Consider the following 143327-nt stretch of genomic DNA (forward strand, 5'->3'; position numbering starts at 1 on the left):
CATTTCTCCCTGTTCTCTCTCTTTCTCAATGGATTATCGTGTTTCTAAGGAATGGAGTCGTTGGCTACCATGTATGACCTGTTCATTTAAAACATACATATATTGGCTACTTGTTAACAAGCCAACCACTTCGTAATATTTTATTGAAACGTAGCCACCTGAGATATATATTACTTTGTTTGCTATACAATATTACAATGTGTGCAAGTCTTCTAGTCTATAATCAAAATCAAGTGAAGTACGTTTAGGGTAACCAAGTCCACTATAAAATTGTGGATTACTTTACTGGTAAAATTGACTTCGCTCCCACGAGAAAAGGTCTAGAGTAACGGAATTGATGGAGTCAAGTTTGTGGTATCATGTGATTTTGAATAGTTAGATAATTAGATGAGAATTTGCTCTAAATAAATTAACGTAGATAGTATAAAATATGTATTTATGGACCAATAACATAGATATAAACTCAAGAGGAAGTTTGGTCATATTAGATTGGAATGGTTGCTAAAAAAAATCATAACTTTTAATCTGATTATTGAATCGAACTGAAATCTTTATAGAAGTTTTAAAAGGTTATTTTTTATATAGTAGTGATTATATCTTTTTATGGATTACTATATATTTAGATATCAAAAATTTCATCCAAACCCTTGGTTTTGACAATTTTGTTATTTTCCATTTGTTTTTTGGATTTCTTGATTTATTTCGGGTTTTATGCTTTTTTCCCTTTGTATTTTGTTTTTTTTAGTTTTGGTAGAGTTTTCTGATCTATTTTAGATTTTGTAAACATTATAAAAGAACAAAATTCATTGTTATTAATTTAAAAGAGAACAAACCTACAAATTTAAAGTTTATATCTACGGCCATTTCGCTAATTAAAACTCTATGTATTTTTTTAGTCTATTGTGATGTTTTTAACTATAGCCTGCATAAAAAATGAAACCAAAATCAAGGTGATTAGGGGAAGAATGAATTTTAGATTTGAGATATTCTATGTCGTTTTACTAGGATTTGAATCCAAAATTTATATACTTCTTTTTTCTGCTCATTTTTATTTACTTCAAGGATAAAAATTGTAATCTTGAGATGGTCAATCCAAACATTATTGTGGACACGACAATATTGCTTGGCGTCTTTGTTAGGGAAAGTGTTGCTGCATGATTGGATTATTTTATAAGTTTTTAAAATGATTTTTTAGAAAAGTATATTAAGATAATTTTTATAGATATTTTATTTATCTTTAATATTATCATATCATCACATCAAAATTATTAAAAAAATAAAAATAAAATATTTTCAAGCTGAAAATACAAACAAAGACAAAGGCCGTGACAAACACCTCTGGACACAAATATTGAGAAAAGGCAGCTGACCATCTTCATAAAAAGAGCATTAAAAAGGAAGGATTCCTGGAAAAAGACGCCTGCACATGCTTACATCTAAAAGCGTTCAATTTTGTCTATTGTTTTAATTAGTAGATGGGCAAGTTGCTTCAGTTTTATCCATTTAGGAAGTCGTCGCTACTCCTCGGTCAACGATCCAGTTTCATTAATTTAGGGTAAAGCATATTTCATTGCTTTCAATTTCCAGTATTTTATATACCACTACAAAATTAACTATGAAATAGAAAATTTCTCTGCTAACATAAGAAAACAACGTCTAAATGGAAATCTTGATTTTTTTATGTTTTCCAGTATTTTTCTTTTTTAAATTTTTCGTGCCAATCCCTCTTCTTCTTCTTTTTTGTTTTCTCTCCCGCAATTATACTTGCGCTTGCTAACTTTTCCTTGCAATAAATACTCAATAATTAATTATGTTCTTGAAGATAATCATGTAAAATCAACTTTAGTTGTTTTGAATAAACATGCAAAATGACAAAGCTAGCTTGCGTTTTCAACGGGGCAGACACTAAAGAGCTATCGATTGAGAGTGACGACGGGAAACGTCTAAAATCACTGTAACTCTGTATCATGTCCAAGAGGAAAACTTTGTGCCATATTTTTTTAGCGTCCATCCTTTTCCACCAGAGGCCCAGACAAGAGCTAGAGTCACTGTGCATTTGAATTTCTATTTGTATTTTACTGGAAATTGTCTGTTTATATGCTACATTAAAAAAAAATTGTTTATTTAAATATAATAGATGCTCTTACGAGCCATCATAACCTAATGATTATCTGTCTAGCTAGTTTCTTTTAATAAAATAGGTTTGAGACTCAATATATAACTCCAAGTTATTATGTAATTAATTAATTCCCATTCAATTAATAAATTTCATGAGAAAAGAACATGATTGATATACGATGAGAAAAGAGAAAGCACAAATAAAAAAAAATAAAGAGTGTAAATTTTAAAAAATTCTAACATTAAAGAGATCAAAGAAAGATTCATTAAGGAAAGATATATAGAGTCATTTAACTCAGTTTTAGTTATCAGCAAAATCATTCATTAAACTCGCGTTGGCAAAATCAAACGTTAAAGAACAAATTAAGGCCGACACCGTCCGCGAGGAAGACTTTTTATAATCTATATTTAATTTTATCATAACCAAATGGACCCTCAATATGTATATATAACAAAGTCAAAACATTATGAAAAAATAAATATTGTTCTGTCGGCTACGAACAGGTGGCTATGGGAGCACATAATAATAAAACAACGTTGAACAAAACAGAAAAGAGAAGGGAATTATTTAAACTAGAAATTCAAGCAAGCCAGGCTATAAAAAAAATTAAACCGGTAATACCTTGGCCAAAATCCACATGTGTTGTTACGCTGTAATGACACATTCTGTGCTTGAGATGAGCTGCTGCTCCTGGTTTCCATGGATTATATATATATATATATATATATATATATATATATATATATATATATATATATATATATATGAGGTTTCTTTTTTAATTTTTGTTTGCGAGTTCGTGTTGGCTCCTGGGTGTTCCCGATGAGTAGCATATAATAAAAAAATTAATAATATTTGAAATAGTTTCATGAGAATTAATTTCTTCTCAGTTTTTATTTAATTATCATGAAAATCCTGCTTGCCTTGTGATCACTTAAAATTAGTGGGGTATCCTTAGGGATTGTGGGACAGTCCTATCTTTTTCCAACAAGGTGGATAGCTAGATTGCTTGACTTGTTCATGTGATCTTAAAAGCACACCATCCCTAAGGATTGTAAAAATTGTAAAAATCCTGCTTGGTTTCTTTTCTATCTTTTTTTTTATTAGCATGTTTGTTTTTTTTTTAAGAAATTGTAAAAATAATACAATTTAAAAAAATTAGTGAAATAATATAGTTTGTACATGGCTTTTAAAAAAATTAGTGAAATAATATAGTTTGAAATAACATGGCTTTTAAACTTGTTATTATTAAAAAAAAAAAACACAGCATTAGTATCATTAAAAAGATCTAAATAATACAAATATAATAATACCAAAATAAAACCTGTAAGTATTCATGAATTTATTCCTCTTGAGTTTTTTTAACACATGTAAAAAAATATTTAACAAGTTAGCATAATGTAGGAACTATTTAAGCAAATAGCATAGTTTTTTTAATTATATTATTGGGAACAACACAATTTATTTATTTTTAAAGATTAAAGGTTATATTATTTGAAATAGTCCAATCTGCTAAAAATGTTTAATAGGTCAAATTAACGGATGAGAACAATATAACAACTTAAAATCTTAAGTGGTTAAATTTTTTCGGAATAATACAACCTTTATATTTTAAAAAAATTGGGTTGTGCTGTTATAAAAAGCTGTGCTATTTTCGCATTTATCTTTTAGATTGTGTTGGTTAATTTAATGAATATTATTTTGAGATGTATTAGTTAAAAAAAAAAAAACTCTATAATCTTTTTATCTTCTTTCCTGCCAGATAGGACTTAACCTGCACATTATCTGTTGAAAACATAAGATTTTACTAGCTATAAATAAACATTACAGCAACTATTCACGCTAGTTTTTTTTTCCTAGACTAGTATAAATATTTTTTAAATTAGCATAGTAGTTAATATCATAGTTATTAAACCTAGGTCGGGGTTTAATTTAGCCAAGGGACCGGGTCCCGGGTCACATGGGTTGATCCGGGTCAAAAATTAAAAAAAAAATATTTGAAGTTTTAATATTATACATAAAAAGTTAAAAAGCAATCCATGTAGATGTAAGTTACATATTGTAAATAATAAAATTTAAAGATTATTTCAAAATATTATTTATCACACATTGAAAATATTCTTCTCTTTTTAAATTTAAGTATTTAAACCAAAAAGATTTCTTATCCTACTTTGAAAAAACACAATTTTTTTTCTTGTAAATATAGAGTATAATATACTAATGGACTTTCAATCCTACATTGATAAAATAAAACATTCTTGTAATATTTATATAGCAAACTTTGATATAAATTAATAACCAAAAAGGAGTTAAATAAAACATTCATAGCTGAAAAATAAATAAACAACAATTTTCACATAGCATAAACAAACAAAACAAAGCCTAGTCAAAGGGTTCCTAGTAGAGTTGTACCCTTCATGGGAGTGCAACGTCACGACGACCCTTCCTGAGTAGGTTTGGAAGGTCTTTGGAAGGATAAGAAGTTGATCCTAGTATCATGATTACTAAGAACCATATATGGTCTTTAGAGATTTTAGGAAAGAGAATGATTGCATAAATGTAAGATATTAGTATTCTTAATACGTCTTATCTAAGATAAGTTGTATTATTTCTTTGTTTGTAGTTACTATGGCGTAAGGAAATTTTTATTTTTATCAGTGTATCTATGACGATATTGCTACAATGAACAAACATTGGTTTCTTATATCAAGAACTTAGTATAAAAGATGTTTAAAGAAAACAGATTTATTCACAACTTATGCACGAAAATGAACCATAGCTAGAAATTCAAAGGGATTTGGTGATTTTCATTTTCTCTTTGGTATTTCATATGCCCATAACTCTTGTACCATGGAACACATGTTGAAATATTCTTAATTATCATTGATGTTTTTTTTAGGATAAATTTTGAATTTTTAATTGTTGTGTCATTGCAAATAATATTTAATATAAAACTCCCTAGAAACTGGTTGTAAAATCCATTCAATAATTTTTTGTATTTTTAAACATGAAAAAAAGTTTTTTTATATAGATTTTTCTTAATTTTAAGACATGCTACAATATGTTTAGTAAGCTTCCGGCATCCACCACTAGATCAGCTCCATTAGCTAAATGATGAAAGGTCATGGCCGGAAATCCTTGTAGCTCTTAATTGGCTTGCAATTCCCTGGAAATACAATAGCTTGGGGTTATTTTGATTTGTAATATGTTCCAAGATTCCACCCAACAAGCTTGAGATATTTTTCCCGACTAGGTTATAGGCTACTTCAGACAGGTAGGTGAGTGTTACTCCGGAGTCTAATATCACCCCGCCGCCCTCCAGTGTTCTCTTGAAAACTTTAGAATATATGTTTAGTCTTTCTTCTCCTCAACCTAGCTATGCCTTCAAGAGTTATGTAAGACGAGCCACCGTCTGTTTCGTAAGGGGTTGAATACCCTTCGACAGTCACCCCTTCGCCTATAGTCAATCGATTGAAACTGTAAGAAGGATCTAATATATTTCCAATGCAATAAGAAAATCTACTGCCTAATTTATACACTACAGAGTCTACAGAATCTCCTAGTCCGAATACTCCATCCCATTTTCCAGTACTTTTTCTTATGTTTACGAGACCACACCCAAACATCACCTCTGTTATGATTATTGTGTCTTCACCAGGTGTCTCAAATTGGAGGTGTTCAGGGGCAATGACCGCTTCTGCTGTTGAATAGTCAGCATGCATATTCTATGTGATATGTGCAATTACGTACCATCAGCGTACTCAGAATTGCGTGAATAGATAGATGGATTACCACATTAATCAGATGATCATGGTAAGTTTTATTGTGTTGTGATCTTCATGAAATAGGAATAACACACTATATATGAAAGAAGTTAAGGCCTGTCTCGTGCCAAGAACGTGCACAGGAAAGAAAATAGTGGCAGGCGAACCAAAATCGAACAAGGTAGAAGAACTTGAAGAGTGAGGCACAAAACATGTTCAGAGTTGTTGATCATTGCAGAAGAGCAAAATACGTGTTTCCAATTTCTAGTGGCTGCACAAGAAGGGTAGAAGTTGTTGATCACTTTGTCTAATCCGAATTCTGTTTACAATTAATATAGTCTATGAAGGTTTTAACAGTGTAGGTGAAATTGGCATAAAAGATTTGTGCTGTGCTGTACATGGGCTGATCAACTACAGATTATGGTGCTCTTAAGAAACCCTTGAGGCAATAAGTTCAGATTTATAGTTACTGCATGTTCTCTCTGTTCTCTTTAATTCTTTGCTACCTCCTCCTCTCATATCTCTCCAGTTTCTTTTTTTTTTTTGTTAAGGGAGATCTTAACAATACCACCGATCTCTCATGGCGGAAACACCATCACTGGCAACACCAACTACCAAGGCTTTCACCACCGAAACTTCCATGGCCATTAAGTCTACTGCACAATAACAGACCCAAGCAGACAAACCTGATCCAGCAGCCTTCTCCCTCTTGATCAAATCGACCCTATCATGGTGAGCCAGACAGACACATTCAGAGCCTCTTCTTCTCCTCTATCAACACCTCATTGGTACACACATATTAGCAAACTTCAACTCCCATATTAATCAAGAGAAACAAATTAAATTAGACCCCCCTACAATTCAGAAGGAAAGTAGGAAAAGGGTGATTGATTTTAAGCTGACATACAATTTCTTGTACATTTTTCAAAGATTTACACAATTTTGACTCAAAGCATCTGATAGATTTTCAAAAGAGTTGTACCAGGTTTTTTAATTGCAACTTCATATTTTTCAGTCAGTTTTTACAAAATATCCAACCATCGAACGAACTAGAATAAATTCCCCAAAATTCACTATACCAAAGGAGAACACTAATGGCCCAAAATGAAGGGAAAAAATGGATAATAAATCACCCACTCCTGTGGAAGCAACACTAACTAACTCTGTTAGCCTCCAACCCATCTAAGCCATCCCTAACTGCTCTCAAAGTTGCCCTTGCACACAAGAATTGTGCTTGGGGAACGGAGGATTCACACCTCAATGTCACAGCATTTACAAATTTGCAACTTGTAAGATTTAATGAGAAGCCAAGATGGGAGTGGGTGGTCGAGAGCAACTGTGGATTCGATCAAAGAATTTGTGTCAAAACTATCTCACTCAAAGTGATGTGTAATTGGAGAAAAGCTTCAACAAATTATCGGTAGTTTCGGGGTGGAATTTCCTCGCAAACAAGTAACACGGCCGTGTGGTACCATTCCATAGGCAAGGTTGCACCTGCACATCCCTCTATAAAAGCCCAAGGGGAGGAGGAGAAAAAAAAAAAAAGAACACCTCAATGTCAGCCAACAGCTTATAAAAGAATACAGTACCCAAAACACCTTTAAGAAACTGTACCTTTTCATCACTTGTCACATGAATACTCAAATCGATTGACTGCAGAAAGATTAAACACTCAAAGTGTTACAGTCAAAACCATAAGAGTAACACAGTTCAAACGAAAGTCCATGAGAATAATAACTAGAAACGTAACAAGAAATATCAATCAGCCTTTAGACCGATTGATAATGACCCGCTGCATTGTGCGAGCTGGTCGCGGTTTGTCCCTAGAGGAGACAACCCCATCCCCATTTCCACCTTTGTAGACACAATAATAACAAGGAATATAAGATCCACTTACACATGTAAATATAAAATTTTTACACAATCTTATATTTACATTTATAAGATCCCTGTTGTATTGACTATGTAACATGATATGATGGGCTTTTTGGAAGGAAAAGAGTAGGTATTTGATGGATGTTAGTGAACTCCAATCACTCATATTCAGCAGTGTCTGGAAAGAACAAAGACTACTGAGTCTGAGATAAACCGAACTCTCACTAAAAGTGCCAATGGCAGTACCCTTTCAACAACACACATTTAAATATGAGGCAAGACCATACCGTAATATTCTTCAGAAGTTCAGAAGTAATATCCTGAGTCCTATACAATTTTGGATGCCACTTTCTCTCGGACCAGTCAACATGTGTTACAGACCAGTTTGCTATTCCACCAGGATCAACTATCTGAATTCACATAAAAAAAATGAAAGTCATAAAGAGAAACCAAGATAAGGAAGGTAAAGTTGAAGGAATATGAGGAAGATTCTCACATGGAAAAATGTTGGCAAATAATGTTCATCGGCAATGCAATTTTTCCCTTCCAAACCAGGCTGAAATTATGTAAAAAAGCAAGAGAGAAAGAAAACATGTCAATATCATAATATACACAAAATTTAGAAAGTCTAATTTAAAAAATCCCAAAAGCAAGCATAGTCACAAAAATTTGAGCACAGTTGCACAGTGAACAAATGCAAAATAACAGATAGTGCTTGAGCTTAAAACATGGAAGAAGGGTCCCAATGTAAAGCTCAATGTGACACACCATCTGAAACATTATGCAATTTTGATTTTGATAATCCCGCTGTTCAGTGATGACATCATATAATATTATTATAGGATGTTGCCCACCCAAGTTATGAGAACGTGATGCGGATCCAGGTAGAGAGCAATAGTTAGATGCAAGCTTACAAAATATTTTGTTGGCAGAAAAATTGCACTTACTAGGTTTCATATTCCAATCAAAGTACAAAGAAAATGGGCAAATAATTAAGAAATTATTAAAGAACAAATGAATAACCAAAAAAATTAAAGCACTCATCAATCATGAGCAAATAAAGAATTCCATATTCTGATTTATGACTCCTAACATCGGAGTTCCATTACCAAGGCAATGAAAATAACATTAAAAAATGTTCACTGTATGGAGGGCACATGGATCAAAAAAAATTTAGGAAGATCTCTTGAATCTTTTCTTTATTGAAAACAATTCCCTGATATCTCAACCTTTCTTGAATATTCAACTCTGAGAATCAAGAACAAAGGGTGCATCCAGCAAACCAAAAATCTTGGTACACTCACAAAACACAAGTAACATGATAAATATATAACAATCATACACATGTAAATCTGTAGCTGTTTGAATAGAATGCAAGCCATGTAGAACAGACCATACGCCTATAACAAAAGCATAGCTTAATTCAGAATAAAGGAAAACCTGCCTTGCAGTAATCGCGGAATTTGGTGTAGTAAAGGCTGTCAGCCATAACTATCACAGCATGTTGTCGCTTCATTGAGAACCACTGCATAAAAGTTCATTCATTAGAACTGCGCAAATAAACTAAGAATCTAAACCAATGTGATCTATGCTGAAGAATCTAAACAAAAAGCTCAATTGCCGACATGACACCGCGTCCAGAACTCACACACACATGTTTCTTCAATGTTGAACATTATACACGTATTAAATCAAGAACCCACATTTAAGGTTAAATAGACAAATGCTAGGGGATGATCACGACTAGTAAGAATTACAAAAGCCAATGATGGAAAATATGAAATCAACATACAGCATTATTTTCCTTAGTTTGATCTGGTAGAATAATAAAGGCCGCATGAAAAATAGAGCCATATGGTCATAGTGGTTTGGAGAAAGTATACCTGTGCACCCTTTCTAAAGTCTTTCAACTCAATTTCAGGTAACATGTGCTCTGAATACCTACCATTCCCATGTGGACCAGGATCATAAAAGCTGAAAACAAAAGGACATGTCCATCAGGAAGGGAAAACCAATTTAGAAAATAAAGATCTTCAATTTTACTCTATTAGTTGCGATTGACCTCTTGCAGTCCAAACGATAACATTTTTATAGAAGTAATAACCAACAAGAGAGCCTAACACAACAGAAGAACACAGGGTAACTACCATGTAATAGAACAGGGCTTACCAATCAAGATAGCTCATGTTCGAGTACATCAGATAGTTGTAGATGTGGTCAAACTTGTACAATGGCACACAGCTGCAAGGTCAGGTGGTCAAAATTATATCAAATTCAGATTATTTTATAGATTGAAAAGATAAAAGCTACAAAAGATATAATGTTCTACCTATCAGAAAGTAACACAAAGTGTTGGTTATCAGGATCTCCAAGAGCATTTGCCAATAGGCGTCTCTCTGCATCAATCATTGAAATTTGTCCCCATATCACCTGCAAAAAATTGCCCATGCCAGAATTGATTAGTTTTCATTAGTGATTTGAGAGATATGGAATCTATTTTTCAGTCTAACAAACTTAAAACTACAAAATATGGTTTTCATTATGTCTATTTTGATGGGATAGCTCAACCATTCATCACATATATTTTATAGGCAGTCCCATCACTGATAGTCACAATGGCAATGTTAGTGTTATCATTACACCATAATATGGATAAATTAACTAGTTTTACCAACTGCTTGGGGCTTAAGCAAAGATTTAGTACATCAATATCCGGCAGTACAATAATGATGTTGAAACAAATAGCAGTCCTTTACCAATAGTCTGCCAGCATGTTTAGATTATCCCACTCTCAGAGTAACTATTAATCTGTCAACATTTGTTTTAAAGCTTCATCTATCACAAACAGGATAGTTTTTACAAGATTAATGATGATGTTTTGGTTCATCATCATTAAAGAGGGCTGACCACAGAACAGATGGACAACTGAAGAAGGCAACAGGCCACCACTGATTCATCTTTCAAAGGCTGACACTTGACATTATTAACAAAGCAGGGGAAAATGATCAATCAGGGAAAGGAAAGTTGACACCTTATATAAGGAACAGGACTCGCACCATGGTGTTATCCTAAAAAAGCATCTTATATGGGTGGATTAAAACAAGCCAAATCCTATAAACTCATCTAACATGTCTTTCTTTTCTTAAGAGCTCCTGATACAAAATACGAGATCTATGGTGCAAGCATGTTTGAGAAATCATTGGCCAACTATCTACCCTTGATAATACAGAACATGAACCTAGAAATATCTAATCAATTTGTTATGTAGAAAGCAGACCAGGTATCAGAAGGCAAGATACTATATATAACTGAAAACTAATGGAGAAACTAAAAGACTGCAAAGCCCTTAAACAAATGTAACAAATAGGAAAAGTAGAAAAGCAAAAAGATATGCTTTTAAACATACATCCAAAAGTGTGGAAAATTAAAGTAAGACATGAATATATTAAATACATGAAGGCAGACATAGCATATTGGCATTAAATTTACAGACCTGGTCACTGCGTACATCTCGATCAACAAAGTAACGGCTCACATGAACTGGTTTTTCCTTGGATGCATGCACATAAACAGAGAATCTGTCCTCATGGCCCTGCCAGAAAGATAAATTAGCTTCAGCAACAGATACAAGTAGTGGAACAGAACATACAACAAGAAGGAAAGTCCACCACAAACACTAACAGTTTTGACATTTATTACAACTTATTAACATTCCATCACCTCAACACCTAAACTACACAGTCGACATCATGCACATCCACACAGAAATCTGAGTTAGCTAAATCATTTGTGCAAACTGCAAACCACCTAATATCTATACACTGTATATATGTATATATAACAATCTAAATCATTAAAACAGTTTCACCATGTTCAGGAGCATCAGCAGTTACAGTTCAGAACAGCTTGCACCTTAACAATATTGACAATGTTTTTCAATTGAAACTTCACTGGAACATGTTATACCAGTCAATAATGTCTTGACTCTTGAGATATTTCAATTTCTTTTGGGACAAGAATCAAATCTCCAACGATAACTGCTGGAAATGAATCTTTGTTAAATAAGCTTCCAAGCAAGATTATTTGTACAACTACATTTTGGAGTCCTTGCATCATGTCTTCAAACATATTAATGGATCTAAAACAAACAAAATGATGTCTATCAGTATACTTCTTTTTTTCCTTCTAGAGTTCTTTAACATTTTTTTTCCTATTATATGCATGAAAAACCTTTCCCAGAAACTTCCTTAAATAAACTTGATTTCATCCAAATCATTTGAGCATTCATCAAAACCATCTTATCTATATTAAAAATTTAGAATAGCAAGACTTCTCCACTAGTTAATGGAATGTACCAATTTTCTAGCCCATCTGATCCACAAGAAGAAAAACTTTAAATGCATATATGGCCAAGTTAAAAAATGAAAAATTCATAGATGGGAACTAACAGTCCTCAATTGATATAGAGCAAAACCTTATCTATAAACTCAAGATTGGTGAATAGTTCAAATATGCTTACATATATACTATGGAAGCTGGTCAGAAATATGAACAAACAAAAGCTCCAACTATGCTTGTGAAATTTATAAACCAAAACTTAAAAACCATTTCTTTGATCCAATAGCTTTAAAGTCAATAGTTGACAAAAATTCCAAAAGGAAATGAACATGAAGAGAATGTCTAGAAAAGCAATGCATATTTAACATAAAAGTGTGATAGAAAGCTTACAGAGAAAAATTTGTCCCAGAGTTTCTCGAAAGGTAACAAACTGGTAGTCAAAAACATAAAAGCAATTTTAGCTTTTTTTGTAGGAATAGAAGGTGTATTCAAAATTTCCCTAACCACAATACGAGAAGCAATTTCTTCATCCGTAAATTCCCTTGTAGGAGCAGGTGGAAGCCAGTCTGTTAGAACCTTGCAGCCTCTCGAAGAAAATACATAACAAGCGCTACTGCTTTGTGGTGGATAGATATAAGCACAGACTAGAAACAGGCTGACCATTGAAACCAAAATTATAATCCACATTGGCCTCTTCAAAGGAGGGCGGTGGCGAGCTCCATGCAAGATCTGCACATCACCCATGCCTAGACGCCACAATTGAGGTGTCTTCATCTACTACAAGCACATCTGAAAAGAAACTCCTAATGATGCATCCCTTTCCTCACAGCCACATTTCACCACTCTCTCAAACACGGAATTAGGACTTCAAAGCAAGCAGGGATTCCCCAACAGAGTGAGAAAAATCTGAAGTCAAGGGTACAAATAATTAATTGGTGTAACATAAACCATCAATTATTACACCATATTTGAATTTCATAATTGATAATCAGGTGTAAACCCAGGAACGAGTAAAAAAAGAGAAGTTTTCTTTTCAAAAAGTGGGACAGAGATTTTTCAATGCTTTGCAATATCCAATAGGAAACCATTTATAAGCAGATACACCTTTCGCAAACAAAATGAGAAAAAACAGCAACATCATGACAACATTAACCCAAACTAATCAACAGAGAAATTATAACAAAACCATTAACCGAAACAAGCATGCAGCAAACTCCAGAGCATAAGAGATAATGTAGGAAGTGTGTAAAGTCAAAAGCACCTTCACAGTCAAACCAAGATAGCACTTGAAATTTACTTTGCTAATACCCCAGAATCTAAATTCTAAAATATTTACTTTCATTCCCTCTTCTTCCTATCTTTTGTAAACAAACAAACAAACAAAAGGTGCATGCTCTTTGAACAATTAAAGATAAAAACCAAACAATAACAACGGATCATATATAAAAAAACATGATCAAGAAACTTAAAGAAATAAACCAAGCTGGATACTAACAATTCAAAGTCCTCAATTTGCCCAACTACTAAAACCAAACCCCATATTCCCAACTTCACCAATAAATACATATAAAAAAACCATTCCCTTAAAAAAGTCAAACCAATCCAACACACCCTCCTACAGTTCCAAGGCTTACCCAGAACCAATTACTCATTCAAAATCCAAATCCAAAAACAAAACCAAAATGCACCATCAATTGCACTTTAGCCAACCCCTTCCCTTTCTAAAATTCAAGATTTCCACACTTTCACTCACACCCCTGTTTGGTTCCCGAGATAACACAGCCAAATAAAACACAAGAAAGAAAAGAGCCAATTTTCTCTTGCATAGTCGATCAGCCATTCACTCAACCTGGATAAAACACTCACTTTGATCCATGCAACTATACAAAGTCCTAATAACAATACAACCACGTCCAAAAGATTCCTTGTTTCCTCTCCTTCCACTCTCTTTTTTCTCAAAAAACAATCAAAAAGCAAGAATCAAAATCTCTCCGCGTCAACAAAACATCCACAATGAATGAGACTAGAAACCAACGATAACCATACCTGATAAAGCTGAACAGAGAAGAACCCAGATCTCAAATCATGTCAATCTATTCAAAAACTGGATTCAAAAAGATCAAATCTTTCACCTCCTTATTGGCTAATCAAGATCTGGGGCCACACAAAAGAAGAAATAAAAAACACAAAGACCCAGGAAGGGAAAGACTATATTTATATATAGAAAGAAGTAAGAGAGTGCTGAGTTTGTATTCGTTTATGTGTTGTGTTTTGTTGTAGGTTTCTTCTATATGTTGTTTAGTGCCTTTTCTTTCCTTCTTTCTTTCTGTATATTTCGTCTTCTTCTTTTTCCTCTCTTTCTCTCTCTATGTAATGAAATGAGAAAGTCTTATGTTGTACCAGTCGTTGTTTAGGGCTCCAATCATGGAAACAGGAAACAAATTAAAGCCGGCGAATATTTTTTAATTAAATTTATTTATTTCACAATAATTAAGGTTTTTTTTTAGTGGACTATTTACTTTGCTAATGGGACAAATTAGAAAAATATAAAATTATTAGTTATGATTTTTATTTGAAAATATATTAAAATAATAATAATTTATTTTTAAAAAATTATTTTTAAAATCAACGTATTAAAATGACCTAAAAATATTAAATAAAAAAATATTTAAAAATATTAATTTAAAAAAAATTAAAAGAAATCAATTATTTTAAAAATACTTTTAAAATACAAAAACAAATAGAAAAATATGGTTTCGAGTTTGGGATTGTGTTTTAATCACAGTTTTTAATAAATTTAAAATTAATTTATTTAATATTTTTATATTATTTTAATAAACATATATTAAAAATAATTTTTTAAAATAAAAAAAAATATTATTTTAATATATTATTAAATAAAATACATTTTAAAAAATAATGAACACCCATTTCTTAAATTTTTTTTTTTTAATCAAAATGTTTTGTTACAAGCTAGTAAGTGACAAAAGTATACTTGTGATTTCAAATGAGTGGCAAAATTAAAGAGGTGAAATGACTTAACCATCCCTCTTTGGAATTTCTTGTTGTCAATAATTATATATTCATATTATTGTGCAATGCCTTTAAAAATTCATTTAGCCTGAAGATTTATATTGAAGTTTTATCATTGATTTTTAAGAAAATTGAGTATCTATTTTATTAATCTAATTCAAGAAAATATGTACCGTAAACTTTGTCTTTTACATGAAATCTCAAGAAATTTCTATCAATGTATAGTTAGTTTATATATAATCTATTTTATGAATCTGAAAATATATATTATCAATTTAATGGTTAAGACTTTATGTTTTCTTTTTTGTAAGAGGTAAATTTAATTTTGATAGATTAAAATTAATTTAAGATACCGTCAATCATAAAATAGAACAATGTATTATTTTGCTAAAAACTTTCTTTTATATATATATATATATATATTTGTTCAAATTTCCATAAATATTAGGTACAAGGAAGCATGGTGGAACAATTCAAACGAATATTAATACAATAATAAAAAAAATATAATATAATTTATTAGTGGGAATTTCACTTTTTTATTATACCATGATATATTTGATATTGTGATAAGAGTTGTTTTTTAAAATATTATTCATTTAAAAATATATTCAAATAATATTTTTTATTTTATTTTTTAAAATTTATTTTTAACCTAAACACATTAAAAAAAAACTAATCTCAAATAAAAAGTTACTAATTTTTTTTATAAAAATATTTTCCAACCAAAAAAAACAAAACCCAAATTTTCTACCAGAGCTAGACCACAATAAAATATAATAATATCTCTCTCATTTTAGGGATTTTATGAGCCTTATGACTGGTGGTTGCCACCCTTAGGAAATTGTTCCCTTTTTTTTTTTTTTTAGATGTAGTCTGAAGATATTCACTTTTACATAAAAAGAAACTTGTTTTCAAGACTCAATTTCTTGTACTAATTGTTTCAAACATTTTTATCATTGCATCAAACAACTCCCCCTATATAGTAGTATCCTGTTCAAAAATATTTTCTGTAATCAAAATACATTAAAAACAAAAAAAATATTACTTCTATTTCTAGACCATGAATAAAAAACTAAAAATAATAATAATCTTGAGGGGTCTAACTCAATTAATTGGATACTAAGTTTATTTTCTAGAAATGATCAGTTTGAGTTTAATATATTTTAGATTAATGAAAAATTTATATGGTTATTAACTTTAAAACTCGTAAAATTAATTAAAATCTGCATAATCCAACAAAAAAATTATAAAAAAAAAAAAGAGTGATAATTTAATTTCTAATCTCACTTCTTGTTTTTGCAGGCTAGGTTGCATCAGCCAAACGGTTCAAGGCTAGCTTATTTTAATTGCCAGTTGAGACATGTGCATAGTTTTTTTTTTTTAAAACAAATTAATTTAGTTTTCAAAATTATGGGAAAGCATAAGGAAAGGTCTCCGTCGATTTGATCGATCTGAATGTTCCCAGCGATAAGCATTGAACGTTCCTAGTAACACACACTACTTGCATTCTTTTTCTCTTTATCCTTTTTTATTTATTGAAAAAAAAATTTATAAAGTTATTAAATTACAATAATTCTCTCGCATATTGTCATTAAAAATAATTTATAAAGTTATCAAATTCTTCTTAGATCCGTTTTTAAACAGATCTTCTATACGTCAAACCGATATATTTATATAAAATTATTTTATTTCTTATAAAATTCAAACCTCGAACAATGATAAGTATAAACTGGTACCTACATGTTTACTAATTATTAATAAATAGGAGGTGAGTAAAAAAATTAAAAAATTAATTAAATTGAGAAAATAAAAAAAATAACCAAAAAAATTAAACCATGAAAAAAATTGATTCAAAATTTTAAAAAACCGACTAGTTCGGTTTCGGTTTTATAAATCTGAAAAAAAAAAAAAAAAAAAACATACAAAACACACTGAAAAGAATCCAAGCTAAACTGGAAAAAACCGAGCTAAACTGGTTTGAACCGGTTTTTTTTCATAAAAAACCGAATCAAAACCGGTCAGTTTGAATTGCTTTTGAATTTTTAAAAAAATTGATTTGATTATTTTTTTTAATAAATCTAAACAGAACAAAAAATAATCACTCATGCTAATATACATAATCCTTTTTATAATTAATATTGGTGAGGTCCACATTTATATTGACACAATACTTCACATGGATAGGGTCAGCTGTTAGCTGTTCATCTTATCAAATATCCATGTACTCCTCCTATCATGGGTCCAACACTCATATGCTAATATAAAATAAGATTTCATTGTACACATAAAATTTTATGTAGTGAAAATATTAAGATTACAATAATAAATTTAATTTAAAAACTCTCTCATTATGTGCATGAATTCTTTAATTAACAGTTAGATCTAGATCTTTTTTTAAATTAAAAAATATTCATATATGTATGAGATTTTAACTTGATTTGATTCGATGAAGATTAAGAATATTCACATGAGCTTGAAAGTTTTAATCTTGTGACATCTTAGTTCACTTTGATTTGATAAAAATGAAAAGTATTTACATAAGCCTGAAAACTTCAATCATATGAGATTTTAACCTAATTTAATTTTAGGAATGAAAGGATTTTGATCTATTGTTTACTTGGTTTGATTTGATGAATATAAAAATTTAGGTTATTTGCTCTGTTGATAGATTTGAATTTCTTTTTGAGAATTTCGAAGTATTTATGCTTGGTATTTAGTTTCTTCGTGTTGTCCTTGTTTTTTATTTTATAGCTTAGTTATTTATTTATAGATTGGTTTGCAATTTACCTCAAATGTGCTTTATCTAGAAAATATTTAAAAAAAAATATGAAGATTATTTAAAATACTCTTATTTAGAAGGATATTAAATAAAAACTATAAAATATATTTGGATTTTAATTTTAATTTATTTTGAGTCTGAACCCAATAAATATAATCAGTTTGGTCACAATAATTTTTGGATCATGGACAAGACTTGTTAAAATTTTAATGTCTATATCTCCTTTTAAAAAAAAAAATTTGTGGTCACCCTAAGAGACAAATTAATTATTAATCATTTTTATGATTAATTACTCTATTTTTTTTAGAAAATATATTTGTTATCTTATAAGATGGACACATTTTCACAGGAGAAGTTTTAGGCTCATAAATATTTTTAGCTCTGGTTCATTATTCAATTGATCTCCTCATAAAAAAATAAAGAAATGTTCTCATTCTTTCTATTGTTTTAATTAAAAAATGATCATTTATTTAAAATTCCTTCTTTCTGTTTTAAATTTTATTCTAGAACGCAATATAAGTAGACTTTTGTTACGAATTCCCACTCTGGAATAGCTTCGTTACTCCTTTCTTTTTCTACGTATAACTTGTGGAATTGTCATTTTATCATGCAATTATTAGGGAATATTCAGAAACTCAAGTTAAAATAAGGTATTGTTAATTTCTAGAAGTAGAATGGTCTCCATGCACTGCCTCTGCTTCTCCTTTTTATTTTATTTTATTTTATTTGGGTTGAATTGTATTAGTGTTGACGTCTAAGATCAATTTTGGAGTCTAAGACTTGAATCTTGACCATTGAAAGGTGAACGGTAAACGGGAGACAAAAGCCAGGACAAAAGAGAAGACCTTTTCATGGATTTTATATTTGCTCGTAAGCATATTAATTATATTCTATGAAGGTGACTCGTGATATATATCAGATCATATCCAATCTTTTATAAATGCGTTGTTTGGTTAAAAAACACAAGCTGTTAATTTTAGTTTTTTGAAAGAGGAGGGAGGAAGTATTTTTTTTTTCTTATTTTTTTAGCTAAAGAACAGGGCCAAAGGTCCAAAATTAAAGTCTAACCGACAATATATAATCATGAAAATTAACAGTACTTTATGAAATAAGGCTGACGGCCCAAAACAAAGAACTCAACAACACTATCTGCAGAGAATATTCAGAAGGAGATGAGCTGATAAAATTCAGTTATCTTCAGCAGAAATGGTTCAAATTTCACTGCAATAATAAAATCAATGACCAGATTTTTCAAATGCTATAAAAACTAAGGGTTTGTGTTGTGTAAAATATTAATTACAGTAAAACTGTAAACTTAATTAATTTATTAAAAAATATTTTTAAATGCATAAAACCATAAAATATTTTACAAAAATTAATAAACAATATCATTCAATTATTTATAATAACATTGCTCTACTCCTGTCCTACCACCACTTCACCATCAACCCTATCATCGTCCTTATTGCTGCCACCACCCTTTTAACTAAGGATCTTGTCATTTTTGCAGCCTGGTTGATGTATGGCTGAGTAAACTTCCTTGCTTCCTGTAAGAAATGCCCTTGTCACTGGAAGAAAAGTCTAGCAGATAACAATAATTTAGGAGAAAAAGGTTTCAGCTTCTTTTGTCTTACTTTCAAGTTGATAGCATGGTGTAATGCAGTCTTCTTCCATGCATGGAAGAGCTCATCAGACTTGGTAGTTTGTGGTGGAATGCATTCCCAGAGATAGCTTATACAATTCAACAACCAGTCCTTGAACATGGGCATCCATTTCTTGACAATGGAGGATGGACAGAAGAATCAGACTAAACGATCCACTTGATTTCCCCATAATTTTAACACTTCAATATAAATTGGAAGTAAAACATGTAAATTAACCAAAATCTTCATCTTTCTTGATTCTTTGTTGCTATGTTTTCTTGTGTAGGAGTCAGATACATTGACATAAAAGGAACTAGAACAAAGGAAATTCTACAGATTGAGTTTGCTTTCAAGAAATTTATCCAGAAAGCTGTACTCTGTTTTGACTTCTTAGCAAGAAGCACTAGGAAAATGACGAGAAGGTGTTCGGACAACTCACATTATAAATTGTTTCAGTGTGGTGCTCGGCCCACTTGTCAAATTGAGATTTCTTTTCCAGCACCTGGTGATCAAATAAAAGAATCGTGAAATCAATCAACTGGAATTATGTACAATAAGTAGGATTCTTCAATACAAGATTTCTCTGGAAATCTCTCAAGATGTTTGTTCACAGAATGTTCAGAGTTGAGTTTATTGAATTGTAAGACAAACAATCTAAAAGATCAAACCTTCTGGACTGTCATGTCCAAGGCTTGTCTCCCGTGTTCATCCCAGTGAGTCACCACATGGTGCTGCTTATGGAAAAAACAAGAGAATGAGAAAAGGAAAATATTTTGTAGAAACACACACCCATCAAATATGCCTGAAAACAACATTATTTACCTGAAAATTAGAAAAATAAACTGTAAGCCAATGTGGAAACCATTCTCCATGAACCTGAACCTGGTTAATTAAGAGCAAAGATCATTAATTTTTTCTGACTCAAACGATAAACTATGGGTCATTTAAGAAATCCTGACTCTCATTCAAACCAAGGTTGCCAATCTTTCACACGACAGAAATTCAGAACATGTAGCATATGGATACTGGTTTTTGTATAGCTTATAGCAATAAGCTCTGCATTCAGGCAATTATGTAACTAGAGAAATCTAAAATTCCTACCTGATATCAGTGAGAGGAGACAAATCAGCGAAGGTGTAACTAGCCGAATGCTTGTGAGACTCGTGAAATGAAAACAAAATTGAAAAAGAAACAGCAACGATCTCAGCAAAAACATTACTTACAGTTTCTAATTTCAAACTAAGCTCTTTGTTTTTTTTCTCAGCTACATATGCTCGGATTTCAACATCATCTTTTTCCTGACTTTGTGATTCTAATTCCTTTCTAAGTTTGTCAACCTGTCACGAATAGTTAACTCTTAAAGATCTGTTCGAAATTAGTTGCTAGATAGGTAGTGCACGAACAACTAACCTGCTTCTCAAGTTCACCGATCCGAGCATATGATTTACTTGACTGTTCTTTGACATCTATGACTCCTTTTGGCTAATGAAAAAGAAAAGAAAAAAAAATCAATAATAGGGAAATATTTATTCTGGATGAACAGTTACTTCATGTCTTGAAGAATCAACTGTTCAGTGAAACTTGAACCATACCTGGAGTGATTCTATCTCACTCATTAATGAATCAATGCTTTTGGATTTCTCATGAATGATCATCTCCATCTGTCTAATTTTCTCATCCTTGCTTCGTATTTCGCGGGTTCTGTCATCAATCCTTGACTCTTTATCAACATGAAGAAGAAGAAAGAGCATGGTCAATGAGGTAGTCAAACTCAACGCCAAAACATGTATCTCAATGACCAGGATTTAATTAACTGGAAATGCACAGAAAGATGTGAAGATCCACCTGGTTAAGTTCAGAAATGAAAGATAAAGAGGAACAGACGAAATCTAAGAGCAAAGAATCTGCCAAGTAAAAAGCCATAAAATTTGCGTTCTCAACATCATATATACTCCACCGCTTGCTTGAGCCAAGGGTGTTTTGCCGAAATCTCTTTTAATTTGTCAAGAACTCATGAAAACTTCCTCTCATTTTTAAACTATAACTATTCCATCCATTCTCATTTGGGAGGTTAATAAACTGTATATTGATCTGTACAGTAAGAAAAGCTTGACTGGGCATGGTCTGCTCACATGGCAAGGTTTTCTTCTTCTATTCATTTCCAATAGAAAAGTTCAGCTACACCTAAGATTATGAAGCATATACACAAGTTCACACGGTGGAGAGTATCTACAAATTATGAAGCAACACATCCTCAATGACCACAAACCCACACACTTTGTCGGCAACCAAACAGGCCAATCTATCGAAATACCACTGCACATCAGAGCCCATTTTGCACTAATAATATCACACACACACACACACACACATAAATAGAGCAAGAGAGAAAACCTAAGACAGAGATATGGGTCTTGAGTTGGTCAAGTATATTTTCCAAAGAAAAACGTTGAAGCTCTGGCTCTGGCTCTGGCTCTGATGTAATATAGGTGAAAGAAAGTGATATCAATAACAAGAAGAGCAATTTTATGGAGGCTGCCATGGAAGAAGGTTCCCAACAAACACAAACAGGAGGGAAATACAGAAAGCTTTTGACTTCCCAAATATTTCTACTTTCTAGGCTTCTCTTTTTACACTAGATTGATCCATGTTCCACTTCGTCCTCCATAGTTTAAGACTTATCATTGTTACCCTTATAGTTCCATAAAAATTCTATTAGTATACTCGGATATGAAACAGTCCAGGTATTCATGGATTACGATCCCAAACAACTCCTAAGGGCCGTCGACTTTATAAAAAAAATCAGAGTGAAGTTTAATCGGGAAAGCGGGGCCCGGCTATGAAATACAAAAGGCCAATGACAGACAGCCGCACCCTGTGATCGATGTTTCTTTTCTTTTCATATTAGTATTGGTGTTTATATAAACTTTCTTCTTCTTTTTTATATTAATTTCCATTTCTCTCTTTTCTTTCCTTTCCTTTTCGTGTTTACCGTTTAGTGTTTTTCTTTTCTTCTGTTCTGCTCAAGGTGATGCTGTTGGCACACAGCTGTCAAGCCTTGTGATGGCAGTCATTATTTTCTAATGGCAGAAGTAAGCATTCAAAAGCAAACTTTGAATATTTGCTGTGTGTTTAGTATGTGTTAGTTTTTTAAATATTAAAAAGAAACTCTTTGTCAATCGGACTAAATGTTCCTAAAAGTCTGATCAATTATTCTTGTTAAACCCTAATAACAGGTTTTCTTCATGCATTACCAAGCTTTTTGAATGCAGGAATTTGTTTATTGCCAAAAACTTAATAGAGTTTTGTATTCTATTTGTTATAGCCCCTGGCGTGTTCAGTTCTTATATTCATCTTGTCTCGATCGAGCTTCAGATGACTCACTTGATGTTCTAATTTTCATGATCCACTCTAGACTGCTGCTTTTGTGCATCTCGAGAAAGCATTTTCAATCCTTGTCAAGAAATCTAGTCGATTCAAGCTATCTTATTCAGATGATCATGGGGTGCTGACAATTTGACTTCCTAACAATATTCATTTTTCCTCATCCTGCAATTTCTGCTGGTATACATTTTAGAAATTAATATACTGCCTTTTGCTATTCCCTTTTGAGAGCCTAATGTGTTTTCGACTTTATCCTTCGTAAGAAACAAAAGCCTGCTCTGCAGTAATCTGTCATGGTTTGGTCTAGTTGATTATTTGTCCTGTGTCGGGTTTGACCAATTGCATTAGCGGAGAAGTGTTTTTATTTATTCAGTTGAGGATTCCTTAGTGTTACGAGAATTCGAGCGCTAAAACAAGAGAAAAGGACGAACTGAACATGATCCGAAGCATAAAGCTTTTCTTCTTCTATGCATAAACATCCGTGGACTGGTTTTTCCTCTCCCAGGTAATAAAACAAATACCTTACGAGCATACTCTATTTTACTCCAAATTAAGTTTCTTGCGTTAGAATTGGTCACAATCTCTTGTAAAAAACTTACAGGTTTGTTTTATATATTCAAAGCAATTAAGTATTCTTGTTTCCTGACTTACAGAAGCATCCATCTTCAATTTTATTTTTATTTAAATGACGTAGGGTTAAGATTTCAGCAAGAAAATCTTGATCATTTAATTTTAAAAATACAAGTTGAGACTAAATTGATATAGTTTATAGTTCATGCTAGAAGCAACTTGTGAAGGCAGTACCAGGTGGCTTTCCTATTGAAAAATTCACCAAATATAAACCCTTTGGGGTAAGGGGTTGACGAAGTCTGAATCAAACTTTAAAGGATTTTGGGATTCTCATAGCTTTTTAATGGGCCTTGAAAGAAAAGAGCTTGGTTGATGATCCATGTTTTTTCTGCAAAACAAGCCCTTGTGAAATTAAGGTCATGTGTGATTTGCATTGAATAAAGATGAAACAAGAGAAATGATCTTCTCTGTGTGTTTTTGAGTAAAGATGATAGTGATATGCAGGTGTACTACATGATCATAATAGCATAATGATGGGATATTGTTTTTCAGTTTCTATAGGAATTAAGAAGTCAAACGAGGCTGAACTGCTTGCTGTAATCAAAACCCTAGAATTATCCTCTTCAAATAACGAATTATTTGAAAGGAACTTCATTATCTTATTGTCATGTTTTAAGGGAAGTAAATCACATGGCTGCCAAACAAGGGGTTAACAGGGTAACTGAGTTTCTTGCTCGGATCTGATGCCGTGCTTCTTCTACTCCACGGTTGCCGGATATAATTTTGGCAATTTTGGCTGCCGGCGGTTGCTGTGATATGAAGATTGAACAGGGAAGTGTAGTTTTGGTGTCTTAACTTACGGGAGGGTAGTGATTTCTAAAGCTTTTTATTGTCTTGCTAGGTTATTTGAGTTTTTATGTTGTATTTGTCTTTGTTTATTCTTGAGGTTCTTTGCCATTTCTTGGCATAAACTCTGTTGCTTATCAAAAATAAAAGAAAAAAACTTCATTTCTTCGTCTCAATATCTTCAATAAATACTTTATATCTATAAGGGTTTTAATTTAATCTATGTTCAGAGCATGATAATTGTTTTCGTTTAAACTAAACAATTAGAATCTCTCTAAAACCAACATCAAACAATTTTTAATCGTAAATTAATAAATCTAGTAATAAACATCTTCCCCTCCGTGACGCTCCCAAGTACGGGCACCTCCTGCAGCTAAAAGCCCTAGCATTGTCTTTCTGCTGCATCAATTATAGAATTATAAAGGAAAAAAAATTAATGGAATGTTACAAATTATATATGAAATAATTCATGTCATAAATAAAACCAACCTGGAGATATTCGACGAGTAAAGTTTCAGCATAAAGAAAACAACTAAGGGCAACAACGCAGTAACCTACGTAGAGAGGAAAACACAATTGGTATATAACATTTGTGCAATATTATTCAATGGTCTTCAAGGGGCGTTGCGTGACGACAAAGAGCTTGAGATTTACACGGTAAGTTTCGAGTTCAAGTCAGGATATATATCTTTTGTAAGAGCCTAGAACAAACGGGGTTTTATTTACTCACCTGAACTTATAAAATACGCTTTTTAGAGAGTGGGATTTTCTCGAATCCAATATATATATATATATATATATATATATATATATATATATATATATATATATTATTCAATGGCTAGAAAAACTGACAGGAAACTGAGAAGTATGTTGTATGATGGCTGGAAATACAGACCACGAAGCATGCCAACTCCATGGTTGCAGCTTCGAAGCTCTGGGCTCTAGCTGCCATTGGCACGAATTTGGCTCTTGAGAGGCTCACATGAGAGAAAAAAGAGTAAAGTAGAGCCAAGAACAACCTGCCGGAATGTCACTTTAGCTTACACATTGCCGGCAAGTCATTCTTGGCTCGGACTCTACTCTTTAATTATCTCTTCATGGAAGACACTAAAGATATATAAGCATCAAGAAGCTTCAGTATTGTCCCCTACATTCGTTAATGGAACGTCTCTACTCTCTATAATCTTGTGCAGTGCATTTGTTCACATATTTATAGGCTCACATGCATGGTTGCAAATCTCTTGCCAAACCATCGTGCCACCTAAGGGTATCAATGCAACGTCTAGCTCCGTGTGTGTGTGTGTGTGTGTATAAAGTTTATTTTATTATCGTGTCATCCAAATTAACTTGGGTACATGCATATTATAATAAGAAGTGACAATATGATATGTCAACGAGAATTTATTCCTGGCCTTCGAGATGGAGTGCTACGATAAGGTTCCATCTCATATGCAAGGCATCTGCATGGCCGGTTTGATTAGTTTCATAAATTCCTTTTTTTTTACTTGTTGCATAACTTTTATTTTCCCCGTATGAGAATATATAACGTTTGTGATTAAGAACGAATACATTGTCTAGTCTCTTACTAGTTTATTGTAACGCAATAGGTTGCAAGTCGGGTAAACAAATTGAATTATAAAGATATATTTAATATTATTATTAAATTTGATCAGAGCACTTAACTTTGGAATCTTCTAACCTAATTCTTTATCCACTCCAAGCAATCTTGTATTCCTGGAAATATCTCAGTAACGCGCAGCGCACTCGCGTCAATATATAGCCATAGAATGGGTTTTTGAGTTTGCCCACTGTTTGGCACTCTGGCGTTCATAGAGTGGTCGATGGTTGGATGAGGTTGGCGGGTCTATAATGGTTATGGAGGCTGGAATGAGGGCGGTTTGATCCAGTTAGGTCAGTGAGAAAGAGTGATTGATAGGTAGGGCTGGAAGCTGCGGTGGAGCTCGGTTAGTAATGGTGGTATTAACAGTGAGAGGGAGTTGTTTTTTTGGTCGTGGGTTCATGATAGTTTTTCATGTGCTCACAAGTAAACCATGGATATTGTTAATTACTGTAAGTCTGTAAGAAGGTAAGTGTGAGCAGTGACTTTTGAATTTATTTTAGACATAACCCAAAATACAGGTTTAGAGCCCAATTTGTTATTTGTCATTATTTAATGTCCAACGCTCATGTCTAAAAAGTAAGAATTAAACCTTGTTAACAAGCCCATGTTCCAAATCACTATTTTAAAAAATTTTAGCAAAGTATTTTATTTATGAAAGATAAGTAATAATATAACTTACTTTTTAAGTATGATGCTTTAGAGTAATGCATATTTTGTTTTTAGTATCATCAGCTAATTAGAATTTTTAATTATTATAAAACTTGATGGTGAATTCTATTTTCTATTTTTATCTTTAGTTCACAGATATATATGTTACATGCAACAATTTTCAACACGAAGACTAGGCCATGATAACTTTTACTTTCTTTTTTTTTCATAATTTCTCTAATCTCAATAAGAATGCTTGCTTTAAAGGGGGGGGGGGAAATTGAAAAAGTTGAGGTAACTCTTGATGTATGCAAACTAGGGTAAGGTTACAGTACTTCATGTATATTGATATTAGAGTTTTTTTTTTTAAATATGGTTTTGAGGATACAGTTCATGTACATTGATGCGGTGCATCCAGGAGAGATTCTTGTAACCAACAATTTTGTAAAATATGGATGGTACGGTCGATTATTCATTTGATTTCTACACAAAATACAATTATATATTATTATATGGTTCTAATTTGGTTCTGGAGATTACAGAAAACGAAAACACTTACTTCAGTAACTAGAATCAGAAGAACATATCTACCCCCTCTTGTTGTTTGTTGAAAATCACGGCATGTTAGAAGCAATCTTGCATGAGGAAATAGAGAGCGAAGCAAAGCCAAGGATGCTTGCCGCCAAAGGCGCCGCTTTAACATGTCACCGGCGGCCATGTAGCGGCGGCAAGTCATTCTTGGCTCAAGTCCGTTCTCTATATCTTCATGCTAGACAATTAATAGAGAACTGAACTGCATGATTGATCATCCTTCAACACTTAGCTGCCATCTTTGCTTATCTAGTTCTCCTAGCTCAATTCCACGTCTAACTTGCAGCTTTGCTAGCATATTTATAGGAGGCTGAGTAGTCAAAAGATGGCAGCTATGAACAAAAGATGCTTTTGATCACCATGCATGTCACTAGTACGGCATATGAACAAAAGCTTCCACCTATACATGATCTTCTTTTATCCATAAAACCTTCAAGTAGAGCACACAAGACTTATCGCTGGTCCTGCGTTCCACTAGTGTAGTAAAAGGGATGTTGTATGCCCTTTGTGTTGGAATAAAATCGTGAAGAATTTTAGAGGAAGGTGTCGATGCTTCTAAATGATATGTCAAGAGGAATTTGTTCTTGGTAGTGGTGGTGAGCGAAAAAACAGAAACACCAATTAAATCAAGAAATCTAAAACAAATAACTAATTAAAAAAACCAAAAATGAGAAAAAAAAAATGAAACAAACCAATTATAAAATAAAAAAACAATTCGGTTGGATTTGATTTCAGTTTTAAAAGACTGAAACTTATTGAACTGGATCAAAACGAACCAGTATCATCTCTTCATTGTCTAAATCATCTCTCATTCTCTCTTGTTCTCAAGCAGTGGTAACCCCAATATGTCCCACGCTATCAATTATTATTGAACCTGATAATAACCTCAATCTGCCCAGTTGTAAATCAAACATTTTTATCTCATCTTGTGCAAATATAAACCACTACTAATGCTTCTAGAAGGTGCTCTTGTTGTTATCATGTAACTTCATTTCTACTATATCTCATACTTCACAAGATAATTTATATAAAGCTTCTTAAAATCCACTTATACATATGTATCCTAGTACCAAACCACTTACACCACCATTAAAACCCACTCTAACTTCTCCAGATCCTACCGCTAAACTTACAGGCTTACCCAAAACCCAACTTAATCAATCACTCTAGAATCCTTCAACCAAGTTTGTCCAATCTCAATGTTCTTATAAAATGGTAACAAGATCCACGAACCAAATCTTCAAACCTAAACAACTTCACACCATAACTAAGCATTATATATATACCACTGACCATTTAACCTACATGTGTAAGTCAAGCCATATCTCAACCTAAGTGGCATGCTAACATGTCTAATGAGCTAACTACTCTCATGCAACATAGAACATGGGATCTAGTGATCTAGTTCCATTTGCTCTAAATTGCAACCCAATGACTTGTAAGTTCGAAATGGATCAACTAAAAGCATGTCTTATAGCCAAAAGGTATCATCAACAACCAAGTCTTAACTACAAAAGACACCTTTAGCCTAATGGTAAAATCAGCCACCATACAATTTGTTCTTAACATTACTATTATGAATGGTTAAGAGCTATGGCAAATGGATATTAATAATAACTCTCTACATATGGAATTAAAAGAGACTGTTTATATGATGCAACCTCTTAGTTTCAAGGATGAGTCTAAACTTGATCATATGTGTTACCTACAAAAACCAATTTATAGGCTCAAACAAGCCCCTTAGGCATGATATTTGTTTTTTGAAAAATGCTCTTTTTCAGCTTGGTTTTCATAACTCCAAAGCTAATTAATCATTGTTTATATATAAATAAAGCCTTATTACTTGTTATTTCCTTATCTATGTTGATGGTTTTATGCTTACATGAAACATGATTCAAAATTTATAATCTCTATTATAAAGCAATTAGGTGACAAATTCTCTCTTAAAGACATAGGCAATCTTCAATTTTTTCTTGGGAGTGGAAGTAATTCATACTTAGACAAGCTTATTTTTAACCTAACATAAGTATATATGTGATCTCTTAATTAGCACCAACATGATTCGTGTGAAGTATATCTCAACTACCTTTTTAACAAATCTTTCTCTTCAATTAGTTGATGGTACAACTTAAGACAATTTTGAATTTCATCAAATCATTATAAGTCTATAGTATCTCTCATTAACACGACCAAATATTTCATTTGTTGTTAACAAGCTCTTTTAATTTATATACAAGCCAACTCATACTCACTAGATATAAACTAAAAGACTCATATGATACTTAAAATGCATGATTTTACATGGTATACGACTTACTAATACTAGAAATTCTTGTTTAATAACTTACTTTGATCCAGACTGAGCTAGAAATATTAACGATCATACCTCAACCTTAACTTACATTACTTTTCTTGGATGTAATCCTATCTCTTAAAGTTTAAAGAAACAACAAGAATTTGTATGTTCCTCTGTCAAAGCTGAATATTGAGTTATTATAGTTGCAACATCTAAAACCATATGGGTCCATCCATTGTTCAATGAACTTTTTTTCTTTCACTCAAAGCTCTAACTCTACTATTGTGTGATAATTTAGGAGCTATTCATCTTAGTTTCAATCATGTTCAATACTCTCGTATAAAACATATTCAAACTTATTTGTATTTTATATGTGGTTTAGTTCAACGTGGCACTCTTTATGTTTGTCATGTTCACACTTAAGATCAAATTGTAAATTTATTAACCAAACCTTTATTAAAAAAAAGCATATATTATTTAAATATCAAGATTGATCTTGTTTATAGAAGCTCAATCTTGCAAGGGAGTATAAGAGCACATTGCAAGAATTAAGACCAAAACAATTAGCCTACAATTATGTTGTTAATTTAGAGCCTACAATTATGCCATTACTTGTAACTGATGGATATACACAAAATTTATTTGTACAAAACTACAATTCTATAATTGAAGCAATATCATAGCCCAATAATATGCATTTCCTAAACAAAATAACGGAAACATGTATATATATAACTCTACAATACATTAGTAAAGTGTTAGAAAATGTTCACTAAAATTGTTGTGTAGTCTTTTATGTTTTAATGGGAATTGATTTGATAAAATTTATTATAAAGAGATTGATTTGGCTAAATTCACATAATTAAAGGACATCTAGTAATTCCCGGCCATTAAAGTTAATAGATTTACTTTAAAATGTATGATTATAAGTGATTTTGTTGTCCACCTATCAACATATATAATAGAGAAGAATACTCCTATCATTTAGCATAAGTTCTCTTAAACTTTTGGATAAACTAAAATAAAAAATAAAAACTTATCTCTCAAAATGTAGGAATTGATGGATTAAAGATGCTCGTATTTGACTCTTAATGTTTTAAGCATTAATTAATTGATCATGTTATTATTGATGTATTTGTGGGTTTAATATGATTAGGCGTACTTGTGATTAATTCATGTCACACTGAATCATGTGTTTTTTGTAATAAAAAAAAAAATTAGATGCTTAACACCTTGAATTGGAGATAAATTTGATAATTAATTCATTTAATACATTGTAAACTTCCACTACTAGAAAATTAGCAAAAAAAAATGGAAATGCCAAAGGAAAAATATAATGTTGGACTCTTTAACATAAATAGCGATGAAAAGTTTCCATTGGTAATTGTTGATGAAAATTGTGATGGAATTTTTCCCATCATAATTTCTAATGAAAAATCTAATGGAATAAAGAAAATTAAAAAACAATCATTGATAATTTCATAAAAAAAAAATTGACATGTTATTGTTTTTCAATGGACATTCCATCAAAAAAATTAAATGAAATGAAACCTGACAGTTTTAGCCCCTCCAATTTCTTTTTCTTCTTCATGCCAAAAAAAACGCTTCCTCCCTTTATTTTCTCACAAATCCAGCCATCATCGTCACAAATTCAACCGCCTTAAATTGCCTAAGTCGATTTAAATCTACCAATAGTGTCAACATTTCTCTTGGTTTAATTTCTTGTGAAGCTTTACTACAAGGAATCAAACTTAACCATTTTTTGTAACCCATTTATATTTAAGGTTAATTTATTGAACAATTTTTGTATTATTTGTAGTTCACTTGTATATTTAAGTGTTTTACAACTTTTTTTATAGAGATTTTTATTATATTAATGTATGATTTTTATTATATTAATTTATAATTTCATTTGTCATTTGATGAAATAGAGTTTGATTTTGTAACTTAGATGTGTTGAAATTAATGAAATGATGGATTATTTAATAGGTACCAATAACATTTTGTTTATTTTATTATCTAGTTGGAAATTTGAGGAAACTGATTTTTATAGAATTGATAATAATTAAAAGGTATTCATTTAGGTTGAATAAGTTTGAATTGATCAAATGATGGATAATTAAACAAATGATGGATTATTTAATAGGTACCAATAATATTTTGTTAATTTTATTGTTATGTTGAGAATTTGAGGAAAATGATAATAATTAATTGGTTTTAATTTAGGTTGAATAAGTTTGACTTGAATAAATGATGGGTAATTAGTTGGGTATATATTATTTATTGTTAATTTTATTGTTTAGTTCACATTTTGATGTAAAATTGAGTTTATATAGAAAGTATAATTAATTATTGGATTGTGAGTTCATTTTGAATGAAAATTTGAATTTTGAATTAATAGTTACACTATTAATAAATATTATCATCAGTATTCTATATTAGTTTCATAAGTAATGGATGATTATTCTTGAATGTATCAAGATTCTTCAGAAGGGTTATATAACAAGAGTCTCTTCAAGGGATTGATGATTTTATTAATTTTATACTTTTTAATCTAAAGAATATTATTAGGGGTGAAATTAGATGACCATATACATAGTGTAAGAACAAAAAGATCCACCATAGAAATGTAATGACAATGTATCTACTTAAAAAAGAGTTTGTCAAAAAAATATTTATATTGATTTGCACACGAAGAACCCTATGTTCCTTACAAAACCTGTTAGAAAGGATAGTTAGCTCAATTTCTAGTTCTAGCATCTTGCATGAGTTTGCAGATAATAATAGCAATCCTTATAAGATTATAGTGATGAATGCGATGAGAATGTATCATGATTATTCAAGTGAAGATTCATGTAAACATATATAGGTGCATGCAGGTTTTTTGAATTTTTAAAAGATTTTGATAAACTATTATGAGATTGTTTTACAACTCATAATAAATTATAAGTTATTACACACAAGTGTTTATTATCACGTCAAATCATGGATTGAGTGAGGCTAACTAAGATAGGATCCTAGAATGGGAAAAAAAACACGTTACCTAAAAAGGAATAGGTTGAAAGATAATTTCTATGTTGCAAAATTCAAAATGAAACCTTTTAGGTTAGGATATATAAAAAATTAATATGTCTCTACACTTTTGCATGTTGTATAATGGTGAATATGTAATTTTTACCGAATGCAAAACCTATCAACATACTCGGTAAAAACCTAATAATGATAAAGGAAGGACACTTACTGCATATAAAAAACTAAGATACTTTTCAATTATTTTTTGGCTGCAAAGTTATTTTTCTTTGGAGATTGTTGAGCATATGATACAACATCATTCATATGATGAGGCAGAAGTCATAGTGCACCCTTCTAATTATAAAGCTTAGAAGCAATTTAATAGAAACATATATCTTGGCTTATGTATCGATGGATTTAATCCATTTGGATCCTTTATTGCATCTTCCTTTTCTTTTTTTTTACTAATCATTATAACAGTTTACAACTAAACCTTAAGGATGTGTATAAAGTTGGAATTCATGTTCTTATATATGATGTTTACAATCTAGGTATGATTATAGATGTTTGTTTTTAATTGTTAATTGATGAATTGAATTAATTATGGTCAGTCAAGGAGTTTACATATGATATATCAAGGAAACAAGAATCAATCGCATTTCAAGAAATAATAAAGGTGGTGAACTGCCTTTGAATGAAAATTTGTCAATATTTTGCCATATTGGACGACCATTATTGAAGAATGCAGTTAGGATTGGATATTTGATAAACATAAAATTTAAACAAGCACATAATTATATGTTACTTAATTCAATAAGTAAATCATGACTTCCATATTTTTTTTTAAGGAATCTTCTCTTATATTATCTTATAAATTAAATTCATCTAACTTTTTTTGCTGGCAACATTATCATTTATTTTTATCTCAAATTTCAAATGTTAGTGAATCTTAAATTTATTAATTACATGGTGAACAATTTGACATGTGATTTAAAATACTTGTAAAGTTGATTGTTATGGCAAGTTACAAGAGGTTATTAAGTTGTGATATCATAAATTAGAAGATACTGTGCATTTATTTGCATGCTATTGGTATGATACTAATATATGAACTAGAGTAGATGATCATCATGGTTAGTCAAAATAAATAAAAGTGATAAACTTTGTAACTTCAACAATGTTTTTATTTTTATAAAACAATACCAATAAGCATGTTACATTCTTTTATAAAAGATTATAACAAAATTGATTGGATATTCACCGTGAAAAACAAATGATAATGATAAAGTAATTGTAAAAAACTATGTATTTGAAATGGATAAGTTAATTATTAATTGCTACATCTATCAATTGTTTTTCCGTTATAATTCTAAGATAACCATTAAGGGTCAAACTTGGTAATTAATGGTTAAACCTTTTAGCAATCAATGAGTGACATGTGTTGTTCTTAGGATCAAAATTTTGACTTTACCAAAAAAAATGCTAAAGGATAATGAAAAGTGTTAACTCAATCCTAAATCTAAAATATCAAGAATCAAGTTATTGTGTTGCATTCATCAACGAACTTTAACTCAGCAAGTATTAATGTTTTTCCTTTTCTAAGAAGTTTTAAATTCGGTTCTTTTTTTATAAAAATTTTTTAAAAAAAAAAAACAATTGTTTTCTTTTTTTCCGAATCATATATATATATAAATGTGTATTGTTTAGGGTTTTTTAACATAATCTTTTTCTTGCTTCGAACCTAGACATAGCGTTACCAATATCCAAAATAAACAATCATGCATTGTGCTAAAAATTTGGACCTTGGTTAAAATAGAAATGTCACAACAGTCACTCCTTAACCATGTGAATATTTTCCAAATCCCAATTGTGCATGAGAACATACTCACAATATACAGATGGACTTCATAGACCAGTGCTATACAACAGAAACACTCGATCGCCTTCAATTTGAAATCTTATACGCTCAAATCATTCTTTGATCGATATATAATCGTTGTCTCATACATCTGGGATTTTGTGAGATCGATGGAGTTTGTGACTGTCCCTAACCATTAAAATATATAAATTTACTTCCTTAATATTCATGTGAATTTCTAATCGTGCATGAGGACTTGCTCACAACACACAGGCTAGTAATATACAACAGAAACACTTTCCTTCAATGCAATAAAATGGAATATGAAATCTGATAATGCTCAAGAATGGTTGTGTCTCGTATAGAATTCTGAATTTCACAAAAATTGTTCAATTTCGTAAGTAGCGCATCTTGTTAGGCTGTCCCAAATGAAAAAGAAAAAAGAAAAAAAGAAAAAAAAGAATAGATGTTTGTCTCTCGAGTCTCAATTCTATTATTATGCAAGAGAAACAAGATTCAGGATCCATATGAATTAAGTGAATAAGATCGACTGATTAACGGCTAATAAATAAAGAAAAGCATATAACAAAATCCCAAATATGTAAATGGTTGAATGGATGTGGAAGATGTAATAACAGCATATGTAAGATAAAATACCACACGTGTCTCTTGATGCACGTACGTACATGGGAGGCTTGCTTCTGCATCTTCCATTTACAGGTCTGGAGTTTCACATGAGAAGAAGAGAACCAAATATAGCCAAGGACAACCCGCCGGCCGGGCGTGCCAAATAGAAGCCTTGCCGGGCTCGCTAGGTAGGAGGAAATGCCGGCAAGTCATCCTTGGCTGCATTCTACTCTCTACCTCTTCATGCAAAACTCCTAGACCAAACCTCACAATTCTTTTTCTTCTGAATTTGCCTTGTCTTTTGAAGTTTGTGCTTCATGTTCTTGTTTGCCGAGAGATGCATGATTTATATAGGCAGGAGGAATGGTCGAGGCACTGCAGACATGGAGGCGTCCCATGTTCATGTATTCCATGGCTGACCAACTTTCCTGAAAAACGGCTAGCTAGTGCATGCATCACAGCTAAAGGTTGTGACCACTGAAGGCGCATATAAAAAATAATTAGGAAACCATATTCGCGTATCATTACGCAAATGCAATTCACTTTGTCCTAGATATAGCGGTGGGAAAATAATCTCAAATGAAAAAAAAAAAAAAAGTATTTATTTTCATAGCAGAAAAACACGCCTGAACTTTAAACTTTATGATATATTGTCCGTCACATTTGACGATTTAGCCCAAAATCATTGACACAAACTTTCTTATCTTAGTAGGAAGACACATTGAGCAGCACAAAATACAGCAGCCTACCTGGTAAAGATAAAATGGAACATTAATATGGATATAATATTGCAAGGGAATAGAATCTATATATATCAAGCGGCAGATGATAATTAGTGCATCGTTGATGAGGAATATGCTATGTTAATTAGATTTGGTTTGATTGTTTGAATCAAGAAAAATAAAATAAATGCCATGGAATTTCACTTACGTGGGCAAATTTCAACTGCCGATTTAGGGTTCCTTCAATTTCCTCCCTGAACTACAAATACTATCAACTACATGCATCCTTAGGGTTTCCACTTTGTTTTAATTTTATCCCACCAATAGTCATTTCTCAGTTAATTATAACATATGATTGTATTTTCTTAGAAGAAGAGGGTTGAGTTTAAGTCCTAAATAACCTCATTATCTAAATGATAAACAACAACAACACATTGTACATAAATAATACACTTGATAATGCATGGAGGGGGTGCTATGATGGTTTACTAAGCTTTTATTTAACATTATAATAACAGTTATTTTTTAAAGTATTTTTCACTAGGAAATTTATCAAAATAATATTTATTATTATTATTATTATTATTATTTTGTAAAGTTCATTATTGAGAACAGTATATGAGAATCATATAAAAAAACCCAAATTTAAGTAAAATAAGTTCAAAAAATCTCAAAAATGCTTTTTAAATGCAAAAGCAAAAACACTTAAGAGAAGCAACTTGCACCATTCCTTTTCTTCTGTAATGAGCTTTTCCAGATCAGTCTGGGTGATAAGATCAACTCCTTACCCCACATATTATTAGAAATTAAAACCGAAGCTTACTTTTCAACCACACACATCTCAATCTCACTCATATTTCCACTAGCTAAGCCTAAATCAATGAGCATAATACCAGTTTCCATTGTTAATTAACAGATGGTAATAGAATTTTGAAGAAAAAAAGGGGGGGGGGGAATAAACAAAGTGTAGAAAATTCTTTTTTTCGCAGGCTGTGAGGCACTATTTTATTATTATTATTATTATTATTATTTTAATGAAGCTGTGAGTCACCAAATTAAATCAATGTATAATTGATAAGTTGGGTTCGTACTTTCGAGAAAAGAATAAGATTCACTGAGGGGAATAATTTTAATTAATGTCATAATTATTAATCAATATTAGTGGGTTTTGACCTTTTTTGTTTGCCTCTACACGTATATCTGACCAGAAATGTCTTTAGAATATTATTGTCTTCAAAGGATGGCATTCAAACTACTGAAAGGACACAATTAAAATGCTCTTCAAAAGATTTACACTGTTCAATTTAGCCCTTGCTTCTTCCCCTTTTATTTTAAAATCTAGCCTTTTCACTGGTGCAATATTCTTCAATTTTCTAGAAAATGTTAAAGCTTATTTAATTAATTCCAAGTTGAAAATAAAGAATTAAGAAGAAAAGGAAGCATGCTTGAAAGTTTGAGAACTCACTAGACACCATTCACCTTACGAATTCGTTGACTTTGTTACATTCCAAAAACCATATGTAAACCATGATATTTCACCATAAGACAGTTATATCACTGGTTAAGTGGTGGGTGGAATAATAAAAAAATAATTTAATAAAATAGATTGAGGATAAAGTTGCTAGTAAATGTTAAAAAGAGGTTTCAATGATAATAAAAGAATAAGTCAAGAAGTTGATAGATAAATACAAATTAAGATATAATTAGATCTTATGCCTCAAAAAGCTTTTTAAAATTTTGTATTTATTTATATGGTAATTTTTTTTTGTATAAAAAAAATATGTTCGGTTAGTATAATTTATTTATTTTTAACAAAAAAAACATAACTCTTTTTTCTATGTTCTTCATTTAATGAAAATTATAAATCAACCAAAACAAATAAAAAAAACTATTTGAAATAAGGGTAAGAAAGGAACAATCTTTTTTTTTCTTATTAACATGCACTCTTCTTGACTTGGCTCTTTTTCTTTTTTTTCAAGCGTATGTTTTTAGATAAATTTTTAATAATTTTGATGTGTATATAAGAAAATATATAAGAACAATACATTGTTTGCATGTTATTACGGGCAACTTTTTATCATTGTCACCAAACTTGACCCGACATGACATGTTAAGCTAGAGTCCCCTCAATTGGGGTGCTTACCCTATTTAAGTTTTAAATTGAACCAGGTGAGAGAGTATCCAATATGATTAATCAATTGACTTGAAAAGTCCAAAGGAAAATTAGTTAAATAATTTTCAAGATGGCATTGTTTTGACCCTCTCTTCGACAATGATGCTATAAATCAACTCAGGTAATCTCGCTAAACCCGCCATATGGATCCTAGTGGGTTTAATAAAAAAAATTAATTCTCAAATTAATTTTTAACTAACATATTTTAATTATTTGAAATATAAAATCCCGGAGTAAAAAAAAAAAAAAAATAATAAGGCAAACACAATGGCCTATGTATCTGGCTTAAAAGGAAGGATGCCTAGCCCATGTGGAAAGCCTCCTTGTTTTTCTTTTCTTTTTTTTTCTTTTTTTATGTTAAAGGGAGAACAAACCCTTTAATTTTTTTTTAAAAAAAAAAAAGTTCAGATGACACCCCATCTATAGAAGTAGATGAAGCGTTGTGAGAGTTTGAGGATCGAAGAGGTCACTAAAAAGTCAAGGCAAGAGCTTTTTAATCTAAAAACTTATTTTCAAGTCATTTTTATTTTAAAATATCTAATAAACATATTTTAAAACCAAATAAGTTCATATCTAGCCTCAAAACAACCCTTAATTAGTTAAAAAAAAACTAAAAAAAATCTCAAAAAAAATCTTGAGGCTCGATTTACTTTATTTTCCAGCAAAGTGAAGGGCTAAAAAAGCTAAATGAAATTCCTTTCATCAAATAAAATCTATTGATACAAAGTTTGGTTGTTTTAATTGTTGAAATTTGATCAATCAATAACTCTCTCTCCTCTCTTGTTTTCGCGAGTTTCTCTCATATATCTAAAACTCAATAACTAAACGTGATAAAAATAAAGTTTTGGTCCAAAATATAAAATATCCAAACTAAAAGGACCTATAAGCAAAAAGAAAGAAAGATTTGTAGGCCAAAATCTCCAAAAAGGCATAGAATAAATAGTAAAAAAAGCTACATTGTTACCTACTTTCAGATTTGGTCCCTTTAAATCTTAATTTTTTAATGCAACAAAATCAATTCTATTATACAAAACTGAAAATCAACCCAATTTTAGAGATTTTTTTTCACCAAGATAGTCCTATAAAAAAATCAAAATAAATCATTATGCTCAAATCCCATAATATATAAGGACTAAATTAAGAAAAAAAGTTTGTTTGAAGACCAAATTGCAATATATATATATATATATGAATTGATAGTGTTTTGTGTCTTCATCCACAATAACATCCACATGTTTTAGATTTTTAAAATTTTGTTTGATGGGTCTTACAATGATTGATACTATTTACACTTATTTGATTTGGTCGGAAAGGTAACTACATATTCAAATATTTAAAAATGTTAAAGAAGATTTTTTTAATACAAATAGTCTATTTATACTTCTCGTACAATACTGCAAGTTGGATTAAAAAAATTGAATGTGATATTGTTATAAAACTCGGTGTAGCGAGTCAAACTTGAAAACTCCTGACTTGAGTCCTTGCCAAGTCCAAGTTTTTAATTAAATTATGTAGGAATTGCCTTAATATAATTTAGTTTTTTAATTAAATCATGTAGGAGTTGCCTTAATATAATTTAGTTAACTTGACGGGTTTAAAGATAAAAGAACAAATCAAAAAAACAAATAATATATAAAAAAACAAGATTAAGCGCGCATTTTTAAAGGTAATATTGACAACCATTAAAAGGGGTTTGAATTTTAAAAAAAAAAAAAACAAAGTTGTCTTATTCTTCTTTTTTAACATTGAAATGATGATGTTGAATCAATTCCTATCAACTCAAGTTAACTCGTCAAACTCGTGACCTGAGTTATAGATCTCAAGGGGTTCAATAATATATTTTTTATTTTAATTGTATGATAAAAATATAAAAAAATCAATCCAAAATCAATGCAATATCAAAATGATAAAATGAAAAACAAATAAGAGAATTCATCAAAAACTCAATATTGGATTTTTAAAAAAAAAAATAGTTCAAGCCAGGTGTGTGTACCTTAGTGGCCTAGAGTATCAAAGTTTTAAAAAAAACCAATACATGTGGGTCTAGGTTAGGCAATGACTAGTAAGAAGTTGTTTGATATTTTTTAAAAATAAAGTTGTCATTTAAAAAAAAAATAATTAGACAGTGATATATTGGATTGATTCCAATCAATCTAAGTTAACTCGTTAAACTCATTACTTGGATTATGAGTTTCAATGGATTATAATAATATTTTTTTTATTTTAATTATATGATAAAAAAATAAAAAACCAATTCAATATCAACCCAATATAAAAATGATAAAATTAAAATAAATAAGTAAATCATTAAAAATCCAATCTTTAAAGTTGCTTTTTTAAAAAAAAAAAATGTTAGTACAGGTACGTAGGCATGAGTGGTTTGCATGTCAGGACCTTAAAAAAAAAGCTTAGGCGTGTGGGTCTGGGCCGCATATTTTTCTACAAGGGGTGGATGACATATATATAAACACCATAAAAGTCTTTTTAAACAATTTACTAAGCTCAAAATACCTAAAAATCATTCAGGAAAACCAAAATCAATTAAATTTAAAAAATCAAAACGAAACTCAATCTCTTTTTTCAGATATGTTTTCAAGGAAAACCCACCATCATCGAATTCAATATCCTGACACAAAGTTAGAATATTTTTATTGTCAGTATCGCGACAACCAACTTTTTTTTTTTCGTCATTATTTTTCGGCTTTCTTTTTTTTTAATCAGGGATTGAAAAATAAATAAAATAAATTTTTAGATCAAATTAAAAATTATCATGAATTTAGGGTGATTTATGTTTTTTCTTTAATGTTTTAATTTAAATCTTAATTTTATATAATTAGAATATAAAAAAAGTAATTGAATGGGAAAAAAAAAAGTTTGAAAAAAAGGGATTTGTCAACCTTCTACTTTTCTAGTTTTTATTAATTTAAGATTTGAGTAAAAAAAATATATATATCTTAATATGAAAAAAGTCATCGGGAAGGCACTCTCGACTTTTATATTAGAAGATAATAATGATTGGTACCAAAGGTGAGACTCACCAATGAATGGTGGAGGAAATTGAGTGGTGCTCTTGGATCCCAATTTCGATGGTTCAGAAATCCAATCATTATCTTTAAAAAAAAAAAACAAATATCTCTAAATGGGTCCTACCAATTAGGGATTAAAACAGTGCCCCTGTTGTTGAAAAAAGCAATCCAAGCAATAGTCATGACGGCCAATCATAAATGTTCTTGAACCAATACATGATCCAGTCCCGCAAAGCCCCTAATACGTAAACAGCAGCACATGCAGGTCAAGAATGGAGAACTACCCAATAACAAAATTCACTACTTCAAAATGTTAAACAGAAGATCAAGCTTGCCATAATTCAGATTTACGACTAATTATTATTCATATTGATGTACAAGGGTTTTAATCACTTGCAGAATGATGAAATACAATATTTCTGTAAACATCGAACACACTTCTTCATTTCATTTCATTCATTAATTCTGGTTCTTGGTTACTACACGTATTTCACCAAAATTTCCTAGTTTCTTCGCTAGAGCCAAAACAATATTCATCTAAAGATCTTTATACTTGTTTGATGGTGATTTCTGATAAGCCTCCACCAAAGCCAGTTGCAAAGTGTCCATGCTTGCTACAACATTCCTTCATGTAGCTCTTGCAACATCCACCAATCTCTCTCTTCTCCATGCTCATACAGGCATGCATGGTTGTTGGCTCAATATCAATAACAGTGTGAGGTGGAGCGCAGCCTGTACAACACTTCTTCAACTCTTGGTGTAACTCTTGATGTTGATGCTGGGGACTGCAACTGGATTCAACAATCTCTCCCAGTGACTCTTCATTCTTGGGAATGTCAATAGTGTTTTTACAGCTGCTCTTGGAGCAGCAATTAGTAGTATTGTCTGTCGTTTTTTGGCTGCCTTCTAAATCATGAGAAGAATGACCTGAATGGTGATGAATACCATGATGAGTAGCAGCAGGTTCACCGTGTGAATGGTGGCAGTGTTTTTCCTTATGAAGACCATCTCCATCTGAGCATTTACCTTGAGTTTCTACTGAATTATGGCATGGATGTTTCAATTTGGGAGGGGTTGAACAGTCATGGCTGCGTGGATGATTTGCCTCTGTGTTAGGATTGACCGTGTTGAAGCAACTATGATCGTGGTGCTTGGCTTCATGAACTCCACTAGCATTAGGTGCTGCACATGCATCATGGCTCTTAGCTGAGTCAGCGCACTCTTGGTTTCTGCGTGAGCTGACACTATGTTGGCTAGATTGGCATCCTGAGGCAAGGCTTGAACTTTGAGCCACACAATGCTCCTTCACAACTTTCTGGCTAGAGCAACATCTTGAGGCACAGTTTGAATTTTGATCCTCGGTCTGAACCTTCTCAACTTTTGGTCCAGAGCAACACCCTGAGTCGCAGCTTGGATTCTGGGCCACAAGCTTCACCTCAGCTTTCTGGCTAGAGCAACATCCCGAGGCACAGTTTGAATTTTGAGCCGCAAGCTGCACCTTCTCAACTTTCTGGCTAGAACAACATCCTGAGGCACCACTTGAATTTTGAGCTCCACTGTGAACCTTCTCAACTTTAGGGCTAGAGCAACACCCTGAGGCACAGGTTGAGTTTAGAGCCCCGCTCTGCACCTGCTCAACTTTTGGGCTAGAGCAACACTTTTGAGCCCCACATTCCACCTTCTTGACATTTTGGCTAGAGCAACAATTATGATGATTGTGTGATGAATTCTTAATACCATGTTTGTGCGAATGCGATGCACCTGATGATTTGCTACATTTTCCTGCATGAGTGCCTCGTAAAAGCAGCATGCTGTTCAAAATGACCAACAAGCATGTACCTACATCAGCAAGAACGGCTGCCCAAACAAGTGGGTGACCAGCAAACGCCAAGGCCAGGATAGCAGACTTCGTAGTCATGGACATAATCACATTCTCAATCACTTTTCTATGAGCTTTACGGCCAAGCCGGATGGCTTTTGGTACTTTCCTGAGATCATTGGACATAAGAATCACATGCCCTGTCTCTGTTGCAAGTGCTGAACCTGAAATTCCCATTGAAATGCCAATATCAGCAGTAGCTAATGCAGGGGCATCATTCACACCATCTCCAATCATTGCTGTTGGTCCTTCCTTCTTAAGTTCTTTAATAATAGTCGCCTTGTCTTCAGGTAGGAGTTCTGCATGAACAACTTCAAGAGCATGCTCTAGCTGCACATGGCATTAAATTTACTTCCATGTCAGTTCGAAGTTAAATGCAAATAGAACAAAAAGTAGATATGATTATGGATAAGAGCTTGCCTGTTCATGTGCATACATCGCTGCCGCTTCACTATCTCCAGTAAGCATTGCAGTTTTAATGCCTAATGACTTCAGTTCCTTAATGGCCTCAGCAACCCCAGTCCTACAGGTATCAGAGAGACTAAAAATCCCTGCAAGAGTTGCTCCATAGTAAACATACCCGACAGACTTTCCTGCCTTCTTGTCGCCTTCTATTGTTGGAACTATAAGAACCCATCACCAAAGTAATTAGAACACCTTGAAAGCCCAATGATAGCAGTTTGTTACTAGGATATATACAGGTTTTTACCTGTTCCAGATGCTCTGTGAGCAATCTTTCTGTTCCCAATATATATATCTTTCCCTTCAATTTTTCCTTGAATTCCTTCTCCAGGAAAATTTTGAAATTCCTCCACTTTCTCAGGCTGTGGCTCTATTGAATGCATCTTTCCATAGTCAACAAGTGCAGCCGCCATAGGATGACTTGATTTACTCTCGATGCTTGACACCCTGTGAAACTTTCATGAACATCACTTTCTAGTGGAGAAAAATTTACCATAATTATAGCAAAATGGAGCTGGTCTTTACCAATAGAGCAATGTGTCTATACTGATATCACTGCAGAGAGGTTGGAAATCTGTGACAACAAATTCACCTCTTGTTAAGGTACCGGTTTTGTCGAAAGCCATGGCCTTGATCTTGCCTAGTGTTTCAAGATAGTCGCCCCCTTTGATCAGAAGACCAGCTGATGCCGCCTTTGTTAGAGCACAAAAAGTTGCAACTGGTGTAGACAGGATTAGAGCACATGGACATGCACTAACTAAAACAACCAATGCTAAACGAAACCAGCGGTTATGGTCATGCAATCGTAGTGCAAGCGGTACCACTGCTAAGCTAGCCGATATAATAATCACCGCTGCAAATTGGAAACAAATGAAATAAAATGAGAAGGTAGGAGGATTGTCCAGAAATCGAGCAGCCGATTCACTCTAAAAGACTGAAGTGAAGGGCTGTCCAAATACTACTTCTCAGTACCAAAGAATCATTTTAACCCAAGAAGTTAAGCTATTAGATGAGACTTCAAAATATTATTTATATTATTCTCTAACATACCATCTCAAGTGAAAGCCTTTTGGATTTAAAACTTACACAAACCCACACTACCTTGTGCTATTAATTAGAATGATGGTGGTGAGATTTGAACCCGTGATTGTTTAGTCATTAAAGTTCTAATACCATGTCAAAAAATCATCTCAACCCCAAAGCTTAAGTTATTAGGTTGAGGTTTTAAATTTTGATTTATATTATTCTCTAACACTCAGTACTCTACTTCAGCCAAGGCCTATAAAACCGGATGAATGGTGTTTAATTAGACTGAAGCATGACTAACCTGGAGTATAGTATTGAGCAAATTTGTCTATGAACCTTTGAGTTTTAGACTTGCTGTTTTGAGCTTCTTCCACAAGCTTTGCCATTTTAGCCACCACACAGTCTTCAGCAAGAGCAGTAGTTCTAACACTCATATAACCTGAGAATGGCAAATACCCCATTACCACCAAAACCAAAATCCATTCAGAAACAATTCATACAATGCCAGAAAGAGGTATTGATACCATTTAGGTTAATGGTGCCTGCCCAGACAGTTGAATCCACCTGTTTGGGGACCGGAAAGGACTCTCCAGTTAACGTTTTCTCGTCCACTTCACAGTTACCATCGACAACAACTCCATCAATGGGAATAACTTCACCAGCCTTAACTGCAAGAACAGTGTTTAACTTGACCTCATCAGCATCCACTTCTTCCCCAGTTTCAGCAATGACTGCTTTCTGAGGAGCTATGCTCATCAACAATGACATGACAGCATTGGCCTGCAGAAACGTTTGTATTTTCAGCATTAAGTATCGAACTCTGTATGTACAATGAAATTCATTTCCATTCTGTAATAGCATCCAGAATCAGCATGGTAGTTCTTAGGCTTCTACTTCCAATATGTTTGAGGACAAAGGAAAATATGTCCATGTCTTTGATCCATTTACAAAGTTTCATTACTGATTTTGATCTTGCAACTAAGTCAAAGCAAGGGTAATATTCAGGGCTAACCATTTCAAAATTCGAACCTGTGACAGCAAGGTTCTGAAGTCACAAATTCAATTACTACCCATTAATGGAGACAAATTTTCTGCTTATTGTACCATTCTACTATATCATTGGACATGGCAGATTATTAGCTAGCACAAATACATAATTTTAACACAGTTACTATCTTGAGATTACCTTGTGGCTTGCCCTTGACTCTAGCCATTCTGCAATAGTGAACAGGAAGACAATAGTCCCTGCTTCAATATAATCATCCATCGCAATCGTTCCTATGACTGTCACAAATTAATACTATGTGAGTCATACAAGTAAATTAAGCATAATACTATAGCAAGCACCTGCTTCATCCAAATATATACTATTAACATTAATATAATCCATCAGCAATTCAATATAGATATTTCACATTAATTCTCACTTCTTTTTCTTTAGTCCAATATAGTTTATTGCTAAAATAAACTAACTACAAATCCAATTCAAAAGTTAGATTGTATCAGCTTCGCATTAATTCTCACCTTATACAGCAACTACTAAAAGTCAAGACAAGGTTAGGTATTGATCCTTCCTTTGCTAACAGGTTAAAAAATATAGACAAAACAAATTAAGATTTGGACAAGAAGATGCATGCCTGTGAGTCCTGATAACATGTTTAAATTCAAAAGTTCAAATGTCTGTACTTTATGGATTTACTTATTTAATCAAAAACTTTCTCTGGAGTGCTTGTTTAAATAAACTATACTATATTTCAGTATGTTATGCCCACCATTTTCCAAGAAGGAAGAGGGGTCTTGACTGCTTTTCTGATGTGTAAAACATACTTGTAAAGCCGTGCCATTTTGAGTATTCAATGTATTTGTGGAACACCAGGTTAACAGATTCAACAAAAAGGAACATACTGACTTCAACATGCCCTTTGGTCAAGTTACTTCAAATGTGGCCCTAATGCCATGTGTCTTATAGCTTTTAGGATAAAAATCAAATCCTTGAAAAAGAATTAAAATTATATAGCACATTATGAGTAATAAATAACTTAAAAGTCATCAAATCATTGTTCACCTTTTACAGCAATACTATTTAGGTTAGATTTGAAGGAAGAAGGAAACCAGTGTGTAAAAAAAAATCATCAAGAGTCATAGAAGGATGAGACAAGATAACATTTGGATTTATGTAGCCAGTGCCCATAAGTGGAGGTCAAATTAGGTTAGCTTGAATTTTCCAAACTATATTTATATGGTCAAAATTTCAACCTTGAAGAAAATGGGTGGACTGCATTTAATAACTAGCTATCAAAAATCAACACGTGGGCTGCCAAGAAACCACTATGCTTACAACTGGTAGAGAAATTTCTAAGAAATCAAAAGGGTTTGTTAGCATCCTGAATTAGTTGTGCAATCATTCTTCTAACTTGAAAGAAGATATGATAAATGCCTAGCCTAGCCTAGCCCTAGGTTTATCAAGTTTCCTAGCAGAAGAAAGATCCTATAAAATTTTTCAGCTACTATATGGACCTTTACATAGAAGGGAAGGTGGAGCTGGTGTAAGTATATAATGGTGGCCTATACGTGGAAAGTGATTTTTGTGAAACTACCAAGACATACTTATCCACAAAAGACAAGATATAGTGATGATAGAAAACAATATGAATAATAACAGAAAACTTTCGGTGCAGAATAATAGTAAAAATTTGACTTTGCTACCACTGTAAAATTCATGTGTGATCCATGCTATTCATGTAAGTGAAAAAAAAAGAGGAAAAATTAGGTTACCTGCAATAAGCATAAGAACGTTGGTATCAAGCCTGAAATTCCTCAAGGAAGCAACAGATTTCAAGCAGATGGGAAGGATGCCAACAGCCACTGCTCCAATAGCAAACCAACGCAAAGGATGATAGACATACTTCAAAAGTGATAACAAAAGTAACACACCACAAGCCGCTGCATATGGGCTAGGCCATTTCTTTTGGTGCTTGGTCTCTCCATATGCTCTAATATTTGCTTCCAGTCTTGCTTGATTTAGAGCCTTAACTGTCAAGAATTAATCAACGTCCCAGTAATTAGAATACAAATTTTGGCATTAAGTGGTTCCTGCAGCAAGAAGTTAATTCTTTTTCAAACCTAACAATGAAAAACCCAGGATTATGAAAAACATAACGTATAGAGACCATGCTCTTGGACCATAATGCTCCTTTCAGCATCCATTCATAGAAGAGAGAAAGGAGCGTCCCATAAATTGCATATACAAACTGGCAGATCATAATATCATCTTTGCTAACGGAGTGGTAGCTTATTTGTTTGCACCATCATTATCCTTTGAAAAGGGGATTGTTATGTGGCCCAGAAATTAATTTAAAAATGATTAAAATTTCTTCTCTTTTATTATTATTAATAAATAATAATAAAAGAGGAGAAATTTCTACAACTATAACTCATAAACTGAGTTGTAGCTCAACTAATATTATTATTTTTTTATTCTTTAAAAGGATTTGTGATCGAGCATCTTGTTACTTGTACACATATGGCGAATTTTCGGCATCCAGTTCATTTCTAGCAGCCACCAAAGCAAAAGCCCACCAGCTAATGACTCGGACATCTCATCTTGATCGACCTTTCTGGCCGAATTTGTGGATTTATCGCTGTCCAAGTCCAAGCAAGAGACAGTAACTGACCAACTACGAAGTTCATGTATTTGTGCAAGAAACATCATCATCAAGATTCTTCAAAATCTCAACATCTAACTGTTCAGGAAATTCAGAGAAAGAGGATTTGAGGTTCTGCAACTCTTGTTTGACACGTAATTTATTACAAAACAATTTTTAAGCCAGGTGTTAGGATGATGATTAAGAACAAGCCATGTCAATTGGTGATTTATGCAATCAACCTCAATGGCCCATGAGAAAAGAGGAACAGGCCAAGGCATGGACGGCGTTCTTAAAAAGCATAAATAAATAAAAAACAAAAATCATGTGGCTGGGAAAGAAAAGAATGAAATTAAGCTACAGTACACCGATCAAGATCAAAAAAATAAAAGGAGGAGAAGATTCAAAGTTTCAGAAATGATTACCAATTTGGAGCTGAGAAATGAGGAGATCGTCATGGAAAACAATCACTGTTCTTGTTGGGACAATCACTGAAAACTCCTTAACACCATCAAGTGACTTGAGGATGTTCTCGATCAAAGGAACCTCTGAAGAACAGCAAAGGCCTAGCACATCAAAGTAGCTTTTCTGCAACTTTTTGGTAGCCGCCTTGTTGCTTTTTTCCAGCTCGGCAGCCATTGTTTTTATCTCTAAATCTCTCTGCAGGAAAAAAAAAAAAAAGTAGAAGCAAGAACCTCGTGAGAATTAGATCATCACAACCGTAACTGCATCAAAGGCTAGCTTGGCTTCAGATGAGAGGCAGAGAAGAAGTAGGCATGGGCCCAAGAGAAGAGGAGAAGCACACCTTGCAAGGAATGAAGGATTTGAAGAAGATGAAGCTTTCTTTTGAGGAGGAGAGAGGGGAGCAGGCAAGAATACTTATAAGCAGAGAAGCTTGGAGTTGAGGAGGGGAGACTCTTAAGAGTTAAGACCATGGAATGATGAGGTGGTGTCGTTTTTAAATTAATGAGATGTGGAAATTATTTAAAAAGAAAAAGAAAAAGCAAAAGCAAAAGCCATGAAAATCGAGAAAAGAATATGGTGGGAAAAAGTTGTTTTTTTTTTTTTTTTTTTCAGCGAGGGAATAATGGATTGGTTTCACGCCTTTCTCTGGTCGTGGAGGAGAGATAAAAGATATGATGCTGTATTTTTTTTTTATGTTTTAAAAATATTTTTAAAATAAATTAAATATTTTTATTCTTTCTTATTTTAAATTAATATTTTTCAATAATTTTAGATTACTTTGATATATTAATATCAAAAATAATTTTTAAAAAATTAAAAAATATATTATTTTATATATTTTTAAATAAAAAACATTTAAAAAAAAACTCTCAACAATCATAATATAATATAATAGTGGAGCTTAAAGCGCTGCAGAATTGGAAACCACATGTGAATGCACAAAAATGTTGTTCTTATAATTTATATTATAAGCATACGTACCGAACAGATTGATAGGGGTTTTATTATTATTAATTACTAGTGTTTTTCTATTTCACCTTTCATTACCACTGCCCCCCTTTTTTTCTAATTTTTCAACTTTAAATTTTGGGAACTCCATACGTTTTCTATGATTTTTTTTTTAATATTATAGATTTATTTCCCTTTTTGTTGGGAGGTTGATTGGAATTTGGTCTTCACAGTCTTTTCTACCAAGTACGTACTGTGTACAAATAAGATTTGTTGTGATGTACAAGGACAGCTACGACTGTTGCAAATATTTAAGAATATTTGTATTGTGTTGATTTTATTTTATTTTAGATTTTAAATTATATTTTTTTATATTTTTTTTTTTGATATATTGATATCAAAAATAAATTTTAAAAAATATTATTTTTATATTTTTTAAAATAAAAAATACTTTAAAAATAATATATACCACACGTTTATAGTCTCATTATTATGAATACTTTAAATACTCACTCTTCATAAATGACATGTATCTCATAATAATTGTGAGATACATGGGAGATATTTTATAGTAAGAGAAATTAGGTGAGCCCCAGTTATCATTATGTGACTTTATCAAGGATAAAGTTAAAAGAAGCAGGGATGACACTATTTTTCTAGATCCATTAGCACCGCAGATTACAACGGTGTGTGTGTGTTTTTTTTTTTTACTTTTAATTTTTTTTTTTTTTTTAGTATGAAATTTTAAAAAAAAAATTAGTCTATTTATATTAAAATTTAGAATTGATAATTTATTTTAATTTATATTTTATATAATTATCATTGTATCATAAAAATATCTTAGTATTTGATTGGTATCAAAAAAATATCTTACCATAACAGTATAATCTGTTTTTTAAAAAAGTTTATTTAAATTAAAAAAAGTGATTTTGAAAAAACTAGGTTTTAAACTTTGTGGAAGTGAATGACTTGATGTGCAAGTTTAGTGAAATGACATTGGTTGCTCCAGTTCGCAGGTTTAGCAGGATATTTTGTATTTTAATTGAACTTGATTATGTTATCGTCTATTTTTCTTTTTATTATATAGTTAAGAAAATAGTTTTGAAAAAAAAACATGTTATTAAATTTTAGAAAAGTTCATGGGTCTATTGATGAGTTTGGCAAATTTAGCTTTTCTTTAAAAAAATTATTATTATTTTTAATTTTATCCTTTGATATTGGACTGATTAAGAATTGAGTTTTATAATTTATTTTGTTTTACTTTTTATGAGGTTATCATAATTTTTTTTAAAAAGGCATTAATATTAGTATGATGCTCAATTTTTACAATCATTTATTTTTGTTATCATATAATTAAATAAATAATAGTTCAAAAAACAATAAAGTTATTAAACTCATTAAAGTCCATGATCCAAGTCGCAAGGTGACTGAGGTCGATCCAATATGTCATCGTCTCAATACTAAAAAAAAATCATCTTAAAGTTTTTTTTTTAAGTTATGTCATGATTCTACCAATCATCTAAGTTGTCTTTGGACCTATTAAATTGATTTATTTACTTTGAATTAGCTCTCACATGGTTTAATTTGAAACTTGAGTTAGACAAAGAGCCGGATTGGCAAATTTGAAGGTCAAATTGCTTGATTGAATTTAATGATACTACTAAAAAAAATATACATACTCTTAATGTTTTTTAAGCTTAGAAAAAAAAAAAAATCTAACCCACAGCAAAGCATAGGCAAATGTTCTAGTGTTATATTATACAATGAACATATTATGTGTAAGCGCTATTTGTTTTTGCAGTTAAAATGTATTTTTGTAAATAATTAAATTATTTTTTAGATATTTTTAAATTGTTTTGATATCTATATATATATATATATATATATATATATATTATTTTAATATATTTTTAAATAAAAAAAATTTAAAAATTTTGTAATATCAACCGTGCACGATAGTTATATGGCAAATAACACTCACCTGCTTTCAACAGTTTAAAAAATGTAATATCAACCGTGCACGATAGTGATTTGGCAAAGAACACCCACCTGCTTTCAACAATCATAGGATCCTTTTCAGCAGTTTTTATCTTGATCTATAAATCATGCCTTTCTTAACATGAAATAGGTTATAGGTCTTTGTGTGAATGTAAATGAGATAGCTAATAAATAACATTAAATTGAACTGGCTCGGCAAGAAAACTTGGAGGTTGTATTTTGCATTGTTTCCATCTGTGTTTTTAAAATTGTTTTAATATGTTATGTCAAAAATAAATTTTTTAAAAATAATAAAAATAATATTTTAATGTATTCTCAAATAAAAAAATATTTTAAAAATTAATTTTTATTATTCTTACAAACAATCTAATTGTCTATGCAATAAACTTTAATAAATAGCACTCAATTCTCTACACAAATATAGGTATTAAGTTCTTGAAAGAAAAATGGCACATAATTAAGGAAATCACAAACTTGTTTTGCTAAACCATGTATGCGTACTGGGGAAGGCTACAACATATACATGATTAAAATTGAAATTTTGTGATGGAAATAGACGAGCAATTAGCAAAAATATTCCTTGCAACTATAACATGTGGGTATCAACTTGGGGAAATTAACTGAATTAAGTATTCTTGATTCACTCATCAATTAAAATCACAAGACCAACAATGACAGATTGGAGAATCTCTCTCTCTCAATACTGTTATTCATTATTTCAAGTATATATCTAACGTTACAGTGTCAAGACTATTATTATTTTTGTTTTTTTTTTAGATTAGTATAAGTGTCCGGACCAATCTGCGTGTATTTTGACTAATTATATAAATCCTGAAATTAATGATTATGTAAGTCTTCAATGATCCTGAAGTTTATGAGACTCGAACTGCCATGTACTCCTTACTTCGATGCTTTTGGCTTGGGGCGTCATCCTGTTCTATACATACGTACAAAATATGGTGTTTTTGGATTTAATTCTGAGGCAATAAATTGACATTTGCTATTGAATGATACCATATTTTATGGCATAATTAATTGATAATTAAGTTATCATGAAGAGGATGAATTCTTAATTGCAAGAGATCAAACGATATGTCTATATATATATATATATATATATATATATATAGCAATAATTTGATAATGTATGGTACGAAAATAAAACAGTAAGCCTTTTTTTTTTTCAAATAATATTAAACCTATTCCAACAAAGAATTAATGGAATTTCAGCTAATTTATAATGACAGGTAAAAGAAAAGAAAATAATAATTAAATATGCAATGTAAAAAATCTAAAAGAGCAAGGCACGATTTTCCTTCCGAAGATGAGCACTCGAAAACTTTGCACCGTGTGGAGTTGCTCAACGAAGCCCTCCCTCTCGCATTTTTAAATTGAAATTATAATTAATAGCACTTTCCCACTTTTTTTGTAATTAATTGCACAAGAACAATCACATGAACATTATAGAATCCTTAAAGTTGTAATTTTCATTACAATATCGAGCTACGTACGTTAAAATGCATTGACATAAACATTGTCCAATGTTGTAGACGAATCAAACAACACAAATATGAAAAACTTTGATAACCTCCCAAGTTTCATGCCAAGTACATGTTTAACTCATGACCTTGCCGGCCACTAGCTATTTTTAATATTTGTTCCATTGCCTGGATGTTTTCCAGGGAGACATGGGACCCTCCCCATGTCATGATCCCGTGCATTAATTATTATTTTCGTGAATAATATTATTTTTTTAATGATAAAGATACTATTTATCTTTATATTTTAAAATTATTTTTAAAAATTAAAAAAAATATTATTTAATATATTTTTAAGTGAAAAGTAATCGCAATTAAACTCCGAACTAAACGTGGCCTGAGAGTTATATAATTCTTGAAATCGTGTTTATTTAGTTTAAATTTATTTTTAAAATCTTCAGCTGTTGTTTCAGCGGATATGGTGTAAAGGGGATTGAAGTTGAGTCATGCTTCTTCTTCGTCGTGCTACTTACCTAATTAAGTAGCAAGAAACAAGATGGATTTTTGAAGTTAGCAAGAAAGAAGATCTAGACTAAGGAATGGAGCTGGAGTCTAGTTTGATTGCTTTGGTCAACTTATGGCTACATGTCCATGGTGGTCAACACAATGCTCCTTTGACTTGGATAATTAAAAATCATGCAAAGCGGTCCTCACCTCAAAACTCAGATAATCTTGAACAAAAAGACATCGAAGTTCACCCAACTTGGATTTTCTATGATTATTCATCAAAGCTCGGGTGCACAGCCAGATTTGAAGTGTTCCTTGCAGGAAAAAATAATATTTATATATTATTATTTTTATGGTATTGTACGAGGTCGACTTATGTAAATCATCGAGTTGGACAACAAGTGTTTGTGTGTGTATTCTCCCCATCGATGCATCCGAACAAGCACGAATAGTTAATATTTTAATTCCCGTGTGAATTCATGGGTGCAACTAGGGGAGGCAAGTAGGTCTGGTCCATAACATTTTAAAAGTTTTTATTATTTAGTATTCAAATATAAAATAATATAATATTTTTTATTTTAAATAAATAAGCTTTTTAATTATCTTATTATATTAATTTTGATTTCCCATATCAAATACTATCAACTCCACATGTAACATGATCAAGTGATCACAAGATTCATTGAAAGGCATATTTAAAGATAAATAATGACATGTTCAATGAGTATAATTTTCGTCTTATAAAATAATATTTAGAAATATATGCAGGTTTTCAGACTACAAATAAATCATGACTAGATCATTATCAAAGAAGACATTTGCATCAAGACGGATCAGAAAGTCATTTGTGCTTGAGTTTTGATGGATAATTATTTTGATCACCTTATGAAAATGAATTTTGAGCACAATTACAATTACATATGTCTACCATGTTACTAGACTCAATATCATTGGACTTAACTACATATTAAAATCAAATAGACATGAGTTTGACGAGTTGTCAAACTCAGGACCTTTGGGCTTAGCTACGTTGTGCTCAATTAGGTTCCCTAAATCCCATTAGAGATTATTGTTTTACATGTTACAAGTTTCATAAAAATATATAGAATTTTTTGAGGCTACATACCAAAAAAAAAAATATATCCTACTAGAATATATGATTAATCCGCTAAAAAATCCATTTCTAAACATTTTAAAATTTAGAGCATCATAATGTTTGAACCACTTTGGTTTCAAGGGGAAAATTGCTTCATTGGACCTAGTTTTCCTTGAACAAATTCTTCTTCAATTATTAGCGCTTATATATGTGACATTTCGAAGAAAAATTGTAAAGAAAACATTTATATAGATAAAAGAAAAGAAAAGGGTCAATGTTAGGTGGTTTTTTTCCTGAGAATTAATAAATTAAGTAACCCAAAACCCAACTCTTCCAAATTCAAAAGCTTTCCTGTAGTTTTGTTCGCAGCAATTAGAATCCGAGTCCAAATGACTATAATTCAAGAGTATTTATATTTGTTTAATTAAATTGAAGACTTAGTTTGTTTGTTTTTCGTAGTTCCGTCTATATAATAAACTCCTAGTCACGGCTACCTTCACTCTGGTCACCCTTTTCAATTTGGAGGCTAAAGATTTTTATTCTGGTGGCCAGCCATTCCTTAGGATTGAAGGCGGCCATCCTGCAAAGTCTCAATCGTTTGGGATATTCGTCTCGTGGTGTTTGTTTATTTTTATATTTTAAAAATATTTTTAAATAAATTTAAATTTTTTTATTTAAATTACTATATATTTTTAGTAATTTTAGATTATTTTGATGTACTTGATATTAAAAATAATATTTTTTAAAAAAATATTATTTTGATATATTTCTAAGTAAAAAATACTTTGAAAAATAACTGTAATTATATTTCAAAACAAGTAGATTAACATAAAAAGTAAAAAAAAAAACTTAATTGCACCTGTTTTTTTGCTTCATGATTTTTATTCTGTCTTTTTTTTTCGGCTAAAACTCTCGGCTATCTCTTGTCATTTTCATTTGTGTTATGTTTGTTTTAATATTTGGATGTAAAAAATTATTTTTAAAAAAATATTATTTTAATATATTTAAAAATTAACTATTAACTTTCTTTTCAACGGTGACACACTGACACTTCTTGAAAAGCCAGGTCAAGAGGTCTTTTCATTTATTATTATTATTAATATAATAATAATAATAATATATTGAAACAAATATCAAACATTAGCAATCAGCAAATTCAACAATTGAAGTGGAAGGATTTTAATAATTAATAATTGAATATTAATTTTGTAGGACTTTTATTTGGATGTGCTTATGTAAGAAATTAGCGATTTTGAATCCCCGAGTGACATAAACTGAATAAGATGCATAACCATTCCAGGACTTTTTTGTAGGACTTTGTTTTTTCTTTTTAACAACTCAGGATCCTTGAATTTAGCTACGCCATGCCTAATTAGAGTTCTCTAAATCCCATCAAAAATGATTATTTTGCAAGCTACAAGTTTTTTTTATAATAAGCTACAAGTTTCATAAATAATAAAGAATACACCATATATCCTACTAAAATATATGATTAATCCATAATGTAACCACTAAAAAAACCTATTTTTAAACATTTTAAATTTTAGAGCATCATCATGTTTGAACCACTTTGGTTTCAAGGGGAAAATTGCTTCATTGGACCTAGTTTTCCTTGAACAAATTCTTCTTCAATTATTAACGCTTATATATGTGTGACATTTCGAAGAAAATTTGTAAAGAAAACATTTATATAGATAAAAGAAAAGAAAAGGGTCAATGTTAGGTGCTTTTTTTCCTGAGAATTAATAAATTAAGTAACCCAAAACCCAACTCTTCCAAATTCAAAAGTTTTCCTGTTGTTTTGTTCGCAGCAATTAGAGTATCCGAGTCCAAATGACTATAATTCAAGAGTATTTATATTTGTTTAATTAAATTGAAGACTTAGTTTATTTTTTTTCGTAGTTCCGTCTATGCAATAAACTCCTAGTCACAGCTACCTTCACTCCGGTCAACCTTTTCAATTTGGACGCTAAAGATTTTTGAGCCCATTTGGCTACGAGGTAGAGATTGCGTTTCTGAAAAAACACTGAGGCTCCGTTTGTTTGCAGGAAAGTGAATTCCTTTTGGAAAGTGAATTCCGGGGAAAGTGAATTCCTGGAAAGTGAATTCCGGGAAAGTATTTTCCGATGTTTGGTGGTGTTATGGAAAATGAACTGGAAAACACTTTCCAGTGTTTGGTTATGTCATGGAAAATGAGCTGGAAAATAACTTATTAATATTTTATTTTTCTCAAGTTTATTAAAATAATGAGGAACAAATCTTACAAATTAAAAAGTTGAATGAGAATGAAATTGAAAAAAAAAATAATTTCATAAATTATCTCAAATAAAATAAATAATAATCAAAATAATAGGATCAAATCTAAAAAATTAAAAAAAAATGAAAAATGAAGAAATTAAAATAAGTAACAATCAAAAGAATGAGGATCAAATTTTGCAAAACAAAATATATATAGCAATCAAAAGTTTGAGGATCAAATTTGATATAATCAGCAAATAATGACATTTCTAAATTTTTCACACCTTCCGGAAAGTGTTTTCCCCTCAAAATTTTCAGGAAAACACTTTCCTGAAAACCAAGCCAAATTTTCCTTTTACTGGAAAGTGTTTTCCATTGACCAACTTTCCTACTGGCAAACAAACACAAGAAAGTTTGGAAAGTACTTTCCCGGAAACCACTTTCCGGAAAACAAACAGCTAAAAGGAAAACACTTTCCTGAAAACCAAGTCAATTTTTTTTTTTTGACTAAAATTGACTGGAAAGTGTTTTCCGTTGACCAGAAAGTGTTTTTCGTTGACTGGAAAGTGTTTTCCGCTGACCGGAAATTGTTTTCCGTTGACCAACTTTCCTAATGACAAACAAACACAGGAAAGTTTGGAAAATGGTTTCCCGGAAACTACTTTCCGGGAAACAAACAAGGCCTGAGTGTTTGGTTAAATAAAAACAGCTATTTACTGTGCGTGGGTCCCTCAATTAATTGTGTTATGGCCGCAGGAAAATTAAAAGCAGCAAATGGCTGCTTTTTGCATGGCAGCTCCACTGTTCAGTGAACAGTGGAACATGCCTGCAGTTTTTTTTTTTTTTTTGAAACAGTGGAGGCATGCACTGTTCAATGAACAGTGGAGCATGCCTCCACTGTTCGCTGAACATTTTTTTTTTTTTTTAACCAATGTAGTTAATTGATTTCACTCGTGCTATTTCACGTGAACAACAATTTTTTTTTTTTTTTTTTTTTAAATTAGTTTAAGGTGAATTAAATTTACTCGTAGTGTGATCTTAATTTTATTCTTGATAATATTTTATCTAATTTTGTAGTTTTTGTCGGATGAATTTTGTACGTAATGGAATTGTAGATAATTTTTTGTTAAAGTAATTTTTTTAAGTATGATTTATTTCATTATGTAATAGCAATAGTTAAATCCATAAAATTTAAATTAAAAACCATCAATATTAATATATATTTTTTAAAATTATTTTATAACCTCAATTTCAAAAGCATTCTTAACCAAACACATTAAAACTATTTTTTCTTTAACCTCAATTTTAACTACAGTTTTAAGCAAATATCTATTTTTTCAAACCAACCTCAACTAAAAGTACTTTTTACAAAATAACTTTTTTCAAACCACAACTACAACAGCTACCGCAATACCAAACACACTCTTATTCTGATGGCCAGCTATTCCTTAGGATTGAAGGTGCCCATCTTGCAAAGTCTCAATCTTTTGGGTATTTATATTAGTGTACTGTTTGTTTTTATATTTTAAAAAAATTAAAATTTTATTTTAAATTAATATTTTTTTAGTATTTTTAAATCATTTTGATACACCAATATTAAAATTAATTTTTAAAAAATAAAAAATATTATTTTGAATATATTTTTAAATAAAAAATACTTTGAAAAATAATAACAACTATAGTTTAGATAGATTAACAAACAAACAAATAAAAAAAAAATTAATTGCACATGTTTTTTTCTTCATGATTTTTATTCTGTCTTTCTTTTTCGGCTAAAACTCTCGGCTATCTATTGTCATTTTCATTTGTGTTATGTTTGTATTAATATTTTAATGTTAAAAATTATTTTTTAAAAAAATATTATTTTAATATATTAAAAAAAAACTTTAAAAATTAACTATTAACTACCTTTTCAATGGTAACACTTCTTGAAAAGCAAGTACATGTCAAGAGGTCTTTTCATTTATTATAATAATAATAATAATAATAATATATTGAAACGAATATCAAACATTAGCAATAAGCAAAATTCAACAATTGAAGTGGAAGGATTTTAATAATTAATAATTGAATATTAATTTTGTAGGACTTTTATTTGGATGTGCTTATGTAAGAAATTAACGATTTTGAATCCCCGAGTAACATAAACTGAATAAGATGCATAACCATTCCATTATTTCTGAAATGTATAAGATATTTTTAGCATACTCTTGAATAAGATATATGTTGTAATTCATTGATGTATTGTTAACTTTACTATTTTATTCTCCGGCGGTTGAAAAAAAAAAACGAAACAAAATAAGTAATATATAAAAAAAAATTACTCAAATGCAATGAATTATATGGTGCAAATCGTAATCATTAGAAAAAATTCAAGAACTAATTTTTTTTTTAAAAAAAAAGATATGAGTTATTAGATACAGATACAAGCTTTTTCAATTTTTTTAAATCTAATTATAAATAAAAAGGCATATAAGAACTATTTGTGTCAATAAAATACAAAATACAAAGTGCTAACATGTCTATTCAACTTGTCTAACCATACATCGAATAATATTTTTCAATGCAAAAGAATTAATATATAGGTATTAATAGTGTGTTTTTTTACATCAAGTAAAAATTAAAAATTAACCGTGAATTACAAAATTAATGCTTGCATATAATAAAATATAATAAAGATCATATGCATCAATAAAAAATTATAAGATCTCAAGCTAATTTTTAATATAGCTGAAAAATTAAGCAATGTTGTAATTACTATAATGAAACATCATTTTCTTGATACGTATAGAATAAATTTCCAAAAAACAAAAAGTGTAAAGAAAAAAATATTAAAAAAAAATTACAAAAAAATAAAATAAAAAATGAAAAAAAATGGTATAAATAGGCAAAGTGTAAAGAATAAAAAATAATATTTTTTTCAAAAAAAAAGTGTAATTTGAATTTAGCATAAGAAGCCAATGTGAATTTAAAATCATGAATTTAGCATGCAAGTTATAATTTTTTTTCTAAAAATAAATACTAGGTATGCATGCTATTCCAATGTGTTTTTCTAACATGAAAAATTAAAAATGTCATTTGAAAAGCCTATACAATCATCTAACTAAATAAATCGATAATTATTTATATAAAAAAATATTATTAACAATAACTAAGAAAGAAATTATAAAGATGAGATATTTATCCGGTTATAGTTAAAAAATTACTTAATAATAAACTCAAAATTAGACTATAACCCGTCCGAGCCGAGTAGGTTTAATTAATCCCAAAAAGAACACTTTACTTAAATCATCTACTTTCTACAAATTGTGTTGTTGTAACTTTCAACTTTTCATATTCCCACCTATAAAAGCTTTTTTTTTACTATGTAGAATAAAGCTTTTAAAGGGTTACAGGTTTTCTCCAAAATATGTAGGATTCTTTGAGATTAATTTTTCATTCATTAATAAATTTTTTTAATTATATTAATATTTCATGTTAAAAAATTTATGTTAAAAATAGATTTTAACAAAGTTTTAATCCAAAAAATAAATAAATTTTATTTTTAATTTGATCTCAAGTATATATATTACCGATGTTTTAAATAAGTTTTACAATTATATATTTACAGATCAACCTAGTTATCTAAAAAATAAGTGAACCTACTTTTAATTTGTCTCAAACATACATGTTAATGATATTTTAAATATAAGTTTTTCAATAATCTAAACACTTATTGGGTCACGAGTCAAATTTGGAATTACCGACTATATATGTTTGTAAGTACCTCTGGAAAGGAAAATAAAATAAATAAAGAAGGATTTGCAATGGAGGGTATCTTTTGGACAGGCACACATGCAAGTAACAAAATTATCCAATCCCGTAATATTACTTTATAAAAGACACATATATAAAGGATATCCTTTTGGAAAAAAGGTTTTCATAAAAAACTGTGTGATTAAATTAAAAAAGAATCAACAAATCCGCAATATTTCCAGCCATCGATCCCTCGTTTGTTTTTATATTCTTCTGGCCCGTCGGAACGCGATCTTCCCCTGTTCTTTGTTTTTTATCTTATCTCTTGTTTGCCAGGAATGCAATCTTTGTTGCTACTCTCGTCGTCCTCCTGTTCTTAATAAATTACTCCTATTTTCTAACACGTCCCTTTGGCTTTATGCCTAGGCATGCATGTTGCTCTCTGATCTTGCCCACTTATTCTGCAGAAGAACTAGCAAGATTCTCTTTCTCCTCTTTTTCTTTTTTCTTTTTTTCTCTTCTTTCTGTGTGGAAAGAGAGAGGGAATGTTTCCCTGCGTAGAATCAATAGATGTAGTTTAATTCACTCTTCCTTAGCTGTCAGGCAATATCTGATAACGATCATGTGTTCTTTATAATGAATGGTGGGGGATTGATTCTCCATTATGTGAAGTAATTAGTCAATGATTTTAACGATTGATGCACAAAAATGATCTAAAAAAGAGTCTAAATGGACAGCCTGACTCAAAAAAAAGTTATTTGATCGCTATATTAAGTATAAATTTAATATAGGTGTATTCCTGACAAAAAACTAAACTGGTGTTGAGTTTCCTTTCACGCTTTAAACTCGTTTGCTCCTTAGATACATCAGATTTCACTCTGAAAACTCTCAAAATTGCCTTCCAAGTTTCAGACCATTGTTTGGACTTTTCTCTTGTTTCTTGTTAATTTTGGGTTTTACCTTTGTTATTTTTCATGATTGGTTGTTTCCTAGTTATTAATTATGGATATTCAGTATAATTAAACTTATTTTTTCTACATATTTTTGTAACTTTGGTTGTGTTTTTATTTTGTTAGGGTTTAGATGTGCATTAAACTCAAATCTATACCTTTCCCTGCGTTCCAAGTAAACAGCTACGGCAGACAACAAATTTCATCAAAGAATTTTGCGTCAGCTAGCATTGAATCATTAACACAGTGATTGTTACTTAACAGCTGATTCCACTGGTGCCTGTGATTTTTTTTCTTTCTTAAGAGGCCATACAAGGGCCTGGTTAGGCAAATGTTTGAAGATCTTGACGAGGTCTGATAGTAATCCTGGAAATGGATTCAGTGTCCAGAATCTGATCGCTTGAGGACACCATCTAATCGTAAAAGCAAAAAAAAAATGATTTTTTTAATCGTATATGATCAGCACTAAGAAATTTTGAGTGCTGTTCGACCATCACTACCAGCTACCATTCTGATAAACATCATTAATTAGCAGATCATAAATGACAAAACTAAGAACAACTTGTTTAAGGAGGGATAAGAACACAGATAATCTCACAAAAAGATTAATCACCTGGTAAATTAGCACGATCCCTTTGCATCAACAAAATAAAGAGACCATGGGAAGCATATTCGATGGTGAATTCACCCTCCGTTTCCAGTTAGTCTATCCTCTTTCTCGGGTAAGGATTTTGACCTAATTTGGGTACTTGGATCAGCACTTTGAGTGTAGACTATTCGGCAACAGCCTGAAAAGAGAAATGCCTCCTTTTAGGTTCATGCTATGCCCTTTACAGTCTGTAAACTATAAAGGCATGATTTTAGTATTAATCTGCTCTTATACTATATAATTTAATTAGCCAAGAAAAGTGTTAGAGAATAATAAAAATTATATCCTGATAACTCATCTAACAGCTTAGATTATTAAGTTGAGATGGTTCTTTGACATGGTATCAGAGCCTTGATGACTAAATAGTTACGAGTTTAAATTTCATCATCCTCATTTATTTAATAAAAAAAATCAAGTATAATGTAATATGGGTTTGTGCAGATGTTTTTACTTAAAAAGATGTGTTAGAGAATAATATAAATCATATCTTAAATCTTCATCGAAAAGTTTAAATTTTTAAATTAAAATAATTCTTCGATGAATTGTATTTACAAACAGACAAATTCTACATAGGAGCGGGCTAGGCTGATATCCCTTTAATTAGTTAGCTAGAACAATGTTTATGCTATGATCAATTTGGATCTTAGTTGGTGAGTAGAAGTTCCATTCAATATCTGCAAAATAAAGTAAGCTAAGGCTAGCATGCATAAATTATTTATACAACTATATTAACTAATAATTAATTATGAGAGTGGATCTTGTTGGTCGATGGTAAAATATATTTTTAGATTAGTTTGTTTGACAACCGACACTATTTCTCTTTTCTAATTGATCTTATTGGTATTTGTCACAAATAATGTGTTTGATGCATTATGAAAAATAAAGTTTTTTAAATATTGAAAAGTCGAGAAAATCTAATTAAATTAAATGAAAATCTAATACCTCAGCAACGTAGAGTTGGTTGAGATCATCAATTAAACGATGAGGAAAATGCTACCACCAGTATATTGATGAACCCGTGAGAGGATTCACCATCTATAGGCTCTTTCATTTCTTTGATGCATGCGAGTGAATCACCTTTTATTTCTTCCCTATTATAAAGCGAGATAGTGGCAAAAATGTGGATGATGATTTTGAATTTTGATCAATCATGCCTTCTTCACAAGCAAGAACAGACAACAAAGACAGGACCCAGGGATCGGGGAAGCAGACGTGCAGTGCTGATGACCACCATGAGCACAACCAAAAAGAGGCAGAGACAGACAAATTATAGAAAGCACTGAAAGAAGGGATGTCGTAGTGGTGAAATTAGGTGCATATGTCTTGTCAGAGGACACCACCAGAGGCTTCTGTGTCTAAAGAATGACACAGAATGGCTAGTGGACATGTTTCTTGATAATGGCATTGTAAAGAAAGCACTAGCTAGGAGATCTTGATGGATCAGTCTCCATTTTAATTTGAATGGCTTGGAGGCGATAGTGAGAGGTTAAGCACAGAATTATAACGAATATGCTTTCTATCTCCTTTCTCTATCACTGTTTCAAATTCCCATTTTCCATAAATGGATTCTTCCAGCTTTAAGCAAACAGGGATATGTTCCCGGCCAGAGTGGAGGAGGTGCCGAAGAGGGGGTGGTGCCCACGGAGACTCAGAGAAGATTATGATAATGTCTGTGATTTGATCTGTATAATTCTTAGCACATAATTGCAATCGTGATTTCCTGCAACACTTGATGATGCTGCTGCAGCTGTTTTCCCCGTCGACAAGGATTCCACTTTTAGACTATCCATGCAAATGAAAGAAGATATATATTTTTTTAATTTTTCTTTAATTAGATCTTTAAATCTAACCTTTAATTCTGAGAGATGAAGCTATAAACTAATAAAATATAACAAACACTAATGCTTAGAGTGCATTCAAAAGGACAAAATGGGCTCGGAATAATTCTAGCATTTCAAGCATACGCTTAGAGTACCTTCAAAAGGACAAAATACTGGGCTGGGCTGGGCTGGGATGGTATGGGCTCTCGCCACCACCAAAATAATTTCAATGCATACTGCTAGGCCCATTACTTCTACCTGAGCCTGAGGGATAGTACTGGGTTGTGGGTTCTGTTTCAATCCATTTTATATTGTAAATTGAAGACTGAAAGCCTATAAATCCAATTCAGTCTATAATCACAACAAGATGAAATGTTTTTAAGGTAGTTAGAATTCAACTACCTTCCTTTCCCGCACTCCGTTCTGAATAAGAATTTGAGGTGTTGGCAACACGTGTTAGTATTTTTCTAACGACTTGCATAAACTAATAATTTACTATCTTGCCCCGGTCGAACCCTCGTCACGACTTTGTTTTCTTAAACGTAAAAAATAGATAGTTCATGGAGAATTATTTGCTTACGTTGCTATAATTACCGGGTCAATACTAAAACCTTCAAAACCTAATTACTTACCTAGCTCAAGTTTCAAATTAAAATATATAAGAGTTGTTATAATAAAACCTACTTGATTTGACAGATTTGAAGTCAAATCGAACAACCTAAAGCATACTTTCTTTTAGCTTTCCCTTCTTTGATTCAATACTAGCTTAATTGGTAATTTAATTTTTAATTGAAAACTAGCATGTAATATTAATAACCAAAGGATGATGCTACATTGGTTATGCAATGTTTTAGCAAAAGATCACGAGAAAAAAGAAATTTCAATTCAACTTAGGTTATGCATTTACTATCATTAGGCTTTTTTTATTCAAGAAAAATGCTTAAGTTTCTTGCAACTTTCCCTCATTTGATTCAATCATAACCAGATTATCCAAGAATTAAGTCCAAAAAAGAAAAGCAAGCCTGTTTTAGAGCAGACAAAACCCATGTTAATAAACTAATTAAACATACAGAACTCCATCAATTATGAGTGAATTCAAATGAGAAAAAAATTTATAAATAAAATATTATCTACCTTCAAGAATAGGTTTGAATATTAATTGTAAAACACAATGGTAAACAATATATTTCAATTGCATGCAAGTGTAGTTGTTTGTTTAAGGAAGATATACATGACCAAAGAAACATAAATTAAGAGCATTGACAATTAATCACAATCAAAATAAATTAATCAAGCATCACACAAATGAAAATTTATAGTTAATTAAAACAAATTTTTAGATGGAGATAAGGAGGAAATATGTTATGCTACCAAAAGCAATTCCAACTTCCAACAGGAAATTGAAGCAGAAATCTAAAAAGAATTACTGCTGTTGCCCATAAGAAAGTGCTCCTTTCAGGTATTGATGCCACATTGGGCAGCGTGATATTGATTGAAAGATTAAAGATTTCTTTATGTCAAAATGCAGTGATTGGATATGTCCTTCTTTTCCCAAGAAAATGACATGTGTTCATAGTTTTGAAATTAGCTTCTTCTGACAGATTAACCTAGATCCGGTTCATCTAAAACAAAAACTAAATCAGATTGAAAAAAAAAAAAAATAGTTATAACTCAAAGTGACCCAGCTGATCAGGCCAGTTGATTCACAAAATTTAATCAAAAATTTAATTGTAATTTGTTCATTATTTTTTATTATTCTATTAAAATAATATTATTTTAATTTATATAAAAAATAAAATTGATTAGGATGATCGGGTCAAAACCTGATAACTCGGAATAAAACTCATTATTTTAGTTTTGGACTAGTTCGTACCTAGCCAAGTTTCAAAACTCTGCATAGGTTTGGACCACAGCAAATATATTTTATGTTGACATGCGATGTGATTTTTCATTTAGGAATTAGAGTTTTTTCTTTTTATTAAATATATTTTAATGACGATGTGATTTTTCATTTAGGAATTAGAGTTTTTCCTTTTTATTAAATATTTTAAATTTTTTGTAACAAGTGTCCTAACGGTATACATTTTTTTTTCACCCTCGATATTTTTTAATTTATTGATATCTACTATAGAAAAGGGATTTTTGTATATTAATTTTAGTTGAGTATTTCATTGATTTTTAATATATTTGCTATTGAGCCAAAATACCTTAAGTAAAAGTTTTTGGAATTAATTTCTTAAAAAGAAAGTAAAATATTCATAACCTCTATTTTTCGTTTCCTTCTCATAATATTGTATGGATGGCAAAAAATCATATGAGATGATAATTGAAATAATTATTTACATTAATTGTTGATGTGTATACACTCATCAATAAGCAATAATTGGTATTATGTTTTGTATTTCCAATTGAAACGAGTTATCATATCGGATTTGATTGCATGAGTTGGGGAAAAAGACATTTATAAGTGGAATTTCTTTTTGACGAACATGAAGAAGAGACAAAGAACAAACACCTTTCTGGTTGATATGGGACCAGAGATCTTTTTTTTTTCAAGTGAAAGTCACAGAAGTTGTTATATATCAAGCCACCAAATATGAACCCAATGAGGAGCAGCTCGGAGCCTCAAAACCTTCTGTAAAAAAAAAAAGGTGTTCTAACGAAGAAGAAGAAGATAAATAAATGAATAAACCTAGCTGATTAAGAAATAGAATTAGCTGAAACCGAGTTTTTCTTTTTTGAGATTGCCTGAGTCTTCGAATTTTCTCGTTTTTTTCTTCATGTTAAAGTTTTCATCTGTACGAGCACCCATCAGTCATCAGGTTTGATGTTGCTAGGGTGGGTTTCTTGCTTCATTTTCTTACAAGCCATGATGGATCTAGAAATGAACGGAGAACTGACTTAGATTTCATGGGTACTACAACTATTTTTGTAATTGTAATATTACATATTACAATTACCACAAAAAAAAAAAAAAAAAACTTTAGTGTTTTGTTGTACATCTAGATATATATTATTGTGGATCGGAAATAGTAAAACAATCTATTTACCTTTCTTAAACAAAATCATTTAATTATCTATTAGAGTCAAAACAATATTTTCCACATAGTTTATTTGTTATTATCATATTAATTAAGGACAAATCAATCTTTGAACATTACAAATTTACCATGAAATGACTTAAATACAATTAAAACCAAAAATTTTAAAAAGGGATCAAAGGGCTTTATCATCTTTTAATATTTTGATTACACAATGAAATGACTACATTGCCTTTAAAAAACAATTGATGTATAGGGATTTTTTGGTATTTTCATGATTTTTTTTATAGTTATAATCAATTTGAATGAAGATCAATTCAATCTTTTAGCAAATATAAATATAATTTAAAAATAAATGATTGACATGTGTATGGGTGATGCATGTGGCATCTTCCGATTGTCAAACACCACCTTTTACCATGGTGTTGAAAGCTCCACACCATTCTCTTCCTCGTGATTAGGCGTGTGTGTACAATAGAGCAACAGTTAAGCTTCGATCAGTTTTATTTTCTTTTCATCTCTCTTTAATCTCTCCTCACCTTAGATTTCATAACATTTTAATTTTCATATCCAATTTGGTTATCATTCTTTTTATTGTTATTTTTTTATATATTTTATTTATTTATTTTTTTTTTCAATTTCACTATTTTCTTTCAATTAGTTTTTATACCAAATTTGATCCTCGTTTTTATTATTATTATTTTTTTTGTATTTTAATTCTGGATGATTATAAATTTTTCTTTCTGATTTTATTGTATTTTTCTTCTATGGATTAATTTCAGTCTCATGACCCGGGTCGTGGATTTTGAAGATTAACCTATTTTGATTTTAATCTTATTTTTAGGTTCCCTTTTTAAAATTGATTTTTTTTTTCAATTTCATTAGTTTACATTAGGTTATTAGGCCTTCAGTTTTGTAATTTTTTTTTATAGGATTATCTCGATCTTATATCTCGGATCACGAGTTAGTTGATTTAACTTGAGTTAACTCAAGTTTTTTTTAATTAATTTTTTTTAGTTTTGTTTTTCATCATTTAGTTTACTTGAGAGTTGACCTCCATTGTTTAATTAAATTTTTTTTTTATGAGGTTATCCTAACCTCACAACCAGGCAACGAGTTTGGCATGCCAACTAAAGTTAGGTTTCTTTGTCCCTTTGTAATTATTTTTTAAAAAAAGAATGTCCTTCAGTGTTTAATTTGTTGGTAATTTGGATTTTTTTTTCTCTCTCTTTAAAAGGCTATCTCATTCTTATTTTTCTCAGTTGTCAAATAAAATCGTTAAACTTAAAATCTTTTAAGAATATTTAGAGGGTATTTTTTATAATATTCGCAAGCATTCATTTTTTTATTAGTCATTGGCATTTTTATTTTATTTTTCTTTTTATTGTCGTTGGTTTTTTTCTAATCATATTATTAGATTAACCAAGTTTATTGAACTCATTCAAATCAATTATCCGAGTTTCAAATTTGTCTTGCTTCTTTAAAAACACCATCATCATTTGAACATTTTTTTTTTATCTTAGTAAATATTTAACCCTACTCGTGGCATAGCACGTGTCACCTATCTAGTTTGCTCTAGATGTTGGCATAACTATGAAGGTGAAGGAGGTGGTTGTGGTGGTAGTGAGATGACGGTGATGGTAATAGTGGTAGAGGTGGAGATGGTGGTGACATGGCGGCAATGAAGGTGGTGGTGGTGGTGGTGGAGGAGGAGGAGGAGGTGGTCGTGGCCGTGATGGTAGAAAAAAAAGATGGTCGTGGTGAGATGATAATAATGATGGAGGAGAAGGTGGTTGAAATAGTTGGATGATATTGTGAATGGATTATTACTTGTAAAATATTTTACACAACTTCATGAGTTGGAAATCAAATGGACTAACTTTGAAAATTGACAATAAAATATTTTTCATTGATCTATAAGATATTTTATGAGAAACATATACTAAAAAAAAATATTTTTAAGAAAACAAACATAAAAATCCTATAAAATATTTAATGCAAAAGGAGAGGACCCTTAAGAATATATAATTAAGGGGTAAGTTTTACTTAATGTTCTATAGTAAAATGATAATGAAGATGAGGTTTATATATATATATATATATATATATATATATATATATATAAAGGGGGGGTAGAATCCTAGGTTGGAGTCACATGCAGCCATGGATAGATAACCTCTAATAGAAAAGGCTGTAATTGTCATGACACAGTGAATCTTCTGCATCCATCAATGCCAATATTATTCCTCGTGTCTTGGAGGTCAACATGGAATATATTCCATATCTTTCTTTTTTTTTTTTTTAATTCGAGGTGTTCGGGTCAGCTTACGCGCACCACGACTAATCTCCGGATCTACTGAACATCCTGCAAGCTCAATAAGCAAGTAAAGCACCACAAGGGTAGCAAGCTGATGTACAAAAAGGATCAAACTCGGGACAGTCGCAAAGCAAGTTTTGCAGTTGACAACTAAGCTAGATCCGCAATTGTAGGAATATATTCCATATCTTAAACCTGTAATTCGGTGCTAAAATTGACTTTACACCTGCGTAATTCTGCAAATAAATACTTTTTTTACAAGTATTTCCAAGATATCGAGGTTAACTTTCAAGTATTCTATTCTACACAATTCTATGACGATTAATCATGTACATGTTTCAATCTTTTAGATCATGACGTGTGTGTTTCATCGAAATTCCATGATATTTAGAATGTATTTAGAATTATAGATTTTACTTTTCATTTAAAAATATATTAAAATAATTTTTTTTTATTTTTTAATTATTATCACACTTTTAAATACGTCCTTTACACAATATTCCACTGCGTGCAAACCAATTTATAATCTGCCGACATCTTGCGCTCATGCTCACGTCCTAAAATATGGATTAATTTGTAAAATTAACAATACCTAGAGCATTCGATTACAAAAATCTAGGGCAAGCAAACTAATACGAAACGTTTTGGATTAAGTCTAGTTATGAATGGCTTAATTAAGATCTCGATGGAGTGACTGTTGTTGATCAATACTATTAGGCAAAGTGGAGATTTATTTAGCTTGAAAGTATCACTAGCTTCTTAATTAAGGATGTGTTAATAAGCTGTAATTCAATTTCGAGTTCAGATACTTTTTCTTATATAAAAAAAAATGTCAATTTACATCCAATATCCTTGATTTCTCATTATACCTTCAATCTTGACCTCAAAGACAGCAAGAATTCTTCTGGGTATGTATAATGTGTCAAAAAATATTTTTTTTTTTTCTGTTACTCAAATGGAAGTCTGCTAAAATTAATTTTTTTGTTTAAAATTAATTTTTTATATTTTAAATTTTTTTAATGTGTTAATGTTATAAATAAATTTAAAAAATATAAAAAAATATTTTAATATATTTTTAAATAGAAAGTGAGGTTTTTGCTGAATTATTGAATTTAATGGAGGGAAAGAGCATTAATCTGAGTGAAAAAACTGGAGGGAGGGCATTGTTGATATTTGTAGGAAGGAGAGGGGGATTTTGTAAGGAAACCGTTATCGAGGCATCCCCAAGAGTCTTTAGCAGTAGGGCCAGGTTCCCTCATCTTTTGCTTTTTAGAGCCGACTCTCTTTTTTGCTTTTCAAAATTCCCTCTTTTCTCCTAATAAAAACCAACCCCCAAATTACAAAAATGACCTTGTCTTGTTCAGCAATCTAAATGCCCTCCCCTGGAATAGAATACTAATTAACTCGTGGGCCCCACCAAGACCCCAAAAGCAACAAATTCTGTGTGCAGATTGGAAATGATCAGAGGGCTAATTGGGACTTGATCATGGAATTAGAAAGGTGATGGGTCCCTGTTAGTTACAAATGGGCCATTTGCGTTGGTACGCGAAGATCACAGGAAATAAATGAAATTCGGGGTTGGGCATCTAATACGTGTGAGAGGTGAGCTGTTCTGTTTTAAAAGTAATTTTTGTTTAGAAATATAGTAATATATTTTTTATTTTTTAAATTTTATTTTTAATATTAAAATGATTTTAAAAAATTAACTGAAAATTTTAAAAAATAATTTTTTTAAAAAAATATAATTAAAACAAAATATTTGACTACAAACACTACTTTTTTTTTCTTTTTTTTTATTAATATGAGTATTTAGTCAGTTTGTATTTATTTCGATTAATCTTATGGATTCTAAAATTAAAAACTATGTAAGCCTTCAATAATTATCATATTAGTAATTATAAAATTTAAATTCAAAATTATATAAAAAAAAAAATTTAATTTCAAACTCTGGATTGTATTATATAGTTCTTCTTCTTCGATTTTGCTCGAAGCGGGGTGTGGTTAGTTTGGAGCCTTGGCCTCCAAGACAAGAGAGGACATAAAATAGAGAATTACAAAAGAAGACATAAATTCTTCGGTTGAGGTGAGTGGCATTTGTGAAATAAAAATTAAAAAGGGAGGGCAATTACAAAGACGTGTCGTCAGACTTCAATGCATGTAGGTTTCCTTCCATCCTATTCTCATGTTGTCTGCTTTCGTTTTAGTTCTCCAAATCCGATGACTTTATTTATTTATTTATTTATTTTATGTTTTAATGTTTTTTTTCCTCTCTTTTCGTTCATTAATTTGAGTTTTGACCGTTGCTTTTCTCAACGTCTCTCTCTCTCTCTCTCTCTCTCTCTCTCTCTGTGAAAGAAGTTTGATCATCTGCAGCAATATCTCTCCCACCCTTCTCTTCTCTTCGACTCCGTAACTACTACTACACTACTCCTCAGGTATGCTCCTTCATTATAACCCATTTTTCCATTACTTTAATTTATCATCTTACAATGATCATTTAGTTTTTTTCCCTTTTTTAGCTCTTCTCGAGGAGAGCTTCTATTCTGTGCATATATGTTTCTATACATACATAGCCTCTAGCATGAGTGCTGTGTTTGTTTTTTCGTTCTTATATTCAAAATCCTGACTTGGGTTTCTTCAGGATTTGTTGTTCATTTATAGTCTAGCTCTTTGCTTTTTTCTTATGAAACACGGCTTACTATTTGTTTTATTTTTTATTATCTGGGGATTTTAGTATTTATAAGAATATAATTTTTCTTTTATGTGCAACCAATTATTTGAGATGCTTAATTTGTTTTGGCAGATTCTTTCCAATGGGTTTTTATTTTTCTTTTCAGAATTAATTTTCCTTTCGCACTCTTCGTGTTTTCATTCTAACAAGTATTTCATCTTTTTTCTCCTCCTTGTATGCTCATCAGCTATGCATTTTGCTATTTTTTCTTTAATTTTCTCACTTTGGATTCTTTTTTTTCTTCTTCCATCTGATAAGTTCTGCTTTTATCACTGCGAAAGGGCCACTACTATTATTTAATTTCTTTCCAGTTTTTGCTTACAGCATTTGCAGGTTTCAACACGTTATCGGTCAAAAATGGTGCCTTTTTTTTGTTTATGTTCTTCTCTACTTTAAACCTTTATCTTCTTTTCTTGTTTCATTTCCTACTTATTGTACCTCGTAACTAAAAATCATCAGTTTTGCACCATGGCCCTCTTTAATCATTTATAGACCTCTCTTTATTCAGTACAACTCTTTTTTGTATCATTTGGTAATTTTGCTTTCTCTCATGTTTGTCTTTTGTATAATATTTTTCTTGTCCTGCTCTTAGCTTGAAATATTTTCCTTCAGCTTATGATTATTCACCTATAAGTTTTAGGAAATTATTCATGCTTTTGGGGTTTAAGGGGCTGTCTTGCATATAATTCTTTCAACAAAGTGTTTACCTTTTTTATATATAATTATTTTATTGTTGCAATGTGAGAATTTGGAGAAACTGAGTTTTTGGTTTCTAGAGAACTCATAGACAAAGATCAAAAGAATCTTAATTTCTTTGTTCTGTTAAGCAAGTGAGAAATTGTTCTCTAACTTGAAAATCAAGACAAGCACAGACAACTTTTTTAAAATCTGTTTTGTTTTCTTGTATCATTGCATGTGATGAAGAAAAGAATAATGTCTCGTTTATTACGAAATTCTTTTCCATTTGCTTCATGTTTCTTTCTGTGGATTAATAGTTACTGATAAAATTTTGTTTTTGTTGGACAGGTAGAGAAAATCCATATGAATCTGGTGAGGTACAAGAGGAGATACTATTGTGATTTCGGTTTTGATCCAAGCGGGAAAACTTCATAGAGTGGGGAGGGAAAGGGAAGATAAAAGATAGAAATGGGATGTACCACCTCAAAGCTTGATGAAGAAGAGGCAGTTCAGCTTTGTAAAGATCGAAAAAGATACATTAAGCAGGCTATAGAGCAGCGAACACGATTTGCATCAGGACACTTGGCTTATATCCAGTCCTTGAAAAGAGTTTTGGCAGCTCTTAGGGATTATGTTGAAGGAGACGAGCCCCGAGAGTTCTTGTTAGATTCTTTTATAACACCGCCTTTTACGCCTGTGAAGAAAACAAGTCCTGGTTTCATCTCAATTTCGCCGAAATCTTTCTCTGCAGCACCTATCCAATCTGGACCTACTTCGACTTTGAAAGTAAATTATTTGAGGTCAGGGGGGAACCAATCAGTTTCAGTTGAGGAGAGACCTCGATCACCGGAAACATTCCGAGTCGAATCGTACTCTCCAATGCATCATTACGGTGCTGATGGATTCTTTGCGATGCAATCCTCACCAATGTATTCTTCGTTCTTCTCATATTCCCCCAACAATAGGCCCAGCATTCCTCCACCGTCTCCTCAAACTTCACAATGGGATGGCTTTTGGAACCCATTTTCATCATTAGACTACTATGGTTATCCCAATCGTAGCAGCCTTGATCAGATGGGTATGGATGATGACATAAGAGGACTAAGGCAGGTTCGAGAAGAAGAGGGGATTCCTGACCTGGAAGATGAAACTGAACAGGAAGACTCAGATAACAAGGCAAACTTAGCAAGAGAACGAGCTAAGATTGTTTCCAATCACGCAAGAGAAGAAGTGCTTGTTGAAGATGTTGACGAAGATGAGGATGAGGAGGATGACGAAACTGATAGTGACTGTGAATGTGAATGTGAAAGTGAACATGAAGTAAATGGGCCACAATCAGGATTGCAATCACAAGGTAGTGTGAAGATAGAGCTATCACGGTCTCAAAATTCAGGACAGGTTGAGGTTCACAATCAAGAAATGGCAGTTGGTAATGGTGAAGCCGCCAAGGTTGAAACACCAGGTTTTACTGTCTATGTTAACCGAAGGCCAACAAGCATGACAGAAGTCATCAAGGATCTTGAAGATCAGTTCACAGTTATTTGCAATTCAGCCAAGGAGGTGTCGGATTTGTTAGAGTCTAGCAGAGCTCAGTACTCATCAACTTCAAATGAACTCACAGGTTAAAGAACTTTAAAGCTCCGTTTTATCAACTCTGTCTGAAATAAGATGCGCTTTCATGCATATTTTGCCATTTTCCAAAGAAGATACAAGACTTACCTAATCATAACAGCATTTCTTGACACGTAGTATGTCTGGAACATGAATAGCTGAAAACTTATTTGATCATGTCCTAGTCACCATCTCATTCACCAAATGCTTGTAGTGATGTGAATTCTTTATTAAGTTCTAGCCTCTCTTTTTTATGTAATCTCTTGGTGACCCTGTCTCGGTTTCGAGTACTCTAGATATCATCTGAAAATCTTATTAAGTTCTAGTCTCCATCTCATTCACCAAATGCTTGTAGTGATGTGAATTCTTCATTAAGTTCTAGCCTTTTTTTTTATGTAATCTCTTGGTGACCTCTGTCTCGGTTTCGAGTACTCTAGATATCATCTGAAAATCTTATGATCCTGCAGCCATGAAAATGTTGAATCCAGTAGCACTGATACGCTCAGCTTCATCTCGGTCATCATCATCAAGATTTGTGATCAATTCTTCAAGTTCTAAAGATGAAGATTGTGATAGCAGTAGTGACTTCTCAGAGGAATCTTGCATGCTCTCAGGTAGTCATCAATCAACGTTGGACAGATTATATGCCTGGGAGAAGAAACTCTATCAAGAAGTTAGGGTATATCTCAAATCTTCATAACTTCTTGAATGATGAATTCTGATGCCCTGGTTTTTCTAGCATAGAATTTCATTGAAATTATTAGACATGTGTAGTATTGGACGTTTAATTCTGCACAAAGAGACATTAAAATGGTTGGTGGTAGTAATTACTAATTATATTGATGTGGTGTACCAATCTGCAGCTGACTTTCTTCCCTTACCTTCTTAAACAGTGTGGAGAAAAGGTTCGAATTGCGTATGAGAAGAAGTGTATGCAACTCAGGAACCAAGATGTTAAAGGAGAGGACCCCTCTGTGCTGGATAAAACAAGGATAGCCATTAGGGATCTGCATACTCAGATAAAGGTTTCAATACACTCAGTTGAAGCGGTGTCTAAGAGAATAGAAACTTTAAGGGATGAAGAATTGCAGCCTCAACTTTTGGAATTGGTACAAGGGTACATACTCTATTACTTAAGACTGTTTTTGCAGACCAAGATAAAAGTATTCCAATCCACGGAGAAGTGAAAAGTGCTCAAATAAAGTCTCTTATATTTACAATCTGACTTGAACTTTCTATTCATGTTCCACAGGTTAGCGAGGATGTGGAAAGTAATGGCAGAGTGCCACCAGTCACAGAAGCGCACTTTAGATGAAGCAAAGCTTTTACTAGCCGGCACACCTTCAAAACTTGAAGCAAAACGGCACTCTTCCATGTCAGTTGCTGACCCTCAACGGCTAGCCAGGTCGGCTTCCAACCTCGAGACAGAACTCAGGAATTGGCGAGCTTGTTTTGAGGCATGGATCACTTCTCAACGATCCTATCTTCACGCGCTAACCGGCTGGTTCCTCAGGTGTGTCAGGTTGGATCCTGACACGTCAAAACTTCCATTCTCACCTCGTCGATCCAGTGGAACCTTTCCAATATTTGGACTTTGCATCCAGTGGTCAAGGTTTCTTGATGCAATGCAGGAGATACCAGTTCTTGATGGCCTAGATTTTTTTGCTGCTGGGATGGGGTCTATCTATGCACAGCAGCTAAGAGACGATCCACACAGGGTCCCAGTCAGTTCAAAGAGATTTGGAGCTGGGTTGTCAGTTGAATCAGGAAGAAGTATGGAATTGATGGAGGTTGGTGAAGTAGAAGATGTAATGACCACAGAGAAAATGACTGAAGTTGCGATTAAGGTACTTTGTGCAGGAATGTCAGTTGCAATGAGCTCACTGACTGAATTTGCTATTGGTTCTGCAGAGGGATATGCAGAACTTGTTAACCAATGGGAGAATGTCAACTCCCAGAGTTCCAGTAGGGCTGGAACATAATCCAGGATACCCAGTGGATAATTTTGCTAGCATCGTTGATGTAATTATATGTTATAGCCTAAATGGCAAAGGTAGTGTAGAGAAGTTGCTGCTCCTGCTAATATATTTGTTTGATTGATTAGTTACCAAGCTAACCAAAGAACACAGGAAGCCTCTAGAAATGGAGCTGGGATTGGCAAAATTTATCAATTACAGAGGCTCGATCTTTTTCATCTATTTTCTTAGCAACGAAAGCTATCAGACATCATATTTTGTCCCAATAATAATAATAATAATAATAATAAAAAGCTTCTCTCAGTTGCTGCCAATCAAATGATTCTCAGTTACCGTTCTCAGAGATGTTCAAACAGGTGAGCCAGCCAATAAAAAAACTGAATATCACCAGAAATGGTAAACAAAGAACCAGAAACAATGTTTACAGAATTGGAAGCAAATCAATGGGAATGAATGGATGCTTATAGGCTGATAATTCATGCACAAAAACTGCAGGGCAAATTTCCTGCAGCAAGGAAGGAGTCTTTCTGAATTTTCAATATTAACATCCAACTACATTTGCCACAATTCTCTCCCTGAACCAACTTAAGGTTGGCCTATTACTGTGCTTAAAGAAAAGTTGATCAAGCACACAATTAATAACCTTCAACTGTTTAGATGATTATTCTTCAAAAATTTCACATGGAATATAAGAATGAAAGGTAAAAAGGAAATTATCCTTCTCAAGGTTTTAAAAGAAAAGGTCGAGTAAAATACAAATTTGTCAAAGAAAAACGGGTGCTTCTTCAGTCATAACTGAAGCCTTCATCATCATCAACCTCCACCTCAGAAAAATCATAACCGCCCATGACAGATAGAAAAACTAAAACAGCAACTAGCTGTGTTACTAAAAAGTATTTTGCCCTTCTTCTGAAAGTTTTCTCCTCTTCTGTCTTTTCCCTCTTGGGCTGCTTCTTAGTCTTTGAACCTAGTGTTGAAAACATATGAAAAAAGTTAGGAATTGTATTTGAAAAAACAGACATGGCTGGTACTTTTTCACCTATTATTTCCTAACGGTTTTTATTTTTCTTTAAGCATTTTAAACAACAAACAGTTATTTTGATGACTAAAACATGATCCATAGGCTGGTTTGGTAATTTAACAATCCACAACTCAAACACTGTCAGATAACCAATATAATATACACGTGAATGAAAGATGAAAATATCTTACTTGAATTTGAAGGACGTCTTGTTGAAGTTGATGAAGCCTCTGAATGGAATTGTGGGACAGAGGAAGATGATCCACCCTCCAAGTACTCTGACTTAAGTTTTTCAGCATATCGTATGAGATTACCGTGCTCTGAGAGTGCAAGTCGCAGCACTGATGATTCCTAATAGCATTGAACAAAACAAGAGAAAAGCACTGAAAATATTTAACAAATAGGGCGGAATAGTCAAATGCTTGGCACCACACCATATTACGTAGACAGAATACCCATAGCAAATCACGTGAAAGTCAAATGAGTAGGAACCATGTTAGAAGAAAATGATTTCAACAGGATTTTTTGATGGTAATGTGTTTCATAACAGCACAGATTGCTGTCATATTCCCGAAAGAAATTAGTGGGCCTTGATTGTTAGATATTTACTGCAAGGCTGCATGTAATCGTGGAGATTTTCATTAAGATAACATAATTTACATGCAAACTGCTCTGTCTATGTAAATGTAACAATACGTTAGAGATCCTTCATATTTTGTTGTAAATATTCTCTTCATAAGCTTGCTCAAACACCGAAGCATGTTATATCCAACAGGTTAATCATGTTTTAGGTGTGCCTGTGCATTCAACAATAGAAAGTGAATGGTATAATCTATAATGTAGTTTTTTTTTTTGCACCATCATACTAGGTCATGCATATCCACATTTTCAGTTGTATATAATTGTTCCAACCATACAAATGGCAGCAGTCAGCTCACATGGATCATGGAAGATAGATGGTACAGTGACTCACAGGTAATGCTTGAAGAGTGAAAAGCATATGCCCGAGGAGATATGCATCCAAACTAGATGGCCTGCACAAACAGAAAAACGAAGTAGTGCATCATTAGCAGGTCAATATTAAATTTTACTTGACATCAAACTTCAATAAAAATATAAAAGCCAAAATATCCTTAATGAATTTCCTGTAAAAAAGGAAAAAAAAAAAAATATATATATATATATATTAACCATGATATCCAAAAGAATCACCTTTCAAAAAGAAATGTTTGATCCCCTAATGTGGTTGACAAAGCTCCATATGCAATTTTTGCTCTCTTGTAAATCTATTCAGAATTAAGAAAAAACGCAAGTCCATGCTGAAGGAAAATTAACAGAAAAATGAAGAAAAATATAAAAGGCTAAAATCATTCCACAGGTGCATGCTCTTTGGCACTGGTGCATGTGTGCATATTTGAGAGAGAGCGCACATATCAACAAGTTGTTGCAGAAAAAGATTATCAATGATAGAAGTGTAACCTCTGCTTCCTTTCGTTCAGCATTTTCTTTTGTTATCCCAAATCGCTGCTTAACAACATACACTTGTTTCATGAATAGAGCCTTTCCTATTAACCAAGGGAGGTCAGAATAATAAATTGCACGGGCAGAAGTTCCATCAGATCCCACCCATAGTTCATACATGACTGCCTCAGCAAGCCAGGTGCTAACCATTGCTTTCATTGATATCCATTCTGGGAGAGAGCAGAAAGCAGCATCCAAATCAACAATACCATCTTCCCTTAAACGTTCAATAAGCCCACCATTCTCGTCATTGAAGGCCACATAAGTGCCTGATTCGATGTAAGGAATTTGATCTAAAATAGAAAGTCAGATACGTGTTTTGAAGGCAATTTTGAAATTTGCATCATATATTTTAGAAAACACACATATAAGACAACATGAGCAAAGCATGCACCCACTTGAAAATAAATACAAAGTAGGTTCAAATTTTTTGTAGAGTTGGAAGTTTCGCAGAGAGAAAGTAACATAGAGAAAGTGAGTGCAAAGACATCCATACATACATAAGTAACCATATAATACAAAAAAGAACCTTTCAGATTTTGAGAGAAGATTCACTACCCATACATAATTAAAACAGTAGATTTCTACAGTTCTATGCTACAGAATCCCCAGCAAATTGATAAGAGACAAAAGTGAAAGCATGACCAAATTAACAGAAAGCCCAGTTACCAGAGGAAAGCCCTTCAATGTGTATAATCAAAATTAAGATTAGAGTAAGGCTCAACAAAATGAAGTTAGACTTTTGAATACATAAGATTTCAGAACAAATAAAAGTACATGGAGATACCTTCGTTGTGACAGAAAAGAAGAAATAGTTTCTCCCCATACTACTTAACATGGTTTTTATTAGGCCATTGCTTGGTTCAATGGTAAAAATCTTGGGTTTGCAGCAACAAGGATATAGGTTCAAGTCTTGAGAACAGCCTTAAGAATAATAAAGGGTAGGACTTTCTCCACTTCAATGGGACTATAACTGGCTACTGAGAATGAAACAAATGACATAACCATGTCTCCAGTTGTTTAATAAAGATTCAAGCAAAGGTTTCAATTTCTTCACAAGAACTAGTAAATAAAAAGAAAAAGAAAAACAACACTCATTATTCTTGAAAAGCTTTCAGCAAGAATATTGAAAACTGGCTGTCATGTATTGTCAATTAAACAACCAATACCCATCAAACATAGTCCTGGTCAAGCAAATGCAATCTTGGATGCTAATTAGTTAACTCCTTCCCATATGACAATGGCATTCTTTAAAACAATATGAAACGCCCTAGATAGCATGTATCTTGGTTTCACTTATTCCATGACCCCATCATACCCATTCAGCAACAAAATACCAACTTTCAGATTTCTAAAATCTCTTAGTGGAATGAAAGCATCGATCTTAAACACAATTACAGAGTCGGTAACAGAAAAATGACCAGTTGCCATCTTAAACATGATCAAATTAACATTCATTCTGTGAAAAATAACTTGGCTAAAGAAATGGGGTTTTTTTTTATCTTGGTGGTTCTAAGCTATGAACACATACGAAGCAAACTTTAACGAAATAGAAACAAGAAAACGGCCAGAAAGTCAGCCAGTAGCAACTAAAAACAAGCAAAAACCCAGTACATGAGCTTAAAAACATGAATATAAATGAATGAAATTAAGAGGCCAAAAAAGAATACCTGAATCAGGGAAAGTGTTATTGAAATTCAAATGGAAAGGAAAGCTAGCAAATTTGAGGTGGATGTAAACAGGCAAGCAAATTGGACAACCAGTAGGGAGTCCAAAACTGGGTTTTCTTGCGATAAGAGTATAATCTGCTCTTTCTTGTGATTCTTGCATCTCTCTGAAATTTATTTTTTTTTTTTTTTGCTGATGATCCTCTTTTGGCTTTAAAGCTGTGAGTGTGGGGTTTTTGCTTCTGTATGATTCTCGATGGGTATAGGGTTTTTCAGTCACCGAAAAGAAAATGGTGTGTATTTTCTAGTTTTGCTCCTTCGGCCCATTTCAAGTGCGGGTTGGGCCTTCTTATCTTTCTCTTCTTTGTAAGAGTGGGCTTACTGGTTGGACAACTCTCAAACTGTTGTTAAGGTTGACTTTGGTCTGCAATCTAAGTTATGAATAAAGTTAGTATAAATTTTGACTTTTAAAAAAGCACTTGAAACGACGTAGAGGCTGTTTGGTACTGCGGTCCAACCAGTTTTTTGTAAAATTTCAAATTTTTTTTTCTTTTTTTGCTAAAATTGAGTTCAGTTTGTACTTTCTGGATCGTTTTGATGTACTGATATCAAAAATAATTTTTTAAAAATAAAAAAATATTATTGGCATGCTTTTCGGCACGAAAAGCTATTTGAAAAACAACCGCTACCACACTTCCAAACACTCTCATAATTTTTCTTTTTAATAACCCGAGCTAGGAGAAGTCCCAAATCAATGTGTTACCAAGTTGAGTTGCGAAGAGAAAACCTAGAACTAAAGTTATTGTGTTGACCTATTAAGTTAGGCCAATTCTTGTAACAGTTTTAAACCTTCCTGAATAGATAATGCTAGATAATTGAATAATGCTACATCATAGGTCAACTCAATTTTTTTTAATATAAAAAAAATATTCAAGTATTGCTAACATGTTTTCAAGCAATAAAAAGTTTTTTTTTTATTATTAACTTGAAATTTGATGCAAAAATTTAACAATATGAATTGAGGATTATATATGTCGATACACTAAATAGAGAACTTATTGCTAACTAAAGAATAAACTATGAAGTTGAGAAATAGACAAAAACAAATATGTATGATCATGCACTGCGAGAAGCTCTTTAGTTTTTTAACTTAATTATATGGAACTAGTATTTTTTTTTATAAGAAGAGCAATAATTTAAATTTGGTTGACACAAAATAATTTTGCAGTACAAGTCTTATTTTCTTATTAATATATTTAATTTTAATATGTCATTTATCTAATAAAAACCAAAAGCATCCAAAAAAATATACCACAAAAATCATGAAAATTTAAAATTAAAAAAAATATATCTCTCTAAATAAATTCTTTTTATCTCATTAATGTGATCCTTTTCTTTTAAATTTTCACTGAATATGTGTTCTTTAGATAACATCCTTTTATAGTTTTTTATTAAAATCATTTACTCTGGTCAATTCTGTTATTTTAGTTTATCTCTAGACTTGAAGGGTTGTTCTAAATATATAATGATTATTCAAATCATGTATTAAAGATCTTTTGTTAAAAATTGGAATTAAATGTTTTTTGACTTAACCTTTCATCACTCTATTCAATTATATGTTTTATGGTGAGTGATAAATTTTTATTTTTTAACTTTATATTTTTAAAGTGGAAAGTAAATTTGCAATTTTAGAGTGATGGGTTATTTGCATATGTATTTCTTTGATTTTGCATCGTAGAGTGTTGAGCATAAATTGTTATTTTGTGGACAAATTATCTGTGCTCTATATTTCTATTATCTTTGGGTGACCTAACACGTCTAATTCTTTAAAAATATATCCAGGTATGAGGGCTATTATTATTATTATTATTATTATTATAATTGGTAGAAGACCTACAAAATAAGAAATAAGTAATAAGTGGCATATCACTAGTCATGACAAGATAATGCGTCGACTGCTACCTAAAATCTAACCACCATCGGAGGTAGTTATAAAATCAGGTTCTGTAATGTTTTGCCCCAAAACCTAATTTTTAACATAATTTTACATAAAAACACTTGAGAAACACTTTCATAACCTCAATAAATGGTACTATTGTTCTTGTTGTGTGTGCTAATGAAGACACAAAACTATATAGCAAAATTTTTATTTCTTAAACCATTATATACATTTTACTTGTTTTCTTTTCAATCTAGTCATTTTGTCTCAAATCTTAATTTGCAATTGGATCCTTGATTTCAAAATTTTCCTTTTCCTTTTCCTTTTCCTTTTCCTTTCATAACTAAAAGTCTCTCTCCATACATATATGTTATTTTTCAAGCAATAAAATGCACTTTTGTACAATTCTTGTTCTTAGTTTTTATAAAAGTTTTGTCAGTCATATATATATATTTTTTCAATTTAATCCTTATTTTTTATTTTTTTTATAGAAGTTTTGTTAGTTTTCAATTTTATCATTTAATTCAAATTTAAAGTATATATATTTTTTTTTCTATTATGTCTTATTCTTTTGGTGTTTTTTTATTTTTTAATTTTTTTTCAATCTCATCTTAAAAAAAAAAAATTAATTTCATTCTAATTTATTTTTAATTTTGATTTTTATCCTCATTTTTTTAATATATATATGTTTTTTTTATCATTTTATGCAAAAAAAATTCTCAATTTCATCCTTCAACGTTTAACTTAATGGGGATTGGACTTCACTATTTTTCTATATATGGTACTTCCGGTCTAATGACCCAGGACGCGGGTTTGAAAAATTAACGTATGTTGATATTATTATTTTTATTTGCTTTAAATAGGATCTTTTACCACTTCAAAAGTAACTACAGTTATTTTCTTATTTGGAGTTAGTTTTTTTTTTAGATTTATGTTTTTTTTAGAAAAATATTTATTGATTAAATTAAATTAATTATTTAAATACAAGCATCATATACTCACTTCTTGGTATTTTACTTTTTAGAATTGATATTTTTATTTTTATTTCAAATTAAATTTAGGTTCATCATGATTTTATATTTAAGAGCATAAATTTTATAAATTAATTATAGTTGATCGAGGATCATTCATTGACATCTCAATATTTTCTTAGGGCTAAAAATTTGTGGATGGTTATAGCAACTTCTGGAAAACTGCAAATGAAGAAGTCCAGAACAATCCAACAGGCCCACATTATCCAGTCACTTATTTCCCTTAAAGCCCATTTTGTAGGGCTAAAACAGACATTTAGATCTCCTAAAACCCTAGCGACCATCATATCTATATATGCAGATGCTCGTTTATTTCTGCGAACCCTAGCCCCATCTCTTTCCCTAACTATACAAGTATCAACAGAGCAGCGAAAATGCCGCCTAAGTTTGACCCATCTCAGGTTGTCGACGTTTTCGTGAGGGTGACGGGCGGTGAAGTTGGTGCGGCCAGTTCACTTGCTCCCAAAATCGGACCACTTGGTCTTTCTCCCAAGAAAATCGGTGAAGACATCGCCAAGGAGACAGCCAAGGACTGGAAGGGCCTCCGTGTCACCGTCAAGCTCACCGTCCAGAACCGTCAAGCCAAGGTCACCGTCGTGCCCTCAGCAGCGGCTTTGGTTATCAAGGCGTTGAAGGAGCCGGAGAGAGACAGAAAGAAGACGAAGAACATAAAGCATAATGGGAACATCGCTCTTGATGATGTGATTGAGATTGCAAAGGTTATGAGTTCGAGATCAATGGCCAAGGATCTGAGTGGGACCGTGAAGGAGATTTTGGGGACTTGTGTTTCAGTTGGGTGTACGGTCGATGGGAAAGATCCAAAGGATTTGCAGCAGGAGATTACTGATGGTGATGTTGTGATTTCTGAATGATTGAGAAATTTATTTATTTTAGTTTCGGAAAGATCCCATCTTATGTTTTTTGTCTAATTTTGTGGTATCTGGATGATTAAGGATGTCTTTTTAAGGTGATTTACAATTCTAGTTGAGGGTATTTTAGTTATCTATGTTTTTTGTTCACTCCATGATTTCTGTTAGTTTTATTTGTTGTTGAATTTAGTTATGCGACTTTGTTTTATTCTTGGTTTTGCTTGAGAAATCATGTGCTTGTGCATAGGTAAAGATGAAAGTTTAGAGGATAATTTATTTAAATCCGTGTGTTTGAGGATATCAATCATTCACACTCTTAGATACTTTTGGTGGCTCTTGTAGGAGTTACTGTATGTTGGGGATGAATGGGTGAAAAGTATGCATGTCATGCTTCAATTGGTTTTTGCGGGTGGATGATGACCTTAGGATTTGAACTTATTCTTCGCCATCTGCAAGAATTATGCTGATTGGTTTCTATCTTACCCCCTTTTCTCATCCTTCCAGACATAATGTGTATGCACGTGGATGGGGCCATGCGATGGACACGAATAGGTTATTATGAACACATGATTTAACTTGGAATTCTTAAGCTGTTTTCTTCACAGGGAAGAACTCCTGGGGGATATAGAACTTGACTGGCAAATTAACTGACTTGTGAAAGCTAGTTCTCAGAATTGTGGATTTTCTGCTCTATCCAGCTTTACTTTGAACTTTATAGTTTGTCTACAAGTCTGAAACTTGGTTTGGATGCTTTGCCATGTACCTTTACATCTAGTTTAATCGTATAAGTTGTTAAGAGGCGGTTTACTGGTGTATTGTCTGTCATGAATTGAGAAATATGTGGTGCCTATCTGATGCAATTCCCTATTTAGATTTGAAATGACTGTATCACTCAACTGATAATAAAAGAAACAAATTTTATTCAGGTTTTGTTTATGTTTTGCAAAGAGAAGCCAGTTCTCGGCAGTGATTATCCAGCTTCACTTTTGTTTAGGAAAGCCGGTTCCCTGCTGTGATTTTTGCTGTTTTTTCTGGTTTCGCATTTAACTTTGTATTTTCATCTTTTCTGCTCTGTTTCTGTCTCATGCTTTCCCGTTAGATGGTGTTTAGCTGTGAAAATTTGGGGTTGCTATGAGAGTCCTATTTTCCTGCTGATAGATTATTTATTCCTTTTATATATAGATAGATAGAAATAGATAGTTTGTTCTAATGAGCTTTGTAGAGAAAACTATAATATAATAGATGTAGTAATAAATAACGGGGTCTAGAATTATTGCTTCATAGCTTGTATGCCAAAACCAAGTGCAGAAAACAGATTTTTCTCTCCACATAACATCCCAAACAGTGCATGGTGAATTCAGCATTAACACTACGATGAGGATATAATACACTCACGAGGTGCTTTCGCAACTCGAATTTTCTGTGGAATTCCAATCTCCATGTCGAAATCCCCCACTAAACCTGTAGGTGAATATTTTTGGAATGATGTGTTTTCAGATCGGAATGATATGTTGATATTAAAAAAAAATTAAAAAAATTATTCTAATAAGTTTTTAATTAAAAAATATTTTTAAAAAATAACTGTCATTTCTATATTCTGAATAGGGAAGAGTTTCAATATCTAGGAATTCAAAATTTTCACCTCCGAAGTAAAGCTTGTCTCCAGGCTCTCCTTCCAAAATTTTCAAACGCTCTATCATCTCCTTCTTTGCTCCCTCTTGTACTTCTCCTTTGGTCATCAGTATCCATTTCCCACTATCACATATCTGGACCATATTTCGCATGTAAATCAGAAGAAAATTTACACTCCAGGAGTAAAAGAACTATTTCTGGAAAAGAGTAAATTGTAGCTTACCTTTTTGTCAACAAAATCAGCCCAAAACCTTGCTCGTGAAAGATGACAAGTTATCAGAGGGAAACAGATCGGGAAACGAGTTTCCAAACCTCGTCAATGTATTGAAGGATGACCAGAGATTCACAGATGGGTTTTCCATTGTGGATCAGAACAGGAACCATTTTATGAACTAGGTTCATCTGGAGAAGCATAGGGCTCTTATCAAGCACGTTCTCTTCCTTGTATTCATATCCAATCCCTTTCTCTCCCAAGGCTATCCTCATCCCAAATGAACTTCCCAAGATATCAAGGAGGATAACTTCTTCAGCCATCTTCAAAGCTTGACCAACTGAGCTATCAGCTATTCTCTTATAGCTGGCTATGGTGATAGTATGAGTTTGGATGAGATTAGTGCATCTATTTATAGGGGAGGAATGTCTGTTGAGCGAATGAGACCAGTGCATATATTTGTAGGGGAGGCATGACTGATGAAGTTCAGTGTAGTCCATCCCTTAAAACATTTTTTTTATTAAATGCTGAAAACACTTGGTCTTTCTTTATGGGAATTTATTATCCTTTGCCAACTGAAATTTCAAAGAAATTTGCATCGCTGACTGTCACTCAATGACAAAAAAAGAACTAATAACTCTTGTCAGTATAGAATGGAGTCTTCCTGTTAAATGCACGAATACTTGAAGACCAAGTTATGGTAATGCCATTAAGGTATAAATAGAGAACATATTTTGCAGTTTTCAGTCCACTCTGTTGAATTTCAGAAACACAGAGCGTGGTTCGACTGGATTGTTTGTTTTTGAGGTTGCATGAAGTTTGCACCTGCTGTGCAACATAGGTTTGGAAGTGAAAAGCATCAAACATTTCCAAAACAAACACACGTTAATGTGTCTTCTATGCCAACGGCAGTAGTTAGGTAATTACTTCTCAAATTACAATGAGATGAATGGCCTCCTTTTCCCATCCTTTGAGTTTGTCTTCCATGATTCTTAAATTGAACAGAAATGGTGAGCTTTGACCAGAATTAATCGAAGTTGAAGAGGAGAAACATGAACGAACAAGTCTCTGGGTCAAGTACACACACACACACACACACATATATATGTTCGTCGAAATAGCTTGTAATTTTGAGCTTCTCATAGGAAGCTAACCTTGCTACCAGAACTTAATGACAACATGGGAAAGCGAGATTTATGACATGAGCAAATGCAAGAAATTTTAACATGAAAGCACTGCAACCATGTCAAGGCAGAATTAAAGAAAATATTCAAAATTCTCAGCAAATTGATTGGTTTCAAAGAAAAGGAAATGTGTCCTTAAAACCACATGCTACAGATCAAACGCAGGAAAGAAAGTTAAACGGAAAAGGCAAAGCTTGCAGGTTCTTATGGACAACCCCGTTTTCCTCATCCATAATTATTGTCAAACAACTTTGGGAAACTCACATAAACTTCCTGTAAGGCCTGCCTGCATCTTCATCTTGCATATTCTGTCACCAAAGTTATCAGAGCATCAGGGTGCAACTAAGTTAAACATGGACAGCATCATTCACAATCTAAGAATCAAGATGATCAAAATAAGATAACAAGCAAACAAAATGCAGCATAGATCTATTGAGTTCACTAGCCAAATAAAAATATGAAATCTGAAAACTCAAGTCTTGACTTCAAACATACGAAATCTGAAAACTTTACAGAGATATAGAAGACAAAAAGTGCAGGCAATGGACTTTAATGTCTCGCTATGATTATGGAGAATATGCTCATGGAACAAAAGAAGCAAACAAACAAAAAAAAATGAAAAGGAAGAAGCTTAAATGGCAACACACAATAACATCCCTATTTCAAGAGGTCACACTTCTGATGCATTGCTAAAAACATTTGAGCATGGAATTCTTCACTATTTTGCCACCAAAAACAAAAACTTATGAAAATTGGAACCTTAAAACAAAAGAATGGATGTCAAATTACTAAACATGGTATTGAACAAGGTCAGCAGCTCCAAAACCAAGAACTTAAAGATCTATTAGTCTTTTAAAAACATGGTGAAGTTCATTTTTGTGCATGATTCAACCTGTTAAGATGAACTTAAAGATGACAAGATCTATTATTATAATCAATAGAGATCATCTCTTATCTTTTCTGCTTCTTACATTTTAAAAGACTAATCATTATTTCCATCTGCCATGTGATTTATCTTTAAGTCTAGGACATAGAGATCGAGAAGGGGAAGCTCTTATGCAATAAGGGTCTTTGTTGGTTGTCATATTGGTTGAGCATTCTTTTCTTTGTCCAACTGTACTTTTAAGGAAAAGATGTAAGAATAAATAAATAAATCTAATTTTTACTGAAAAGGAGGCTAATCAACAGCTAGAAGAGCCTGCCCTACCAAAACAAGACTGACTGTTGGCCAACCAACATGAGTTGTGAAGTTCACTCTACCAGTAATTGGAAAAGACAAGCAACAGAAAGGATGATATAGACAGACAAGGAGCCTTGTCCAGTGTTCAGTTTCCATTCCAATTGACAAAAGAAAACAAAGTTTTAAATCCTATAGTTTTTTAAATAATGCAAAACTTCACCTGGCATACGTTTTCTAGGACCACATAAGAACTTCATAAGCCAAACATGCATACTTATTTGTTTCTCTTAATAATTTCCACTAGCAACCAAACAAAGCATTAGAACCAAGAGCAAATGTCAATCAAGCTCAATTGAAAAGCATGAACTCTTTGTTTTCTCTTCAACAATTCTGACCACAACCACAAGCAACTTGATCTAACCCCAATATTTGTTTTAAGAATTGAATTGAGGCAGCGGCAGGGCAATATTATCTAAGTATTGAATAGATTAACCTTCAATTAATTTCCAAATGAACCCAGGGCAAAGACTGTACATGGTAAAATATTTGAAACCATTATTTTCCATAGCTTTATACCAGTCCGTGCATTCTATTTGGCAGACACCATCTAGCTTTAAACTTAGAAAGCAAGAAAAAGATAACTTCCAGGTCTGATACATTGGCAAAACTTGTCAGTTCTCCACTTAGTGAACTCTCATTTGAAAATGAGATTTATTTATTTTTTTCATAAAGATATTTTCAGGAAATGGGTCCCATTTTTAACAACTTAACAGGCAGTTAGTTTTCCATTTGGCTTTATTTCCCATTGAGGGAAGAAATTCTCATCTCTGTTGAAAGGAACCTTCTATTCCTACCCTAATAGGTTCTTTCTTTGTTTCTCCCCTTTCTTGTCCTCTCTTTCCTCGTTTTCTTCCTTCTACTCCTTGTATATAATTCTTTTATCCTACGTCATGAATATTCAAAAACATCCAGATAGTTCAAACTCAAAAACTCTTCCTCACAGAGAACATCCTCCCAAAAGCACAACCTTTTTCCACCCTTTAATTCATCAGAAGCTTTTCTGACAAAAAAATTACAAACCAATCGATAACACCTTCCATAATCCCAAAAATAATTATGCTGCTCCAAAAACCATCAGTAACAGCAGAACAGACCACTTACCAATCAAACAATTGATGTTTGAACATTCCCCTATACCTATCCATAATATCGTTTCTCCAAACATGGTTGCCACAGACTACAAGAGATATGTAGCTGAGCTGGAGAGCACTTTTAACTAGAATCAATCGACTACCTTTCAACAAATATTGCTTGTTCCATTGATGTTTGAACATTTCCCTATACCTATCCATAATATAGTTTCTCCAAGCATGGTTGCCACAGACTACAAGAGATATGTAGCTGAACAAACCACTTACCAATCAAACAATTGATGTCTGGACATTTCCCTATACCCATCCATAATATAGCTTCTACAAGCATGGTTGCCACAGACTACATGAGATATGTAGCTGAGCTTGAGAGCACTTTTAAATAGAATCAATCGACTACCTTTCAACAAATATTGCTTGTTCCATTACTGTTTTGGGTTCTCATGGATTGACTCAAACAGATTTTATAAACGAACATCATTTCGATTATTAGAATGAGAACCCATCACGCTTAGTTACAAATCTTCATTCCCAAATCAAATTTTAATCAACAAAACTTAGCACCACAAATGATCAACCAAGCAAAAGAAATCACATTTAAAAGCTAAACCCCGAAAAAAAAACACTTAAATCACTCAAAAATACCAACTTCAAAACAAAACCCCAAAAACTCAATCTACAAATACTCAACCAGATCGAAACTAAATCAAGAAAAAACCCGACACAAAAAAGAAAACCCACTTCAAAAATCACATAAGAATCAAGAAAAGGAGGAAGGTCGGTAGAAATTACGAATTCTTTGACGATGCCTTTGTAGACTAAGATAGGGACAGCAATTCCAAAGATACCAATAAGAGCGAAGTTACGACGAGTCCAGCGAAAGTTTTGCTCAAGAGTCTCACGAGCTGAACCCCAATCCTCGATAAACTTGTTCTTGTTTGCTTCCATTCCTCCTCCCATTTTTCCTGCGCTCTCTGATTTCTTCTACTCTCTTCCCTTTCCGGCTCAGCTAGAGTTGATGGTGTGGAGGGACTGAATGAAGCCTGTCTGGTTTTTGTTGTCTTTGAGGTAACGGGTGAGATGGAAACTGGGAAGTGTTTGGGTTGGTGGACTGGGTTGTCTATTGAGAATTTTGTGTGAAACTAAGTGGGCTTCGTTGCTTTATTACAAGCCCAGCTTAAATTGAACTATAAATAAGAAATGGTGAGTTGATAAACGTTGTTGCCGGAAATCATTTTTTTTTAGTAATTTACATGTAAAGTTTATTCATAAAAAGTTAATTATTTTTTATATTTGATAGTATTATTAAAAATATTTTAGAAAATATTTTTTATTATTTAATTATACCAAGAAAAATAAGTTGGGAAATAATTTATTGGCGTTTTAATTTATTTTCTCAAAATTATTAAAAGAATAGAGATTAAGGTTGACAAATAAAAAAAATATACAATGATGAAATTAAAAATAATTTATTTTTTAATTTTTTAAAAATAAATAAAATAATATTTAAGAGAATATGAACCAAATTTGATAGATAAAAAAATCAATCTCATAAATTATTTCAAATAAAATAAATAGCAATTAAAAGAATAAAAATCAAATTTAATAGATAAAAAACCTCAATTAAGAAAAGGATAAGAAATGAAATAAAAATAAAAAAATAAAGACCAAATATGATATAAAAATCAAATTAAATTAAATTTTAAGGGATGAAATTGAGAGAAAACAATTCAAAATAAAGTATATAACAATCAAAATATCAAGGACTAGTTTTAATATAATCAATGATATTTTTTTTATTTTTTCATAACTTCTAAAAAGTGTATTTTATCTATAATATAAGATTTTATATATATATATATATATAGCAATCAAGCTAAATTTTTCATTGACTGTAAAATATTTTTTATTGACCAACTTTGTTAATAGTAAAAAAAAAAAAATTTTAAACAAACATGTAAAAATTTGAAAAATATTTTTTTAAAATCTACTTTTCTTAAAACAAAATAAATAGGGTCTAAGATTCGTATGATATTGGTTTCATATACTTATAAAGTTTTGTATACTTACAAAAATTTGTTTAATATTATATTATTTTTTATTTTTTATTTTAAATATATTTTATAAGCATGTTTGATTTTGATTAATTAAAGGGATAAACATACAATCAATTATCTACACCGTTTAAAATACAATAATAAATAATAAATAATTGAAAGAAGATCAAAATTAACAATGAAAAGGTTCTTGAGCATTAAAAGGGTGTTTAGTTTTTAATAAATAAATCCATAACTCTTGATTAAAAAACATTATTATTGTTAAGTTGATATTGTAAACATCAATTTCAATTATTTGGATTCTAATATAAATTTACATTGTAAAATGATAGATCAAGTGATAAATTATTAGACGTGTCAATGCTACTTCAAAAGAATAATTGAATTTATTTATTTACATCACCTAAAATCCTATTAAAAGAATTAAAATAAAGCAAATTTGGACAATGAAATGGTGCTTGAGTAATCTATATTGAAAGGATGTTTTGTTTTAACAAACAAGTCCATAAGAATTTATTAGAAACTCCATTATTCTCTAGTCGGCAGTTTTTTTTATTATTTTTTTTAAATTTCTCATCAATATAACTGTGACATTAATTTCAAATATTCAAAATCTAATATAAATTTACAGAGACGAGTAAAAAAATCAAAAAATTAATTAAATCAAGAAAACTAGAAAAAAATAACCTAAAAAATTGAACTGTAAAAAAAACTGAATTAAACCGATTAAAATATTAAAAAAAACTGATTGATTCGGTTTGGTTTTATAAGTTGAAAACAAAAAAACCAAACTAAAATTAATAAAAAAACCGAACCGAAAAATCGAGCTAAATTGAAACCAAACCCATTAGAAATTACAAAAACAATCCCAAAAAATAATATAGTTTTTGGTTTTTAATATAAAATAATTGAATCGAATTAAAATCGATCAGTTTGAATTAGTTTTGGTTTTTTAAAAAAATTAATTTTGTTATTTTTTAGATAAAAACTAAACCGAATTAAAAATAATCACCTTATAAATTTATATAGAAAACAAAAAATACTTCAAAAGAACAAGAAAATTATTTGACATGTAAATCTATTTTTTTTAAAATACTTTCTTACGAACAAATACTTCAAAATAACAAGAAAAATATATTTTTAATACTTGATGAGTAGCTATGATCAATTTAAAAGCAAGATATAATCAGCCAAAAATAATATAAACTAAAAAATGATAAACCATTTAAATCTTTCTAATCTTGACATGTTAATCAGTCACACCAAACACGTCACACAATTAAAATCCAACACATAAATATAAGGCTGTTCTAGGTTTTCAATTCTTAAAAGCGCTAACCCACCCTCCCCCAAAAAAAATAAAGGAAAAAAATAATCAATGGCGTCTAGGGTTTCTCTGAAGACAAAAGGCAAGAGCAGCAGCGGCAAGGGAGCAAAAGGCATGGAAGAGAAATCAGCGTCACAGTATTTCAAAGAATGGAGCACATGGTCATTTAAAAAGGCCAAAGTTATCACTCACTATGGATTCATTCCTATGATTATTATCATTGGAATGAACTCTGAGCCTAAGCCACAGATTCATCAGCTCCTTAGTCCTTTCTGATTCAACCCAGATCGTAGTTTCTCTTGTTCTATCACGGGTCCGTGCTTATCTGTCGAATCTACATCTTTCCGAGCAATGGGGGTTGCTAGGTTTGACTGTTTTATGGGGGGGTTTAAACGTATGGATTGATTAGTATAAATGTTAAAGTTGTGAACCTTGTTATGCTGGTTTGTGGATGGTTTAATTATTAGTATGAATGTTAAAGTTCTGAGCTTTTATTACTCAGTAATAATTGAGTGATTTAACGATTAATCATGGTTGCTATTTTATCTGTTATACTCTTTATTTTTGCTGGTTTATGTTCCTGATTTATTCTTTGTTTCTTGATGGATTGATTGATATTTGGAATGGATCACTATAGTTCTATAATGAGCTTAGTTGCGGAACAGGAAATGAAATGCATTCTGGGTACAGCTGAGAGCAGAGGTTCTTTCTTTCTTTTTTTGTGGGTGTGGGGGGGGGGTGCAAACTGATAGATTTTATTTTTTAAATTATAGGAAATTTAATAGTTCGACTGATAGGAAGCTTGATTATTACCTGGCAACAAAAAAATCCCGAAGTTTTATGTTTTAAGTTAGTTAGCATTCATTAGATATTTGGGAAAGAGAGTAAGTAATCAAGACGAAATTCATGACAGCATGGGTTTTTTTTCTTCCTTTCATATTTTGTGATTTTTTCGATTGTTGTCCTGTCAAGTAGGAAATTCATAATTATAATAGAAAATTCTTTTGGGGAATTTATGATTTGTGGTGTTGATAGCTGATAAAGTCCCCCCACCCCTACCAAGCAGAGCTGCTTAGTTTTGGTGAGAGTATTTCAAACATTTGACAATTGTGTGCTATTATCTCCTTCAGTGATGAATTTATTTCTATCTTGAATCTCATTCATGCTATTAGATAACATCAATGGTTTTTCTTCTTTGTTGCGTGTGTAGCTATCAGCTTTCAGAATTAGTATCAGTATCTACAGTAGCAGTTCTTCTCAGACACATGGTATCGCCATAAATGTTATTTTGATGATATATTTAAAATATTTTAAAGCCTTTTAAATGGCATTGCCTTTCCCAATGATCATCGGTTTAATATCTCCATGCTGATTTTGTTGATGATTCCTTTTATGGCCATGGAACGAACTTTGTGAATACCACGATGTTTGCATATGGAGGTAGTGAAAGCGAAAATCAAGTCAGAGGAAAGAAAGCTCAATGAATTGAATTACTTGGATTAAATTCCGTAAATTTCTGTTTCTTTACCTTTCTCTGGCCGGGAACAATTTAGGCAGATGTATATCCGATATTGCGTGTGTTTTTTGACTTGGTTTCTAGGAAACCTGAACAGATTTGTACAAATTGCATGCATGCCGAGGAGAGCTTAAAGTTCCAGAGAGAGTGCAGAATTAATCAGATCTGACCTATTTGAATGTTCGCTTTCAATTTGGTCTAACTGTGGTTATACTTCTCTGTTGAATTCCTTCGATTGTTGTTCATAGAGAATTTGTATTCGATTTTTTTAGGTCATTAACGTTTGACCAATCCACACTGGAGGGCAATTAGGAATGAGAAACTGAAAACAACAATCCCACTCTCTAGCATCATCCCATCATCAGATCGTGCTTTCAAGATGGTTGTTTTGGTTAACTCGGTGTCTCAGTATGTCGAGTGAAATTGTGCTAGTTATCAGTTTCTACTGTGTAGAATAATTGTCTATAAAAAAAAAGAAAAAAAGATTGGGGTTTCATGGCGCACACATATTCATTACACCGGCAATTAGAATAGTATAATGATGATTTTACCTTCAATTAATTCATTAAACTAGTTATTAAAGGTAATATGATTTTTTTGCAAGATTTATTAGTTATTCTTGAATTGATCAGAACTTGGGATTTTTTTTTACATTTTTAAATTACAGTCGAGTGATTAAATTACTTTTAAAAACAATTTATAAAATTAGTGTCTAGGATTTTTTTTAATTTTTACTTTTTTAAGCATAATAAAATAACTACATTATTCATAAAAGTAAAATTTATTTAACTGATATTCTCGGGGTTATTTTGTATTTTTCATTCTAGTTTTTTTTTTTTTGGTTATAATCAAATTGGTTAATGAACATTTTGGTTTTTAGTGAAAATAAAATATTAATTAAAAATAAAAAATGGTAAGTACGTGCATTGCATGAGGCAGTGTGTTCATCGCTTTATTGGGTTTAAGCAACGCATGCGGCGAATTTTGGCAGCCAAAAAGAGCTTTTTTTAACATTGTTGGAATCATTTTAGTGGCCTCTATCTTCCTAAATTGTGTGTGTAGCTTATTGATTTTTGGTTTGATGCCGTGATCTTTTTTTTTTTTTTTCTTTGTTCTTGATTTTCACACCTAACCTTACAAATTTTCAAAACAACACTTTAATTTTTTTTTCCTTCATATTTAGTCCCTATTATTTTAATTATTATTTGTTTTATTTGAAATAATTCATAAAAATATTTTTTTTCAATTTCATCTTTTAAGTTTTTTTATTTGTCAGATTTGATCTTTATTCTTTTGATTGTTATTTGTTTTATTTGAAATATTTTTCTTACAACTTCATTCTTCTTTAGTTTCTTTTCCTATCATATTTAATTCTCTTTCTTTTAATTGATATATTTTTTTTGATTTCATTATTCAATATTAAATTAGCTAGGAATTGCGCTTCTTGATTGAGCCCAATTCTAGGATTTTGTGGGTTGTGGGTTTGGAATATTAACCCGAGTTTAGAAAATATGTTTGGGTTTTTCTTTTCTTTTTTTAAGCTCATATTTTTTTCAGTTTCATCCCTTAATATTTATTTAATTGGAGATTAAGCTTTGTTATTTTTTTTATTTGCTTTTTATAGGATTTTTTTACTAATTTTGAAAATAACCCAAATTATCTCATGTCTTTATATTTGTTGTTCTTTGTTAAATTTAGCTTTTTAAAAGAAATTTTATTTTTTAATTCAATTAAATTAATTGATCAAATATAAGTATGAGATGCTTACTTTATGATATTTTATTCCGTTTGTTTTATGGATTGTTGCTCTGAAGTCACATATAGCTTCTTTTGGTGTCGTCATGCAACCTTAACGGAGAAAAATCTTTAACATAAAAAAATATCTAGGCATTGTTATGATTTATTTTAGTAGAAAAGGAAATTTAAAATGTTTAGGGATTAACCTAATATGACCTAGTCAACTTAACGGTTCCACAAGCAACCTAGACGTCCGACAAAAGCGTAATTTGACTCAAAATAAATATTTAAGATGATATTTTTTATAAAATATTGAGAATACAATATATTGTATCGATTTGGGTTAACTCGAGTTAACCTGCCAATCTGCATACCGAATTATGAGATTCCAATAACTCAATGAAAAGCAAATCAAAATAAATAATAAAGCCTAATTTTCAATAAACTTAATGTTGAAGGATAAAATTAAAAAAAAAAATTATTCAAGTCAACCCGAGTTAACTTATCAAACCCACATCCCTGATCTTGAAACCGAGATAATCTAATAAAAAACAAATTAAAAAAAAATTATGAAATTTATTTTAAAATCAACTAAATATTGAAAGATAATATAAAAAAAATAATTAAAAAAAGAACATAAAAAACCAACTCGAGTCAACTTGAGTTAATATTCTAAACTCGTAACGCAAGTTATGAGATTAGAATAACCTCATAGAAAAAAATTAAAAAAATCATAAAATTTAATTCTCAATTAACTAAATATTTTTATAATGACATAAAAAGAATTAAAAAAAATAAAATCTTAAGCCAACCAAGTTAACATGTCAGTTTTGTGATCCATGTTATGAGATTGAGATAATCTTATAAAAAATAATTTTAAAAAAATATGAAATTCAATTTTCAATAAGAATAAAAATATATTTTTAAAAAAATATAGATAATAAAAAAAGAGGCCAAGAGAAATGAAAAAAAAAACACTATTAATAGTGTTTTGTTAATTAATGTTAATAATTCAAAAGAAAAAAAGATTAATTTAGTAAATCATACCTGCATGTTACGCTGGCACAAGCACATTGATGATCTGGGGCCACCAAGCCCTCTCCCGGGTAACGGAGACCAATTTGTTAACTTATTATGTTAGGAAATATAAGTTGTGTTTCCTGTCGTTCATGTAGTGGCCTCTCTATTTTACATTTTTAAGTCAATCTATTATACATAAATCTATCCAACCTAGATGGGCCATGTTAGAATACCTTCTTTATCTCTTAGGTAAAAAAGAAAAAAAAAAAAACTAATAATTTTTGTAATTAACTTTGGTCCTTAGACTGTCAAGAAACAAGTAATCTAGTCCATCTTGTTTCAAAAAGTATTTGTTAGCCTATTTGTTTAAGTTTGATCCATGACATTTTATAACCTTATTGGTTTGATGCCATTTGTTTGCCTTATATATATATATATATATATATATATATATATATATATATATATATATATCTTTTATTTTTTTAGTTGCTTTGTATCATAGTTATATTTGTCATTTTTCTCAATAGATAATTTTTTTTAAAAAAAATATTTTAATATGTGACACCTCAACACAAAAAATTCATATAAAAAATAATAAATTATTCGAGGATGGTGAAATAACAAAGATTCATTAATAATTTTTTTACATACTTCAACTATTCCGTGGATTATCTTATATATTTTCTATTTTTAACTTAATCTATTATACATATAAAAAAAAATCCAAAAATAAAATATTATCTGCACAATATAAGAATAACTTCATCAATTAATTAGAAAAACTATCTTTTATATATCTATTTGCTTTGAGTTTGATGATTATGAATTCAAGGAAGAGTGAGTATTTTAAAAATAAAAATAACCAACAAAATAATAATAAAAAAGTTAATAAAACAGGTCGTCTAATAATAAGAGTTTAAAAGTAAAAAGTTTGTGTTTCTTATGATCTTAGGTTTGAATTTTGTTATTATTAATATAATAGCTATTGAAAAATTATATGATCGTTAACTTTAAGGCTCGTGAAATTAGCTGAGATGCATTCATGTTGGCCTGTACATCCATGTTAATAATAACAATAAAAAAAAACTCACCAAGGAAGATACTAACATACCATAATTTTTTGAAAAGGGACTAAACTGTTTATTTTTTAAAATACAAGGACTAATTTAAGTTATTAAAAATAAAACTATAACAGTAAGAATCATAAATAAATGGAACTAAAAATGGTAATTTATATTTCTATGGGCTCTTCTTTTTATCATCCTTGAAAACATGACCTTTTTATAGACTGGAAATATTAAAAAAGACTGCTGAGGAAGAAGGAGACAACAAAACCCAGAGAGTCTGTCTGTAACCTGCGAAAACACGAAAAAAAAAGAGATTTTTCTCACTTCTCCTGCACATTCTTCACCCTACGATCCAGTCCATTCTCATGCAAACCTACGGCTCCGATCACATCATCTTCACCAATTGTGTATGCTTGATTCTTTCTCTGTTTCTCTTCCAAGTTGTGATTTTTTCTTGCTGTGTTTTGGATCTTCTGCTTTGTCAATCAGATCAGGTCCTGTTGCCTTAATGCTTGTTTGGTTACTGAGAAAGAGAAAGGTTTGGAATTCGAGCTGGTTTGTGATCATGGGGTTTCATTGTTGGAGTTTTTATGTTTCTGTTGTGTTGGTTTTCGGGAAAGTGTGATTTGTCAGTGTCGATGTTTTTTTATGCTAAAAATGGTTGTTTTCAATATTTCTTGCTTGCTCTTAGATCCTACTAATATAGTCAAATATCTTAATTTACGCTTACTGTCTGGTTGAGTAGTTACACAGGGGAGGAGGGTTTTAAACTTTGTTCAGTTTTGGGCAACATGCAACATTGAGTTCAACTACTGGAAAAATCTTGTGGTTGTGTGTGTATTTTTTTTTCAATACTTGTTTTGGTCCAGAGTCTTAAGACTAGATTGATATTATTGAGTTTCTTTCATTTGTGCAGGTTACAGGAGGATTTTCTTTTTTTTCCATGTTTTAAAGAGCATATATAGGTAGGTTGGTAATCCATGTTGATTTTACTTATTCTGATTTGTCATTAGAGGATTTTTCATTTTTTATTGCATGCTGCTTAGGCACTTTTTAATTTTTTATCCTACCTATTTAAGTGATGCATGGATGCTCTGATGAAAACTTAACGTGTTAATGGTGAACTGGGGTGATAAATAAATGAGCTATAATCTTTTAGGTTACTTGATCTATGTCTATAATTATAGATGAGCTTAATTATTTTGCCTTCTGCTTGCTTCTACTTCTTGTTTTTTTGGGTGGGGGTGGTCTGTTACAGAAGAAGAATATGGTTTCTTTACCTAAACTACTTATGCATGTGTGAAGAAGCAAATGATACATGTTAATCCCACATCATTTTATAATTATACTGGTACATTACCCTTTTTTGGTTAGATCTGAACCATGATCATTATCTAAATGTTCATATAGATCTTGTTCTTTGTCATGTTTGAAAGGGTTTTGAAAGCCCTTTTGCATTATTTTTATGCTGTTTCTTTAGAATTTTACAAGGATGTTCAATCCTCCTTTTATTGACATTTTCCTTCTATTTGAATAAATGTAAGAAGATCATTTCTTCATTGTTGGTGAAATTTATGATCTAGTTTTATGACTGTCTGTTAGGTGGTTAAGACATATTCAGATGCAGTCCCATCCTGAAGAAACTTTCCGTATGGTAAAAAAGGAAGCAGATTGCTGCACTGATTCCTGTCACACAGGTCATTTGCAGAGCACTCTTCAGGAACCCATAGAAGTTTCTTCCTCAAAAGAGGATAACTCTCATGATACAGGGGATATTGATGACCCATCAATTGAAGATTCCTCTAAACAGTTGGTCCTTTATGACCCTGTGGCTAATGGTGCTGGTCAAATTGAACCTTTTCCTCAACCTATTCAGTTCCAGCATCCATTTGGAAGATATTCAGACCCAAATGTGCCTTCTAGAGTCTTGCCATCTGTAGGAACTTTTACTGTACAATGTGCCAACTGTTTTAAGTGGAGACTCATCCCGACGAAGAAGAAATATGAAGAATTACGTGAACATATTCTAGAAGAGCCTTTTTTTTGTGAAACTGCTCGTGGGTGGCGACCTGATATATCATGTGATGATCCAACAGACATCACTCAAGATGAGAGTAGGCTGTGGGCTATTGACAAGCCTAACATAGCTCAACCCCCTCCTGGCTGGCAAAGGTTGCTGCGAATCAGGGGCGAAGGAAGTAGCAAATTTGCAGATGTGTACGTGTCCCGACCTATTTGTTTAACTCTCTTTTACTGAGCTTGACATAATAGTTTGCTCACTTCTGTAATCTAATTTCACACATATTTTCCATTTTATGGAAAAACTTAAGCAAGAACCTTAAAGCCTTCCATGTTTTCTACGAGCACAAGCAACTCCTCCTCAACTGTATTTGAGTATTATGTATTCTTCTAATGATTAAAGTCTTAATTGATGATGACAACTAAGTTTGTAATGTCATTTGGCTACTCTTGTATGGCGCCCCCCCCCCCCCCTCCTGTCTTCTATAAGATGTAATGTAGTTTTACTCACTTTGCATTGTCCTCTTAATCAGTTTTCCCATTTTTTGAATATGTACATGTCTGCATCAAGATCTCTAGCGGTCCCAATCTGGGAAATCATGGTTCTACCATCATGGTTTCTTCAGTATATACCTTGTGATTTCCTTTTCTAATTTTTCAGGTACTATCAATCACCATCAGGCAAGAGACTTCGCTCAATGGTGGAAGTCCAAAAGTAAGTTCACTCCTCTTACTTGAACATTGCTATATTGCCTAGCCCATGCCCCTTGTTTATCACATTTTAACTAATCTCTACATGTATGTAATGCTAGATAATCTTGTGGGTGATCCTTGTTTTAGGTGTTAAATCCCTTGATTTTGCAGGTACTTAATTGAACATCCAGAGTATATGACATATGGTGTAACTCTCTCACAGTTTTCATTTCAAATCCCAAAGCCTCTGCAGGAAAACTATGTGAGAAAAAGGCGTCCAAGTATATCAGCTTCATGTGATGATACTAGACATCTTCAACCCGGTGAAGGTATGTAGAAAAAGCTGATTTGCTTTACTTGCTAACATGAAGTGAAAAGAATATTTGGTGAACTGGATTAGCTTTCTATTTCAATGACTCAAACTTCCATCAATTTTAACTTTTGACTCATAGCCATCGATCTGAAGGAATGCAGTTCTGTATTCAGACTTGAGTAACTTTTGTCTTCACAGCTTCACACGTGCATGACCAAAGCATCCGAGGCAATTCAAATGAAATTTGCCTTTTCCCTCTAGTTCTCTATAAATATCTGCACGTTTGCTGTAGGATTTCAAAAGTTGCATATTTGGAAATTTCTCATTTTACTGTGTTGGTCAGGATATTTTAATTGATTTTTCTGTGTAAAGTTTTTGCCAGTTCTAACATGAAACAGATATCCAGTTATTTAAATTTTGTGAGGGCCAGACCATACAGATACCTGTGTGCTTTTGCATTCCAAAGAATCCTCGACTGCCATTGTTTTCTTACTTTTCTACTGGATTCTAGAATCTGGGTCAAATAACTGCAAGGTTGATTACATCGTAGTTTGAGTTTTACTTTGCTTGTGAGGTGAAAACTGGAACTCATCCGTTCAATATCTGTACAATATGTGGCTTCACCACAACAAGGGAATGCACTCTTGCCTCTTCATGTGAGCAGGAGTGTATTTTGTGGTCAACCCATGAACTCCCTGAACCCTATTCAGGCTGGATTGATTCTGCATTTAGTCATCTGGTTTTTGTGTGGTTCTGGAATATGAGAACTGCCTCAAGTGGATTGTTGATTGGGTGAGATAAACCAATCCAGCCTATGTTAATAACACTGTAGAGAAACTCTTACCAACTAATTTAGTTTCATCTACTAGTTTCTGAAGGTAGAATCCATACCACAAATTAATAAACACTCAAGTGTTTTCTATTTGATGTCCCCATGTCCATGATTTTAGACAACCTGAAATGAATTCTTCAAGGGTTGGGTTGGTTACAACTTAAACTTCTGATTGATTAATGGGTGGCCCTGGAAAGAAATATTTGAGAACCTCTCGCCCAACTGGATTAACCTTTTGACCACAATGCTGACTCAACCTGCTTGGGATTTTCTTTTGAATTAAAGATAGCATTACTGATGTGAAAGCCTACTACTGACAGTATCCTTGTTTTACATGGTCTGGTCCGGGTGATTTTACAGAACTCCAGCTTGGCAAGCCTGCGCTCTTACCTCCACCGTCATCACCGATTCAGTCCTCTGCTTCTCCTTCTTTTGATCGACCAGTAAAGAAGAAAGCCAGGACACAATCAAAACAGAATTACAGGACTGCCAATCCAGTATGTAATCAGGATGAAGCGAAAGTTGAAGAGGTTGATCAATCTAGAAACAGTGGTTCCGATTTGTGAGGCTTGTTCCATATCCTTTTTGATGACCGGATGTTACAGTTGGTGTTTTGCTGTCTTGTTTTGTCTTGCAATACTTATGTTTTTCGACCACAGGGTTCTGATGAACCAACACAAACAAGGCAGTAAAATGGGTCCGGGAGGATGCATAGTTGTTTTACTTTGTCCATACTAGAGGATTTCTGGGTGTCTTTCACCCTTAGAAATTAGAATCATATATTCTTGACTGTTCATGGAGTTTTTAATTTGACTGAGTATTGTTTGTATCTCCATTTCTATCTTGCAGGCATGTTTATTATTATATTATATACAAGCTCTAAATCATGTGGCAAAAAACACCGTGCTTCCGCTTCCATTTCACTGTGGACTCACTGTGATTTTTTTATATATATATTTAGTCATCAAACTTTTGTAAATGCCAATTGCTTCAAATTTATTAAGGAAAGGAAAAATGGACTAGAGTGAAAAAAAGGCAAAGAAAATAGATGGTAGTTTTTAAATTGAATCAAAAAGTTTACTTTGATAATGCTTTTCAAATTATAAATTTTTGGTATCTTAATATTTAGAAAGTCTAAAACTTTAATTTTTTTATTTCTTGGTATTTAACTTGAGAGAAGAGAGAGAGAGTGATTGAATCATGGTGAAAGAAATATAAAGTTTCGATTGACATTGATTCTAGCTATGAAAAGTATTAATTTTGATGACAATAACTTTTATTTAATTAGAAAAGTTTAGCTTATGTGCCCCTTGTCCATCAACTTGTCTGAAACAGTAAATTCAAGTTCAAGAAGTTCTTTGATTTTAAGCTGGTTTTTGAGTTTTCAGGTTGGTTTTAGGTTATTTGAGACCATATATGTGTTTATTAAGGTGTTTATGGTGTTTTTTTATATATATTTTAGATCAAACCAGGTTGAAAATTATATTTTTGGACAAAATAAAATTCAAAGCTTGATTTTCCATCGACCACAAGGTTGCTAGAAACTTTATTTTTAATATTAAAAATAAATAAATAAAGAGAGTAGATGACATATCATGTGCCATTTAATATTGAAAAACAAAGAAAAAAAACTTAATGTGTGGACTGTGTCTCTATTCATAAGTCAAGTACATGTTGACTTATGAGTTATTTTTTTATTTAATGTATTTTCAACTATTTTAACTAAAAAAATAATATCATTTAATCTAGGTTTTGATTCAGTCTGGTCATATTCTTAAGAAATTACAATTCTTGATTTGATTGAATTTTTGAGCCAAAATCAAATAAAACTGAATTGTGAATATTCCAACTTTGAATAACTTGAAAGATAAACTCTTAAACCATAAGAAGATAGTAAATATATTTGATCATCTCATGACATGTCTTATAAGTTTATTATCATAGATGTTGAGACCATTTCTGATTGATTATCTTGTCTTAAGATTATTTTGATTGATCATCTTGTAAATTTTTTTATGACATGGTAACAACTCATTGATCCATGGAACAAGCTAGTTCAGCTAGCATGCCACAAAACCTTGAGCCCAGCCCCATGTGCCTTCCCTGCTAAGCCCATGCTACTCATCTCGCAGCTAGATCGTGATTATATATCAGGTAGTTTCTTCCCTGGGCTAACCATGATAAGTTCATTAGGAAATTCAGCTTTTTAGTTACAAAAGACAGAAGTGTTCAATGAAGCATGAACCTAACTGGAAATCTTTTGTTGGTTCTTATGGCCAAACCATAAATCCATAACTGGAAGCTCTGTAATATCAAGCTCGTCAGGCTGCTGGACCATTTACAAGAACAGGATTTTCTTCCTGGGCTAACCATGATGAGCTCATTGGGAAATTCAGCTTCTTAGTTACAAAAGACAGGAGTGTTCATTGACCGGACAGGTCGAGATAGAACAAGTAATTGTCATCTTCGTTTATGATGTTTTTCCCCCCTCTGAGTTCAATGAAGCATGAACCTAACTGGAAATCTTTCGTAGGTTCTTATGGCCAGACCATAAATCCATAACTGGAAGCTCTGTAATATCAAGCTCGTCAGGCTGCTGGACCATTTACAAGAACAGGATTTTCTTCCTGGGCTAACCATGATGAGCTCATTAGGAAATTCAGCTTCTTAGTTACAAAAGACAGGAGTGTTCATTGACAATCATAGGCTCTTCGTCTGAATTCTGCGACTCCACCTGGATCAAGCACAGTGCATCAGCAAACCCATGCTGGCCTGATATCAATTTCTAGTCTAGTCTCTTGGAAACATATGGGACCCAATTTTGACAGATACATGTTAACAGGAAGGAGAAAGGTCCCGCCATATAGTGATATGGTTCGATAGAAATCCAACATGCTGCCATCGATTTCACCCACAGCAGAGGCACAGCTGTTGATGGATATTTCCCTGGCTTCTGCAATGGCAAGGCCTCCTCTGAATGTGGATATGAACAAGAAAGCTTCGTCTCTGGGAGTGTTGAAGCACAATGTCCCCTTGCAGCGCAATCCAAGAGGTGGATTGGAAGGATTCATGTAAGATTGCTTCTGCCATGCATTTGAGGTATATTTTTTGGGGTTCTAAACATCTTTTTGGTTGTTTATGGACTGATTGATTGGCGTGCATCAGCTTCTGGGCATCAGGATTCATAGCACAACATGGAATTTTTATAGATTTTATAAGTTCTATGTGCATATGGATTTTATAAAAAACCTTAATTCTCATATACTTCCAATTATGATTCTTCAGAGAAACAATAGCACAACATGGAATTTATATAGTTTCTGTAAAATGGTTATTACTCTTCTTCTTCTTTTCATGTCTTTGAAAATGTGTTTGACTTGAAGGTATGGTGGTTTTTTTTCAAAAGTAAAACATATTTTAAACACAAACTACACCTTCAAAAGCTATAAAAACATGGAATTTATATAGTTTCTGTAAAATGGGTATTACTCTTCTTCTTCTTTTTTTCATATTTTCGGACCCCTTTTCACTTATCAAAACTAAATCATTTATCATTTTTATTGATTATTTAAGTCTAAGAATATATATTTTTTGTGCAGTTACCATTCCAACTAGGCATACAAGGAAATAATTGGCTTTGCATAAGAACCTCTTAAATTACTTTATATTTTATTTTTTGGAAAAAGTTTACTCAATTTTATATTTTGCTTCTACATTAATTTTTTTTATAAAAAAATCATTGGTCCACGAAATATTTCAAAACTATTGAAATGACTAAAATAGCACCATATATTATATCAGAAAAACAACCAAGCACATCATAAACCTTCTCTCTTGGATTTATAACTTTTCTCTCTTCAGAATTAAAATTCTCTCTTTAGAAAACCTAAATTGATCACAATATCCTAAAATATAACAGTGAGTAAACTATAGGCGATCTTTCATACACAATACACAATAGAATTCCCATGTTCGAAGAAAAAACAGCATTAGGTCAAAGAAATTCATAGATATTCATTTTGTCACCATCATCATATTAGCAAATCACTCACAGTCACAGGACCGATCACTTTATATATCCTCCCAACCGTGACTCTGTGCCTGTGCCTATCTTAGAGTAGCCCATGGCATCTGGGTTTTTATTTCTGAAATTGTAGCCATCAGAAATTGGTCCATACCTAAGAATCTGCTTTAAAAGTGACATTATTACAGGATAGAGTTGGTAAAAGGCAGCAGCTTTGGACTTGATTGATGCTTTTCAAAGATAAGAACAACCTCGCTACCTTTTGAACATGATCAACAGTAATTATCATCATGATTCAACAGATTACACAATCATTCCCTTTTCCCATCATCCATCAAACTGTATCTTTAACATTTATACGAGTAATTATTGTTTTTTAAAGTATTTTTTATTAAAAGATGCAAAAACAATATCGTGGAAACACCATTTCTACACAGTTCCAAGCAGCCTCGCAGCCACAACACAGAACCTTCCATGTGATCGATGGACGTGCATTAAAAACTGATGGGCTTGAGGGAGTAGGAGTAGGACCAGAAGATAGTCTTTAATAGAAATGGGGTCTCGGCTGCTTCCTTGCATCTGTCGTTATTTATCAGAGGTTGCAAGATACCAATTTACCATGTAATAATCCAACGATTTAGAGACCCTACAGTATCGCGTCTGAAGAAGGCATCTCTAGCAGCAGCATCCCTTTCAATTTTTCATCATGTGTGGTCCAAGAGATAGAGGAAGGATGAATTTGGATAGAAAAGGCCTCGACTACATAAAGGACTTGACTTGCAGGCCTACATCAATGGCGGTAGCTGGCTTGTGGGATCAAATTCTGAAGAAGAAACAAACCTATCAAGTCGGCAAGTGTTCTGCATTCAATGCTCTTGTCCTCGCACCACCAGGCTAGATTAGTGAACCAGACCTTTCCGTGCATGTCTAGGAGAATATTATCATATGAACTTCAAGTAGATATTTCTTAAAAAAAATCAGTTCTTAAATCAGATAATAAAAAATAATCTGTTTTTGATCTGTTTAAGATGAAGAAGAAGAAGAAAAAAAGATTGTTGCATATCAATCACCCTATTTTAACTTGTTGTGTCAACCAGTTTAGTTTTTATAGAATGAGCTGATTTTTTGTTTTATTAACGTGGATGTTTGGGTTAGTTTTTATATATTTTGATTAATTTTATAAGTTCTAAAATTAACAACTATATAAATCTCTAATAATTATGAAATTCATAAAATTTAAAATAGTAATTTTTATAGAATAAACTTAAGACTTGATTAATTAAACTACCTCTCAAATAACATGGTTAGAAGATTTTAGGTGGACTTATAAATTTGACATTATTAAAAAAGTTCTTTTAATATGGATATTATTATTTTTATATGTGAATTTTTTTTTAATTTGTCGGCAGCATGGCATGGGCAATTATCACTATTTTTAGAAGGCAAATTTAATTATTGCAACACATAAAAGAAACAAAAATGGAGTCCTATCGGCCAATTTTTTGCCATCTTGCATGCTTGATATCCACAAATATAACAACGAACTAGCAACCAGGCCATGGCCATGCTTTCTTGGAATCACCAAGGACTCCTAGACTTGTCAATTGATCCCACATGCTGTAAATAATTTTCCAAAAATTTGTACGTACTATCTTCTAAGAGACATAAATATACGAGGCCCCCTACTGTAAAAACCTGCGTAACAAAAAGATTATTGTGCTAAAAAATAGCAACAAAAATCATTATTTTGTCTTTGTTCTTTACCCACGTACGTTGAGGGAGAGCCCTAGACCGTGACGTCATGCTGCAGCCTCTGAGATTACCAGCATGTATATTCCTGAAAAAACATCGACTTGAAGAATGATACATGTTCAAGAACAGAAAAGACAGACAGAGAAGGAGAGAAGGGGATTAAAGATGACCACATGAGAAACAAAAAAAACAGACAAACATTGTTTGAAGGGCTTCATTTATGGAACCACTTGAACACCATGTTTTCCTCCTAGGGCACAGAGAATAAGTAGGTGATCTTCTGTTTTTCCAGAGGACATGCAGTCGTCCTGTGTGTGTGTGTGTGTGTGTTTATATATATATATATATATATATAAAACCTAGTCCTTCTTATGGGCATGCTTTGTGAAAAAATAAACGAGAAAAGAATATTACTGATCAGCTTGTACAAATCATCTGGAGCACATGCATGAACTTAATTAGCTGTCCATACAAATTAATGATGTGTTGTATACTCTACCTCCATGGCCACGATTAATCTAGTATATGTATAAGGTGAATTGTTAATTAATTAGAATATACATCAGTTTCAATATTTAAACAGCTAAAAAGAAAAAAAAAAAAAAAAACACAGAATAGCACAAGTGATAAAGAAATGTCACCGTTTGTTTGCTAGAAAATAATTTTTTTAAAAAAATTTTTATAAAAAATAGATTTTTAAAAAGTTAATTTTTTTTTATATATATTTAGTAGTATCATGAGAGTGGGTTGTAAAATATTTTTCATGACTATATCATAAAAAATAAACTATAAAATAAATTATTAATGTTTTAAAATTTTTCAAGTTTATTAAAAGAATGGTGACCATATAAAAAATTTGAAGAAAAATAAAATAGAAAAAAAAAATTTCATAAATTACCTCAAATAAAACAAATAACAATCAAAAAATTGAAACAAAGTTTATCATATAAAAAAGTTGAAAGATGATCAAATTAAAAAAAAGTTATTTCAAAAATAAATAAATAAATATAAATAAAAAAATAAGAATCAAATATGATAAATAAAAAATTTAATTAAGAAAAATGACAAGTTAAAAATAAATAGCATCAAAAGAATAATGAACAAGGTATCCTTGATATTTTATTTTAGTATTAAATTTTGTTTTTTATTCTTTTAATTTTTCCTTTTTTTTAATTATTTTTTTATTGATTTTATTTTTTAATTTTCTCCCTCAATATTTAGTTTGATTTAATTTTTATATATCCAAATTTAATAATTATTCTTATGATTGCTGTTTGTTTTTTTTATCCCTTTTATTAATTAAATTATGTTTTAAATTTCATTCCTTAATATTTGATATGTTTAAAATTTAGCCTCATGATTTTTTCAAGCTTGCCTGCTATGGAATTATTCTCGATTTTATGACCCGAGTCACGGATTTCAAATATTAGCACAAGTTGGTTTTAATATTTTTTAGGGTTTTTTTTTAAATTGATTTTTTTCTCAATTTTATCCTTCAATATTAGGTTTGTTGAGAATTGGGCTTTCTGATTTTTTATTTTTTTGTATGGGGTTATCTCAATCTCATGTTTCAAGTTGTTAGCTTAACGGGTTGACTCAAGTTTTTTTTTTTGTTGGTTTTTTTAATTAAGTTTTTCTTCTATTTTCCCAATTAACATTGGTTTGTTTGAAAATTAAGTTATGTAGTGTTATTCAATGTGTTTTTTATAGGATTATCTTGATTTGAAAATCAGGTTACGGATTTGACACATTGATTGGGGTGGACTTGAGTTATGTTTTTTTGTTTAATTTGATTTTTTTATTTCATCCTTCAACATTTAATTTACTAGGAATTGAGCTTCAAATTTTTTTTTATAGAGTTATCACGTTTCCATTCAAATGTTCATTTTTTAAGTTGATTATTGATATTTTTTGTTTAATTCGGTTTATTTATTGCTGTTATTTTTTCATCATATTATTAATTAAACAAACTTATTAAATCTAATTAAATCAACAATCCAAGTCTTTTTGAAAAAACACTAGAATCGCTTGATATCTTTTTATACTAGAAATAAATTTAGACGCTATCCCATATTTTATCACGAGCCACCAATCTAGATGAATTCTACAGACAAAGGATGCTTATTATTCTGTACTCTTGGTGTGAATTAGTCTTAGGTTCCCACTTGCACCTCTAGACGCTAACTCGCACAACTCATTTGACACACACATACGTTGCTTAAAAATCCCAAATGAAAAGTAAAATAGAATAAATTTGTAGATAAACAAGTAATATGCACTCAACTTTTACACTTAACAAGTTTGTGTGCGTGCGCATCCAAATATATACCACCATTCAAATATTCTAAATAGATATATTATGGATCTATTAAAATTAAATTAATTTGTAAATAAACACCGATAGCCCACCTAAACCACGTTGTTGTTAGGAAGAATATAATTATTTAAATAAACCCTCTTTAAATAACATGAATTTTAAAGAGCATGCGACGCCTGCCTGCATGTGAACCCTTAAATAAATTGAAATTAAATACATGGTAGTTGACAATAACATCATGGACCGACTCAATTATATAAGAAGAAGGTTACGACAAAGTTAAAAGATATGTGTGCACATATGATCAAAGATGGGATGGGTGTCCATTCCCATTTACTTTTTTGTGCCTTAACATCATATCAAAATTTGGACCTGAGAAAATGCTCCATTTCCCCGTCATTTCAAATGCTAGTAGGTCTAGATTCCTAACTTATCTCCTTTTTTTATGCTTCTTGCTTTTCCTGAAATTTCCCTGTGATGTAAAAAAGAAAAGGAAAAAAATAGCATTTCCTTTTTAAAAAAACTATGCTCATCTTTTGATGTTTGTTTTCTTCTAGAGCAATTAGTGATACTATATATATATATATATATATATATATATATATATGTGTGTGTGGATGAGTAAAAAATCTCAAAAATTAATTAAACTGAAAAAATAAAATAAAGTAATTGAAAAAATCGAACTATGAAAAAACTTAATTAAACTGATTTTAATTTTTAAAAACCAATCAGTTTAATTTGATTTTGGTTTTATAAGTCTGAAATTAAAAAAATTAAATTAAATTTAAATTAAAAAAAAAATACTAGAAAAAACCAAATTAAATTAAAAAAAATTAAGCTAAATGGTGCACCTGCATCCAAAAAAAAAAATAGTCCCAAACAGGAGAAGAAGCAGGACTAGGAAGAAAGTGACAGTACAAAACGACGACAAAAAAGCAATAAAGCAGGAGAAGTTGGCAAGCAAGAAAGAGAAGGAAATGCACATCAAGGTCACACCAGAATTTCAATGGTAACAATCCTCGGTATCATTAGAAATCTCCTGACGAGCAGAATTTGTACATATCTTAAAAAGTTGTTTTTGAAGGTCAGAGTGGGTCACATATGTTCTCTAAAAACAACAGGTGTCATATTCACTTAGTGTGTATATATATATTATAATTCACACTTACAAAATATATTAAAATAATATTTTTTTATTTTTTAAAATTATTTTTAACATTAATACATCAAAAAAATTAAAAAAATTATTTTTAAAAAAATAAAAAAATAATCAGGAAAGCTAACTTGAATTAACTGTCCCTCCTTTTCCTTCCATTTTGCCCTCAAAAAATTATTTGAGTTTCCATCCAATATCACAAAAAAAAAAAAAAATCAGTGGGTTTTTCAAACCCAGGAAGTCAGGTGAACGCCCACCAAAATTTTTTCAATAAAAAATAAAAACCTTCATTTTGCTTTTTTTTTTTATTATTGTAAAAAAGAAGTACCAACTCGATAATTTCTCAGGACAGAAGAGGAATCTTTTTTTTGTTACAGCTAGTTGTCTGCATATGACTTGTTCTCTTATTACTTTTATTTTCTCCCTATTTGTTTGTTTTTTTTCTTAAAAAAAAAAAAAAAAACTCTCATATCCGTACTCCACAGGCATGTCAAATCTTCCTAATTTAACGAAAACGGGCTTTAAAAAAAAAAAATAGGAAGGAGAAAGTGGTATGAGACGTGTAAGAATCTAAAATGGTGGTGAGCGAATGCGCACGCTGCTTGATGTAACATCGGGAATCACAGTTTCCGTTAAACCTGCCGTGTTTTTGGCTCCTAAACAACACTATTCTCACCTACTAGCCTTTTTAATTACCAAATTAAAATACTTAATTAGAGGGCAGAGGCGCACCACTAGCGAGTAGAGGAAAGGTATTTTATCATTTTTTATTTTTATTTATTTTTGTAATTTTAAAGCATTTAAAAAAAATTAATTTTTTAAATACCATTTTAATATATTAATATCAAAAATAAATTTTAAAAAATAAAAAATATTAATTTAAAAAACAACCATTTATCACAATACCAAACGTGATCTTTTTTTTTTTTGTGTTATGATTCCATCATTCTTAATCTTCTAGATGTTTTGAATAAAAATATTTTTTAAAATATATGATATTAATAAAATAGGATTTGTATCAATAAATTTAGTTATTAAAAGAATAATATGGGGAATTTAAAGGGAAAGAGATCTGGTGGAGTCACCATTAAAAAATTTGGACATTAATAATGATGTGGTTTCATGGACACCACAGACCACACCAATCATCGGCCAGCCCGTGGTGGAAAAATAGAAAGGAAAAGATAGCCAACCTGGAACAGCTGAGGATCCTGAAAGAGGGATTGTCCTATGTTGGACTAATTTATTATTCATCAGATTATACGGTCATGATTGACGATAATCACAGCACATCCTCCCCCATCATGATTCGGGTTCCACCTTAAGTTAGAACGGTGCACAGTATATACCACCTATCAGGACCCACGGGGTTGACATGGGCTAGCCGCAGAGTAATCAGCGGCTGAGAACCCCTGGATCAAGAACTGAGCAATAATGATCGTTGATCATGCCACGTCAAGCGTCGGCTTTTAATCTAAGCGCATTGCTTTTTGAGAGTCAAAGCTGGGGGGCCCCACTACACAGCGCCCCAGGAAACACGGCGTGTGGGACCCACAGGTGTTTCGTTTTTTACAGTGATATATGAATAAATGGATAGATAATTAAACAAGTGCGAATAATTCCCTAGATTTTATTTCGTTTGCACTTTAACCCTCTTATTTCTTAAAACCACGCCGAAAACCTTTTCGTTCTCCGTTTCATTTTATGCATGAATCTGGGAGGATATCAAGACTTTTACCATTCTAACACATTTTGTTAGAAGTTTTGGGAGAATGACATAATGTTAAAAAAGTATCTGAAAAGTAATATCATTTATATACAATTGTTATTTTTAATTGATCTAACGTATTGCAATTTTGTTTGATGGTCTTCTATAATATAATAAAATCATTATCTTTTAAATATCTTTCTAACCGTATCAAGTATATAAAAAATGAAGTTTTGGTGTGCATCTAGAGACTTATTTTTTCTTTTCTTTTCTCATATTCTCTCCCATCACATTAGCTTATCTTATCTTTTTTTCTTGACTATTGAATATTGAATCTCATTTTCTTACTACTAGATCTTCGTAAAATTTTGGGTTGGTTTTTATTCAGGTTAACTAATTTGCACAAAACATGCATTTTGGTTTTAATTAAACAACCTTTTACTGGGAATACCGATTGTATACAAAATCAATATTAAGAATAGCAGTTGTGTACAAACTGTGCTATTTTTCCAATTCTTTTCTAAGTTCTAACATATATTATTCTCTTGAAAAATTTTATCAAATTGTTTTATTTTAAAAAAAATCAAGTTATTCTCGTGAAATGTGCTTTTTTCAAACTTTAAAAACTCAAGAATGACAATTATCATAATAAAAATAATCAATACTAAAATCAAGAGTTCATATTTGGTCATGTAGCATCTTTTTTTTTTTTTCTTAGGCTCGTATTAATTCTCAGAGGATAAGTAGAGGTGGAGATTAATGACAAAGTAGATTAAATTTATAAATTAAAAGATTGTATTATGCAGGGCATTGACAAAGAGAACTTTGATAATAAGAGGACAATTAGCAAAACTACAAAGATGTAGGGTTATTTTGACATTTTACAAAGAGAGCATGGCAGAATGGCAAAGCTCAGAGATAAAAGAATGCTCAGCAAAAAAGCGGTGTCAACATCGCATATGCAATGTGGGTCCCAGACGCCGACCTTGTCTGCCACCTTAGCGAGTAGTTATTAGGGGAGATTTGCAAATAAGCAATTAATGTTTTCTTAATCTCCACTTAATGAGGCCTTTAATCATTATTATTGCCTTGAAAGCATAGTTATTAAACCCGGCCCGGAGGTTGACCCGGTCAAGGGGCCGGGTCTCGGGTTTTATGGGTCAACCCGGGTTAACCCGGGTCAACCCGGATTATCCGGGTTGATTAAAAAAAAATTAATATTTTATATGAAAAAAATCCATGTAAAATATGGGATAAAAAAATTGGTTTAAATATTTCAACTTAAAATGATAACATAGTATCTTTTCAAAGTGGGTTTAAAGCCCTTTCATATATATACTCTATGTTTACATGAAAAAATCATGTTTTTTCAATGTGGGATTTGAAACCCATTAGTATATATACTCTATGTTCCAAGGAAAAAATCATGTTTTTTCAATGTGGGATAAAAAACCTTTTGGTTTAAATACTTCAACTTAAAGAGATAACATAGTATCTTTTCAAAGTGGGGTTTAAAGCCCTTTCATATATATACTCTATGTTTACATGAAAAAAAATCTTGTTTTTTCAATGTGGGATTTGAAACCCATTAGTATATATACTCTATGTTCCCAAGGAAAAAATCATGTTTTTTCAATGTGGGATAAAAAACCTTTTGGTTTAAATACTTCAACTTAAAGAGATAACATAGTATCTTTTCAAGTGGGGTTTAAAGCCCTTTCATATATATACTCTATGTTTACATGAAAAAAATCATGTTTTTTCAATGTGGGATAAAAAACCTTTTGGTTTAATACTTCAACTTAAAAGGATAACATATTATCTTTTCAATGTGGGATTTGAAGCCCTTTCATATATATACTCTATGTTTTTATCCCACATTGAAAAAACATAACTTTTTTCATGGGAACATAGAAGATATATACCAATGGGTTTCAAATCCCACATTGAAAAAACATGATTTTTTTCATGTAAACATAGAGGTATATATATGAAAGGGCTTTAAACCCCACTTTGAAAAGATACTATGTTATCCTTGAAGTAGAAGTATTTAAACCAAAAGGTTTTTTATCCCACATTGAAAAAACATGATTTTTTTTGGGAACATAGAGTATATATACTAATGGTTTCAAATCCCACATTGAAAAAACATAACTTTTTTCATAGGAACATAGAGTATATATATGAAGGGCTTCAAATCCCACATTGAAAAGATACTATGTTATCCCTTTAAGTTGAAGTATTTAAACCAAAAGGTTTTTTATCCCACATTGAAAAAACATGATTTTTTCCTTGGGAACATAGAGTATATATACTAATGGGTTTCAAATCCCACATTGAAAAAACATGATTTTTTCATGTAAACATAGAGTATATATATGAAAAGGCTTTAAACCCCACTTTGAAAAGATACTATGTTATCATTTTAAGTTGAAATATTTAAACCAATTTTTTTTATCCCATATTTAAAAAAAAAAAAAAACCCGGGTCTTGTCCGGGTCTCGTCCGGGTCACCCGGGTCCCGGGTCGCCCGGGTTTGGCCGGGCTGTTGCCACAGCCGGTCTTTTATTAAACCCGAACCGGTCCAGCCACCGGGTCGACCGGGTCCCGGGTTGACCCGCCGGGCCGGGCCGGGTTTAATAACTATGCTTGAAAGAGAGTGACCGTACGGTAATAAGCATGTGACAGGTAAACCTGCTTCAAATTTCCCCTTCGAGAATTTAATGGCCATTTTCCCTGCCTTGACTTGTTAATTAATGTGTGCGTGTGTGTGTGGTAATAATTATGCTGTCTATGACCATTTATTTCTTCTTTGCTATTAGTTGATTATATTGTATTTTAGAAATTTTTCATGCCAGTAAATGAGATAAAATTTCATGATGAACTGTGTGCTTGGTGGGGGTGCTCATTAAAATATAATTAATTAAAAATATATTAAAATAATATTTTTATTTTCAAAATCATCACTTTAAATTATTGAAAAACACTAAACAAGTATTGATGTTTTTTTAGATAAAATACACTTTGAAAAATTGATTTGACTGCATTACCAGACATTGTAAGGAGACATTTGTTTCATAAAAAGTAGTTTATTGTAATTTTCTAAACTTTTTCATGTTTGTTTACCATTAAGAAGGTTTGTGAATAGAAAACACTTTTTAGACAAAGAAAAATTTAGCTTGATTTTCAATAAAATATTTTTTTTTTATTTTTTTAATGGAATACACTTTCCAAAAGTTGTTATTATTTATTGATTAAATCAAATTTGATCATCAATCTTTTAATTGCTATGTATTTTGTTTAGAAATTTTTTTGTATTTATTTTTTTAATTTTATCCCTTGTAACTTGATTATAAAAACACAATGATACCTTAGAATCCAAGCAAACAAACAATGTAGCTTACTTTAGATAAAGTGTATCGAGGTAATATTGTCTTACCTATACACAATCGGTTTTTTTAGTCAGATTCTAAGGGTTCATAATAATCAAAATATTAGGTGAGAACTTGAAACGTTTTCAATTAATAAAGAATAAGAATTATTTGTTTTTTTCACTCAAATTCAGAATCTGAATCTGAGAGAACAATCATCATGATATCATATATGTGTGATAAGTTGGTTTTTAAATACATTTTTTAATAATTTATAACCTGGCATTGCACTGTAAGGTGGGAAGCTTAGCAATAATATTACAGAAGATTCTAAAGACTATTGTAAATATGAATGACAAGGTTAAAGAAATATGCTATTCTCTTATTCACTATGCGATTATTTAAACTTCAAGTTGTCTATGTTTCAATCCTATGTATAAGAAACTTTCCATAAATATAATGATTTATTTTAGCATTTTATTGATGTAAGGAAATATAATACTAAAATGATATCATTTTTATTTTAAAAAAACAAATTTTATCTAGAAAACCTGATGACCCGATTAAAATTTAAAATCCGAACTTTATACCACGTTAGCCACCTAACCGATTCTAAAAACTATGCTCGGAAGTGTTTGGTGCAAATACATGCATTCAATTAAAAGATTAAAAAGAAGGTCAAATTTATACCAATAAAATGCTAATTTTCAGGCCTGTGTACTTTTAACGTTAGAAGTTGAAATTATATTATTTTCCGCTGTTAAAATATTTTACTTATCTCTAAATTTCCATATTTAATTAATTAATGGTATTTAGAAGATTAATTCAAAGTTGATGTTTAAATAACACCACTCCTTTATAAATCTTCAATCGTTCATGTATTTAAAGCATTTATTTTAAATTTGAGTCGTGGATCATCAAGCTTGTTGCATTTGTTTTAAATGGTCAAAAACAATTTTAAATATATACCCCAGGCAATAATTCATTGCATTTAGAAAAAATATTTAAAATATTAGGTCCAAAGTTTAAACTTTTTTTTTTTAAAAAAAAAAAAATTCTGAATCACCAAACTCACTCCATTACGTTGATTTCATTCTGACAACATGGCTATCTCTATTGAATTCGCCAAATGAATTAGTGGACTTCATAAATTGTCAAAATATTTAACTCTAAATCGTCCCTAATTCATTAATTAATTAATCTTCCGTAAAGAACAATAAACCATTAAATGAAGCCGTAATGCATCAATTATAGATGGGATGGAATTCATGAATGCTTGCCTTAGAATTTAATTAGAATTTAACATCGAATATGTTATTGTCAAATCGGTTATGCATTTTAGTTTCAAATTAAATTCCATTAAAAGAGAGCACAAATATCTCTGCACATGTAATGGGCTGCGTCATCAAGATATTTAATATCTTAATACGAATTATTTATCTAATTACACTTAATATTGAATAAAAAAAAACCCATGCAGGCTACAAATATTAAGTGTTTTTTTGTATTTTAAAAGTATTTAAAAAAAAATATTTTTTTTATTTTTTTTATCTACTTTAAATTAATATTTTTTTAGTATTTTTAGATCGTTTTAATGCACTGATGTCAAAAATAATTTTTTAAAAATAAAAAAATATATTATTTTAATATATTTTTAAATAAAAAATATTTTAAAAAATAACTACAATCAAACTTCAAACACACTTTAAGGGTGTTTGGAAGTGTGGTAGCAGTTGCTTTTCAAATAGCTTTTCGTGCCGAAAAACATGCCAATAATGTTTTTTATTTTTTAAAAATTATTTTTGATATCAGCACATCAAAACAATCCAAAAAATACAAACCGTACTTAATTTTAATAAAAAAAAATTAAAATTTTCTAAAATGCAGGTTCAACCACACTGCCAAACGGACACAATTAAAGATACAATAAGCAAAAAAGCAATGTGAAAGTTGGAAAGAATAGGGATTGGTCACGTGCAACGAACATGTTGATAGTGGAGGAGGGTGATGGTGATGGTCAAAGCAAATGGCCTATTAAGAAAATCACCTGTGTGTGTTTTTCTCTGGCTTTAGTGGGTTGGTTGATCACTTATCACTCTTTTCTTCACAAAGTCTTGGGATGTATAATTTTTTTAAAGACATTTTCTATAGCTATAACAAAGTCTTTGCCATGTTTTCTATTTTATTTTTTTAATAATAAACATTTACCAGGTAGTTAGCCTTAGCTCTGAATTGAATGACCTAGTCAGCTAAATCAACTAATACTTACAAATTAGCCAAGCCGACGACTGAAAAAACATAATAATATCAAGGGCTTGTGCTAATAAATTGCCGTCCCAATTTTAGCCCTCGGGTCATTGCTAATTCACGTATAAATAGCAAATTATAACAAAAATAAAACATTAATTTAATTGGTCCTGGAAGCGTTTAGACATGGCAGATTAAGAGCTGATAGTATAGTTTACGGTTATTTTTTTAAATATTTTTTATATTAAAATATGTTAAAATAATATTTTTTATTTTTAAAAAAATATTTTTGAGATCAGCGCATCAAAGCGATCCAAAACACGAAAAAAAAAATATTTTTAAAGAATACAGTTTGTGCCGCGTTTCGAAATAGTATTTTGAAAAAATTATAGTTTATTTAAGTTTTTAATATATCTCTTATTAAAACATCCCTTGTTTCCGGGACTAGAAAAAAAAAACCCCGTGGATCATCATTGTAAAATAGCAAAATCCTATTAACTATTTTGGCTAGTATCTTCTACCCACAAAAATTTGCAATTTGGAAATAAAAAATTCTTCACGTCCTAAATTTAAATTCAAATAATTAACTACTTCGAGACACTTCTCACGACGTCTTATTGAATTTTTCACTCTAATCTTAATATTCCATAGTGTTTAGCATTACACTTCTCATCCGAAAAAAAAGAGAGGGTTAATCCGAATATTCATTATATATTAAACTACTTTTACTTGCTTATAAATTAATTATCTTAATTTTTATTTTGAAGCTCGAGCTTTTACTTTGTGCAATTGAGTCATTTTAAACCCAGATTAACATTCAATTATATTTTTTAGAAAGAAGAGCTAAATTAAAAGAAAAGAGACTGAAATGGTGAATGTGAGTAAAATAGATGGTAGATTTGAAATTTATCTAAAAAATTCATTTTAGTCTCCTATATATTTATAGATCTTGCGTGACCTATCCCTTTAGTTTTTAAAATTATAGCTTTGTTATGAAACTTTATTTCCCTCACTCTCCAATCCTTTTTTGGTGAGATGATAGAGAAAGACTTACTGGATTCCAGTGTAGAGAGAGAAAGTTATCATCGGTAATAATTTTGACGATTAAAGTGATTGATTTTCGTGTCAAATAGTTCCACACGACAAGGAGTTTGAACTGTTTGTTTTTTTACTTTGAAAATACCTAAAAAAACAAATTTGAGCTCAAAAATGATTTTTAATTTCAAGTTTTTAGAATTTTTTTTTAAGGCCTTGAATTAATTTAACAAAATGTCTAGAGTGTTTTTTGGATGCTTCAAATAGAAAATGAACTTTTGGGTGAAAAAACATGAACTTTGTTTTTCCGAGCACTATAATGACTGAAATTTAGGGAATCAAGATAACATGACATCTTTTTTTTTATTATTGAGATAAATTAGGGCCTATTAACTTTAAAAATAAATAATTAAAAAGCTCAGGCATATGAGCCTAAACTTGATGGCCTGCACACATGTCATTTATTGATGGCCCAGGCGCCTGGTATGGCTCACCCACCCCAGCAGCTCCTAACCTAACTTACTAGGCCTAGTAACGCCTGATTTATTTTTTTAATTTGATTTTTTAATTAATATATTCTTATATGTCTTTTTTTTAAGTTTATATTTTAATTAATATCCATTATTTGTGATATTTTTTTTGCTCATTTAGTAATTTTTTTAAAACTAATTATTTTTTAATCATGCTACAAATGTTTAATTTTTGAAGAGGTTAACATGATTTATAGTTTTTTTTTTTATATTTTATATAGATTAAATTTATTTTTATAATATTTTTAACATGTGCAGCCTTGTATAATATTTTTCCCTTTTTTTTATTCAATAATTTTTATGCATGTCAATTTTTATTACAGATCAATTTTAATGAATAAACTTATTAAAATAACTAGGTAAATAATCAGTGTTGTGATGTCAGATATGTTTTATTTTTATTTATCAACAATATTCTTTTGTCAAATTATCATAACTTCATGATCTAGAATACATAATAAATATGTTATTAAAACATATCTCATGATTAAATTACAAGTTTCACCTGCTAGCAAGAGAAATTTTTTTTATTTTTTTTTGATGTTATATATATATATTTTATCATACTGTTAAATTAGATAAGATTTAACCTGGTTGTAACCTTTTTTTTTTTTCCCTTAGAAATATTATTATTTTTTAAGTTAAAAGAATTTAGCCCCGCCCACGGTATCGTGCACGTCACCGATGTAGTGGTTTTATAACCTAAAATCTTATCCAAAGTACCATTTACGACAAGACAATGTGAAAATACGATGATACTAATGTAAGAAGATAACTATGGTTGAGTTGAGAAATGAAGTACATGATTCTACACATTAACCCTACTCAACCTACATGTGGACTCTACTCTTGTAGGGCCGGAGGTGGTTGCTTAGTTGTGAGAAGTCAGTGCCATTTTCAAGGACAGAGAGAGAGATAAAATCTTTTTTTAGTAATACATATAAAATACTCTAGAGAGAGAAAGAAAGAAAGAAAAAATAGACCAGGAGAGAGAAAGAGAAGTGTAAGAAAGCAAGGCAAAAGCAGAGGGAGGAAAGCAGAGGAAAAGAGAGGAAATTTGTCTGGGTAATGTAGGGGAAGAAAGGGGGCAAAGCTTCAACACTTGGTCTCTGTAAAACTCAGCAGAAACTCTCTATCCCATAAAAACCCATTTCTTGGTTTTTTATTGCTTTTTTTTTTTTTTTTTTGTCTCATCACCATATCTCCGGCGACCTTGCCGGAATTTCTCGCCGGGAAAACTCACTCCCTTTCTATCAAACTAACACCATAATATTTTTTTCACTTCAAAGTCCACCCCTTTATTTCATTTCTTCAGAAGTTTGGTTCTTTCTTGTTTATTGAGCTGATCTAAGCTAAAAATTCTGCTTACGTCTATAATTTTCTCAGAGTTTCTTCGAAGCTTACCTTTTGATCTTAAAAAAGCTTAAAATTATGAGAAAGTGAGGAAATTTCTTGTTTTGGATAAAAAAAGACTTCGTTTTTTTTGTTTTCATAAAGAAACCAATGAAGTCACCGGAAACCGGTGCCGGAGGAACCGCCGCAACCTCCACAGCTACCAACGGTGAAGGTTTGGTCATCTCTTAATTTATGCTACTACTTTTTCTTTATTTATTTGTTGTTAGCAATAGATTTAAAGGAGATGTGTGTAAAGCATTGATAAAAATGTTAAGAGATTTATGTGTAAATCACTACCCATTAAGGCTGTTTTGTTTTAGTTTTGTCTTTATTACATGTCTCTCTAAGCGCCGGTTTGTCTCTATATTTTTGGAATCTATTTTCTGTGTATTTATTTATCCATTTGTTTATGTGGTTTTTCCTTCTTTGCTTAAAAACAAGATTGATTTGCAAGTCTGTTTCCTTTTCCTTTTCTGGGTTTGGTTTGCTTTCCCTGGAAACAAACAAAGAGGAAAAGAAATGAGGATTTTGAAGGGGAATTTATCGACTAACGAGTGTGAGACACGTGGTGATGATGCAGGGGCAGAGAAGAAGAGCATAAACCCTGAGTTATGGCAAGCATGTGCAGGACCGCTAGTGAACTTGCCAGCGGCCGGAACTCATGTGGTCTACTTCCCCCAAGGGCATAGTGAACAGGTTCGTGTCTGTTGCTATTTTGTGCCAAAAATGTGTCCCACCAGCCTGCACCCTTCTTTTATCGGGATTTATCGGCTAATTATTTGTGGTAAATAGCGTGTTAGGATTTTGATCCAGTGTGTGCTAAGTTTTATAATTTTACCTAAACTGGTTGGTTGGGTGTAATAAATAGGTAGATTATAAGGAAAGGAAAAGTAGATCAAGATTTGGGATTTACTTTTGAGGGTGCTGTTTTAGGTGGCAAGTTGAAGCTACCCTTTTGGCCTTGATTCAGATTGTGTTAAACTTGATTTAATGCGGCTTTGAGTAATAATAGAAATATTCTCTGGGTATGTATGATCTTGCTGTCATGTGCTCCTTTTGAGTACTAAAAACCATCAATGCATCGCATCATCTGGCTTGTGCTCATGGTCCACGTGAGTTTTCTTTTAATAGAAAACTGTAATGTTAGTTGATCACAAATAACAAACAAATAGGATCTTGAGGTTTTGACTTCTTTGACTCTGTAATTTATTTTACTGAAATTTCTCTTAATGTTACAGTTAATCATCAAGAGTCTCACAGGTCATTGTGTATTTGCATGTCAATTTACTTGTAATGCAAATTTTTAATCATGATAATGTCCTTTAACGCCTGAAAAATATTGACTATTTTTTGAGGCTTGTGCAAGTTTTCTGTTTCGACTGAACAAGGTGACAGAACCAGTAGGTGTAACATGAAAAATATATTCAGTTGTAAATTGGTTTCATGATTATTGTGGATGGAATTTTATAGTCTTTTTCTTTCTCCTTCAGAAGTCAGTTCATGTTCTTACTTGAGAGTAAAATTACTGTTTTCAGGTTGCAGCATCCATGAAAAAGGATGTAGATGCCCAAATCCCAAACTACCCAAATCTTCCGTCGAAGCTACTTTGTCTCCTTCATAATGTCACCTTACATGTAAAATAGCTAACCTTTCTGGCCTTCATGTCTAACATCACAAAATTTCTTTATTTTGGTCACTCAATTATTTTAGTTCTTTTGTTTGATTTTGTAGGCGGACCCAGAAACAGATGAAGTTTATGCTCAGATGACCCTTCAACCTGTTTCTTCTGTAAGAACTTGATTCAGAATAACTAAAAAAAGTATACTTGCTTTAGGTGTTTGGACTGAGAAAAGCAACTAGAAATGAACTGGCAATAACCGATCCCTATGCAATTGCCAGAAAATTTATAGAATGACTTTAGCATGTTTTTGGTTGCTAACTCCTACTGAAGCTATCAGCAACCTTGTCAATCCTTTTGCAGTTTGACAAGGATGCATTATTGAGGTCAGATCTTGCACTGAAGTCAAATAAACCACAGACAGAGTTTTTCTGTAAAACATTAACAGCAAGTGATACTAGCACTCATGGAGGTTTCTCTGTTCCTCGTCGCGCAGCTGAGAAAATCTTCCCGCCACTTGTAAACTGTTCTCTGTTAGTCCTAAAATATTAGTGTCCATGTTAATCCTAATAGCATTATTTAATCTTTTCCCTTTCCCTTGTATAGAATTTCTCCATGCAACCACCTGCTCAAGAACTTGTAGCCAGGGATTTGCATGATAATGTTTGGACTTTCCGGCATATCTATCGTGGTATGTTAATTTTGCAGCACCCATGAAAACTAATTAGCTGATACCCAATGGTTCTTATACTTACAATCAGTAATTACTTGTTACCAAATTTGTTGTTATCTTATGTAAGTTCCTGTTTTCTCTAAATCCAGGACAACCAAAGCGTCATTTGCTTACAACTGGGTGGAGCCTATTTGTCAGTGGAAAGAGGCTTTTTGCCGGTGACTCAGTTTTATTTATCAGGTAAGAATTAGTGAATTCTGATTCCATAAATTTATGTGTCAAATAGACTTATTTTACTGAAATTCAATTCTCATATTCTTAGGTATCTTAAATCTTGTATACATGCATTTCAAGTTCAGGTCACTTTCTTACTATAAACATGCCCTTTTAATCAACCTAATGATGCTTATTGTATGTGATTAGAGATGAAAAGCAGCAGCTTCTATTGGGCATCAGAAGGGCTAACAGGCAACCTACCAACTTATCATCATCAGTATTGTCAAGTGATAGCATGCATATTGGGATCCTAGCTGCTGCAGCCCATGCAGCAGCAAACAATAGCCCTTTTACTGTGTTCTATAATCCCAGGTTAGTTACTTATATTTTTCTTTGTAGGGTGCTCTTTTTAAAAAAATTCCTTACTCGTATTAATTAGGTTGTGTGTGTTGGATTAATTGACACCAGATGCAAATTTTATGCAGGGCAAGTCCATCAGAATTTGTTATCCCTTTAGCCAAGTATTACAAGGCAGTGTACAGCAACCAAATATCCCTTGGAATGCGTTTTCGCATGATGTTTGAAACTGAAGAGTCAGGAACAAGAAGGTACATTTGGTCTTTTGGCACTTCTTGAATGTCATTTGAATACTATTGATTTCAAGAATTGTGAACTTGAACTGGAATTCTATTGAGACCTGAGGGCATGTTGTTGGGAAGGAGTGTGTCATCGGATTAATTTGACTCTGAAAAGAGTTTTAGTTGAGCTGATTAGTACCTGAACCTAGTGAGCTGGTGCTCAATTCCTAGATTCTTTGCCTGGTGTTCTTATAACACGATAAACTCAATTTTCTTCACCAATTAGAAAGTTAAAGAAATTGAATCTCTACTGCAGGTATATGGGCACCATTACAGGTATCAGTGATCTTGATCCTGTAAGATGGAAAAATTCACAATGGCGTAATTTGCAGGTAGAAATTGTGACATCCGTTTATGATTCCAATCATGCCAAATTTACATAATAAGCGCATTACCGTCTAAACACTCCATGCTCTTTCATAGGTTGGTTGGGATGAATCCACTGCTGGTGAAAGACGCAATCGAGTTTCAATATGGGAGATTGAACCGGTGACTGCTCCGTTTTTTATATGTCCTCCACCATTCTTTAGATCTAAGCGTCCAAGGCAACCAGGAATGCCAGGTACAAGATAATTTTTTATCAGCTTCTTTCATTAAAAGGAAATTTTGAACCTTAACATTGTATGGTATACTCTGCTAGTCATTTCGGTTATAAGTTTATCACATGGGTTCTTTGCTTACATGTCACTCAGGAATTCTGGTTAGGGTACCCTTTTGCAAGGCATCTTGATTGATTCATGTGTTCTGTTTGCTATCCCTTTCCGTTAACCTGTCCTTCCTTTTAGCTGTCTTGTGTAATAGTGGATGGCATCATCTGGTTTATACTAACAAATTGACAAGACAGTACTGCTGTGGGGTAGGTTTTGATAGGATATAATCTACCTTTTTGTCTTTTCTGTGTCAAAGTTTGACTATCAGGGTTTCTGCATGTGGTCTGTTGGTACCAAATCTTCTAATATGATGATTAAAATCTTGAAGATGCTTCTCACTCTTTTCATGAAATTTACCAATGCCAAAGTACACTTTCAAGCTTGACCACAAATTAGGCTTTCAAAGTTTTGGTGTTTCTTTTAGAGTAAATCTGACTCACCTCTGATCTTTACTTTTGCAGATGATGATTCCTCTGATTTAGATAGCTTATTCAAGAGGACTATGCCTTGGCTTGGTGATGAGTTCTGCATGAAAGATCCCCAGGCTCTCCCTGGCCTAAGCTTAGTCCAGTGGATGAACATGCAGCAAAACCCTTCCCTGGCCAACTCAATGCAACCCAACTACATGCAATCCTTGTCAGGATCTGTTCTGCAGAATCTTCCTGGAGCTGATCTTTCCCGTCAGTTAGGCTTGTCATCACCTCAAATGCCTCAGCCAAACAACGTACAGTTCAACGCCCAAAGGCTGCCTCAGCAAGCACAACAGCTTGATCAGCTTCCAAAGCTACAGTCCTCACTGATCCCACTGGGTTCCATCATGCAGCCACAGCAACAGATGGGTGACATCACTCAACAATCAAGGCAAAATTTAATGGCTCAAACTCTACCCACAAGTCAAGTTCAAGCCCAACTTCTGCAGCCTCAAACTCTTGCCCAGACCAATAACATTCTTCAGCAACAGCCATCTATACAAAGTCATCAGGTTCTTAGAAACCTTCCTCAAACCTTGCACCACCAGCAGCAGAATCAACAGCAACATATTATGGGTCAGAACCAACAGCAAAGCCTAATGCAATCCCAGTTGTCTGATCATGTAAACCAACATATGCAAATTTCAGACAATCAGATTCAGCTTCAACTTTTGCAGAAGCTTCAGCAGCAACAGCAATCACTTTTAGCACAGCAATCTGCAATGCAGCAGGCTGGTCACCTTGGACAGCTTCAAGATTCACAAAGACAGCTCCTGGATGCATCTCAGAGTTTTTCTAGGTCTATGGCACCCAGCCAAATGTTGGAAATCCCTCAAACTGCACCCACCTCTCTCCCTCAGCCAAATACTATTCCACAACAGTTGACTAAGAATAACAACCAAAACAATGCTCGATTCTCACATCCGCCTCAGCAGCCAAAACTTCAACAACAGCAGACTGGCATCCTGCCATTGTCTGAAATGGCAGGTCATATGGGGCTTCTGCCGAGCTCAATGGCCAATCAGCTCTCCACAGCTGGTAGCAGTATATTGACTGCAGCTGCAGGACAGGGACAGTCTGGGATTACTGATGATGTTCCTTCTTGTTCTACTTCACCTTCCACAAACAATTGTCCGAACATAGTTCAACCAATGATCAACAGTCGGGCCCACCGAAGCACAGCAATGGGGGAGGACATGGCTCAGTCTGCTGCCACACTCTTGAATCCTAGCGCTTTGGAAACCGTGTCCTCTAATGGTAATTTAGTTAAAGATCTGCTGCAGAAATCTGAGGTTAAGCCGTCGTTGAACATCTCCAAGAATCAAAGCCCAGGATTTTTTACCCCGCAAACATACCTAAATGGGGTAGCTGCTCAGACAGATTATCTGGACACGTCATCATCTACAACATCAATTTGCCTTTCTCAAAATGATGTCCATTTGCAGCAGAATAACAATTCACTGTCTTATAATCCACAACCAATGTTGTTGAGAGACACAATCCATGATGGTGAACTCCAGGCAGATCTGAGGAATAATATTCCATGTGGGACGAACATTGATAGCCAACTTGCGATGCCAATGAGTTCTGACCATTTATTAACAAAGGGCATGGTGGGGCTGGGGAAGGACTTCTCAAATAATTTTTCTTCGGCAGGCATGCTTACAAGTTGTGAAACCTCCAAAGATCCTCAACAGGATCTTTCATCCTCTATGGTTTCCCAGTCATTTGGAGTTCCAGATATGCCATTCAATTCAATTAACTCAGCAATCAATGACAATAGCTGCTTGAACAGAGGTGCTTGGGCTCCTCCACAGCAACAGTTTCAGCGAATGCGAACATATACAAAGGTTTGTTGTTTATCTATACAAATGCTAATTCTTATATGCATGCATTCATGCACATGCCCACACTCGCAATATATTCCTTGTTTATATTTTCATATCCTTTTTCTCCTGCAATTTCTTCTGAAAAGTTGGTCAATATTTTACTGAAAAGGTGTACAAACGTGGAGCTGTGGGAAGGTCAATTGACATAGCCCGGTATTCAGGTTATGCCGAGCTTAAGCAAGATCTGGCTCGTAGGTTTGGTATAGAGGGACAGTTGGAAGATCAACAAAGGATGGGCTGGAAACTTGTCTACACGGATCTTGATGATGATGTCCTGCTAGTAGGGGATGACCCTTGGGAGTAAGCCCTTTAACTCTTCTAATTTCTATTTTATTTTCTATGTTATGTCATGGTATTTTCTTTAGTATGCTTTATGCTCTTGGTGGCAATATTGTAGCTAGCCAAGTATGAAATTGTTCTCATGGTACTTCCCATAGAGAACATGTTGGGTAGATTACACTACATGCAAAACCTTCTATGCCATCAGCTCAAAACATGTTTCTTGAAGCTTTTCCTCTCATCTCTTCTTGTTTCCTTTGTCCAATTACTGTTACCAGCTAACTTGAGATTTCAAGTATTTCTGAGTTTCAATTCATCCAGTCTCCTTTCTATCACGTAGCTTTGGCTGTCTTGTCTGCAGAAATGATTGTCCATCTTGGGAGGTTTCATTTAATCTCCTCGAATGAAAATATATTCTGATGCTCTCATGAATTACTTTAGGACTCACTTTTCATGCAGCTAAGTAGAGGAAATGTCTTTTTATTTTCGTTTTCTTTCATTTACTATAAGAAACAAAAACAATCGGTGTAGTTCAAGTAAATTTCTGATGAAGTGACGCGCTTCTTTTGTCTAAGATAGCAATTGTTTCTCTTTTCTGTGTTGAGGAGGATCTTGAGTTATAGATTAAAGCTATCTGCATTGCTGCTGAAATTTTATAATTTCTAGAATCAACTCATTCGAATTATTGACTCTCCTAAACTGCTATGTATATTTTGAATGTGCCACTTGTATTCTGAAATAGCTTCAAGCTGCAAATAGTTTTTATAATTTGTCCTTCTCAAATTCTTTTGTTTGGGTGTCCAGAGAGTTCGTGAACTGTGTCCGCCACATCAAGATCCTGTCTCATCAAGAAGTTCAACAGATGAGCTTAGATGGAGATTTTGGGAACTCTGTCCTTCCCAATCAAGCCTGCAGTAGTTCTGATAATGTCAATGCATAAAGTAGCCTGCAAAGATGCTAACAATTCTTCTTCCACACGGAGACCTTATATTATTTGAGGATTCTGTTAATAGTTTTCCTATCACTCCGTCTTGACTAAGTTTTTCAGTTGCCTGCCTGCTGAATTTTTCCAGGCACCTGCAATGAGCAGGTAAAATTGCGAAGCTGTTCTAGGCCAGTTAGTGCTCTGTTTTTCCTTTTAGCCTAGCTGTACATTAGAAAAACAAGGTCAGAAGCAGGAAAATAGAGGTTTTAGCACCTGAACCGTCAATCCCTTTCTGGTCCAAAGTTGATCTGTTCAGCTCGGTGAAGAATCCAGTTTGGTGCGTGTCCTTTAGGCTACTTGTGTTTCCAGCAGTCGAGAGTACTCTCACTGGAACGTATTGTAGAAAGAAAAATCATAAATTTGTATGCCAGATTCTGAGTATAAATGTGTAGATTTCATCAGTTTCTCAATCGACTTGCCTCTGATTTTCAAAGGTTACAAGGTGCTATGGTGAAAGTCTCTTCTCTCTCATATCGCATTTTATCTAATGTCGAAAATGATCTGAAGTACACTGACCATAATCCAAGTAATAACATGAAACATTTGGCATCTGCCATTCTTCATGGCCTTTGCTTATGGAATGGTTATCCTTCAATAAAAACAAATGGAAGACTCAGCAAGACAAAAAAGATTATCAAAATCAGAAAAATAGTCTTCACACTGGAAAATGTTTCCTAGCATACCAATGCACATGAGAAAAGGATCGCTAACAATATTCACTTCATGACATCATAAAGCATTTTCTTTAGATAATAAGTGCCTGACATCATTTTCTTAAGACAATCGATGCCCACAGCATAACGAGGCATTTTCTCAAGAAACCATTGGCTCTGGACTGGATGATGACAATATGTCCAACAATGAGTTCTGTGGCTCCAGCTCCTCATGCCATCGGGGGAGCTTGTCCTCAGGGTAGTACTTTCTTGTCACGCCTTCTGAGTTTATCTGTGTAACATAGAGCATTTGATTGCCATAAAATTTGCAGAATAAATATGACAGTATTTATACGTATGCCAGAACGTGAAGTGATCAGGAAGCTGTGTCCCTTAATTATTTATCCCAACCAAGCCCTACTTACTAAAGTCGTACGAGTGTCTGAACTAATTTGATGGACAGGCAGTTGGAAAGAGAAAAAAACAGAGAGGACGCAACTCACAGTGACAGTCCGAACAACACCACCACTTGCACCATCACGAGCAATAGCAAGAGAGACTGCTTTCACCACTAATTGCTGCGAGAAAATCATCAAGTGTATAAATCCAAAGGCAATGAATGACATGATAATTACAACAAATACTCCCTACAAGAAATCAATAAAAATGCAGGTCTTGGCACAGCGAAGGTGGCAAAAAACAAAAAAAGAAGTTTTGGGAGAGAAAAGCCACCAAAGGCAACTTCTTAGCCACCTAAATAGGTTTTCCATGAGGCTTGGGAAGAATCACTCTGAGATGAGAACATGTTTCTATTATCCAAAAATCTAGTATGGGAAGCAAATACCATGGTCTATCCACCAAGGGGGAATTCTATATGAATCTCTGGGAAAAAGGAAAGTTCAAGAATCCACAACAAAACCAGAGAATAAATGCTTTAGGGAAACATTGAGTGTTATTGAACAGCTATTTGAAAATTGTGACCATTGACATGACCAAAAAGAAATGGGTTTCTATGAGTCAAGACAGCAGTTCCAGACCATAAAAGTTTATTCTGTTTACATATTTACAAACATACAGGTTAAACTACATACCTCAGCTTCTTCTTGGGTCATCCCTTCCTTCCATGCTTGATCAAAGAAACCATACAAGTAAGTGGATCCTGAACCTGTATGCCACGAGCAGATAAAAAAAATTAATCAGCCGATGCAATTAATAGCCCATCCCATGTAGGATGATGACAGATCAGTCAAATTTTACAAAATTAAAATAAGTCCAACTCCTGCAGACATTGGTAGTTTATTCCCCTACAATATATCAGATAATGGTGATTTATTCAATATTAACTAGTCAATATGAGTTATCAGCAGCAACCACCTTCTGATGAAAAAAAAGAAGAATAACCTATCATCATCATTCATCCCCAAAACAAACCAGATTCAGTGTGTAAAAATTGAATATCATAAAAAAGACACAAAATTACATCTCTTAGGTAACTTTCTAAAATCTAAAGGGTTATGACACCATGGCACGTACAAATTATTACTGCCAGCAAATGAAGTTATAAGGGATTGACAAGTTTCTCAGGGCAGGTCACACTTCCGCCAAGACTGGCAAAGAAGGCAGGTACAAGTGAGGTGATGCTATTAGCAACTGACAAGATGGGTGCAAAAGGGAAATCCACCAAAGACCCATGCCGCTGCCTTTAGTAATTATACAAGTAGCGAAAATAATAGTAACATTCTATTAATGTTGTTGCCTTGTCTGTTAAGAATAAACAAGTGCATGAGCAAACGACTAACATTTCAACAAGGATCGCAAAAACAAAAAATATGGATTATAGTTAGTAGACAAAAAGGTCAACAAGTTCACTTCACACACCTCCAATAGTAAACGGCAGCTCCAGAAGTGTTCCTCCAAGAGGCACTCCATAAATTTTACCTCCGTCATACTTATCCCAACCCCCAATAATCATTCCAGTTTGCAACATATTCTGCCAAAATATCCAAAACAAAAATGTATCAAAACAAACCAGAACCATTCCACAATTACGACACCCAACATCATCTTTACATACAAATTCACTAAAGAGCAAGTATTGAAATCAAACCAACCTTGTTACTGTAAGACAACAGCCTAACAAGGTTAGCAGCAACCTTAACTGTCGCCGGTTGCCCCAATTGTATCCTACACACAAAAACCATAAGATCCCAAATCAATCTCCAGCTAATCATCCAAAAAATCTAAACTTTACAGACAGAAAAGGAAAACGTTATTCATTAACGCAACAAAGAGAACCCCCTTACGTGTGCTGATGAAGAAAATATCTCACATAATCAGACACAGTTTGAGAATCCGCTGCCTATCAAAACAAAATCAGCTCAAAATAAAAATTACAAAAAAAAATAAGAAATTTAATTAACAGAAAGAGAGAAAGCCACATACAGATCCAGAACGGCATAAGTAGACATTATCAGTTAGCTGAGTGATTTTATCAGATGCTCGATTTGCAACGTAAATTCCTACAAAAACGCAAGATAAAAACAGTAAAACTATCAACAGCTCTTTTTTTTGGTTTTGAGGGAAATGAGAAAGTTTTGAATTTTACCTGTGCTGGTGCGAGAATCGGCACCTAGGACGACACCACCGTTATAAGTGACGCCGATGATGGTGGTACCCATGGAATGAGGGCCATTGATCTCACTTTCCTCGTGTGATTCCATTATTTTCAGATAATTCAAAGAAGAAGAAGAAAACTTGAAATGAAATCGAAGCAAGCTGGGGATTTGTTTTCAAAGAAAGCGAAGTTTTTGTGACTTGCTTGTGAAGTCAGAGAAGAAGTGAAGTATTAATGGGCTCATGGGTCGGGTTCGGGTGCTTGGGCATTTATGGATTTTTTTTTGGGATTGGGATTGAATTTAATTAAATAAAAAGAAGAAAGTAAAAATATGATTAATCATTATAAGAAACTTTAAAATTTGCGGGGGGAATTCACGGTGCAACATTTTGCACCGTTGATCATCAAACAAAATACTATGAACTTATTATTTATAGTGATTTTTTTGTATTTTGTTCTTCTAAAATTAAATTACAGGTTAATTTATTAGAAAAATGTGGGATTAAAAGGTAGGGGATGAAAGAAAAAAAAATGGAAATGAGTGGTTTTTTTGAACTTGGAGATAAATATTTATTGCAGTTTTTTGTATTTTTTAAATTATGAATATTGTATTTTTTTAATTTCAAAATAAAATCAATTTAAATTTAAAATTTTATTTTTCTTATTTTTAAGTTTCCTAATTTCAAAAATAGGCTTAAAATGAGAGAGAAAGAGTCACTTAATTTTGATAATAAAAAGAGAAATCGATGTTGACATTGATTTCAGTAGCTAAAATGTTAATTTTGATAATAACAAGGTCCATTTGGTAAAGAAAGTTTCATTTAGATTTCTTTTCACCTTGAATTGTGTAAAAATTATTTTTAAACTTGGAAAGATTTTTTATTTTAGGTTTTTTATATAGATTTTTAAGGCTGTCATTGTTTTTATCAAGGTGTCTAGAATGTTTCAAGGTTAAAAAATCATCATCCTTGATTTTTCAGCCATTATCTAGGAAAAGATGATGACACATGGGTTGCCTTAATAGAAATTGTGTAATCTAACTTTATTTGGTTTCAAAATAAAATTAAGGTAGATGAGCAGTTAAGAAAAATAAAGGCCTCACGCATGTGGCCCATGAGCCCTTTCTAAATAGGTTAGGTGTGGTGGACATGCTTGTCAGGCATAGTAGTGTCTGGCCTCTTTCCCCCTTTTTTTTTTTTTTTAAATACCTTTTTAATATGTATTTTTTTATTTATATTTAAATCAATACTTCTTTTCTCTAATTATTTATTTTCTCTATTTAGTCTTTTTTTAATTAGTTGTTGTTATTTAAGTTATTTTGTATGTATTTAGTTTTTGAAGAGATTATTATAATTCATCTATCTATAATTTTTTTATGTTTTATAAAAATGAACATTATTTTAAAAATTAAAAATACTTTTTAGATAATATTTATAATATGTGCAACCTTATATAATATTTTTTTTTTCCTTTCATTTTATTTAATCAATTATATATGTGTGTTTATTTCTAAAATCATTTGATTAAAAAAATTAATTTCAATAAACCTAGTCATGAAACACAATCGGCTAAATAGCCCGAGATTAAATTTCTTAATCTACATTTGTCTATCATTTTTTTTTAATTTCATCTTCAGTTATCGTTAATGACTTATTTATTAACACAAATGGTTCTTGATTTATATAATTAGAAGCATGCATAAACTTTTAAATTTACACTTAATATTTTTTATGTTAAAAAAACATGTTGGAAAAGCTTGTATATTTATATTTTTGCTGAAAAAAAAATCTTATAAGCAGCAAAGTGTGAGTTAGATAGCTAATAATACTTTGTGTAAGATAAGTTCTAATATGCTTTGTTTTTAGAAAGATAAGTAATACGAACCTTGTGATCATATGGTCACGCAATTCATAAAGAAGATTAACAACGAATCCAGGAAATCCAAAACAGATTTGATCAAAGTGTGCCACAATGTAAACTTGTCTCAAGACATCCACACTATTGGAATAAGAACCCTCATCTTACAAATATCATTTCACGAATGAGAATTATAAGGAAGACGCCAGGAAACCAATAAATATTTGATAAGTTGATTTAGTTTCAGTAGAGAACCAAAGAATGCGAGGATCTCTCTCATACAAGTTGAATAAATTTAGTGCAATAACATTATCAAGTCTGAATATTATGTCCTTGCAACGAGTATTTATACTATTTAAAATAAAAACCCTAATGGATCTACCTTGTAAGCTAAATTGACTCGCTTACAAAACTGGCCAAAAATCTATACTAATATACCATAAAATATGAATCCAAACAAGCCTTGGGCCACAAGTGAAACTAATTAATTTATCAAGGCCAAACAAGCCTTAGGCCTTGACTAATTAATCAATCCCGAAAGCATAAATTAAGAATAAAAAGCTAAGCTACTAAAACTTAAAGAGAACCAAAAGAAATAAAAGACAACTGAAGCTAAAGTATTTTCAAAGCTCCTAATTGCCACATCTATTTTAGGAAAGAAATGAGTCGAATTTTTCAATGAATCCAAACCACGTTAGGAACCCTTGCAGCCCAAGCCTATACATAAGTTTAGAGCCTAAATAAGCATCATTTAATCTCACTTTATTATCCAATATTAACTCATTGCAAGTATGGATTGAGGGCAAAAAATAGTCATGAAAGAACATTTCATTAATGGATCTGCCAAAATAGTAATAACAAATTTGACTAGTTTACATAGTATGTTTCCAAGCTTTGATTGACTTAAATTTCCACCAAGATGTAGTTTCATGTATATAGTATCCCTTTGTAAAATTTTAACTTGATTTAATATACGGTTTGAGAGATACACCAAATCTTGTAAAATTGGTTAGTAGGCCTTTTAAGGCAAAATTTGAACCTAACTTGGTTTGTATCATCTCCTCCATTCTCAAAAGGATTTATCCTCAAATCTATAACATGAAGATTATCCTGTTAAGAAAAATAATAATTATTAAGCTAAAAAATAACATCATCATCAAAGCTCATATGAACTTTGTTAGAAAAAAAAAAGGTCTCTCTAATAAATACAAGCTCTCATTTTAACCATCTTCCACTTTTTTTAATTTTAGTTGTTTATCATATATTTGATTAGGTTCTAAAGGTAAAAGAGCTACAGGCCTTCCATCCATCCTAAAAGAATTCCTATATAAAATCAACTCTTAATCAACTCTTGTAATTATTTTTAAAGCTCTTTTGTTTTCTTAAGAATACTTTGATAGGTTGGGTGATCAGAAATTGATGCACCAAGTACAAGATCAATATGATGTTTGATGCCTCTTATTGGTAACAATCATCTGAAAATCTCATCATGAAACACACCAGTAAAATCCTGTAACAAGGAAATACGAATACTAGGAATAGAAGAGTCAAGTTTACCAGTTTTAAAATAAACTTTCTAATAAATAAGTAGAATTATCGGATGGTTTAAATGATATACATATTTAACCTTACCAATTTTTGCATAAAAATTAGGTTGTTTCTTTAGTTTTTCCACATAATTCATACTTCGCCCACTTGCTTTTTTCACTCATTGGGTTCTAACATAAAATGATTAAACTGAATTGAGAGAGAAAAAAAATTATAACAAAAACAAATGCCAAAAGAAAAAAATTAAAATTTAAACATTATTGCAATTATCTCATGATCCACAATAAGATTTTTGAATTATTTTTTTAATAACACTCTCTCGTATGTATATCAGTATTTATTATTCTCCACTGACACAAAATAAACTCCTCAGATCCACAATGCTTTTACTCAAAAATTATATTAAAACACTAAGATCGTTTAGTTTTTTTAATAGTAATTAAAGTAATTTAATTATTATTAGTTGCAAACTAAGGAAGTAGTTGTGATAAAATACTCCATGTCTTCTTTGTTTTGTTCTTAGAAAACACATATTAATATTTATTTATTTTGAAAACTTGAATAATGCAAGGACCGAAACCACTGGTATATTAAAAATAAAAAATAAATAACCAAAAAGCTAAAACATAAGGCAAATTGACCAGGACATATATATATATATATATATATATATATTATTCAGTGCTACAAAGTAATTATTATGTTGCCCTGCCAAAAAAATACCAAATGTCTTTTTATTAAAAGTATTTTAGTCTTTTCATACAGTCTATCAATCATTAAAGGATTGATTGTGGATATAAATATTTTTTTTTTCTAATTTTTAAGAACAAAAAAATTATCTAATTACCCTCAAAGTAAAAAAAAAAAAAAAGATGGAACCAAGAGGTATTTATATCTTTTTATTTTTTTTAAATATATTAAAATGATAAATTTACCCTTCAAATAAAAAAAAAACTAAACCTTGTGTCTAGAGCCTTTTGGTCTTTTTACTCTAGTTTTTCTTTTTTGTTTATTATTAGGATGTTTATTGATGACAATTTGGTTTTTTTATAAACAATTTATTATTATTTAAATGAAAAAATTGTTGGCACGTGTAGCACCAACGCCATCGAGTATGAGGCGCCCATTTACATTGGACGATGCATATAATGCTTCATGAAAATAAAAAATGAATTTTCATCATATTGTTGGAAGCACCATTATGTTGTTTTCCTATTGACTCAGTGTGTGTTAACAATGGCAAAGCGATTTGCTATTGATAGGGCTTTTTTTTCCATTTTTTTTATCTCCTCACCCAAAAATTACATCATGTTCTCTTTGTTATTGATATTTCAACTTCAAAATTTATCCTTTTTACTTTTAATTTTTGTCACTTGCCTATTTTTAAAAGTTATATTTATTTTCAATTTCATCCTTCAATTCCAATTTATCATATATTATTGTTTTTAATTTGATCTTTATTTTTTTATTTTGAATGTTTTTTACTTGGCCCTTTTGTAAAGATTTTTTTGCTTTTCAATTTCATAATTTAATCCAAATTCATGGTATACTATGTTTTTCAATTTGGTTCTTAATTTTTTAAAGTTTTTTTTTCTTATCAATTTTACCCTCCAATATAAAATTTACAATTGTCCTTTAATTTATTTTTATTTTTATCTTCATTCTTTTTATTGCTATTTTTTTTAAATGGATCCTTTTTGTGTGATTGTATATTTTTTTTATCGGTTTCATTCCTCAACATTTGATTTATTGGGGATCGAGTTTCATGAACTTTTCATATATATTGTTTCTAGTATAATGATCCAGGTCATGAGTTTGAAATGTTAATGAGGATTAACACATTTTTTTTAGTTATTTTCTTTTCTGATTTTATCATTCAATACTAGTGTTGTTTTTTTAAAATGGTCTGTGGTTTTTTTTTTTCTTTTTTTTTTTTCTATTGGGTTATACTAATCTCATGACTTGGAACACAGATTTATCGGGTTAACATGAATTGACTCATCTCTTATTGTCCAAATTACATATCCATCATGCTGACCAGGGTTTACTTGTGCTATTTTTTATTATATTTTTTCTCAATTTTATATTTTCATATTTAATAGGATAAAAAATAAACATAGTTTTTCTACTTCTAGAATATTTTTTTTCAAGTTACTGTGGTTGGTTTTTTTAAAATTTTTGTTTGTTTATTATCATTTTTCTTTATTTAATTAAAATAAAACTAGTTTATTTAACCAGCGAAAGCTATTTTGTAGAATTTTCTTCCTTTTTAAAACATGTTTGTGCAACAAACATTTTATTTTTTTTAAAAAACAATTAAAACACGAACCCTACATTGCAGAAGCCCAGATCCAGTAAAAAGCTAAAGTGAAAAAAAACTGTGAAACCCAATGAAATCCTATTGGGTCCAATACAGCCCAACAAAAGCACAAAACCACAAAACCACGACCCCTTAAAAATTTAAAATTATCTAAATAATAATAATAGTTAGGGCTCTCTCCTGAACCGATGCTTTCTGCCTCCATTTGCCAAAAGTAAGGTACTCCTGTTACTTTCCCTCCACTGTTTATTTTTCTCACTTGTCTGTTTGGTTCCGGAGAAAATTAGGGAAAATTAACAAAACCCCAAAAATTGTACTTCTCTTACGATGCACTAGATGCTCTAATTTTCCTGAGTTTTCTCAGCAACCAAACAAGCAGAAACCACTTTCTTTAAAACCAAAACCACTGTTTTCTAAGCTGAAATTAGAAGAAAAACAATAAAAGAATTAGGTTCTTGGTATCTTTTAATTTTATTTGATGCTTATCAACTTGTTCCGGTGCTCTGATACTGTAACAAAATCTGAACTTTTATTGTTTTTGTGTGTTTTCTTTTCTTATGAGCAGAAAGAGTGCACAAGTTTTAATTTTTGGAAGATTTTTGCTTAACTTAGAACTTAGAGTGAGTGAGGAGTGGAGTTAAGCTAGAAAATATAAATGGAGGATACACTAACACCTGCTAAGAGAAAAGAGCTTGAGAAGGAGGAGGAAGTACAAGAGGAAGAGAAAGCAGAGATTGCTGGTACACCACAGAAGCAAGATTCTGCTTTGAAAAAGAGGATTTTGACACGGACTTGTGTTCATGAAGTTGCAGTCCCACATGGGTATGAGTCGAATAAAGATGAAACCTTTCACGGGACTTTGTCGAATCCATTGTTTAATGGGGAGATGGCAAAAAGTTATGCATTTGAACTCGACCCTTTTCAGAAGGTGTCTGTAGCTTGTTTGGAAAGGAATGAGAGTGTTTTAGTCTCTGCTCATACGTCTGCAGGGAAAACTGCTGTTGCTGAGTATGCGATTGCAATGGCTTTCAGAGAAAAGCAAAGGGTTATTTATACTTCTCCGCTGAAAGCCTTGAGTAATCAGAAGTATAGGGAGTTGCATCAGGAGTTTCAAGATGTTGGGTTGATGACTGGAGATGTTACCCTGTCACCAAATGCTAGTTGTTTGGTTATGACTACAGAGATTCTTAGGGGGATGCTTTATAGGGGTTCAGAGATTTTGAAGGAAGTTGCTTGGATTATTTTTGATGAGATTCACTATATGAAGGATCGTGAAAGAGGGGTTGTTTGGGAAGAGAGTATTATTTTTATGCCGCAAGTGATTAAAATGGTTTTTCTTTCTGCGACTATGTCGAATGCCACCGAGTTTGCGGAATGGATTTGTCATTTGCATAAGCAGCCTTGCCATGTGGTTTACACAGATTTTCGACCAACTCCTTTGCAGCATTATGTTTTTCCTGTGGGCGGTGCTGGGTTGTATCTTGTGGTTGATGAGAGTGAGCAGTTTAGGGAGGACAATTTTATGAAGCTGCAGGATACTTTCTCTAAGCAGAAAGCTGGTGAGGGGAACAAGAGTGCAAATGCTAAAGCTAGTGGAAGGATTTCAAAGGGTGGGAATGCTTCAGGGGGTTCTGACATATACAAAATTGTCAAGGTTTGCCCTCTTATTTGTGCATTCTTTCTTGATTGTAGTATCATGAGGTGCCTTCATTTATTGCTTCATTGAGCATTGAATGGGTGTTTATTGTTCTTTCTCTCTCCAATGAGCGCTTCTCCATCACCATATGTAGTTTTTGAGTTTCCATTTTTCTGATGCCATCAATAAACTGAACTTTTCTTCATAACAATTGACTGAGAAGAAACTGTTTTGTGAAATAAATGAATATTCTTAGATGGATCCTCAGACTCTTCAAATACATTTGTAATAAGCAACTTCTCATTTTTTTTTTCCTATTCTCAATTATCTCATTAAATTTGCTACAGACAACACGCTCTGTTAAAAGAAAAGAAGTTTACTGCTTGTTGACGTAGTACTGGTGCTTCTTATTATATGCTCCAAGTTAGTGATTTTTAATTTTTAATATGAGTGCTATTGTCTGTTCGTGCATTTTCTGGATTTTTAAGTGGGGAATTGTAGTTTTCCCTGTTCATCTTGTACAGCTTGTTGATAAAACTGCTCAATCATTGCTTTCACATGTAATTTCAGATGATTATGGAACGGAAGTTTCAACCAGTTATAGTTTTTAGCTTCAGTAGGAGAGAGGTTGAACAACATGCCATGTCTATGTCTAAGCTTGATTTTAATACACAAGAGGAAAAGGATATTGTGGAGCAGGTTTTTAACAACGCGATACTCTGCTTGAATGAGGAAGACAGGAATTTGCCTGCTATTGAGTTAATGTTGCCTCTACTTAAGCGAGGCATTGCTGTCCATCATTCCGGTCTTCTCCCTGTAATCAAGGAACTAGTAGAGCTTCTTTTCCAGGAAGGCCTTGTGAAGGCTCTGTTTGCCACAGAGACAGTAAGTCTTCACAGGAAACTGGGTTGCAGTTTTAGTTATAATCAGTTTGTGGTCTCTGCAACTTACTTCAATCTTGAATGATAATGATGAACTGTCCTTTAAATATCTATCTTTTATGCCAGTTTGCGATGGGTTTAAACATGCCTGCAAAGACTGTTGTTTTCACAGCTGTTAAGAAGTGGGATGGTGATAGTCATCGTTACATTGGATCTGGTGAGTATATCCAGGTAAGTGATAATTTGCTGCTTTTCTCTAGAGCTTTGAAAAACATACGTACACATAAATGCTTATGCATATATATATGTGTGTGTGTGTGTGTGTGTATTATTATTAGTTTCTGATCCTGCTAATTTCTACAGATGAGTGGAAGGGCTGGACGACGTGGTAAAGATGAGCGGGGTATTTGTATCATAATGATTGATGAACGGGTAATTCTATAACTTTTCATCTGTGCTGTACTCTTTGTTGTTTGGTTCCATTTTTTTTGGTGTGAATTTGGTAATTATTACTAGTTTTTTTTCAACCATCTTGATAACATTAAAATGAAAGTTGTTCTGCTAAATGTTAATTATGTGGGTTTATGGTTACTAGTACAATAATCTGCATACACATTATATAAATGTATAAATATGAAAGTCAAACTGTATTTTCACTTGAATGCTGCCCATACTACACATATAAGCCTTTTGTGTCAATGGAAACTAATGGTCTTTAGTTATAGGCTTTTAGCAGCACATCATGGTATCTTGCTTAGATCCTTGATGAAGGCAATAAAACAACCTGGTCTTCTCTTTCAATGGATTACTTTTTCTGTTACCTTTTCAGATGGAGATGAATACACTCAAAGACATGGTTTTGGGCAAACCGGCTCCTCTAGTTAGTACTTTCAGACTGAGCTACTATTCGATATTAAATCTAATGAGCCGTGCTGAAGGCCAGTTCACTGCTGAACACGTGATAAGAAATTCATTTCATCAATTCCAGTACGAAAAGGTTTCTGTCAAATCCCTCACATCCTTGTGTGCATGTCCTGACTTCATGAAGTGTTCAATCACTCATAGATCTTTATCTCTTTCAGGCTTTACCAGACATAGGGGAAAAGGTTTCAAAACTGGAAGAGGAAGCTGCTGTTCTTGATGCATCAGGAGAGGTAATCATTTCCCTCTGTTTCTAAAAACATTTTTTCTGTCTGTTTCTCTCTCTCTCTTGAAATAATATAAGTAGATGCTATATGAGTTTTTGTTGTCTTGTATCAGGCTGAAGTTGCTGGGTATCATAATCTAAAACTTGAGATGGCTCAGCTTGAGAAGAAGATGATGAAGGAAATAACAAGGCCTGAAAGAATTCTTTATTATCTATGCACTGGTCGGTTGGTATGTATGGACAATGAACACTGTTGTTGAAGTTTGTGTGCTACTAAATGGCTAGTATATTTTATTCTTTTCTTTAATTAACCTTATTAGTGATTGATTCTCTCACAACCTTATATATGTTGCTGGGATATATGGGCATAAGAGATCAGAAGAACATTATAGATTTTACCCCCAAAAAATTTAGAAACATTTAAAGGATGTGAGTTTGAGGGAAAAAAAGCTGAACAATAACTCCTCATTTCTGCAAATTTCACTTGCATTTGCACACGTATTTATAATTTCAGTAATGATATATCTTTTTTGTCCCCTCAGTAGTGGCTGTCTGTATTGCAGATCAAGGTAAGAGAAGGAGGAACTGATTGGGGTTGGGGAGTTGTAGTGAATGTTGTTAAAAAGCCCACTGCAGGATTGGGAACATTGCCATCAAAAGGTGCTGGTTATATAGTAGATACTTTACTTCATTGCTCTCCTGGACCAAGTGAGAGTGGCTCCCGGCCAAGACCGTGTCCACCTCGGCCTGGAGAAAAGGGTGAGATGCATGTGGTAAGTTGATGCATCAGTGGGATAGTAGTTTAATCTCTTTTCAGTATTGTGGCCCGCTAATTAACTTCTAGTGCTTGTACTGGTCTGGTGGGGATTATGTGTTTGTTTACTTCTGGGTTAGGTTCCTGTTCAGTTGCCCCTGATCTGTGCTCTAAGCAAAGTGAGGATATCCATTCCTGCTGACCTTCGGCCATTGGAAGCAAGGCAAAGTATACTTCTAGCAGTGCAGGAGTTAGGGAATCGGTTTCCTGAAGGCCTTCCAAAGCTTAACCCTGTAAAGGTAACTATTCATGTACTTGAATGCTGGCTCATTTCAAGAGCATATAATAGGCATAGAACAAAATTACAAACCTTTTGATGCTCTACATGGGCTTTGGAGCTGTTACCCAGTTTATTACACCACCAACCCATGTTCAAGCATCAAGCCTTATATTTTGAGTTGGCACATTTTATTTTACTTTTTGGAATATGGAAAATATTTTGTAGTCTTAACAAAGCTCTTATCATGCAACGCCTAAATTAGCTGAGACATATGGAGTTTTCTTTCCGGTCACTTTTCAGACTGTCTTTCATTCCTTTCCAAAAAAAAAAAAAAAAAGACTCATAGAGCATTAGGCACTGATACATCAGAAAGAGGAAAAGCATGGTTGCCATTGATGTTCCCTATCCTCACTCTGCTGTAAGCACCATTAATAGATCTCACCCTTACACTTTCTCAGTTGCTTCTGGTATCTTCACTATTTGACTTTTCGTGTTTGTTTTATCTTATATATAA

The 143327-nt window shown here is 32.0% G+C and overlaps 12 protein-coding genes, 1 long non-coding RNA gene and 1 pseudogene across 20 annotated transcripts in view; 6 read left to right on the forward strand and 8 right to left on the reverse strand.

Moving 5' to 3' along the window:
• Window positions 1-6845: 6845 nt before the first annotated feature.
• On the reverse strand, window positions 6846-14503 carry LOC118033616 (glycosyltransferase BC10). The gene is made up of 11 exons (XM_035038660.2): window positions 14143-14503; window positions 12487-13002; window positions 11252-11350; window positions 10088-10188; window positions 9928-9999; window positions 9642-9732; window positions 9203-9283; window positions 8255-8314; window positions 8046-8168; window positions 7498-7536; window positions 6846-7389 (listed from the first exon to the last, which is right to left on the reverse strand). Exons 2-11 carry the CDS (start codon window positions 12868-12870, stop codon window positions 7261-7263), a joined length of 1179 nt encoding a protein of 392 aa, XP_034894551.1. The 5' UTR covers window positions 12871-13002; window positions 14143-14503; the 3' UTR covers window positions 6846-7260.
• A 4434-nt stretch (window positions 14504-18937) lies between these two features.
• LOC118033617 (uncharacterized) lies at window positions 18938-22215 on the reverse strand. Of its 3 annotated transcripts, none has more exons than XM_035038663.2 (9): window positions 21400-21941; window positions 21147-21274; window positions 20965-21036; window positions 20778-20891; window positions 20377-20436; window positions 20223-20285; window positions 19994-20056; window positions 19546-19686; window positions 18938-19458 (listed from the first exon to the last, which is right to left on the reverse strand). In XM_035038663.2, exons 2-9 carry the CDS (start codon window positions 21213-21215, stop codon window positions 19339-19341), a joined length of 702 nt encoding a protein of 233 aa, XP_034894554.1. In that variant the 5' UTR covers window positions 21216-21274; window positions 21400-21941; the 3' UTR covers window positions 18938-19338. The 3 variants fall into 3 exon arrangements, with proteins under 3 accessions (XP_034894554.1, XP_034894552.1, XP_034894553.1); XM_035038661.2 differs by lacking the exon at window positions 21400-21941 and adding an exon at window positions 21949-22215 and having other exon boundaries at window positions 18947-19458; XM_035038662.2 differs by lacking the exons at window positions 20778-20891; window positions 21400-21941 and adding an exon at window positions 21949-22214 and having other exon boundaries at window positions 18947-19458.
• A 19027-nt stretch (window positions 22216-41242) lies between these two features.
• Window positions 41243-48905, reverse strand: LOC118033619 (cadmium/zinc-transporting ATPase HMA3). Its single transcript, XM_035038664.2, has 10 exons — window positions 48748-48905; window positions 48368-48602; window positions 47074-47331; window positions 45485-45582; window positions 44823-45078; window positions 44600-44737; window positions 43798-44125; window positions 43520-43719; window positions 43231-43433; window positions 41243-43140 (listed from the first exon to the last, which is right to left on the reverse strand). The coding sequence occupies exons 2-10, from the start codon at window positions 48579-48581 to the stop codon at window positions 41479-41481; spliced, it is 3357 nt and encodes a 1118-aa protein (XP_034894555.1). The 5' UTR covers window positions 48582-48602; window positions 48748-48905; the 3' UTR covers window positions 41243-41478.
• A 22551-nt stretch (window positions 48906-71456) lies between these two features.
• On the forward strand, window positions 71457-76402 carry LOC118033620 (protein ROLLING AND ERECT LEAF 2). Of its 3 annotated transcripts, none has more exons than XM_035038665.2 (5): window positions 71457-71619; window positions 72942-74214; window positions 74672-74883; window positions 75098-75321; window positions 75457-76402. In XM_035038665.2, the coding sequence occupies exons 2-5, from the start codon at window positions 73062-73064 to the stop codon at window positions 76184-76186; spliced, it is 2319 nt and encodes a 772-aa protein (XP_034894556.1). In that variant the 5' UTR covers window positions 71457-71619; window positions 72942-73061; the 3' UTR covers window positions 76187-76402. The 3 variants fall into 3 exon arrangements, with proteins under 3 accessions (XP_034894556.1, XP_034894559.1, XP_034894558.1); XM_035038668.2 differs by lacking the exon at window positions 71457-71619 and adding an exon at window positions 72253-72447; XM_035038667.2 differs by lacking the exon at window positions 71457-71619 and adding an exon at window positions 72495-72616.
• Window positions 76403-76655: 253 nt separating this feature from the next.
• LOC118033621 (mitochondrial outer membrane import complex protein METAXIN) lies at window positions 76656-80650 on the reverse strand. The gene is made up of 6 exons (XM_035038669.2): window positions 80393-80650; window positions 78681-79015; window positions 78414-78487; window positions 78175-78235; window positions 77393-77552; window positions 76656-77147 (listed from the first exon to the last, which is right to left on the reverse strand). The coding sequence occupies exons 1-6, from the start codon at window positions 80550-80552 to the stop codon at window positions 76966-76968; spliced, it is 972 nt and encodes a 323-aa protein (XP_034894560.1). The 5' UTR covers window positions 80553-80650; the 3' UTR covers window positions 76656-76965.
• Window positions 80651-83667: 3017 nt separating this feature from the next.
• Window positions 83668-84378, forward strand: LOC118033623 (large ribosomal subunit protein uL11). Its single transcript, XM_035038670.2, has one exon. The coding sequence runs from the start codon at window positions 83734-83736 to the stop codon at window positions 84229-84231; it is 498 nt and encodes a 165-aa protein (XP_034894561.1). The 5' UTR covers window positions 83668-83733; the 3' UTR covers window positions 84232-84378.
• A 1169-nt stretch (window positions 84379-85547) lies between these two features.
• LOC118033622 (probable glutathione S-transferase) lies at window positions 85548-87188 on the reverse strand (annotated as a pseudogene).
• Window positions 87189-87338: 150 nt separating this feature from the next.
• LOC118033624 (uncharacterized) lies at window positions 87339-90682 on the reverse strand. Its single transcript, XM_035038671.1, has 2 exons — window positions 90379-90682; window positions 87339-87563 (listed from the first exon to the last, which is right to left on the reverse strand). Exons 1-2 carry the CDS (start codon window positions 90544-90546, stop codon window positions 87516-87518), a joined length of 216 nt encoding a protein of 71 aa, XP_034894562.1. The 5' UTR covers window positions 90547-90682; the 3' UTR covers window positions 87339-87515.
• Window positions 90683-92953: 2271 nt separating this feature from the next.
• On the forward strand, window positions 92954-93498 carry LOC118033625 (mitochondrial import receptor subunit TOM7-1). The gene has a single exon (XM_035038672.2). It carries the CDS (start codon window positions 93022-93024, stop codon window positions 93244-93246), a length of 225 nt encoding a protein of 74 aa, XP_034894563.1. The 5' UTR covers window positions 92954-93021; the 3' UTR covers window positions 93247-93498.
• A 5334-nt stretch (window positions 93499-98832) lies between these two features.
• Window positions 98833-103005, forward strand: LOC118033626 (methyl-CpG-binding domain-containing protein 2). The gene is made up of 6 exons (XM_073409700.1): window positions 98833-98851; window positions 99230-99278; window positions 99916-100530; window positions 100994-101047; window positions 101197-101354; window positions 102531-103005. The coding sequence occupies exons 3-6, from the start codon at window positions 99935-99937 to the stop codon at window positions 102734-102736; spliced, it is 1014 nt and encodes a 337-aa protein (XP_073265801.1). The 5' UTR covers window positions 98833-98851; window positions 99230-99278; window positions 99916-99934; the 3' UTR covers window positions 102737-103005.
• Window positions 103006-107626: 4621 nt separating this feature from the next.
• LOC118033627 (uncharacterized) lies at window positions 107627-108269 on the reverse strand. Its single transcript, XR_004684890.2, has 2 exons — window positions 108146-108269; window positions 107627-108031 (listed from the first exon to the last, which is right to left on the reverse strand). It is a non-coding gene; the product is annotated as an uncharacterized lncRNA (long non-coding RNA).
• Window positions 108270-121169: 12900 nt separating this feature from the next.
• LOC118033628 (auxin response factor 19) lies at window positions 121170-129533 on the forward strand. 2 transcript variants are annotated; one of them, XM_035038679.2, is made up of 14 exons: window positions 121170-121877; window positions 122286-122401; window positions 123241-123339; window positions 123437-123493; window positions 123687-123842; window positions 123930-124014; window positions 124146-124236; window positions 124420-124584; window positions 124698-124820; window positions 125107-125182; window positions 125274-125412; window positions 125962-127820; window positions 127969-128159; window positions 128943-129533. In XM_035038679.2, the coding sequence occupies exons 1-14, from the start codon at window positions 121814-121816 to the stop codon at window positions 129076-129078; spliced, it is 3357 nt and encodes a 1118-aa protein (XP_034894570.1). In that variant the 5' UTR covers window positions 121170-121813; the 3' UTR covers window positions 129079-129533. The 2 variants fall into 2 exon arrangements, with proteins under 2 accessions (XP_034894570.1, XP_073266202.1); XM_073410101.1 differs by lacking the exon at window positions 121170-121877 and having other exon boundaries at window positions 121913-122401.
• A 208-nt stretch (window positions 129534-129741) lies between these two features.
• On the reverse strand, window positions 129742-132638 carry LOC118033629 (proteasome subunit beta type-6). Of its 2 annotated transcripts, none has more exons than XM_035038681.2 (8): window positions 132382-132633; window positions 132219-132295; window positions 132080-132135; window positions 131888-131960; window positions 131655-131766; window positions 130868-130941; window positions 130280-130354; window positions 129742-130068 (listed from the first exon to the last, which is right to left on the reverse strand). In XM_035038681.2, exons 1-8 carry the CDS (start codon window positions 132494-132496, stop codon window positions 129937-129939), a joined length of 714 nt encoding a protein of 237 aa, XP_034894572.1. In that variant the 5' UTR covers window positions 132497-132633; the 3' UTR covers window positions 129742-129936. The 2 variants fall into 2 exon arrangements, with proteins under 2 accessions (XP_034894572.1, XP_034894571.1); XM_035038680.2 differs by having other exon boundaries at window positions 130027-130168; window positions 130213-130354; window positions 132382-132638.
• A 5585-nt stretch (window positions 132639-138223) lies between these two features.
• The window catches only part of LOC118033630 (DExH-box ATP-dependent RNA helicase DExH10), an 8235-nt gene continuing 3131 nt past the window's right edge, over window positions 138224-143327 (forward strand). The window contains exons 1-10 of one of the 2 annotated variants that reach the window (XM_035038683.2): window positions 138224-138334; window positions 138681-139769; window positions 140322-140636; window positions 140759-140863; window positions 140996-141064; window positions 141462-141629; window positions 141715-141786; window positions 141893-142009; window positions 142343-142552; window positions 142674-142832. In XM_035038683.2, coding sequence (XP_034894574.1) covers window positions 138771-139769; window positions 140322-140636; window positions 140759-140863; window positions 140996-141064; window positions 141462-141629; window positions 141715-141786; window positions 141893-142009; window positions 142343-142552; window positions 142674-142832 — 2214 coding nt within the window. In that variant the 5' untranslated portion in view covers window positions 138224-138334; window positions 138681-138770. The remainder of the gene's footprint in view (window positions 138335-138680; window positions 139770-140321; window positions 140637-140758; window positions 140864-140995; window positions 141065-141461; window positions 141630-141714; window positions 141787-141892; window positions 142010-142342; window positions 142553-142673; window positions 142833-143327) is intronic. The other variant, XM_035038684.2, reaches the window with a different exon arrangement.

Source organism: Populus alba, chromosome 6, assembly GCF_005239225.2.
Source record: "Populus alba chromosome 6, ASM523922v2, whole genome shotgun sequence".
NCBI classification, from domain to species: Eukaryota; Viridiplantae; Streptophyta; class Magnoliopsida; order Malpighiales; family Salicaceae; genus Populus; species Populus alba.

Bases quoted from the DNA above. Each gene is read 5' to 3' on its own strand.
- LOC118033626 (XM_073409700.1), top strand. From the start codon at position 99,935: ATGCAGTCCCATCCTGAAGAAACTTTCCGTATGGTAAAAAAGGAAGCA. The intron at 100,531-100,993 runs GTACGTGTCCCG...CTAATTTTTCAG, and splicing joins AGTAGCAAATTTGCAGATGT to GTACTATCAATCACCATCAG. The intron at 101,048-101,196 runs GTAAGTTCACTC...TTGATTTTGCAG, and splicing joins TCAATGGTGGAAGTCCAAAA to GTACTTAATTGAACATCCAG.
- LOC118033624 (XM_035038671.1), bottom strand. From the start codon at position 90,546: ATGGGAGGAGGAATGGAAGCAAACAAGAACAAGTTTATCGAGGATTGG. The intron at 87,564-90,378 runs GTAATTTCTACC...CTTTGGTGACAG, and splicing joins AAGGCATCGTCAAAGAATTC to AATATGCAAGATGAAGATGC.
- LOC118033617 (XM_035038661.2), bottom strand. From the start codon at position 22,096: ATGGCAGCCTCCATAAAATTGCTCTTCTTGTTATTGATATCACTTTCT. The intron at 20,057-20,222 runs GTTTGATCTTTT...TTTGATCACCAG, and splicing joins TGGACATGACAGTCCAGAAG to GTGCTGGAAAAGAAATCTCA. The intron at 19,687-19,993 runs GTGAGTTGTCCG...TCCATTGTCAAG, and splicing joins ACACTGAAACAATTTATAAT to AAATGGATGCCCATGTTCAA.
- LOC118033625 (XM_035038672.2), top strand. From the start codon at position 93,022: ATGGCGTCTAGGGTTTCTCTGAAGACAAAAGGCAAGAGCAGCAGCGGC.
- LOC118033623 (XM_035038670.2), top strand. From the start codon at position 83,734: ATGCCGCCTAAGTTTGACCCATCTCAGGTTGTCGACGTTTTCGTGAGG.
- LOC118033629 (XM_035038680.2), bottom strand. From the start codon at position 132,496: ATGGAATCACACGAGGAAAGTGAGATCAATGGCCCTCATTCCATGGGT. The intron at 132,136-132,218 runs GTATGTGGCTTT...TTGTTTTGATAG, and splicing joins ACTTATGCCGTTCTGGATCT to GCAGCGGATTCTCAAACTGT. The intron at 130,942-131,654 runs GTGTGTGAAGTG...CGTGGCATACAG, and splicing joins GCTGCCGTTTACTATTGGAG to GTTCAGGATCCACTTACTTG.
- LOC118033628 (XM_073410101.1), top strand. From the start codon at position 121,973: ATGTTAAGAGATTTATGTGTAAATCACTACCCATTAAGGCTGTTTTGT. The intron at 124,237-124,419 runs GTAAGAATTAGT...GTATGTGATTAG, and splicing joins GACTCAGTTTTATTTATCAG to AGATGAAAAGCAGCAGCTTC. The intron at 128,160-128,942 runs GTAAGCCCTTTA...TTGGGTGTCCAG, and splicing joins GTAGGGGATGACCCTTGGGA to AGAGTTCGTGAACTGTGTCC.
- LOC118033620 (XM_035038665.2), top strand. From the start codon at position 73,062: ATGGGATGTACCACCTCAAAGCTTGATGAAGAAGAGGCAGTTCAGCTT. The intron at 74,215-74,671 runs GTTAAAGAACTT...ATGATCCTGCAG, and splicing joins AACTTCAAATGAACTCACAG to CCATGAAAATGTTGAATCCA. The intron at 75,322-75,456 runs GTACATACTCTA...CATGTTCCACAG, and splicing joins CTTTTGGAATTGGTACAAGG to GTTAGCGAGGATGTGGAAAG.
- LOC118033621 (XM_035038669.2), bottom strand. From the start codon at position 80,552: ATGCAAGAATCACAAGAAAGAGCAGATTATACTCTTATCGCAAGAAAA. The intron at 78,488-78,680 runs GTTACACTTCTA...AATTCTGAATAG, and splicing joins CTGAACGAAAGGAAGCAGAG to ATTTACAAGAGAGCAAAAAT. The intron at 78,236-78,413 runs GTGATTCTTTTG...CTGTTTGTGCAG, and splicing joins CAAACATTTCTTTTTGAAAG to GCCATCTAGTTTGGATGCAT.
- LOC118033616 (XM_035038660.2), bottom strand. From the start codon at position 12,870: ATGAAGACACCTCAATTGTGGCGTCTAGGCATGGGTGATGTGCAGATC. The intron at 11,351-12,486 runs GTAAGCTTTCTA...TCTTTCTGGCAG, and splicing joins TCTGGGACAAATTTTTCTCT to GGCCATGAGGACAGATTCTC. The intron at 8,315-9,202 runs GCAGGTTTTCCT...ACATAATTTCAG, and splicing joins AATTCCGCGATTACTGCAAG to CCTGGTTTGGAAGGGAAAAA.
- LOC118033619 (XM_035038664.2), bottom strand. From the start codon at position 48,581: ATGGCTGCCGAGCTGGAAAAAAGCAACAAGGCGGCTACCAAAAAGTTG. The intron at 43,720-43,797 runs GTAAAGACCAGC...AAAGTTTCACAG, and splicing joins ATAGACACATTGCTCTATTG to GGTGTCAAGCATCGAGAGTA. The intron at 43,141-43,230 runs GCAAGCTCTTAT...TGCCATGTGCAG, and splicing joins CGATGTATGCACATGAACAG to CTAGAGCATGCTCTTGAAGT.